General features: G+C 57.0%; 7 protein-coding genes across 11 annotated transcripts in view; 6 read left to right on the top strand and 1 right to left on the bottom strand.

Moving 5' to 3' along the window:
• The first annotated feature begins 10,240 nt into the window (after positions 1-10,240).
• On the top strand, positions 10,241-14,308 carry RNF215 (ring finger protein 215). Its single transcript, XM_061385335.1, has 9 exons — positions 10,241-10,528; positions 10,770-10,913; positions 11,420-11,491; positions 11,575-11,660; positions 12,099-12,255; positions 12,674-12,793; positions 12,883-13,026; positions 13,286-13,388; positions 13,478-14,308. Exons 1-9 carry the CDS (start codon positions 10,241-10,243, stop codon positions 13,498-13,500), a joined length of 1,137 nt encoding a protein of 378 aa, XP_061241319.1. The 3' UTR covers positions 13,501-14,308.
• Positions 14,309-16,122: 1,814 nt separating this feature from the next.
• Positions 16,123-28,239, bottom strand: CCDC157 (coiled-coil domain containing 157). 2 transcript variants are annotated; one of them, XM_061385330.1, is made up of 11 exons: positions 28,157-28,239; positions 23,809-24,067; positions 21,920-22,091; positions 20,410-21,034; positions 19,678-19,755; positions 19,114-19,304; positions 18,582-18,758; positions 18,322-18,490; positions 17,130-17,269; positions 16,556-16,644; positions 16,123-16,456 (listed from the first exon to the last, which is right to left on the bottom strand). In XM_061385330.1, the coding sequence occupies exons 2-11, from the start codon at positions 24,054-24,056 to the stop codon at positions 16,207-16,209; spliced, it is 2,139 nt and encodes a 712-aa protein (XP_061241314.1). In that variant the 5' UTR covers positions 24,057-24,067; positions 28,157-28,239; the 3' UTR covers positions 16,123-16,206. The 2 variants fall into 2 exon arrangements, with proteins under 2 accessions (XP_061241314.1, XP_061241315.1); XM_061385331.1 differs by lacking the exon at positions 19,678-19,755.
• A 226-nt stretch (positions 28,240-28,465) lies between these two features.
• SF3A1 (splicing factor 3a subunit 1) lies at positions 28,466-47,678 on the top strand. 2 transcript variants are annotated; one of them, XM_061385329.1, is made up of 17 exons: positions 28,466-28,550; positions 32,648-32,769; positions 37,029-37,236; positions 38,332-38,589; positions 39,563-39,637; positions 40,645-40,795; positions 41,163-41,356; positions 42,194-42,311; positions 42,567-42,752; positions 43,435-43,556; positions 43,655-43,900; positions 44,425-44,632; positions 45,125-45,279; positions 46,233-46,334; positions 46,448-46,519; positions 47,174-47,292; positions 47,530-47,678. In XM_061385329.1, the coding sequence occupies exons 1-16, from the start codon at positions 28,488-28,490 to the stop codon at positions 47,273-47,275; spliced, it is 2,382 nt and encodes a 793-aa protein (XP_061241313.1). In that variant the 5' UTR covers positions 28,466-28,487; the 3' UTR covers positions 47,276-47,292; positions 47,530-47,678. The 2 variants fall into 2 exon arrangements, with proteins under 2 accessions (XP_061241313.1, XP_061241311.1); XM_061385327.1 differs by having other exon boundaries at positions 47,174-47,678.
• Positions 47,679-56,302: 8,624 nt separating this feature from the next.
• Positions 56,303-85,081, top strand: TBC1D10A (TBC1 domain family member 10A). The gene is made up of 9 exons (XM_061385332.1): positions 56,303-56,616; positions 74,302-74,401; positions 78,402-78,509; positions 81,808-81,914; positions 82,512-82,626; positions 82,710-82,775; positions 83,342-83,531; positions 83,655-83,809; positions 84,255-85,081. The coding sequence occupies exons 1-9, from the start codon at positions 56,306-56,308 to the stop codon at positions 84,723-84,725; spliced, it is 1,623 nt and encodes a 540-aa protein (XP_061241316.1). The 5' UTR covers positions 56,303-56,305; the 3' UTR covers positions 84,726-85,081.
• A 2,435-nt stretch (positions 85,082-87,516) lies between these two features.
• Positions 87,517-91,907, top strand: CASTOR1 (cytosolic arginine sensor for mTORC1 subunit 1). 3 transcript variants are annotated; one of them, XM_061385338.1, is made up of 9 exons: positions 87,517-87,629; positions 88,199-88,269; positions 89,482-89,669; positions 89,777-89,909; positions 90,187-90,310; positions 90,754-90,867; positions 91,033-91,115; positions 91,220-91,314; positions 91,403-91,907. In XM_061385338.1, the coding sequence occupies exons 1-9, from the start codon at positions 87,517-87,519 to the stop codon at positions 91,469-91,471; spliced, it is 990 nt and encodes a 329-aa protein (XP_061241322.1). In that variant the 3' UTR covers positions 91,472-91,907. The 3 variants fall into 3 exon arrangements, with proteins under 3 accessions (XP_061241322.1, XP_061241321.1, XP_061241323.1); XM_061385337.1 differs by having other exon boundaries at positions 90,184-90,310; XM_061385339.1 differs by having other exon boundaries at positions 87,554-87,629; positions 88,171-88,269; positions 90,184-90,310.
• A 14,524-nt stretch (positions 91,908-106,431) lies between these two features.
• On the top strand, positions 106,432-110,436 carry OSM (oncostatin M). The gene is given in 4 exon segments (XM_061385340.1): positions 106,432-106,538; positions 108,132-108,265; positions 108,840-109,376; positions 109,378-110,436. Coding segments are annotated over 4 exon segments (738 nt in total). The 5' UTR covers positions 106,432-106,504; the 3' UTR covers positions 109,411-110,436.
• Positions 110,437-113,060: 2,624 nt separating this feature from the next.
• LIF (LIF interleukin 6 family cytokine) overlaps positions 113,061-117,541 on the top strand; it is an 18,717-nt gene continuing 14,236 nt past the window's right edge. Inside the window, exon 1 of the transcript XR_009730476.1 lies at positions 113,061-114,920. The gene's annotated coding sequence lies outside the window, so the exon portion shown is untranslated. The remainder of the gene's footprint in view (positions 114,921-117,541) is intronic.

Genomic DNA, 117,541 nt, shown 5'->3' with positions numbered 1-117,541 from the left:
ACACTTCAGAGCTCACGCTGGCAGCGAGTGGTCTTGGCCATTGTGGCTCGGGGGCTCTAGAGCACAGGCTCAGTAGCTGTCCCTCAGCGTGTGGGATCTTACCGGACCCGGGATTGAACCCGAGTTTCCGGCACTGACAGGCAGATTCTTAACCACAGGACCACCAGGGAAGTCATGTTTCCTTGTTTTTTTGTTGTTGTTGTTGTTTTTTTATAATGAAGTATAGTTGATTGACAATGTTGTGCCAATCTCCACTGTACAGCAAAGTGACTCAGTTATACACTTATGTATATTCTTTGCTTATATTCTTTTTCATTTAGAATTGTGGAGTGAATGTGCTGCAGTGACCATTCAGCAGGGGGCCTCCTCGGGGCCGTCTGCCCTTGACCTCTGGGCTTCTCTGAAACAAGGGCCTTGACCAGGAGGTCAGAGGCCCCAGGGTGCCCTGCCCTCTGGTTCTGTGGTGCCAACGGGCAAGGGGTGGTGCGGAGATTGGCATGGTGATTCGAGAGTCAGAGAGAACAGTCCTTTAAACCCTTCAACAAATATTTGTGGAACGCTCTACTTGCAGGGGGCTGGGGCAGCTGGAACTCTCCGGAAAGCCCTTGTGCTTGTGGGAGGCCGTGCAGAAAGGCCCAGACTCTGAGCCTCTGCCAGCCCTGCCACGTGCTGCCTAAAGTCTTCTTCTGACACAAGTGGGGGAAGAATAAACAGATCTGTACCGCCCAAGACAGTGGAGGGGACAGCAGCAGGCGGAGGCCCCTGCGGTGAGGGACTCGCTCCACTACCTGCCCGCCCACCCCATCCAGGCGGCCCAGGCTCCCAAGTGGAGCGCAGAGCCTGAGCACCTGTCACACCTCAGCTCCACAAGCACATAGGCAGCAGGAGTGGGGCCAGGAGGGGGGGACGCGTCAGGTCCTGCCCCCCGGGGAGTTCCTGGTCCACAGGGAGACGGCCAAGGCAACAGGCCACTCAGTACAGAGTGGTCGGTGCCGCCTTAGCAGGTACAGACAGGAGGGTCCCTGCCCTGTCACGGGGTAGGGACATCCTAGATTCCCCAGAGCTCCCATGGCTGAGCAGGAGTCGGCCAGACAGGAGGGAACAGAGGAGGTCTGGAGGCCATTCTTTCATTCATTCATACACTCACTCACGTGTGTGTGCTCAGTCGCGTCCGACTCTTTTGTGACCCCATGAACTGTAGCCCACCAGGCTCCTCTGTCCATGGGAGTATCTTGGGAAGAATATGGAGTGGGTCGCCACTTCCTTCTCCAGGGGATCTTCCGGACCCAGGGATCAAACCTGCGTCTCCTGCTTTGGCAGGTGGATTCTCTACCACTGTGCCACCTGGGAAGCCCCGTTCATTCACGCATCTGGTACCTGTTTAACTGAGCAAGTGCTAATCGTGCAGTAAAAAGATGCCTTCGGGCAACTTACAGTGTTGGAGAGGGGCACACCCAGACTGAGATCAGGCTGTGGAGAAGTGTGTAGGGCCTGGGGGCCACATAAAGAGTCGGGGCTTGGGGGGGCGTGGCGGTAGGAGGGCTGGCTGCTGGCTGTTAGGAAGGACCCTTGAGCGGTGTTGTTGTTCAGTCTCCAAGTTGTATCCGACTCTTTGCAACCCCATGGACTACAGCATGCCAGGCTTCCCTGTCCCTCACCATCTCCCAGAGTTTGCCCAAGTTCATGTCCATCCCATCAGTGATGCCATCCAACCATCTCATCCTCTGTTGCCCATCTCTGAGTTGGGGGGAAGGGGCTATTCTGAAATCCTTGAGCTGGGAGGGGGTGGCTGGTCTTTCTCCATCTCAGACCTGGGGTATCCTGGAGGTTGGACGACAGTGGAATATCTGACAGGGTGAGTTCAGACTGTGGACAAGAGTGCCTTCGAAGGTCAGAGGGCCACACAGGATTTCCCTTGGGGGGAGGGGTACATATCAGGGAGGTGGGAGGGGGCTAAGGAGCCCCCAGGGCCCAGCCCAGAGTACAGGATGGCAACGTCAATTCCCTCATGGTTTGCTCTCCACCCCCCTGCTTTCCCCCTGGACATGCCTCGCTGCCTCCCACCCTGCACTGATGCTGCGAGAGCAGAGGCAGCAGACCGGGAGCAGCAGCGAGGAGTCCGGTGGCCAAACCCAGCTCCCCTGGTGGCAAGGTCACTGGCCCTCTCTGGGTGCCAGTCACCTGGGGAGAAAGCTAATCCTCGCCTTGCTCCCAGGGCTGCTGAGAGAATTCCGAGTGAAATAATGGCTGGAACAGTGGTGGCTGCATGCAGGGGAGGGCTTCTCAGTGCTCTGATCTCTCCTGTATTATTCCTGAAGGCACACAGAACCGGAGAAACCTGGCCCGTCCTTCCCAGGAACCCCCTTCCTCCTCACTTCCGCAGTCCACCCGGGCTTTGCGAAGACACAAATCCTCTCCCTGCCCCACTTCCCACACCCGAGCCCCCAATTAAGTCCCTTACCTTCCTGGGTATCGCTGTCTAATCCCTAAACCCGTTCTCACCAGTCTCCTGTTTTCTCAGGAGTCAAATCCCTTTAGAAGGAGGTGGCCCAGTTAGCTGTGAACCGAGAGGCTGGGGGCAGGGAGCAGGCATTCCAGGGCTCCCAGAGGGGAGGCGTGAGGAGGGGAGGGCAGAAGGGGGTCCTGGAGACCCTGCCCCGGCTCTGGCACCGGCTGGCGTGGGCCTGGGGGCTTCCCTTGGGAGGAGCGGGCTGCCATTTCTGCCCACACCCCTGCACCCAGGTTCCGCCGCCAGGCTCGTTCACTCCCTGCCAATGCTTTTGAGAAGCGGAGCAGCCTGTTCTGCAGCCAGACTACCTGGGTTCTGGTAGGGTCCATCACCGACTGGGGTTACTTGACCTTGGTGCCTCAGTTTCCCTCTGTCAGATGGCAGTGACAATTTTCCTACCCATGTGGTGCCGATGAGATTAGAGCGAGTTCATGCAATTCTCTTGAACAGTGCCTGGAACATAGGAAATGTATTGGTTGTTTTACTTGAACTTCCTGCTGCTTCTCCCAGATATTTTTTGCCATTCGGGCCTTTAAAAAGTTTTTTACACATTTATTTAGCTGCACCAGGCCTCAGTTGCGGCATGTGGGAGCCTTGATCTTCCCTGTGGCATACGAGACTTTTAGTTGCGGCGTGTGGGACCTAGTTTCTTGACCAGGGACTGAACCCCAGGCCCCTTGCATTGGGAAAGGGGAGTCTTAGCCACCAGATCAGCAGGGAAGCCCCTGCCATTCAGGTCTTAACCCTCACCACCTGTCTCTTGGAGAGGCCTCTTTCCCTGGCACTGAAGCTGAAGTGGCCCCCAGCCCCAGGCACTCTCTAATGCCATTTTCTCTCCTTCTGTGGCACTTACCATGGTCTGAAATAAATGGTTATGTTTGATCATCTCTTCTTGAGGGCAGGAGCCATGGCTGGTCATGGTCACAGCTACACGCCCAGTGCCTCGAACCCCACTGGGGTGGCCATCCATTTGTGGGCATGACCCAACACTCTGTCCCCTGAGGGCTGGACCCTGACCATGCTGAACACTGCCCCCCACGCTATCTGTCCCCTGAGGGCTGGACCCTGACCATGCTGACCCCCCCATGCTGCAGCCCCTCCCCTCGCCACCTCACGCTTACACAGCCACTCTTCACCCGCCTGGTGTGACCTCAGGTGAGGCATCACCCCTCACTAGGCATCTGGATGAGTGGAGGGAGGTGGCAAGGACACTAGGCAACTGAGGGACAGCCTAAGATTTTGCTGAGACGATTTGGTGTGTGTTCTGGGGCTCGTGCCTATAATGTGGAGACCTCAAGGACCTCTGAGTTCTGAAAATACAGCCCTCCCTGCCACCGTCTAGCCTTCTCTTGTTGCAACTGGCTTTAAAGCCCCTGTCAACTAGGGGAGGGGGAAAAAAAAGCATAACCTAAAAGTTATGTTTAATTTGGTGGTCAAATCTAAGGACTTAAGCCCAGAACACAGCATCTCAGATAATTCTGAGAAACTGTTCAAAGAAGAAGCAGTGGGGAGCCAAGAGGGATAGGAGCTTTTGTGACAAAGCCCAGGTAGTCGGAACATCAGAAGATAACTGTTAATAAAAGAAACTGGATACCTCGAGTTAAGGGACTTAGCACTTTTCTGTGTCTGGGAAGATGCAAGAGTCTGGGCTCGCTGGAATCATTCCTTTGATCTGGAATCATTCCTTTGATCTGCGCCTCAACGATCTGGGGCCAGCAGCCTGTGGGTCCTCATCCGCGGGTGATGAGTTCCTGTGAGCAAGGCTTTGCCCTCCTGGAGGGCTCAGTCACTAGGTCGTGTCCAACTCGTTTGCCATCCCCTAAACTGTAGCCCGCCAGGCTCCTCTGTCCACGGGATTTCCCAGGCAAGAATACTGGAGTAGGTTGCCATTTCCTCCTCCAGGGCATCGTCCCGACCCAGGGATCCAACCCGCGTCTCCTGCATTGGCAGGTGGAGTCTTTACACTGTGCCGCCCGCGGAAGCCCTTCTGAAGGCCCCCTTTCTAAACACAGCAGAGACCAACACCTGGCCCAGTGTGCCCCACCCCCCACCCCAGAAGCGCTCTGTGGGGACGAGCCTGCCACCTAGTGGTAGCTTTGGCACATTGCCGCGTCTCCATCACAGGGGCCAAGGTTCCCGCTCACTGGGGCCAGCTTGTATTCTGAATATGGATTTGCCCTCTCCATATCCTGCCAGCACTACCATCCCTGGACTCGTGGGATGCTTGCCCATTATATTCACAGCCTGGAATCACACTGAAGAATTCATTTCACAGCAGAGGAAGAGCAGCCCGTGCCAGCCACCGCCCCCCCACATACCCTATTCCTGGTACCAAGTCTAAATCATTTCCCGGCCCCCACCCCATTAGTGCATGGGGCAAAACACCCTACGCGCCTCACAGTTTCATTAACAGCTTCATTTCTTCCTCTGTCCCCTTGCAACTTTAGCAGGGGTGAGGAAAGAGGAGGGACACGGGGGCTTCTTCCACACAGTTCAGTCCAGCCCAGGGCCAGGAAACCTTGTACAGCAAGACACAAGCCGTTTGGGATCACAGTACACCTGGTGAAAGGAACTCCCCTACCGGCCAACAACTGTTTAGTCCAACTTCCATTTGGGGACCCAGGGCAAGAAAGCTGATCTCGACTGCTCCCCGCCGACAGCCCCCAGCTCCACCCCCCCCCCCCAGCAGCAGAAGGACCTCGACTGGGCTGGCCTGGGCTACACTCTCCCACATTAAGACTGTATCCTCAAGCCTCTGTCTCTTCCAGGATCGCCAGGGTCGCCCGCGGGAGGACAGACCGCAGGCAGTGACGGCTCGCCATGCTTACAGCAGCCCTAAGGCTCCCTCAGATGGAAGGCTAGGATGTGGACACTGGTAGGGAAGCAGAGGTGTGTTCCAGGTGGGGGACGGGTGTGAGCTAAGATCTGCATCTGGGAGCTGTGTGTGTGTTGGAGGGCCGCGAGGACCTCCCGCCTTGGGAAGAAGTGTGGGAACAGGGAGTCAGTGGTGGGAACAGGGAGGCATTGGAGCCAACAGCCTGGCTGACTGCAGGCTCTGTCCTTGCAACCTTGTCACTGGGGCTGACAGACAGGCTGCGACATTCACAGAATTAGAGAAGCAAGACTCTCCATGGACCCCACAGGGCCTCCCCAGGGCATGGCGCAACTTAGGAAGAATGATACCTTACAAAAGAAGGTTAGTAACCCATGCAAAGCAGGATGATATAACAATCAGGTGACTTAAAAGCACAGCACTGAGACTGCGGGGGCCCAGGTTGCCCCTTCACGATAAAACCCCACACTGCTGACCCGAACTTCGTGTTTCCCATTTGCTTGATTTTTAGAGTTTTGTTACTATACAGCCAGGCTTGCATTATTTTTTTTTTCATTGAACTGAAATTCACACAACCTTAAATTAACCTAAATTCACTTTAAAGTGAAAAAAGAAATTCAGGGATTTCCCCAGTGATCCAGTGGCTCAGACTTCGCATTCCCAATGCAGGGGGCCTGGGCTCGATCCTGGTCAAGGAACTAAGATCCTGCATGCCCCACGGTGAGGCCAAAAATTAAAGGAAGTAAATAAATAATATTGAAAAAAAGATTAATGGCATAATAACTGACATCTTTAAAAAAATCAAAAAAGTAAAAACTTCAGTGGTATTGAGTATATTCACCATGGTGGGCAACCAGCTTCTCTGTTCAGTTTCAAAACCTTTCTGTCACCCCAGAGGGAAGCCCTGAACCATGAAGCAGTCACATGTCATTCCCCCCCCCCACCCCCGCAGCCATTCATCTGCTTCCCATGTGATCTCCCTATTCTGGACACATCATACAATAATATTAACACATGGCCTCTCGTGTCCGGCTTCTCTCCCTTAGCATAACGTTGTCACAAGTCATTCATGTTGTCACGGATGTGAGCACCTCATTCCTATTCGTGCTGTGCTCATTGGCTCATGACTGCGAGTTGTGTACAACTCTTTTTGACCCCGCAGACTGTAGCCCACCAGGCTCCTGTGTCCATGGGGTTTTCCAAGCAAGAATACTGGAGCAAGCTGTCATTTCCTACTTTAGGGGATTTTCCCATCCCAGGGATTGAACCCGAGCCTCTTGCATCTCCTGCACTGGCAGGTGGATTCTTTATCACTGCGCCACCCAGGAAACCCCATTCCTATTTGTGACTAAATAGACTTTATTTTTTGGGCTCAAAAATCACTGCAGATGGTGACTGCAGCCATGAAATTAAAAGACGCTTACTCCTTGGAAGGAAAGTTATGACCAACCTAGATAGCATATTGAAAAGCAGAGACATTACTTTGCCAACGAAGGTCCTTCTAGTCAAGGCTATGGTTTTTCCAGTGGTCATGTATGGATGTGAGAGTTGGACTGTGAAGAAAGCTGAGTGCCGAAGAATTGATGCTTTTGAACTGTGGTGTTGGAGAAGACTCTTAAGAGTCCCTTGGACTGCAAGGAGATCCAACCAGTCCATTCTGAAGGAGATCAGCCCTGGGATTTCTTTGGAAGGAATGATGCTAAAGCTGAAACTCCAGTACTTTGGCCACCTCATGCGAAGAGTTGACTCATGATGCTGGGAGGGATTGAGGGCAGGAGGAGAAGGGGGCGACAGAGGATGAGATGGCTGGATGGCATCACTGACTCGATGGACGTGAGTCTGAGTGAACTCCGGGAGTTGGTGATGGACAGGGAGGCCTGGCGTGCTGTGACTCATGGGGTCACAAAGAGTCGGACACGACTGAGCGACTGAACTGAACTGAATATTCCATGATACGGCTGTATCAAAACTCAGTTCAGTTCAGTCGCTCAGCTGTGTCTGACTCTTTGTGACTCCATGGACTGCAGCACACCAGGCCTCCCTGTCCATCACCAACTCCCAGAGTTTACTCAAACTCATGTCCATTGAGTCAGTGATGCCATCCAACCATCTCATCCTCTGTTGCCCCCTTCTCCCACCCTCAATCTTTCCCAGCATCAGGGTCTTTTCAAATGAGTCAGTTCTTGGCATCAGGTGGCCAAAGTATTGGAGTTTCAGCTTCAGCATCAGTCCTTCCAATGAATATTCTCCCTTAGGATTGATTGGTTGGATCTCCTTGCTGTCCAAGGGACTCTCAAGAGTCTCCAACACAACAGTTCAAAAGCATCAATTCTTCGGTGCTCAGCTTTCTTTATAGTCCAACTTTCACAACCATACATGACTACTGAAAAAACCAAGGCTTTGACTAGACAGACCTTTGTTGGCAAAGTAATGTCTCTGCTTTTCAATATGCTATCTAGGTTGGTCATAGCTTTTCTTCCAAGGAGCAAACATCTTTTAATTTCATGACAGCAGTCACCATCTGCAGTGATTTTGGAGCCCAGAAAAATAAGTCTGTCACTATTTCCACTGTTTCCCCATCTATTTGCCATGAAGTGATGGGACTGGATGCCATGATCTTAGTTTTCTCAATGTTGAGCTTTAAGCCAACTTTTTCACTCTCCTCTTTCACTTTCATCAAGAGGCTCTTTAGTTCCTCTTCGCTTTCTGCCATAAGGGTGGTGTCATCTGCATATCTGAGGTTTACCCATTTATCCACTGATGGACATTTCAGTTGTGAAACTGAGGGTGATGAGTCAACCCATTTCACCAGCCTCACTAACCAAGGTCATTTTAAGATGCATGTCTTCTAAGCAGCACATAGTGTAAACAATAAGATGTTCATCCGAGTTGTTTTCTAGAAATGGAGTCAGCTGTGTCGAGTTTGAGCTGAGCCGGTTAAGACTGTATAGGACCACTGACCCTCCACCTGGGCACGTGCTGGGTTTGTGCTTCGAAACCTTTTGATTTCAGAGAGCCGATAATTCCTCCCTCAGATTATGTGATGAACCTGCAGGGGCTTGTAGCTTAGTTGCGCCTGCGCAGAATGAAGACTGCTGCACTTTTCCCCACCTTTCCCTGGGCTCCCCACCTGCAGACCACCCTGCTGCTTGATTTTCATGCCATAAATACCCGGAGCTCTTGGCCTTCAGGGAGGCAGACTCAAGACTTGTTCTCTTATTTCCTCGCCTGGCTGTCTTACAAATAAACCCTCTCTTTGCTGCAAACCTCAGTGTCTCAGCGTTCACCTTATGCAACAAGCAAAACAAACCTGTTTCCATCTTTTGGCCGTTGTGAATAATGCCGCTATGAACGCTGGTGTCCCAACATCTGTTTGAGTTCTTGCTTTCAATTCTTTTGGATATACCAAGAAGTGGATCAGAGGGTAATTCTGTATTTGTTTGTTTTTGAGGAACCGCCATCCTGATTTCCACAGCAGCGACACCATTTTGCATTTCCACTGTTAGTCCATTTTGAGTTAATTTTTGTATACAGTGTGAGGTAGGAGTCCCATTCTTTTGCATGTGATAGCCAGTTGTCCCAGCACCATTTGTTGAAGAGAATGTTCTTGCTCTCACTGAATGGTCTCGGTGCCCTTGTTGAAAATCAACTGGCTGTGGACCTCTGGGTTTACTTCTGGACTCCCAATTCTATTCCGCATGTCTATATGTCTGTCTTTCCCATACTGTTTTTGATTACTGCACCTTTATTGTATGTCTTATTCTCTCCAACTAATTCTTTTTTTTTTTTTCAATTTTATTTTTAAACTTTACAATGTTGTATTAGTTTTGCCAGATATCAAAATCTCCAACTAATTCTTCAGGAGCATCTTGGTGGTTCAATGTTGGTGGTTACACAGGTGTCCCCTGCAATATTCTTTCCATTTTTCTGCATGCTTGAAATCTTCCATAATAAAATACTGGGGAAAAGAATGTACGCCTCCTTAGAGCTCTGTTCTTTTATCACGATGAAGTTTTTCTAAAGGCTCAGTTTTCAGACTGAGCCAGCTCCCAGCAGCAGCAACTCCTGGGAGTAAAGGACACGTTGGGGACCACTCGCATAATCTTCAGATTGCTGCGGGCATCAAGAGATAACTTGTCAGGGGTTTGACGGTGCTGGTCTTCAACCTGCCCGTTTCAAAGCCCAGGAAAGTGACTGTCCTGAAGACCCAGCCTCAGGGCCCCTCTGAGGCTCTGGGCCCCCGGGGGGGAACGCCTGGCACCTCTCTCTGCCCCTCCAGGACTCTTGTCTCAATCACCCCCTCCCCATCACCCACCCTCCTGCCAGACCAGTCTTTGGTCCGTCTCCTGGAGTTCAGTCTGGTAGAGAACTGGAGAACCAGGCCGACCTTGTGACTGTCAGGCCAGGCCGCTCAAGAGCAAGGATCAGTGTCCAGACCCCCAGAAGTTCCTTGCTGATGCCCTTCTGGGCCCCTCGGCGTGCCTCGGCCTCCCCGAGTCACCAACTATTTTTCACCTGTTTCTGTCGGTGTCCTTTCCTCTGGTCTCTGCCATCGGACAAAGGAAAACTGCGAGCACAGCCTCTCTGACTTCCCACCTCCGCGTGGCTGCCGTCGCTCCGCGTTCTCCGCGGCCACCAGGGGGCGCGCGAGGTCCAGCCTGGGTGCTGGCGGCGCCGAGGGCCCGCCCTGCCTCCCGGCGCCCCGCCCCGTCCGGCTGCAGCCCCGCCCCCGCCCCTCAGCGCCCCGCCCCGTCCGGCTGCAGTCACGCCCCCGCCCCTCAGAGCCCCGCCCTGTCCGGCTGCGCCCTCGCTCCCGCCGCTCCCCCCTCCCCCCCACGCCCGGGACCACCCTCCCCCCCGCTCCGGCGCCCCTGCGTCGTCTGTTCCCGGGTCCCGCCATGGGCCCCGCCGCTCGCCCCGCGCTGAGGCCGCCGCCGCCGCCGCCTCCTCCGCCGCCGCCGTCGCCACTGCTGCTGCTGCTGCCCTTACTGCCGCTCTGGCTGGGCCTGGCGGGGCCGGGGGCCGCGGCGGACGGCGGCGAGCCCGCGGCCGGGGCGGGGCGGGGCGGGGCCCGCGCCGTGCGGGTGGACGTGAGGCTGCCGCGGCAGGACGCGCTGGTGCTGCAGGGGGTGAGGATCGGCCCCGAGGCCGACCCGGCGCCCCCGCTGGGCGGCCGCTTGCTGCTGGTGAGCGCCGCTGAGCCGCCGTAGACCCTGCACCCACATCCGGTCTTCATCCTGGACCAAGCCCTGGCAGCCCAGCGCCCCTTCCCCCAGGCTGCCCAGGCTCCCAGCCCTCCCGTTTCCAGAACCTGAGATCGGGTGCTTTCTCCTGCAAACTCGTTCCCGAACCCTGGCCTTGCATCCGCTCTGAGTCCGATCCCCTTCCTCCCTGCCCTCCCTCTACCCACGGCCCCTCGCCCCACAGATGGACATCGTGGATGCTGAGCAGGACGCGCCCGTAGAAGGCTGGATTGCAGTGGCATACGTGGGCAAAGAGCAGGAGGCCCAGATTCACCAGGAGAGTCAGGGCGCCGGCCCACAGGCCTATCCCAAGGCTCTGGTTCAGCAGGTGCGGGGTGGGCAGGGGAAGTGGCGGGGGTGGTGGTATGTGGAAGAGGGGCTGGAGGAAGGGTTTTCAAGGCAATTGCTAGGGCCAGACGACCCAATGGGCCTCTAAGGACCTTCCAGAGAAGCCCTGGGCCTGCGTGGGACAAGGGACCCCCAGGTGTAGACTAGGGTCACGGTGTTTGGCAGCAGGGAGGTGGCAGGAGACCAGAGAGAGTCCAGAAGCTTGACCAGGCTCTGAGAGTATCCAATGGGAAGTTTTTGCGGGGGAGCCGATGGGTAGGCAGGCTTACTCTGCTTGGAGCAGGGAAGGCACAGTGCTGTTTGGGTCCCACAGTGCATCTGGAGGTGGGGGTGGGAGGAATAAGGGTTTCTGTCCTTGACCTCGAGTTGCTTACTGCTAGTCTGTCCAGGGGAAGTGCTCACCAGGAGCCGAGAACAACTGTGGCTGCTGGTGGTGGGGCGGGCGTGTGGGCAGGCTGTGTGCTGACCTCTGGCTCTGCCCTGCAGATGCGGAGGGCGCTCTTCCTGGGAGCCTCAGCTCTGCTGCTCCTCGTCCTAAACCACAATGTGGTCCGAGAGGTAAATCGAGTCAGGCTGCGGTGGGGGGTGGGGTTGGAGGGGACGGTGACCCGGGCCGCCTGACCTCCCTGTCCCGCCTCTAGCTGGACATTTCCCAGCTTCTGCTCAGGCCAGTGATCGTCCTGCATTATTCCTCCAATGTCACCAAGCTGTTGGAGGCGCTGCTGCAGTGAGTTGGGGCGTGGGCTCCAAAGGACGGGGCTTGGGCGCTAGGCTCCCTGGCTTTGCCATGAGCTCAGGGGTCTTGGGACCGGGCCCTTCCCTGTTCATCTGAGCCTGTAGTCTCTTGGCCTGAGGAATGGGTGAAGAGACTGGAGGGAGGTGCCAGGGTGTGGAGCGAGGAAGCTACTTTCTCCGCAGAGGGGATTGGTCTCTACATGGAGGAAGCCAGCTCCTGATGGGATCCTTCCTGTGCTTATGGGCCTCCTTGGCCGCCTGTTATGAGACCTGGAGAAACCAGTGGCTGTGACAGGCCTGGGGGCCAAAGCAGAAGGGCTATTATGGGGTGATACTCAGGGGATCCTCTTCCCAGAAGGCTGGGGCAGGTGGGCCTGAGCCTCTCCTCCCAAGAGCCCTTCCGTCTGGCGCCTCTGGCTTCCCCTCCCAGGAGGACCCAGGCCACGGCTGAGATCACCAGCGGAGAGTCCCTGTCGGCTAACATCGAGTGGAAGCTAACTCTGTGGACCACCTGTGGCCTCTCTAAGGATGGCTACGGAGGATGGCAGGACTTGGTGTGCCTGGGAGGCAGTCGGGCCCAGGAGCAGGTGGGTACTTGGGGGGCCGGGTACACACATGCCTTGTCTCAAGTCCTGTGGCCCCCTCCTCCCCGGGTAGGGAGACCACCTCTTGCACCTCCCAGGGCTGCTCTGAGGGTTCGGGGGCCGGGTGGGTGCTTTGTGTGGGTGCCTGACCCGGGGTCACACACAGTCAGCGTTAGCTGCTGCTGTTGTCACGTCCATTTGCCTCTTGGAAGCCTTGACTCCCCTTCGGACTCCTTACCTGGGTTTCACAGTTTCTCCTGTGAAAGCCAGGAAGGACAGAGGCTTCAGAAAATGAAGCCAGGAGCCTCCAGGGTCATGATTCCTGTGGACCTCACCTGCCTGGTCCTCAGGGTGGATTTACTGGGGGATGAAGTGGGGTGGGGTGGCCCCAGGGGCCCTGACGCCCGGCTCCCCTCCCCAGAAGCCGCTGCAGCAGCTGTGGAATGCCATCCTGCTGGTGGCCATGCTCCTGTGCACGGGCCTCGTGGTGCAGGCTCAGCGGCAGGCATCCCGGCAGAGCCGGCGGGAGCCTGGAGGCCAGGTGGGAGCCAGCCCTTGGGGGGGCCCATGGGCGGGGGGCCCGTGTCCCCAGTGCTGGGAACTGTGCTGCCTTTCCCCGCCCCCCGCAAGGTGGAGCTACTCAAGCGCCGGGTGGTGCAGAGGCTGGCATCCCTCAAGACCCGGAGGTGCCGGCTGGGCCGGGCAGCGCAGAGCCCCCCGGAGCCTGGTGCTGAGACCTGCGCTGTGTGTCTGGACTACTTCTGTAACAAGCAGGTTAGTGCCCTGGGCAGAGGGCAGCCGGGGCTATGATGCCTGCCCTGCTCCCGACACACCTGGGAAGAGCCCCCACCGGCCTTCTTCCCGCCCTACCAGAGATCTGAGAAACAGAACAGGTTGTGGCAGGGGGAGGGGGGGAGGTGCGGCGGGCCACAGGGGTTTCGGTTCCCAGCTCAGGTGAGGGCACGGGGCCTGGCATCCCCACCGGAGGCCTTCCCTGTGGCCTGAGCTCACGCCCCCCCCCCGACCCCCGCAGTGGCTCCGGGTGCTGCCCTGTAAGCATGAGTTCCACCGAGACTGCGTGGACCCCTGGCTGATGCTCCAGCAGACCTGCCCGCTGTGCAAATTCAACGTCCTGGGTGAGCACCGAGGGTGGGGGCTCTTGGCCGGCTCCACCTGGTTCCCACCTGACGCCTCGCTCCCTGTCGTTTCTCTTCCTCTCCTGCAGGGAACCGCTACTCCGATGATTAGCTGCCCCGGCGGGGTCTCTGCACGGGGGGAAGGGACCCCGCCTGCCTGCGCCCTGGGCGCCTGGAACAGGACAACAGCCGGGGGCAGAACAGAAAGCCCTGGGGTGGGGGGAGGGATGGGGCCCCCCCTGCTCAGGGGCAAGGCATCCCCCACCCACATCCACACCAGGAGGGAGGGACCACCGTCCCCAGCCTGAGGATGCACGGCGCGGACCTGGCAGGAAGAGAGGCGGCTTTGGGGGCCTTGTCTGCCATCCTGGGGTGTCTCTGTCTGCCTCCTCCCAGGCAGTTCCCAGGACCCCTGCCAGGCGTCTGGGGAAGAGGGTGTGGGTAGTGCCCCTGTTCCCAGAGCTCTGGGAGCTCCCTGGCCTGGCTGGCAGGGCATCCTCGAGGGCTGAGGCTGTAGAGGCTAGGTTCTGTGCGTATTTATTGGGGGGTGGGTTGGGGGAGGCGCCATCTGGCCTTGGAGGCACCCTAGCCTGACCGTCTTGTGGACACACCTTGGTCGAGGCTATGATGTTGAACCTAGAGGCCCCCGCTGTCTGCTGGCATTCGGCCTTTGGGCCCTGGGGGCCGTGGGTCCCATGGCCTGTCCGGCTGGGCTTGCATCTGGGGCCTGGCTGGGACCAGAGGCCTTAGAAACCATCTAGCCCTGTGCTTCTCCGTGGGGCTACAGGTTGCTGACCAGGATACTTGAAGCCACAGGGTAAATGTGGTACATTTTCCAGGGTCATCTGTTTTTATTAAAAAAATAATTAGGGGTCAAAGAGGTTTAATATTAAAATAAACATGGATATATTTTAATATAAGATGTAAAACTTGTGGATGTTTTAAGATAAGTCACCTTGGGTGTCTACTGCTTGTAGGAGGTGGAGGACTCTAAATGCCTCCGAAGGGGACTTCCCCGGTAACCCAGTGGTTAAAACCTGCCTGCCAGTGCAGGGGACACAGGTTCAATCCCTGGTCCGGGAAGATTCCACATGCCTCGGGGTGACTAAGGTGGCGCGCCCTAGAGACCACGCTCTGCAACAAGAGAAGCCACCACAGTGAGAAGCCCCCGCGTTGCAACTGGAGTCGCCCCCGCTCGCCACAACTGGAGAAAGCCCACACGCGGCAAGGAAGACCCAGTGCAGCCAAAACATAAAACAGCCCCTAGGATGCCCCCAGCCCCCATGAACACACCGTGTGTGACCCTGGAACTGGGACTCTGATGGGGTCTACTCCCGTGATGAGGTTGTGTGGTGTGGCACGGCTGACCTTAACGTGTGGGAAGGTGTCCAGGGAGGCCTGACCTAACCAGGTGAGCCCATTAAAAGCAGAGCGTTTCCTCCAGCTGGTGGAGGAAGAGGAAGTCAGGAATTTGAAACGTAGAGGGGATTGGAGCCTGAGATATTCTCTGTTGCTGACTCGAAGATGGAGGAGCCACGTAGCGAGAAGTTGGACGGCCTCTTGGAGCCAAAAGCGGGCCTGGTGGCGGCCAGCGAGGAAATGGACCTCCGTTCGGCAGCTGCAGGAGCTGGAATGTGGCCAGCAGTCAGAAGGAGCCTGGAATCTGCCCCAGTCCCTTGCAAAAGGAATGCAGCCTGGCAGATGTTTTCATTTCGGCCTGATTCTCAGGCCCTGAGCAGAGAACCCAGCCATGCAGGGCCTGGACATCTGACCTACGGACCTGTGAACTGCTGAATGGGTGCAGAGCGGAGCCGGGCTGACAGGTTCACCCCTGGCTCTCAGGCCCCTGCTTCAGGGAGCCGCCCTGTGAAGGGCCTAGTTCAGCGAGCCCCCCAGGCTCCACAGAAGCAGGACTTGGGTTCACCCCAACCACACATGCCCTCTCTTGACCTTTCCCTGTAAACTGAGGTGCTCTATCTGTTGGCATCCTGACCAGGGAAAACTCCCAGAAAGCCAAGAGCACCCCTTCACACCCCTAGAAGTCCTCAGCAAGGTCTTAGCGCCTGTCCTTCACAGGTGAGGGGGCTCAGGACAGGCCAGAGGCTTCATGAGGAAAATCGGACGACTGAGGGCTGGCGAGCCTGGACGCCTCGGTGCTGGGGCCCCACGGGACAGGCCTGGGACAGCCAGTCTGGCGGGGGTGTCCCCTCTCTGGCTAGGTAAAGCCTTGCCCTGCCTCCAGTGGCTTCGTGGGGAACCAACCTCCTGGATTTAGAGAAAGCCTTTGTCACTCGTGTGTCCTGAAGGTGAGGCATTCCTCAGTGAAAGGAAGGCTGACTCTGGGGTTCTTAGTGTCCCCACCCCTGGGTGCACAGCTGGGTGGCCCCGCCTGCCTCTGACCCCTTCCTTGCCTCAGGGTCCTCAGCGGGCCATCCACCTTCGCCCGCACACCCATGACTCTGACCCTGCTCTTCGTTGGTGGGGGCCCGTGTGTCTACATTATCACTTAGCCTTTGCTCTGGCGGCAGTGGGGGAATCAAAAGACTGCCTTTCAGGTAGCCCAGGTGCTAGAAGCTTCCTTGTGCCCTCAGCGTGTCCTTGTCCCCTGTTGCCCGTCAGGAGGAAGGCGGGAGGTTCCTGTCCACAGAGGGCATGCGGTGTGCCAGGCCTCTGCCAGCCAGTGACCCACAGGGCTGGGGACTCAGGAACAGAGAGGAAGGCAGTAAGGCCAAGGTTGCCGTGGGCAGGTGGCCTGGGCTTTATTACACCTGGTGGGTTGCCAGCTGCCTGCCCTGCAGCCTGCCCCCCAACTGGCAGGTTACGTGGGCCGCTCCTGGGGCTGGTGTGCAGGGCTAGCCCGGCCACTGCTTGGTGACAGTCTCCTCCTCAGCCTGGCCAAGGCGCGGATGGGGCTCTGGGCGCAGTTGGTCAGGTAGGTTGCGTCCTCTGGGGAGGACTCGCCGGGCCGTCTGTGGGGCCGCAGGGGCGGGGATGCCTGGGGCTGGCCCGGCAGGGTCCTGCCTGCACTGGCTGGCCTGCTGCCCGGCAGGTGCCGCCTGCCCGGGGCCCTGAGGGAAGACCAGACGGCAAGATCCCCCGTGAGTGAGCGGGCTCCCCCCACGCCCGCCACCTGCCATGCGCCCGGCCTCTGACAAAGCCTCACTCACCCCGGGGACGTCCTTGCTGTCTGCAGTGGGGGCTCTGCTCCCTGGATTCCCTTGCTGCGAAGGGCCCAGAGCTGGTCCTCCGGGATCAGCTGCAAAGAAAACCAAGCTCAGCAAGACCCAGGCCCACTCTGCACCCACCAGAGAGGGTGCCACGGAGGGTGGGGGGTGGCTTGCACCTGTGGCCCACGCCTTCCTCTGAGGGGCAGGTTTGGGAGCCTCCTGGGGCCTGTCAGCTCTTAAGCATGGGAAGGTTTGCTTTTGGACGAGGCTCCTGGTGCACTTGAAATAAAGGCTCAAAGGGCTGGAGGGGGCTTGGAGCGGGAGGACACATAGACACCCTCGTGCTTGGCTGAATCGTGGGAGGCTTCACAGCAGGCACAGCTAAAGCCACCTGCCGGGAGGGCCCCAGGTGCTGGGAGCAGGGCTGGCGGCGGGTTCCCCGGGGAAGCCCAAGGCCTTCCGAGTCCCCAGGGCCGGCCCCTCTCAGGCGGGGCGGCGGGTTCCCCGGGGAAGCCCAAGGCCTTCCGAGTCCCCAGGGCCGGCCCCTCTCGGGCGGGGGAGCCACGCTGCCCACCTTGAGGGCCCCCTGCTGGGCCACCTCCCGGATCTTGGACAGCATGGACCGCAGCCGCCCGTTCTCCTCCTGCAGGACCCGGATGCGGATGTCGTTGGCCTGCACCTGCCTCTCCATGTCGTCCGTGACGTTGCCAGAGCCTGTGGGGACGCACACCTGGCACCGCACCCCAGCAGGTCGGCCTCTCGTGCCCAACGGGACAGCAGTTCCGAGGGCAGACGCACTGTGCCGCACGGGGAAGTGGGCGGGGTCAGTGCTCCGGGCCCCCCACACCTTCCTTCTCCTGAGGCCTTGCCCCTGCTCCGTAGCCCCCTGCCTGTGGGAGATGACCGCAGCCTTGCAGAATTTGAGAGCTGGGGTTGGGGTGGGGGAACTGGAACTCACTGAAGATTTAGCAAATAGGTAAGGAAGTGAAGCTCTTCCAAGGCTACCCGTGTTTGGAGGGCCCGAGAGACAGTGACTCGCCCAAAGGCATGGCCAGGTCCTGGGTTTGAGGGCCAGGAATTCAGCGAGGATGTTCTTTCCCACTGCTGGGGGATGGGTACTCCCCACTGACTGTGAACCAGGCAAGCTGCTGCCGCTTGTTATCTGTTTCCTGGTTCATCACCTGCCTGTGGGGCAGTCGACAGGGCATCACGAGGCCCAGCACTCAGAATTGATGACCTACGTGACCAGCTAGATCGCAGTGGATCATCCTGCCAGCTCTGCACCGGATTCACCCGGAGCTCTAGGGGCTGGAGGGGTTGGGACGAGAACCCAGGTGGCCTGGCAGCCGGTCTTCCGAGCTGAGTCCCTAGCACTCCCATGCCATGGGGTCCCAGACACTGGACAGTTGGGGTCACTGCACCCTTGGAGCTGGCCCTGTGGTGTGGTTTGGGGAGATGTCGGGACGGGGGACATGGAAGCTGAGCCAGGGCTGGCATGTGACAGGGCACAGGCTACAGAGGCAGCCAGCCGGCATCTGGACTTGGCTGTGTGACTCTGAGCGGTCACCTCACTGCTGGGCCTCTGTGTCCCTGTCCACACCAGGAGTGGACAACACAAAGCACCCACGTGTCACGGGGCCTCTGGAGGCCACACGACTGCACCCCCCACCACCCTCGCTGCAGGCCCCAGTGTCCTGGCCAGACAAGCCCCCAGCCGCCGGCCCGCCCCAGGCCCCAGGTCCTCTGCACCAAGCCGGGGTCCCTACTTTGGATCTGGGCCTCTGCGGGCCTGTGCAGGTCCGGGAAAGCCACCAGCAGCCTTTCCCGCTCCCTCAGCTCCACGAGCTCCCGCTCCAGCTCGGAGATGGTCAGCCGCAGGTCCGTGGTCGCCTGCTCCAGGCCTTGCTTCTCCCGCTGCAGGCTCTGCAGCAGCTCCTGGGGGCAGGGCAGGCTCCGAGCTGAGAACGGGAGCCTCGAAGCCCTGCCCCCGGGAGGAGCCGGCCCCGCCCTCCGCCCCGCCCCGCACCTGCTGGGCCCGGAGCTGGCACTGCCCCTGCTCTCTCTCGCCCTGCACGCTCTGCAGCTGCTCCTCCACGTGGGCCCGCTGGGCCTCGGCCTCGTCCAGGCTGCCCCGCAGCTCCTCGCGCTCCTGGTCCAGGCTATCCAGCTGCTGCAGCAGGGCTCGCTGTTTGGCCTGCAGGGACTGAGCCGGGGGTGGGTGAGAGGCAGGCTGTAAGGGACACAGGAGGCGACCGTGCCCAAGCCCACCCCCTTGTGCTGCATCCCATCTGTGCACCGGGGTGCAGTGCGAGTTGTGGAGGGCCGAGGGGAGCCCGACCGACCGCAGCCCCGGGCAAGGCCAGGCCCCCAGGCTTGCAGACCCCGCCCCCTGGACAACAGTTGGCCGACTCCCATCAGCCTGGCTCCGCCCACTTCTTTCGGGTCAGGATCTCCACTCAGGAATTCTGAGGTCTCCAGCATGTCGCCCCTTGGTGGAGTTTTGTCTCCCCAGACCCTTTGTTGTGGGAGCCCAGGCACGGAGGAGGCCCCAGCCTCACCTCCTGGTGGCGGACCATGCTGTCCACGCGGGCCTTCTCCTTGTCCAGCTCCGTGCTGGCCCAACGGATCTGCTGGCTGGCCCCGTCCAGCCGCCCCGCCAGCAGCTCCACCTGCTGCTCCAGCTGCTGCACCTGCCGCTCGGCCTCCAACCGGTGCTCGGCCTCTGCCTGCAGCTGCTGGGCCTTGCTCTCTGCAGGAAGGAGCACGTGTAGGAAGGGGCAGGGCCCGGGAGCGCTGGGGACTCCCTGCACGGCCTCTGCCTCAGGATGGGACCTGGGACCTGGGACCTGGGGGGGAACTGTCACAGCACATCTCTGGGCCTCGGTGTTTGTCCTCAGGCACAGAGTGGGGCTCCGAGCCCTGCCCGAAGGTGGGTACTGAAAACAGAAGGCCCTCTCTGGGTGGGAGGTGGCATCACGCATTGGTGTGGCCGGTCAGTCCCAGCCTCCTCTGTGGTTCCCTTGGCTTTGCCCCCGAAGCCCGGGAGACAGAGATGGGGGGCTGGTGGTCCGGCCACTGAGGGCAGGGCTCGTGGTGCCAGGCTCCATGGCGGGACTCCTCACCCACGGCCTGTGTGGACTCGCGCTGCTGCTTCAGCTCCCCCTCCAGGGTGGCCACCTTCGTCTTGAGGTCACTTGTTTCTGTGGCAGCCGCGAGAGAGAGGCCCTTCAGAGGCTCCCCGGGACTCGGTGGGGGCTTCATGCCTAGTGTGCCTGGAGCCATGGTGGGACACTTGGGAGGGGCTCTGGGGAGGTGCTGGCAGGCCTGGCCCCTCCACCCTGCTTTCTCTTGGGCAGCTGCCATGTGTCTGCACCTCTCTGGCCCTCCGTGTCCTCCCGGGGGGTTGACAGAGTGGCTCAGAAAGGGCGGCAGCTCGTCCTAGCTCCCTCAGGCTTCACGACCTCCATGGGGACTGGCCCGCTGTGAGGCCCAAGGCCGTGTCTCTTGACGGCTTCTGCGGAGGCCGGAGGGGCGCCTCTGCTGGCTGGGGGTACCAGGAGTTCCCTTCAGTGACCCACAGGAGTGTATGAATCCCCCAGCTCCCTAGCCCCTCTGGTGGGACGACTCCTGTTCTCCAGGAGCTTCTGCGTTCCCCAGCGGGATGGGGATCAGGCTGCCGGCAGGGTAACCGGCCTGGGGAGTGCATCCCTTTCCCTGCCTTCCATACCCTGCGTCTCCAGCCCACTCCCAGCCTAGGTTTCTTCCACACCCTTGTTGCAGGGTCGGCTCCTGGGGGAGCCCACGCTCTGAGGGCGGCAGGGCCCAGCGCTGGGGGCCCGGCCTCGGGGGCTGACCTGCGAGCAGCTGCTGCCTCTCGCACTCCCACTGGGCCCGGTGCTGCTCGGCTTCCTGGGCCTGCCGCTGCCGCGCCGCCTGCTCCTCCTGCAGGGCCTGCTCCAGCTCGCCCACCTGCATCCTCAGCCTATCCTTCTGGCCCTCGGCCTCCTCCAGCTGGGCCCTGAGGAGCCCCACGAGCTTGCCGAGGCATGCCAGGTCTTTGCTCTGCTCGGCCGCCCAGAGGCCCACGGTGGCGGCCGGCAGCGGCCTGTGCCCCATGCTGTCCCGCACCAGCTGCTGGAAGCGGCCCAGCAACGAGGGCAGGTTCTGGCTCTGACACAGGTTGATGACCACCTTGCCCACCTCCCGCAGGCTGCTCTGGACGCTGGTGCACGCGTCACAGGGCACCAGGGCCGTCTCTATGGTCTGGGAGTGGACACTCCTGGTGTTCTCGGCCGTCCCGCCTGGACGCCGCAGCGAGACGCTGACGGGGAGGCTGTCCCGCTCTGGGCAGGCCTGGGGCAGGCCTGGCACTGGGGAGGGTGGCTTGACGAGCTGGGCGGTCCCCAGTTCCGGGCTCCCGGCTGGCTCGCCCTTGGCTGTGGGCTTGGAGGTGAGGGTTTCTCCTTGGTTTGCCCTTTTCTGTGGTCAGGGAAAGAAAGGGAAGGCAGGTAAGGGAGACAGGCCTGGGTGGTGACCCCCGGGGATTTCTGTGACAGCAGCCTCGCCCAATGCTCAGCCCCTCAGACGGTATCTGGCAGCAGCGTGAATGGGAGCGCGCCTTCTCCTCTCTGCTGCCTCCGTTACTAAGCCCAGGTCAACGCGGGTACCTGCCTGGCACTGGGAGTGACACGGTGACAGACACAGCTGCCGGGCGCGGGGCCCTTGCTGGGTGGACCCATCTGCTTGCGTGTCACTGAAGCCACTCTCGGTTTTGGTCTCCTTCCCGTTATGGCGACAGTGGTCCTGCCCACAGGTGGTTGTGAGGGTTATGGGGTGACCCAAGACAAATGGGGCTCGTTGTAAACCCCATCGGGGCTTCCCCGGGGACTCGGATGGTAAAGAATCTGCCTGCAATGTGGGAGACCCAGGTTCCATCCCTGGGTCTGGAAAATTCCCCTGGAGAAGCGAATGGCTACCCACTCCAGTATTCTTGCCTACAGAATTCCCATGGAGAGAGGAGCCTGGCGGGCTACAGTCTATGGGGTCACAGAGAGCCAGAAATGACTGAGTGACTAGCACTTTCATAATCCCCATTACTCAAACATGCCCTGGGAGGTAAGGACTGTCATCACTCCCACTGCACAGATGAACAAACTTAAGTTCAGAGTGGGTAGGAGTTTTCCAAAGTCCCACAGTGTAAACTACAGAGCTGGGCGGCCCAAATGTGACCCTCAAGGCCTGCACTGCTACCTTCCAGAGTGGAGCCAGCAGCGGGCACACTGCTCACCTGGTGGACAAGGCAGCTGGGGCTGATGGGCTGGCGTGAGGGTGACCGCAGTTGGGGAAGGGGAGTGGTGGACGCACCTGGAGGGCTGCCTGCTGGCTGAGCATGCCCAGCCTCAGCAGACTGTTCCAGAAGCGTCGTACTGTGAGTCCCACAGACATGCAGGGCCCTGCAGCCCGGGCCGGGGGCACTATCTGCTCCAAGGTCAGGTTCTCCAGGTAGCTCGCGCAGCTCTGAAGCAGCAGCAGGAGCCTGTGGGCGGAGACGGTAGGGTCGACTGGGGCAGACCCTGGTGCCAACACGCCCTGGCACCACATGACCAGTGGCCTCCAGCTCTGGAGACTGGCCTGGGCCTAAGGGGCTCGGAGCATCTCACAGTATGCTCTGCACAACCCAAGAGCCACTTCCTCCAGGAAGCCCTCCCTGAAGGCCAAGCTTGGGGCCTCTTTGGGGCCACCTGGGTGGCAGCACTTCTGCCCGGCTGCTCCCCACTGGACTGGGAGACTCTGGGAGGCTGGGCTTTGCCTCAACTGTGTCCTTGGTGCTCAGGAAGTGCTGGCTGAGTGGCCACCGTACGTCATGGGGCTCAGAGCCTTTACCTCACAGAGGACAGTGCTGAAGCCCCTCATGGGGGAGGCTGCACATGCCTCAGGGTTAGGGCGCGGGGCAGCACGCCCTGTGGTCTCCTGATTCTAGGTGTGTGTGTGTGTTGCGGGGGGTGGGGGGGCTTCTCCTGTGTGACGAGCTGCTTCTGTGACAGCAGAGGCTGGAGGGAGAGAGGTAGGTCCCTCTCCTACCCTGAGTGAGGGGCTAATTTTAAGGTAAAGGGTGTTGGGGAGAGACGCAGGTATTTGCATGGGAACCTGGCTGTTTTAAAAGAAGACGAAGGAACTGTGTTTACAAGACAGACCGAGCAGAAAAGTGACTTTCAGTTGCTGCAGATATAGGAGGGCTGTCCAAACCCCCCGGGGCCTTGGGCAGGCAGGGACTGGGGGAGGGGGTGCTGAGCGCCTCCCAGCTATGCCCCTCTCTGGCCGAGGTGTCCTCCTCTGTGAATTGTGACAATGAATGAGCAGCCTGGGGGTGGGGTGGGGCAGGCAGAGGGTGGCCTGGACAGAGCGGCCAGGTGAGGGCTGGGAAGACATGTCAGCACCAGCTTCCCAGAAGGCCATGGGTAGACTAGGCTGTGCCTGGCAGGTAGGGCTTGACCCGTCCAGAAAGGAGTGGGTGGGGCCTTCCTGGGAGAGGGTGCAGCAGCGGAGGAAGGGGGGTGTGTTCTGGGCTCACACCCCTTCAGCCCCTCATAGGGTCCCAGAAGTGCTTTCCCGCCCACAGCTCCTCTAGACCTCTGAGTGGTTACCCTGGGGCTCTTTGTCCCCAGGCAGGTCATCCCCAAGCCACTGGGGTCCCCGCCTGTCGGCCCGTGACCTCGTTAGCATGCAAGGTTTGGAGCACGTGGAACCTGGGCTGCGGTCGCCAGGGAGTGGAGGCCAATGACCCTGCTAACGTGAACGATGCTGTAGAAGCCATGGTGCTGCGGGGGGGAGTCCAGTGACCTCTTCCCAGCAGGGCCAGGGTGTGGACAAGTGCACCCCGTGTCTGGTGCCGTGACACACAGAAGGGACAGGATAGAGCCTGTGGTGGAGACTCTGAGCAGCAGACGTAGCATCCTCGGCGTGCAGAAACCCTAAGAGGCAGCTGGAGAAGCAGGTGGCGGAGCCGCGGTGCCACGTGGACCGACGGGGTGGCTGGCAACTCCCTGAAGATGGATGGTGAGACACGGCGCGACACGGCATGTCGCGGGTGGAGCAGGTGCCGTGAGGGCCTGAGCTGACCTGTCCCTGGATGGCACGCACTCAAAGGTGATGGCTGTCACCGCCGGTGCTGGAGGGGGCTCCCGGGCTGCTGCTGGGCTTTGAGGGGCGGGGGCCGGCATCCTGCGGTGAGCAGGTTCCGGCGAGGCCCTCACCTGTCGATGACCAGCTCCAGCAGCACAGCGTGGGCCAGCTGCGTGAACTCGGGGTCACCCGGCACGTGGTCGTAGTGCTCCAGCAGGGCCACCATGTCCAGGTCACAGGCCGCACGGTCGGGGAACTTCCAGGAGGGGAAGCGCACGGGCCCGGCGCGGGAGAACACGTCGACGATGGCGCCCTGCAGGTCGGTAAGGTCCTTGCGCAGGCTGTCCATGCAGGCCGGGCTGCCCAGCAGGTGCGCCATCCTCGTGGCTCCTGAGGTGGGGCAGAGAGGGCCCCCCCGAGCCAGAGCTGCATGGCTGCTGCTGGGGGAAGCTTCTGGAAGCCCCAGAAAACCTGCTGAAATCCAACCTCAACAGCGGGGAGAAGTCTGATGCCTGGCCCCCTCGGGACCTGCTTGTGGGTGACCTCACAAGCCTCCCTCTCATCCGCCCCACCTCATGCCCATATGGCCGAGTCCATCGGTCCACAGCTCCTCTGAGGACCTGTGTGCCAGGCCCCTGCTAAATGCTGGGTGCCTAACAGCTGTGTTCCCAGGCAAGAATACTGGAGTGGGTTGTCATTTCCTCCTCCAGGGGATCTCCCCAACCCAGAGATCGAGCCCGAGTCTCTTGTGTCTCCTGCATCACAGATGGATTCTTTACCTCTGATCCACCGGGGAAGCCCATTTATTTTTATTTATTTATACAGCTGTGCAGGAGGATGTACCTGCTGGCCACCCCTCTCTGAGCAAAACCCTGGACAAGCTGCTGACAACTGAGACAGAGCCGTAGCTATAGCATGACCGGGAGTGCTGGGCCACCCCTGGCCACTGTCTCCTGCTTGGGCTGCTCCTGCAGCTGCCAGCTGGGCCACGGGCCTACCCGCTGGAATCTGATCCACTTCTGCTATGGAGATCTGGGCCAAGCCTACCTGACCACATTACACTGGCCGGCTGCCCCCCGGGACTCTCTCTGGCTCTGGGGAGAAAGGCCGCCCCTGGGTACACCCCTCCCCTTGTCCTCTCTCCGCTCCCGTCCCCTCCACTCAGCACACCATTGGCTACAAGCGGCAGTTCCCATGCGGGCACTCATTTCTGAACCTGTGCCCATCTGTTTCCTCTGAGTCACACCTCTCCCACTGCAGTGTGACCTGGCCACCTGGGCGGGGACCCTAGGGCCTGCCTGTACCCACAGGGGCAGGGAAACCCAGAGGGCCCCAGGGTAGTTCCTGAGGGCCAGCCAGCCTCCCAGAGGACTGGCCCTGTCCTCACGTCTCTACAGGTGTCTGTCCGTGGAGCTGGACGTCTGAGTGTGCCCGGCTCTCGGACCTGCCTGCCGGCTCTGGGGCTCAAGGTCAGATGCTCAGTTAGTGGCCTGGCTTCCCGTGTCCAGCCCTTCAGTCCCTGGGAGTAGATTAAGGGAGAGTGAGGGAGTGTGCACTCTGGGAGGGCTTCCTGGGAGGAGGTTGCCGTGGAAGAAGCGGGCTGCCCCAAGCGGGAGAAGCAGTGAGGGCTGCTGGCCTTGAGCTCAGGGCACTGCTGGCTCTGACCACGGGACCTGCTGGGTGTCACTCCCCAAATCCACCTCCTTTAAACAGATGAGGGAACTGAGGCTCTGGGAAGTTAGGGGGCTAGGCCGAGGTCACTCAGGGAGCTGGCATTCTTGCGTCCAACATCTCTGCTCTGACTTCAGGCAGTGCTGCTCTAGGAGTCTAAAAGAAATACTGTCTAAAGCACTGTCTAAAAGAAATACAATGCAAGCCACATACAGGACTGAAAATTCTATACTCGCCACATTAAAAAAAAAAGTAAAAAGAAAGAGGTAAATTAATTTTAATAACATACATTATTTAACTTAATGTACCGAAAATATCTCTTCAATGTGAAATCAGTATAAAGATATTGTCTCAAAAATCCAATGTGTATGTGACATGGACAGCACATCCCAGGTTGGACCAGCCACCATTTTCAAATACAGCACCACATGGGTTGGTGGCTACTGCATTGGACAGAGCAGGGTAGGGGGTCAGATCCAGTGTTCAGTAAGTGGACAAAAAAAATGGTGATTGAGTACCTACTATGTGCTGGGCACTGTCTTTAAAGAATAGGGACAGAGCAGGGCACACAGCCCAGTCCACCAGCAAGAGCCACCTATGGCTGAGGGTCTCTGCAGGGAGTAAGTCATGGGTGTGACAGTACAGCAGTTCCACCCACAGGTGGGGTGATAAAGGTGGAAATACACACAGGTCACACACACACAGGTCAACGTCCCACGTACATATGTTGCCCCAGTGATGACGTCTCACGAGATATCACCCATGAGATGTTATGTCCCCAAAGGATGAGGCAGAAACAAATGGAAAAACCGACTGAAACATTCCGGTTTCCCTTCCTGGAACTGCAAGAAGGAAATAAATAAAGCAAGCAAGAAATCCCACCGTGGGAGGAGGGGTTCTCAGGAGGTAAAGGACCTGGAACTCAGGAGCTTGCTTGTGTAGACACAAAGACACAGTAACCTGTTCGCCCTCAAATAACTACAGTGTCCCTCTGGGGCCAGATGTTAGATCATGGTTCTTTTCTAAAAATATTTATTTATTTTTGACTCTCTATTTGTGGCATATGGGCTCGGTAGCTGTGGCGGGTGGGCTTAGTTAGCCCCTTGGTATGTGGAGTCTTAGTTCCCCCATCAGGGATTAAACCTGCAACCCTTGAACTGGAAGGTGGATTCTTAACCACTGGACCACCAGGGAAGGCCCCAGATTCTGATCCTGATGAGCAGCAGCAAATGCCAAAGCAGCAGAATATACAAGAGGAGAACACAACACTGAAAAAACATCCGAGGTTACCCTACATCATTTCTTCCGAACAGCGGCAATTTGCACATATAAGCCTGGTTTGAGAACCACGTGTGTGTGTGTGAAGTGAAGGAGCACTGGACACAAGCTTTCTCCATCATTCCTGGGTCTTGAGGAGAACCCTCAGCCTGAAGCTTCCCTGCACTGCTTCTGAGGTTACACAAATGATGGCACTAACTGAGCCACCACTACCCTGGGGTGGGAGCAGCTGGTAACCTTGCCTCTCCATAGGTCCCTCAGCCCAAGGTGGATTTTAACCCACAGAGAGTGAAGGAACCTTTCCTTCACTCCTGTTCAACATTCAGATCCCTTCTTTGTCTTAAGCCCTGGGACCCTACCCCTCAGGTAAAGATTATGCCTACCTCCTGACCAGTGGGCTTCCCTGGTGGCTCAGACATCTGCCTGAAATGAGGGAGACCTGGGTTCGATCCCCGGGTCAGGAAGATCCCCTGGAGAAGGAAATGGCAACCCACTCCAGTACTCTTGCCTGGAAAATTCCATGGGCAGAGGAGCCTGGTATGCTACAGTCCATGGGGTTGCAAAGAGTCAGACACAATTGAGTGTTTTCACAAATCCTGACCAGTGAACCCATGGAAATGCTTTGGAAACTCTAAACCCATCTATATAGCAGCGTCAGTCTCTGACTCAGGATTGCTAACTGCCTGGATACCCCGGGGGATACTGAAGGAATTCAGTGAAGACAAAGCAAGTAACTGCACTAGGGAACAGTAAGAAAGGCCTGGGTTTGGATTCCCACTCCACCATGTAAATTGAGGATCTGTAAATGAGTTGCTCTGGGAAATAAATGATGGAATAGATGTAGTGTTTGGCACAGAGTCTATCTAGCTCATGGTACATGTTCAATAAATCCTAACTTTCGTTATAATTCTACGTTAACAGTAACACTAACATCAACCAGCTATGGTGTGAGAAAGAGACACGGGAGGAGACTTGGGAGGGCATCTTTTCCTGTCACTCCCCCCGCCACACCCCCATTTCATCGGTGAAGAAATTGAAGTCCAGGCAAGGCTTCAGAGCCAGACACATTCTGGAGTTAGGAGGGAGGGGAGAGGGGAAAGGGAGGAGAAGCCCCCAGGAGGAGAAGCGAAAAGAGGGGGGTCGGGGTGTGCTAGGGGCGGGGAAGTGGCCCGCAGGGACCAACCTGCAGACGTGAGGGGTGGAGCCTAAAGGAGAAACCTAGATCTGAGTTGGTCCACCCGGTTCGAGGGCGGGACTATGGAAGGCGGGGGTGGAACTGGAAAAGACAGGACCTCGGGAAAAGGGACCAGTGGGAATTAGGGACTGAGACTTGGGAAGGGGTCTGGAGTACGTGGACCTGAAGCAAAGAGGAGCTTGGAAGAATAGGCAGGCGGAGATTTGGCCAAAGTGGGAGGCCAATGGGAGAGAACCCGGGACTTAGAAGGCGGGGTCGGAGGGAGAGGGGAAATGGCCTGGCAGAGTAAAGGAGGCGGGTCCGGGCGTTGGGGCGGGAGATGTAAAAAGTCTCACCAGTCTCCGGCGTCGCAGCCTCAGCCCCTGTGTCTGGCGGGTTCTTGGAACCGCCCCCAGGCGCTCCTGCAGCTCCGGTGATCCAGTGCAAAACCTAGCCCGGCTCCTTGACCGCTGCCATGGCAACGGCGTCTCGCTCGCGGGAAGGGCGGGAAGTGACGTCACGGAGAAGGGGCGGGTCCGGACGTGCGTCAGCATCGCCCCCTCGGCGACAATTCGGTCGGCTGCCGCCATCTTGAGAGCTTGTCGTACTGTTGGTGCGGGGAAGGCGCTTTGACGCCGCACCGCTCACCTACACCGAGGCGGACTGGCAGCCCTGAGCGTCGCAGTCATGCCGGCCGGACCCGTGCAGGCGGTGCCCCCGCCGCCGCCCGCGGCCACCGAGCCCAAACAGGTACGGCGAGGTCTGAACCTCCACCGGCCGCTTGAGCAGGCCTAGGCCCTCCCCTCCGACGCGGGCGCTCCTAACTCGTGCAGGAAGGAGCTGCCGCTTAGGAGGATTTCGGGGGACTCCAAGTCCCAAGAGGCAGCGCGCTTCCCGCCTGCCTTCGGCTAGCGGAAGAAGCCTTGTTAGAACCGTGGTTCTCAACCTTGAGGTCCGCGGACCAGCGGCACTTGGGTAGATTAGAAATGCTGATTTCCCACCCCAGATCTTCTGAAATCAGAATTTGCGTTTTTAATAAGATCCCACGGTGATTCATTAACGTTTGAGAAGCCCTGTTTAGCGCATCCTCCAGTCTTGTGTGGTTAATTGGGCCTTTGCCCTGGAGTCCCTAATTACCCAGCCTGCACGGTACATCTTTTAATGTTAACTCTCAGCGTTTGTTTTGTGCTTACTGTAAGCCCAGCACCGTGCCAGGCTACGATGTTAGCCAAATGAGTGAAGCACAGTTCGTGACTTAGGAAGGTCACGGACTAGTGGGGAGACAGATAAGAGAGAATACTTAGTAAATATATTTATCGTCTCAGTCACCGTAAATGATGTAGTTTCAGACAGCCCTTAAAAAGATTTCAATCAGCTAAGGAGGAAGACGGGGGTCAGTAATTGCAGAGTGATAAAGTACGGGTAGTAGGAATGAGGCAGGAATTCTTTTTGAACAACTATTTATTTTGTATCGGAGTATAGCTGATTATCAGTCCATTCTAAAGGAGATCAGCCCTGGGATTTCTTTGGAAGGAATGATGCTAAAGCTGAAACTCCAGTACTTTGGCCACCTCATGCGAAGAGTTGACTCATTGGAAAAGACTCTGGTGCTGGGAGGGACTGGGGGCAGGAGGACAAGGGGACGACAGAGGATGAGATGGCTGCATGGCATCACTGACTCGATGGACATGAGTCTGAGTGAACTCCGGGAGTTGGTGATGGACAGGGAGGCCTGGCGTGTTGCGATTCATGGGGTCGCAAAGAGTCGGACACGACTGAGCGACTGATCTGATCTGATCTGATCTGATAGCTGATTATCAGTGTTGTGGTAATTTCAGGTGAAAAGCAAAGGACTCAGCCATGCATATACACGTATCTGTTCTTCCCCAAACTCCACTCCCATGCAGGCTACCACTTGTGATATACAATAAGTCCTTGTTGGTTATCCATTTGGAATATAGTGGTGTATACATGACCTTCCCAAACTCCCTAACTATTCCTCCCCCCTGGTAACCATAAATTTGTTTTCGAAGTCTGTTAGTCTCTTTTTGTTTTGTAAGTTCATTTATATCATTTCATTTTGGGAGGGATTGGGGGCAAGAGGAGAAGGGGACGACAGAGGATGAGATGGCTGGATGGCATGACTGACTCGATGGACGTGAGTCTGAGTGAACTCTGGGAGTTGGTGATGGACAGGGAGGCCTGGCGTGCTGCGATTCATGGGGTCGCAAAGAGTCGGACACGACTGAGCGACTGATCCGATCTGATCTAAGGGATGCCGTACGGTACTTCTCCTTCTCTGACTTACTTCCCTCAGTATGCCACTGTGAGTCCATCCATGTTGCTGTGAATGGCATTATTTCATTCTTTTTAGTGGCTGAATAATATTCTATCATACATGTGTACCACATCTTCTTTTTCCGTTCATCTGTCGATGGATGTTTGAATGGTATTTGCTTCCGTGTCCTGTGCTGCCTGCTGTGCTTAGTTGCTTAGTTGTATCTGACTTTGCAACCCCATGCACTGTAGTCCAGGCTTCTTTGTCCATGGGGATTCTCCACGCAAATACTGAAGTGGGTTGCCATGCCCTCCTCCAGGGGTCTTCCCAACTAAGGGACCGAACCCAGGTCTTTTGCATTGCAGGTGGATTCTTTACTGTCTGAGCCACCAGGGAAGCCCAGGAATACTGCAGTGGGTAGCCTGTCCTTTCTCCAGGGGATCTTCCCAACCCAGGAATCAAACTGGGATCTCCTGCACTGCAGGCAGATTCCTTACCAGCTGAGCTCTCAGGGAAGCCCTTCCATGCTTGGCTATTTTAAACAGTGGAGGCAGCGATTCTAATCAACATTGCTTTGATGGGCTAGAGGAGAGCTTAAGGTAGGCGAAGCCCATGGGAGTGTAAGCTAAGTTGTGTTCAGAAGGATGAATCAGTAGTTCACCAGGTAGGTGATGGGGCAGGCAAATACCATTCTGTATTCATTCAGCAAATTTATTTATTGAGCATATCCTATCTGTTGACCACTGCAAGTACCTCTGTAACCCTGGCATTTTACCAGTATTTGGGGAAAAATAAGCCAGGTAAAGCCACTTAAGTGCAGAGATACTGAGGTCGGAATCAAACAGTGCCTCTGGTCAAGGGTAAAGAAGGTTAAAGCATGGAGTTGGGAAAGTGGTACTTAAGAGCTGTATTACTGGGGATTTGAACTTTTCCTAGCAGGCTTTTGGGAGAAGAAGAACGGATGTAAGCTGGAAATTGACATGTTTGTGTTGCAGAAATGGAGGTAGACAGTGATGTGGAGAATTGCTCAGAGGAACGATTGGTCATGTTATTTGAAAGACGAGGACCTGGCCTACACTGTGGCTGGGGTGTGGGGCAGAGGGCACTGACATCACGAAAGATGAGATGCTGATGGTGCAGGCTCTCCTCTAAACCAATGCGTTGGAATCCCGGTTCTGCCACGTGGGCCTCTGCAGGGAGAAGTCTCCATTCCTCAGTTTGTCATCTGTAGAATGCCAGTAGTAAGAATCCTTAACATCACAGGGCTCTGTAAGGCTTATAGATGTAATATGCTTAAAGTGCTCAGAGAAGTATGTGGAACCTACTCTGTGCTTGAGAAGTGTTCCTTACCGCTGAATGTGGAGCTTGAGGAAAGGAGAAGAGACCCATGTTTCTGCCCTGGGTGACTGGAGGCACGGTTGGCTGTCCACGAGGAAGGTGGTTGGAGATGAAAGTGCCTGGGACCGTGACTCTTACGGCTCTGTGGCCACGTGAGAGTGACGGGGGGCATTGGTGTGGGCAGGGTGGTGCGGCCTAGCGGTGCTGGGAAAGTGGGGGATGCGCTGTCAGTGCCTACTGAGGACAGTGTGAGTCTGAAAAGAGGACAGAATTTGGGGGACACTCACATTATAGGGCAGGGGGTGAAACGGGAGCCAGGAGGGAGACCTGGGTGGGACGGTGGGCAAGAGAGACAGGTGAGAATAGGGCCCGGGAGGTGAGGCTCTTGTGACGGGGTGGTCACTGGTCGCATGGCCAGATAACCACAGTAGCTGGCCGTAGGCTGTCTTTCTTGACTTTGACAAGAGCCCTGATAGGAATGGGGATCAGGTGGGAGGTGAGGAAGTGGGGGCGACAAGCCTGAGGGCACACGGGCTGTTGAGCTACCAGGGGAGGGCTGGGGGAAGGTGGTAGCAGTCAGGAAGGTGAGGGTGGCGGAAAAGCTTTCTAACATGGGAGGCTTGGCCCTTTGTTAGAGGAAGAAGCTGGTGAGGAGAGAGTGTTGGAACTTATAGGGCAGTTAATGCTGAGCATTCCAGTGGTTTCACAGACCTCTTGAACGTTAAATGGTGGTTTAGACCATAGAATGGGTGTCGAGGGAAACGGCATTCGAGGCAGGAGTGGCCAGCAAGGAGTTTCCCATTTCTTTATTCAGCAGACGGTGGTGAAATATCCTGTATTAGGCACATCCAAGGGTGTGGGGATACACACACGGCCTTCTGGATTCTGGTTTCTCAGAATGTGGTCAGATCGATGTCCCATCGTTCCCCCTGCCACACATCTGAGTCACCTGGACGCTTGGTGAAAATGCAGACTCCCAGTGTTGCAGAGGTGGTCCAGCGAGGGGAGCCAGGGAGGCCGCTCTTCTCATTGGTCCCTGGGAGAGTCCCGTGCATGCCCAGAGCTGTTGAGAGAAGTGGTTCTTCGGGAGCAGAGGTTCCGAACTTGAGGAAGTCGTGATGAATTGAATGGGAGAGAGTCTGTGTTCTCAGTAATATCCTAGAGGAGTTTAACGGTTGGCATTCGACACTAAGCCAGAGACTTAAAGGCCTTCCTTTTCCTGTTTTCACAGCCCACAGAAGAAGAAGCATCTTCAAAGGAGGATTCTACCCCATCCAAGCCCGTGGTGGGTATTATTTACCCTCCTCCGGAGGTCAGGAACATCGTTGACAAGACTGCCAGCTTCGTGGCCAGGTAACGTAGCTGCTCCTGCTCGCGTGGGTCACAGGTGGGTTTTAGCACAGAACTGAATTCTCACGAGGTAACAGCTGGGTTTTTAGAGTGGCATTGTAGGCTTAGGCCTGTCAGCTCATCAGAGAGCACAGTATGGTGTGAGGTCGGCTGTGGGCAGGACTGGCATCTCTAACATGGTCTGGCGGTGGCAGAGGACAGGCCCACCCAGCTCCAGCGTCACCAAGAACCTGTGCTTCCTAACCAGGCCTGAAGAAGTGCCTGGAAGACTGTTTTGTCAGAGATGTGTGTCCGTTCTGAGCTGCTGGCCTGAGGAAGACAGAACAGGGAGTAGACAGTCTCACGGAGCAAGGACTGCATTCCTGACCCAGCTGCAGAATGGAATAGCATGCCCCCCACAGAGTTACTGTGAGGCCGGAGAGAGGGGACCGGGTGCAGTTTGGGTGCGTCGTGTAGCTGTCAGCCCAGATGGCGTGGAAGTCAGCTGGATTTCCTCTTGTCCCTCCCCATTATACTTGAGCACACCCACGCTTCCTCAGATGGAGTCTCCTTGATGGCCACTTGACTCCAAAGGTCAGCCATCCCTGGTGTAGTGCACTTCGAGTATTCCTTTGGCAGCCAGCAGGCCACGTCCAGCCTTCAGATCTTTTGTTCGTTCTCAGTGATTTCTCTAACTTTTGAATTGGTTGTCACTGCTTAGAAATGAGATTGCACCATAAGTCTGGATTTCTGGCTGCTGCTAAATTGGACGGTTGCTTGCATGGAAATGGTAGCCAGCCTCGAGCAGAGCACTGCCCGCAGTCAGGCCCGCGCTTTCCAGGGAACCACACCTTGACCCTGGGACAGTGTCCCCGTCTAGGAGTGGGCTAGCTTTGGTTTAAGGCAAAAACATCATTGAGTAGACGGGTCCTTCCTTTCTCAGCCTCCTTATGAAATGAAACATAGAAAGAGGCTCCTCTGGTGTCTTTCACTGTGTCAGGCTCCGTGTAAATTAACCTTCCACATTTCCAAGGTTTTGATTAACCTGGATACTGGGCTGAAACGGCTCTGTGCCTGATTAAACATTATGGGGCCATGTCTGACTTAAGGCAGCAGGTATTGCACGCATAACTTTAATATATCATAGCAACACTCATTCTTCCCCTTTTCCCCGGGTATTCTGAAGACAATAAACAGCAAGAAGATGTTAGAGGACGAATCACCGGTCTCACAGCCAGAATAGTTTCTACCAGCTGTTTTCGCTCTCTCCTGTCCTCCTGGGTCTTGGCGTCCTTTTTTAGGTCCTTGTACTGGTGGAGGTACTCTCACACCCTGCTTTCTCCCATCCGCCGGTGCTGAGCGTTCTCCTGGGTCGCCCCTGGTCTGCCGCCTGCTCCTCTCCGGAGAAGACGCGCCGTGTGCGGCGTTGGCCTTCCTTGACCTGGCCCACTCCTCTGTGTCTTCCTTGGAGGTTGTTCGAGCATTTCAGTTTGGCACATAAAGCTGGGAGGAAGTCTTTTCCTAGAAGAAAACTCTGTGTGGCGCATTGCTGGCCGAAAGAGCATTTTAAAATATTTCTTAAACATTTTGCCAAACGGCTTTCCAGTCATTTTGTGCCAACCACAGAAATAAGAATTCTTTCCAAGTTCCCTTAATAATAAATTTGTACGTCCGCATCTCTAGATCTTGACTTTGACTCCTGTCTGACTCTTGGCGACCCCCTGGACTGTAGCCCACCAGGCTCCTCTGTCCACGGGATTTTCCAGGCAAGAATACTGGAGCAGGTTGCCATGCCCTACTCCAGGGGAGCTTCCCGAACCAGGGGTTGAGCCTGTGGCTCCGGCCCTGCCTCCTACGTTGCAGATGGATTCTTTACCGCTATGCCACGTGGGAAGCCCCAATTGCCTCGGAGGCGTTTCTGAAGTCTGTGGACTTGCTTTCGTTAGTGTTGCCGTGAAGGGACAGGTCAGCTTCTCGGGCTGGATTCAAGCAAACGTGCAGGACCCTCTGCTTTACTTGTGTGGGGTTCACGTGTATTGAGTGAGTAAAATTCACCAGGCCAGTGTGGTTTTCCAAAAGAAGTTTTTTCTCTCTAGGTTTGGTTTTCCCTTCCCTGCATTTTCCTGTCAAGAAACTGAAGTGGAAATTACCCTTAAAAAGTCCCACCAGCTGGGTTGAGTCAGACTCATGTTTTTTTTTTCCTGCTGAAATCTATTCCTTATGTTAGAGAATATAATTCTAAACATAAGTGAGTGAAGTCACTCAGTCGGGTCCAACTCTTTGCGACCCTGTGGACTGTAGCCCACCAGGCAAGAATACTGGAGTGGGTTGCCATTTCCTTCTCCAGGGGATCTTCCCAACCCAGGGATCGAACCCAGGTCTCCTGCATTGCAGGCAGACGCTTTAACCTCTTAGCCACCAGGGAAGCTAATTTAAAGCAACAGAGTAGCTTGGAATAAGCATGTCTGTCCTCTCGTCATTTTATATTTCAGATTGTTACCAGATGTGAGGTTATGGCTTAGGAGTTGGTGGTAGAGAAGACAACCAGAGCCCCCTTTTTAGCAGCCCTTTGGGTGGCAGCCTTGTTTAGCCGTATTTAAGTGGACATCGACCTTGTGTGGTTCACATTATTTTACGGTGGGGGGAACCCTTCGTCCTCGAGCATGGGCTTCAGCTGGGCTAGCACACTGTCACACCCAGACCTCGCGGTGTTAGTCACACCGCCGAGTGTGACCAGAACTTGCGGAGGAGCTAGCCGGGGTGTTGATGACCGCGGCCGCCGAGGTTGCTAAGGTGGGGCACAGCGTTGCCTGCGCCCCGCCTCCTCTTCAGGTGACCGGGCCGGGGCGTGGAAGTCTGAGGACGGGGGGCGGACTGGCTGCCCCCAGCCTCTGGAGCCGCCCCGTGGTGTGTCTGGGGCGCTCTTGAGAGCAGGGCTCTGGCCGGAGGAGTAAGGGAGGCCCCACAGCCGTCTCCTGGCTCCCAAGTCACCTCTCCTGTTCGTAGGGCAGCCCCTTCCAGCCTTCAGAGCAGTAACAGGCCCTGGGGTGTTCAGGCCTGTGTGGTTCAATAGACTTTGGCTTCTCGTTCACTCATCAGTTTTCTCAATACTTCAGAGTAGAGAGAGAAGGTGGTGGTATTTAGCCATATTTTACCATGGGAAATTGAGTCAAAGAGATGTTCAGTAACTTGGTAAGTCAGTAGTGAACCCCAAACTTGAACACATCTATATCTTGTCTTTAAGGTGAGTGCACTTTCTGACTGATAACGGGTATTGTGGATGTGTGACACCTTGAAATGTTACTGTTGGGACTCTATTAAAAAATCAGGGTTCCCTATACATCACGAGAGGGACGTTTTTCATTCTGAGGGTTTAAAGGCATACACACTGGGGACATAGGGTGTGTGTGGGAAACTCCTCCAGATACAGAGAGACGGGCCTCCCTGACGTCACGTCACTGTCCTGAGTGTGCTTTACGCAGCAGCTTGGACCCCGGGCCCTGGAGAGCAGTGTTTCCTGTATGAGTCCACCCAGTAGTAAAGGAGGTGATTATAGCCGTTACTTGGACAAGGTGTTAAACCCTGTTCACGTTTTCTTTTTTTTTCCATCCTTGCTGGCTAGAGGCCAGCATCTCAGTTTAGTGTTAACACATCCTTGATGCCTCACAAGCACTCAGTCATCCTGCTTTTCGACTAAGAACTGCTTTCAGTCTCAGCAAACTTTGAACTGAACTTGAACCGTGCCATGCTGCTTTGATTTCATTGTATTGACTCGTATGATGCCTTTTGTTAGCAAAGCCATAATGACTTCTATTTGAAGTAGTAACATATGCCTTCCTCCCCCTGTTGCCCCCTTCCCCCCGCAGCACCCCCACTGCCCACCCCCCCGGAGCCCTCTGCAGTGCAGTGAGAGCGCGTGGAGTCCTAACCCCTAGACGCCGGGGGATTCTCATGCCTTCCTTTGAAAGTATTTTTTTCGAAGTGAATACATTTTATTAGAAGGGCGCTAGTGAGCTGGTTTTAGAGCTGGCGAGACTGGCAGAGGTGCTGCAGGAATGACGGAGGTCTGAGGCCCTGGGGTCGCTGAGGCCTGCGTGGGCTGCAGGAGGCAGGGGCGCCGGCCGCTGACGCCAGGAGTCTCGGGGAGGTGACCTGCTGTGCCAAGGGAGGGGCCCGTTCGAGTGGTGGGTGGTGGCAAGAATGGGACTTGAGTGAGCCGTATTCTGGTCCAAGCACTTGAAAGGGCTGGGGTATCGATGCTTCTCTTTTTTCCCTTTTTCTAGAAATGGACCTGAATTTGAAGCGAGGATACGACAGAACGAGATCAACAACCCCAAGTTCAACTTCCTGAACCCTAACGACCCTTACCATGCCTACTACCGGCACAAGGTCAGCGAGTTCAAGGAGGGCAAGGCTCAGGAGCCCTCAGCCGCCATCCCCAAGGTCATGCAGCAGCAGCAGCAGGCCTCCCAGCAGCAGCTGCCCCAGAAGGTGGGAGCCCGCCCTGCACCTCACTGCCCTGGGGCTGGGGGAGGGAGACAATGAACTGCTGTCCACACCCCGCAGCCACACGGGCAGGAACGTGAGGCCTCTGTCTGCATCTTACAGAGGTGGATGCTGAGCCTCACACAGCAGAGGGTTGCTGACAGTTGGCGTTGGCTGAATGCCTGTCCAGCTCTGTGCTCAGAGCTTTGGCAGCCTTGTCTCACTGGTGCCTCACGGGCTGCGTGAGGAGGCCAGTAAAATGACCCTTTTTCAGACGAGGACTCTGAGGCTCAGGGAAGCACAGTCCACCCATGGCCACGGAGTCAGGACCCTAAAGTCCAGGCTCCCAGTGCCTGCTCCTTGCCTGACCGTGTCGTCGGGGCAGTGCCACGGCGTGGCTTGTGGACCCCTTCTTGTGTGTCCCTCTCTCCTGTCTCACTTCCCGGGGCCCCTCTGTGTGGCCTGTCCTCATACCCTCGTAGCACTGGGGAGGACTCGGGCTGTCAGTGAGGACACGTTTTGCCTGCTGTGTGGACCTGGACCGACCTTTCTCTTTGCTCCCTCCTGAGCCATGGTGACAAAGGCTACCCCTTGTGTTACTGTGGGAAATAAAGGTTGGAGAAGGTTCTGAGACCTTGCATTGCAATTGATTACTCCTGGTGCCTCAGGCAACCTCAGTTTCCTCATCTGTAGAAAGAATTCCCAGTACTTGTGTCCACTCATGGTTCGTGTGGAGGTCAGATGAGGGGTCCTCTGCACATGTGTAGGGCTTCCTACATCCTCTGTCCCCCTTGGGTGGGATTTAATAAACTATCCCTGTTGGATCTTCTGCCACCCAGTTTTGGTCCTCAGTTTCAGGGCAGCAGGGGACATGCAGAGAGACCACGGTTCTCACTCAGAAAGCCACTCAGGAGCTGAGGCCACCCTTGGCCGAGACATCGATGCTCTTTGAGTTGGGCTTCTCTCCCTCCACGTGCTGGGGCATGCGTGTGATTAACAGAGGAGTAGAGAGCCATGCCGTCCTTTGGTGGTGCGAGCCTGCCCTGTCTCTGGAGACAGTCCACCTCTTGCCTCTCGCCTCACATTCCCTTTGCATCTTAGGTTCAAGCCCAAGTGATACAAGAAACCATTGTGCCCAAAGAGCCCCCTCCCGAGTTTGAGTTCATCGCAGACCCCCCTTCCATCTCAGCCTTCGACCTGGACGTGGTGAAGCTGACAGCTCAGTTTGTGGCCAGGAATGGGCGCCAGTTTCTGACCCAGCTGATGCAGAAAGAGCAGCGCAACTACCAGTTTGACTTCCTGCGCCCGCAGCACAGCCTCTTCAACTACTTCACGAAGCTGGTGGAGCAGTACACCAAGGTGCCTGGGCGGGGCCCCGGGGGAGAGCACGCTGTCGCCAGTGACGGCTCTCCTCCATCCTTGGACTTGAATGGCCTTGGACAGCCATTCAAGTCACCAGACCCGAGGGTTATTACAGTATCAAGTTTAAGTGAGCCCTGGGTTAACTTCCCCTAGCGGGCTGCTTCCAGGGTTAACTGCTTCCTGTTCCTTCTCCCTCAGAACCTGGGTATGGACATTTAGCACTCTAACCTGAGGGCGCTGGTGTGTCTCTGGACTCGGGAATTCCAGAAACAGATCTGTTCTTGGGGAAGGGGGACAGGGAGGGTGGAGTGGGGCTGAGCCGCTTTGCCAGTGAGGGTGGGTATGGTTGGGCCGGTTGGAAAGAGTGGCTCTTTTACACGAGGCCACCATTTGCTCTCTTAGCAAATAAGCTTTGAGTGCCAGGCGCTGTTCCAAGCTCTGGGTATGCAGCAGTGAACTGAAGACAAAAATCTCTTGTCTTTGTGGAGACTGGTCTAGCGAGGGGGCAACAACTAAGCGCAGCGTTAGTGTGTGTCAGATGGTGATAAACACCGTGGCTAAAATGCTACAGAGAAAGCAGGGCATGGAAGTCCAGGGAGGGGGAACCTGTGGGCTGCAGTCTTCAGCATGGTCACTGGGGATCCTGGGGGCCTGTGCAGAAGCGTAAGGGCAGATCCGCCCCGGGGTAGTCACTGCATGCTGACGGTGTGCATGGTGATCTGCTGGTGCTTTTACTTACTCCCTGCTAATCCTCGCAGCCTTTTACGTTGATAACGCCACCTTTAAGTGGCGGCGTCACCATTTTGTAGAAGCAAACCAAGGTATGGGGGTTAAGTACCTTGCCTAGGGTCGCCCAGTCAAGTGCAGCTGAGGTTGGCCCTGTCATCCCGTGCTCTCCTCTCTCCTCCACAGGCCGCTCTGTCCTGTGTTGTGCTGCACTAACAGGTGCTTTAACTCTTCCGTGTTTCAGATCTTGATTCCACCCAAAGGCTTATTTACCAAACTCAAGAAGGAGGCAGAGAACCCCCGGGAAGTTTTGGACCAGGTAAACTGAATTTCTTCCTTTCTTCCTTTTTAATAGTTTTGCTTATTTGTGGCTGTGCTGGGTCTTTGTTGCTTTGTGCGGGCTTCCGCTGGTTGTGGTGAGTGGGGGCTGCTCTTCAGTGCGGCGTGTGGGCTTCTCGTGTTGCGGAGCACAGGCTCTGGACACGTGGGCTTCAGGAGATAGAGCACACGGGCCCTCGAGTGCTCGGGCTTAGCTGCTCTGAGGCATGTGGAATCCTCCCAGATCAGGGTTCCAATCCATGTCCCCTGCATTGGCAGGTGTGCCACCAGGGAAGTCCTAAACTGAGTTTCTTACAACCAGTTACTGACCGCACAAGTTACAGTGTGTGGGTTCTGCTGTGTGTTTGGAAATGGTCTCTGAATCGGCCCCTTGTTATGCTCCAGGCACAGTCGTGGTGGGAAGAAGGGCATTGAGGCTGCAAAGAGCAAAGAAACCTGGGTTCTCTGGTCCCTAACTTGCCACTCTTCTCTTCTCTTCTCTCAGTCTCCGGTTTTCTTCTTTTGCTAGAAGCCAGCTTTTGAATGGGTTCTTGGGCAACAATTGCCTTTTGAAGTCTGGTTTACAGAGTCAGGAGACCAGGCATGTTGATCTGGCTGTTCTGGGAGGCTGCTTGAAGCCTTCGGTTTTGCAGGCTGTCAGGCAGCCGCGGCTCCTGTGGGCACGTGGTTGTCACACAGACTTCCTGGGAGGGAGGAGTTTGCTCGCTACCCGCCAACTCAAGCAGAAAACTTTGAGGTTCTAACAGAGAGCTGCCCTTGGGGCCCAGACAGAGGTCTCTGGCATTCAGATTTTCATCCTGTCCAGACTCTGGGCCTGGCTGAAACCAGATGCAGATTCCATAGTCTGCTCCAGGAAGTCCCTCTGGTGGGCAGAGCAGCCTCCTGTTCTGAAGGAGACGCTGGCTCTGGTGAAGGCCCTGGAGGTGACAGCCTCCTTGGGAGCCGACCCTGATTCAGCTCAGCACTGTGCCGTTCCCCTCCCTTCAGGTGTGTTATCGCGTGGAGTGGGCCAAGTTCCAGGAGCGTGAGAGGAAGAAGGAGGAGGAGGAGAAAGAGAAGGAGCGGGTTGCCTACGCTCAGATCGACTGGCATGACTTCGTGGTGGTGGAAACAGTGGACTTCCAACCCAACGAGCAAGGTCGGTCTGTGACTCCTGTTGGCAGAGCCAGGAGCTTGGCGCCATCGTCCTGGGAGAGCGGGCCAAGCTGTCCCCGGGGAGCGGGAGGATCCCGGGGAGTGGGCCAGGCTGTCCCCAGGGAGCAGGAGGATCCCGGGGAGGCTTCTGTCTCCTCCCTGTTTCCAGAAGACTTCGGTCCTCCCGCTGCCCCAGTTACACGCAGTTCAACAGATAGCATTGTGCGTGGCCCTGGGTGGGCCTCTGGGGGTGGGAGAGAGACCAGGCGGCCCCAGCCCTGAGAGCCGACGGCATGGGGCGGGCCGCCCGACAGGCCTCTGATGGGAGTGTCTGCGGAGCCCTCCCTTGACTCCTGCTCGCCCTCTGCCAGGGAACTTCCCCCCGCCCACCACCCCGGAGGAGCTGGGGGCCCGGATCCTTATTCAGGAGCGCTACGAGAAGTTTGGGGAGAGCGAGGAGGTCGAGATGGAGGTTGAGTCCGATGAGGAGGACGAGAAACAGGAGAAGGCGGAGGAGCCTCCGTCCCAGCTGGACCAGGACACTCAAGTACAAGACATGGACGAGGTGCGCTCCTGGGGGGCCTGGGGTGACTCTTTCCTGGAGCCAAGGGCAGGGGGGTGCGCTCCTCTGAGTGAGTGTGCCAGCCCCCTCTTGACGCCTGAGAGGAGGCCTGGGTCCTGAGTAAGGCGTCCCTTTTTCCAGCTCGGGCAACAAAGGTCCCTTCGTAGGCGAGGCTCCGTGAGCCCTGCCGGCTTGTTTGGTGACCGTCCTCCTCTGCCCAGAGGCCCCGCTCACTACCGCCCCCAGGCTGGCTCTTCTTAGGGAACCCTCTGTGCCGGATACTTGGATGCTTTTGAGCCTAGGCCCAAACGATCAGCAGTTTCCAGAGCTTTTCTGACTGTAGCTTGTGCTTCCTCTGGGCGCCTCTGCCCCTTTGAGCCAGGCCTCCCCGCAGGCTTAGAGTCTCCAGAGCCAAGCCACTTTCCTCCCCTCGGAAAGAATTTGTGTGCAGCCTGAGAAGAAAGGCCCACGTGTCTGTGGGAATTGACTTTTTCTCTCCCTCCCAGCGTTGCTCTGTGCGTGGCTCCCGTTGAGCGCTGACTTGCCCCCATGGCCCTCCCCAGCACGTTAAGTGCCGTTGGCCTCCTGGGACTGCCTGGTGCCAGCTGCTGGAAATGCCTGGGCAGAGTGTCAGCACCACAGCCCCCAGCGCTGCCATTCAAGCTGTGAGGAAGCTGCCTGGCCTGCTGCCGGCTGGCCCCGGCTGCCCAGGGAGCTTAGCATGGGGATGCTGGCCGGCAGGGGCCTCGGCTGCTTGCCACCCTGCGAGCTGCCGGGCTCGGCTGCAGGGAGGTGGCTTCTCGTTCCTGCTCTGAGTCACGCCACTGCCTTGCTTTTCAGGGTTCGGATGATGAAGAAGAAGGGCAGAAAGTGCCGCCACCCCCGGAGACACCCATGCCACCTCCTCTGCCCCCAACTCCAGACCAGGTTATTGTCCGGAAGGACTATGACCCAAAAGGTGGGTTCCGTTTTTCTGCCTCGTGTTTCTCAGACCTGTGTTTGTTTCCAGGATGGGGGCTTGTCATAAGGCATTGGGAGCCCCTGTGTCGTGGGCCTCACAGCAGGGCCTGGGACTTGGTCGTCTGTGGTGCCCTGGCTCAGCGCACAGGGCCTGGGAAAGCATGGCACTGCGTGGGCAGTGCAAGAATGAAGCAGCACCCTCTTAACCCAGGCTGCCACCCAGGTTCTCACTCGGCCCTCTGTTGCCTTTCAGCTTCCAAGCCTCTGCCTCCAGCCCCCGCTCCCGATGAGTATCTTGTGTCCCCCATTACTGGGGAGAAGATCCCTGCCAGCAAGATGCAGGAGCACATGCGCATTGGGCTTCTCGACCCCCGTTGGCTGGAGCAGCGGGATCGCTCCATCCGTGAGAAGCAGAGCGATGACGAGGTGTACGCGCCAGGTGAGGTGGGGTGTTCCCCACTCGGACCACACCCCTCCTTTGACTCAGCCCTAATTCACTTTGGCCCATTGGGATCTCTTAAGTTAACAGTCAACTTGCTTTAATCAAATGCAGAAAGCTTTGAGGTCAGCAGGAGCTTTTGAGGATAGGTGTGGTCTAGGAAGCTACAAAAGAACCGCCTGTTTTCTAGAAACCCTGCAGAGGTGGGCACCCGAGGTGGGTGGCGTGTGCCCGTCGGCATCCTGGAGCAGGATCTGACTGCAGCTGGGAGGGGTGCTCACTCCCAGGCCATCTTGGAGTGGAGGCTGTGGTGGCTGGAGGGCGCTGTTGGTCCCTTGATTGTGAGAAGCAGCCCTACAGGGAGGGAGCAGACTGTCCCGGAGGCTGGAGACCCCTCTTCTAGAGTCCGGGCTCTTCTCCTTGCCACGCTGCTCATGTGGCTCTGTCCTCTCAGATGCCTTTCGTTAAGTCGGGGTTGGACGCGCTCCGGTTTCCAGGCCTAGTGCTCATCAGGCGGCCTTCCCCAGGCTCAGAGGGCTGGCACGAGGCACTGGGACCCACAGACAGCTGTGTCCCGTAAGAACAGCCTCCACCTGCACCGACTGAGCCGCCGTCCTGTCGGCTGGGCACCGGGTTTAGTTTTCCTCTCTGTTGCCCGCCTCTGTTGTCTGGCTCTGTCCAGGTCTGGATATCGAGAGCAGCTTGAAGCAGCTGGCCGAGCGGCGTACAGACATCTTTGGTGTGGAGGAAACGGCCATCGGTAAGAAGATCGGCGAGGAGGAGATCCAGAAGCCGGAAGAGAAGGTGCGGCTCGGTGACTGCCACCACCTTTCCTGTTGCCAGCACCCCACTTGCGCTTAGTTCCGGGAGCCCTGACCAGTGTGGCTTCGCCTCCCGTGCAGGTGACCTGGGACGGCCACTCTGGCAGCATGGCCCGGACCCAGCAGGCCGCCCAGGCCAACATCACCCTCCAGGAGCAGATTGAGGCCATCCACAAGGCGAAGGGCCTGGTGCCGGAGGATGACACCAAAGAGAAGATCGGCCCGAGCAAGCCCAACGAGATCCCCCAGCAGCCGCCGCCGCCGTCCTCAGCCACCAACATCCCCAGCTCGGCCCCGCCCATTACGTCGGTGCCCCGGCCGCCCGCGGTTAGCCCACAGCCACCCCGGACGGGTCCCTGGAGCTGGGTTCCCCGGGTTGGACAGTGCCGGCTCAGGGCAGCGGTCTCACAGGAGCCTGAGGGCAGAATGGGTCAAATCAAGAGAAAAGAACCCTTTAGTTAGAAGTGGGAACCTCCAGGCTGGCCTTCCATTTGTGTGGAAGGGCTGGAACTGGGAGGGAGGCGGGTGGCGAATGTGAGAAGCAGGCTTGGGTGGGGGGGCCGGGAGGACTTAAGGGGCCTTGGAGGACCGCTGGCCTGACTCCGGTGGACTGAGTCAAGGGCAGTCTCCTCAGTTTCTCTCTCAGTGGGTGGAGTCCCAAGCGGCAAGAATGTCGCCCTGGGTCTCTCTCCGTGTGGTTTGTGGTTCTGTCAGGGCCCGTGTGAGGCTGCGCTCTTAGCCCCAGGCTATCCAATGCTGTCCCCAGAGGCTGCAGGGGGTCGGCTGCCGGCTGGTGTGCCCTGGGGTGCAGCCTCGGCTTCCCGTGACCCGCGGGTCCCTCCCGCCAGCAGATGCCGCCTCCCGTCCGCACCACAGTTGTGTCCGCAGTACCTGTCATGCCCCGGCCCCCGATGGCATCCGTGGTCCGGCTGCCCCCAGGCTCAGTGATCGCCCCCATGCCGCCGATCATCCACGCGCCCAGGATCAACGTGGTGCCCATGCCTCCCTCGGCCCCTCCTATCATGGCGCCTCGCCCACCACCCATGATTGTGCCGACAGGTCAGTGTCATGTCGTTTTCCAGGCCACTGGGTCAGTGCTACAGACCAGGCCCGGAGCAGAGCAGTGGCTGAGGGGAGCGCCAGCTGTTCGAGCTGTGGCTCCAGCCCAGAGGAGAGCCTTGACTTAGCTCTGTGAGAGATTCCTGGGGTGGAGGAGGTTGGGCTCCTGGCTCTTGGGGGAGATAGGCTGATGAGGCAGACTTGGGGTATGTGCACCCAGTGGGGTCAGGCCTGGACGGGCGCTGAGGCCTGTTGGCGGCTCCTGCTCCTTCCGTCGGCCCCGCCCTTCCTCCAGTTTCCTGGTACCCGGTCTGGGCAGGCGCCCAGGTCCCCTGCTGGGGAGCTCACTGGCTGCCAGACTCAGCCAGGAGTGGTCTTTCATGCTTCTGCCTGGGAGAAGTCGGAAACCTGTGCAGTCTCCCCTCACCGTCAGCTGCCGGGGTCCTGGGCACCTTCCTCCCACTCACGTGGCTGCTCGCTCCTGCCCTGCAGCTTTTGTGCCCGCCCCGCCCGTGGCACCTGTCCCTGCTCCAGCCCCCATGCCGCCTGTCCACCCCCCGCCTCCCATGGAAGACGAGCCTGCCTCTAAGAAACTGAAGACAGAGGACAGCCTCATGCCCGAGGAGGAGTTTCTGCGCAGAAACAAGGCATGTGACCCAGAGTTGCCCACACGTGCAGTGTCTAGACAAGTCGGGGGACCGTCCTGCCCCCATTACACGCCTTGGCCCACCCTGTGCTGCTCCCATGGTTTTGGCTTCTGGGACCTAGGTCAGCTGCTGGAGGCCCAGGAGGCTTCTGAGGCTTCCAAGTGCCCAACATGCCTGATGTGGGGTCAGCCGCCAGCTGTCAGCGGTCCCCCTGGTGTGAACGGTCGTAGAGGCCAGCAGGGAGGCCCAGCTGCACAGGCAGCCGGGCTCCAGTATGAAGGGGGTTCAGGACACAGGAGGAAATTCTGGGGACAGTTCTTCGTTTCTTTGTGAACTTTGCCTCCAGTTGCCGCCCTCAGGAGTCTTGTAGGGATCCTGTTGGGATATTAGGAACAAGGGCTGGGAACCTTGGCACTTCCGGGGCCTGGGGAAGCTGGCAGGCTCTAGTGAGGAGGCAGAAACAGTCCCAGCCCCACTGCCCCAGGGCATTTGAGCAGATCCTTTTTTTTTTCCTTTCTGACAGTAGTTTCCATTTCTTGAGTACCTACTCAAGTGCTGGGATAGAACCACGCCTTTTACTGAAGGCTCGCAGCCTCACCAGCCAGCAGTTGTGATCAGCTGCTTCACTGAGTTGGGAACCCAGGTCTTCTGACCTCACAGTTCATGTTCTTTCCCCTGTGGTACTTCCTGAGGCTTGCAGAGCACTTTCATGTCCCTTCTTCAGCTCCAGCCTAACCATTAGGCAGGTTAGGGATCATTCTAAAGAAGAGAGATCAGTTCTTGAAAAAGGGGAGTGAGTTGTTCCATGTCACAGGTGGTGTCAGTAGTAAATCAGGCCAGAGTCCAGGAGTCCTGATGGACAGGTGACATTGTCTCAAGGGCCCGGGACTAGAGAGCGTAGTTCCTGTTTGACCCAGGACTTCCCCGGCATAATGGCCACTCCTGATTTGCAGGGTCCAGTGTCCATCAAAGTCCAGGTGCCCAACATGCAGGATAAGACAGAATGGAAACTGAATGGACAGGTGCTGGTCTTCACCCTCCCCCTCACAGACCAGGTAAGAGTTGCTGCCCCCAACTGGCCTCAGGCACAGGGGCACCAAGGCCTCAGGGGGACGCTTCCTCCAGCTGACCTTAGCGAGGGGTGGCTGACCGCTCCTCCATCCCACAGGTCTCCGTCATCAAGGTGAAGATTCATGAAGCCACAGGCATGCCAGCAGGGAAACAGAAGCTGCAGTACGAGGTGAGTTGGGTGTCAGCCGCCCTTGTCCTCTGTTGTCCCAGAAGCTAAGTCATTTGTGGGATCAGGAGTGGGGAGATGCCTCGTTGTGGCCATGTAAGTCCATCCTAGAAGCCATGATGCTGGTGGCGGGTGCTGGGGCAGGTTAGTCTGACAGGGTGAGAGGCTCTGGCAGGGTCACAGCACAGTCTTGTGTGGGGTCTGGACGTCTCAGTGACATCTGGGGACAAGACTTGGGGGTGCTCTGGTAGGTTCCTGCCCCGGGGGTGGAGCCACCCCAGCGAGTGTGGCCTCAGGCAGCCCGGCTTTGTGCTCAGACACAGGTGGCGGCCCAGCCACCCTGGCACGGCCAGATGAGGGGCTGCTGCGTTCACCCTTTTTGGACTTTGACTCTGATCCCTACTCCAGGCCTCAGTTTCCTTCTCTGTAAAATGAGGCTCTTGGACTAGCTGGCCTCTCAATCTTATGATTTGAGAGTCAACATTCATGGGTTGATGAGGGCCAGATTCTTGGGAGTGTTGCACTCCCGCCCAGCGCCACTCCCGTTCCTGCCCCTCATGCCTTCAAGCCCCTGTGTTTGCTAAGAGTGTTGGGAGCTGTGAAGCAGCTCATTGTGCTCACACTGCCCTGGGCTGAGGCACTCCTTCTATTTCCTAGGGCATTTTCATCAAGGATTCCAACTCACTGGCTTACTACAACATGGCCAACGGTGCCATCATCCACCTGGCGCTCAAGGAGAGAGGCGGGAGGAAGAAGTAGGAGAAGCCTGCTCTCAGGTCCTGCCACTGTTGCTCTGCCTCTCCTGCCCCCACTCCCTGGCCCCGAGCCAGGAGACCCTGACTTGCACATTTGTGTCCCTCTTGCTAAGTTTGGAAATTCAAATTGGCCGGCAGGGTTCCCCACCCCCACCCTCAACATTGATCACAGAGGGCTTTCTCAGGCTCTCTCCTCCCCAGTGGTCCCTGGAATCCCTTTGTGCTCGGGTCTTGGTTGGAGGACATTCGTTTCTTCAGGCAGCCTGTTAGGAGACGTGAAACCAGGAATGCCCTGTAGGATGCGATCACAGCGCCAAGTGGCTCGTAGAGAGTGGCTGTCGTCATCATCGTTGATCATTTGGTATTTTGCCACGGGCTAATAAACCTCTTCAACCCTTCTTGTGAAATCAGTGTCATGAGACTTGTCTCCTGGCCACCTTGCCCTGTCTGGACCTAGGAGTATGGAGTACGGCACGGTGCCTGTGGCTCCTCTTCTGCTCTGAGAAATGCTGGGCTTCTAACTGAATTCTTGCCTCCATCCAGTCTTGTATGACTCTTTCTTAGGTATGTTTTTATTGCCTTTTTGAAACACATGGATCTTCAAAAGGCATAGCCCTGTGTGTATAACAGACTAACACGGAACACCTTCAACATGCCAGGACCCCAGAAGAACACAGAGCGCTGGGCTGCAGTTCCTGGGTCAGTGGGCAGTACGCAGATGAGACCAGAGGGTGGCAGTTTCCCAGGCCAGGGCTCACTCATCACCTGATAAGTGACCTTGAGCAGGTGGCTTATGCGGAGTGAGCACAAGTGTATGATGAGGTTTTTTTTTTTTTCTTTCCAAAAATGTATTTATTTTAAAACTACTTCATTGTTCCAAGGCCATAAACTGTTTTTGTTAAACTTTATAAAATTATCCAACTACTTACTGTTTCAAGCACTTGATCAATTTTAATGAGGTAAGTGCTGTGCGGCTTGCAGGACCCTGGCTCCTGGCCAGGGATTGAACCAGGGCCAAGGCAGTGAGAGCCCAGAACCCTAACCACTAGGCCACCAGGGAACTCCCTGAGTCATGTGATCCTGATGTGGGCGTTCCTGTTTAACACGTGAGTGAACTGGGCACAGAGGCTGAATCACATGCCCACAGTCGCACAGTGAGAAGATAAAAAGAGAATGTGTGCAAAACACTTGCCACAGTCCTCGCCCCCTCGTGGGGGCCAGGCTCAGGCGGTTATTTTCAGAGTTGTGCTGTCACAGGGAGGTAGGTGCTGCTGTGCGTGGGTGTTCACAGGGAGGAAGTTGAGAGCCTGTTGATAACCATTTCCTGGTTTTAAACCTAATGTTGATTTCATTCTGAAGATCTTGTGTGTTTCCCCCCTGAGAGTTCCCAGTGCCTTTTCTTTCATTGCTTCCATTTCATCCTGAGAAGTCATTTCCCAGGCCCAGAGGGGTGAGGCCATCCCCGAAGTCACAGTGTTCTAGTCACCATTCCCTCCACTGCCTCGCCAAGCTCAGTTTCCAGCTCTAGACCTTGGGCTCAAGTGGCCCTTCGACTGCCAGTTATGTGGCTCCATTACAAACTGCTCACGTTTGCAACTTGGTTAGTGGGATGTTATTCCTCACTCTGACATTTGCTTCCCGCCTGGTAACTAGAAATTTCCCCCAGGGGCCAGGACTGAAATTTGGCTTCCTGAAGTTCCAAGGTTTGGGTGCCAGAAGTAAGCCAGCTGTTGGTTGCTTCTCCATGACCAACACCAGAAATCCCCCTGGACAGCCCCTGGGTCTTGTTCCAGGGGAAAGGGGGTTAGTAGAGCTGGGGGAGTCCCACACTCCAAGCTCTCTTCTCTTCCCGGTATGGCTCTGGGACCAGCCTGTCCTCCACAGATGGGCAGATCTCACAGGCCTTCCGTGACTGAGGCTGTGCCTAGATGTTGGGAATGCTGCTGGCGGAATGTCAGTGAATGGGTCCTTTGAGCCGCCGTCCAGGGCCTGAACTCAGCTTCCCGGAGCTCCTGAATGAACATCTGTTCTGGCTCACTCAGTTGCAGAAGGCCCATTGACCAGGCGGCCCTGTGGTTGCCAGTGGCTGCAGGCCCGGCGTGCAGCCCAGCTCTCTGCACTTCTTGTTTAGAGCCTACAGCGTGTAGGCAGCCCCTTGCTTGCACAGCTTTTCTGACCTCACTTGCATTCCTCTGGGGATTATCTGGCCAATTTTCTAGATAAGATGGATACCCCGAGGCCAGCAAGGGCTCTGGAAGGCTAAAGCTGCTCTTGTATTCCTGGTGACCACAGCATCCTCACACCTTGCCAGACTGTGAAATGGGGAGAAATGCTCCTGCTGTGAGATTTCTGGGAAAACGGCCTGGCGCGGTGCTTTCAGGCTCACTGATTTTGAAGACTTGGATGAAGAGGGTTCTTCAAGTAGTAGACACTAAGGAATTTCAGTTCCACCAGCTGCTTGAAATGAAAACCATGTAGCCCATTGGAGGCCACTAATGATTAGACCCATTTCACGTTCTAAAATTATATATTAAGAGAATGTATACAAAAATTGTATCAGAGTACTTGAAATATGCAGTACACTGTAATTACAGCCATCCTTTTAGGTAATGTTTCATTTATTCCTATAATGCAAAGGGGAAACAATGGAAATAGACTTTATTTTCTTGGACTCCAAAATCACTATTTCCATTGTTTTCCCATCTATTTGCCATGAAGTGTTGGGACTGGATGCCATGGTCTTAGTTTTTTGAATGTTGAGTTTTTAGCTATTTCGTTCTCCTCTTTCACTTTCATTAAGAGGCTCTTTAGTTCCTCTTTGCTTTCTGCCATAAGGGTGGTGACATCTGCCTTGTCTTAGGCTGAGGTCAACTAAACAAGTTGGTGCTCCGTATCTCTGAGCCGTGGTGATGATTAAATTAGAGATAGACCTGTGTCCTAGTACAGAGTGAAAGAAAACAGCCTCCTCACCACTGAACAGTCAGTCAATTCAGTTGCTCAGTCGTGTCCGACTCTGCAACCCTGTGGACTGCAGCACGCCAGGCTTCTCTATCCATCACCAACTCCTGGAGCTTGCTCAAACTCATCCATTGAGTCGGTGATGCCATCCAACCATCTCATCCTCTGTCGTCCCCTTCTCCTGCCTTCAATCTTTCCCAGCATCAGAGTCTTTTCTAAGGACTCAGTTCTTCACATCAGGTGGCCAAAGTATTGGAGCTTCTGCTTCAGCATCAGTCCTTCCAATGAATATTCAGGACTGATTTCCTTTAGGGTTGACTGGTTTGATCTTGCAGTCCAAGGGAATCTCAAGAGTCTTCTCCAGCACCACAGTGCAAAAGCATCAGTTCTTCATTGCTCAGCCTTCTTTATGGTCCAACCCTCACATCCATACATGACTACTGGAAAAACCATATCTTTGACTAGATGGACCTTTATTGGCCAAGTAATGTCTCTGCTTTTTAATATGCTGTCTAAGTTGGTCATAGCTTTTCTTTGAGGGCGTAAGTGTCTTAATTTCGTGGCTGCAGTCACCATCTACAGTGGTTTTGGAGTCCAAGAAAATACAGTCTCACTATTTCCATTGTTTCCCCATCTATTTGCCATGAAATGTTGGGACCTCTTTCACTTTCATTAAGAGGCTCTTTAGTTCCTCTTTGCTTTCTGCCGTAAGGGTGGTATCATCTGTGTATCTGAGGTTATTGATTATTTCTCCTGGCAACCTTGATTCCAGCTTGTGCTTCGTCCAGCCCGGCATTTTGCATGATGTACTCTGCATATAAGTTAAATAAGCAGGGTGACAATATACATCCTTGTCGTACTCCTTTCCCATCATTGAACAGAAGCTACCAGAAGAGTCATCCACTGGATGGATAGATGGAGGAAGCATGTGAGCCTGGAGCTGCTACCATGAATTCTAGCTTGAGGATGAAGTGACCAGAGGAAGGAGGACAAAGAGAAAAGGGGGTAACAAGGCTGACATCCTTGGTGACAACCTTTGAATCAAACTGCTCCTGAAGCTTATATACAAAAAAGTGAATGTTTTTAAGCTGTGGGACCTTCTAACTGCACTTTTGTGCTAACCCCATTTGTGTTGTCTGCCAAAACAGTCTTAACTGTTATCCTCAGTGTAGGGATAAAGAGCCTCTTGATGAAAGGGAAAGAGGAGAGAGGAAAAGTTGGCTTAAAACTCAACATTCAGAAAACTAAGATCATGGCATCCAGTCCCATCACTTTATGGCAAATAGATGGGGAAACAATGGAAACAGTGAGAGACTTTATTAACTAAAAAGCTATGGTTTTTCCAGTGGTCATGTATGGATGTGAAAGTTGGACTATAAAGAAAGCTGAGCTCTGAAGAACTGATGCTTTTGAACTGTGGTGTTGGAGAAGACTTGAGAGTCCCTTGGACTGCAAGGAGATCCAACCAGTCCATCCTAAAGGAAATCAGTCCTGAATATTCATTGGAAGGACTGATTCTGGAGCTGAAACTCCCAATACTTTGACCAACTGATGGAAAGAACTGACTCATTGGAAAAGACGCTGATGCTGGGAAAGATCAAAGGCAGGAGAAGGGGACAACAGAGGATGAAATCATTGGATGGCATCACCAACTCTATGGACATAAGTTTGAGTAAGCTCCCGGAGTTGGTGATGGACAGGGAAGCCTGGCGTGCTGCAGTCCATGGGTCGCAAAGAGTCGGCACGACTGAGCAACTGAACTGAACCAAAGGGATAAAGAAGCTTTATAGTTTGTTTGCTCTTCATAGGCTCCTGGGCACCAGCTATCTACTTTATGAACGTCAGCTCTGCTGTCACTATAGATAAAGACTATGATATCTGGACATCTGTTTGTTCCTGGCGAACACTGGCATTTCCTGAGCATATTCTAGGATCCAGGTCAGGGTGCTGGCCGGAGGCCTGTGTCAGGGCCTCATACACTCCTACTTATGATGCCAGTAAGATAAGACTCGCCGGTTTTCAACACATTCCTGTAGGTCTGGCCATGCACCTCTTATCCTTTGAAGAATACTGCAGCCGGTCTACCAGGGTGTTTCACAGTGTTGCCAAAGGCCTCTATTTTGTGTTCCAGTGAACCACGTGATTGTGCAGGGCATTCTTCTGAACCATCCATTCATTCACTTCTGCTTTCCTACTCACTCAGCTACACTGTCTTCTGAACCTGCTTCCCTTTCAGGGCCTTTGTGCTTGCTGCACACTGTTCTTCCAGAGCACTGCAGAGAGCCTTCCTCATTTCCTTCTGCCTCCACTTCTGCCCAGCCCTCCCCCAGAGTTACTAGAGTAACATCAGATAAGTTAAAGAGCTCTGGAGTCGGAAGTAAAGAACTGTAACATTTATTTATTATCCACTGTATGCTGAAGGCTTCAGAGATGGTCCACCAATTCTTCACCAAGTAATGACTGACATTTTTTAGAAGAGGAAACAGGATCTGAGAAGCTAAGCAAATTTTTTTTTTTTTTTTTTTAATTTTGGCCACAATGCAGGGCATGTGGGATCTTAGTTCCCTGACCAGGGATCGAACTCACCCGCCCCCTGCAATGGAAGTTCAGTCTTAACCATTGGACCACCAGCCAAGTCCCAAGCTAAGCAATTTTGCATGAGAACATCCACTTACTGAGAGGCACAGCCATGAAGTGAAGTCTCCCAAGCCAAAAACTAGGAAAACTCCCCTGCTGCAGCCTCAGACTGTGGTGGGAGATACTCAAGACAATAATGAATTTGCAAATGTTTGGCAAACTACAGATGCCACCACTCCTGGTTCCCATTGACTGGGTATTTCCACGTGCCAGATGCTTACCACACAGATCACAGTAAAAGTCTCAGGGACAACAAGGAGACATTTTTTCATTTATTTTCATTTTACAGGTAAGGACATGGGCTCAGAGAGAAGTGATTTGCTCAAGGTCACACAGTGACAGCAGAGATTCACATTAAGGGTGGTCCTTTTTTTTCTTTTGCCATCCCCTTGTGGCTTGCGGGATCCCAGTTCCCTGTTCAGGGATGGAACCCGTGCCCTCGGCAGTGAAAGTGCCATCATAACCACTGGAACACCAGGGAGCTCCCCTGGATGGTCTTATGTAAGAAAAGTAAAAGCTGGAGCCTCAAGGCCTTAACTTGAGATCAACATCTATCCAGTCTCCTAAGGAAGGACACTGGATGCTTCTAATCTGCCCACCCCCACCCCCACCCCAAATGCCCCTGAAGTGAACTGTACAGGCGCCTCATAGAGCTGAGCATGTTTGGGATATGAGTGTAGAACCAGAACTGCAGTCAAAGGGCTGTGGATACTTTGCCAGACCTGGACATTTGATCCAGGCATGTGACTCTTTCTCCCTCCCTTGGGATAGGCCCTCCTCCTCTGGCCAGGTGTACTCTGCCCTTCCTGGGAGCAAGGACTAAGAGCCCACCACTCTGGAGCTGCTAGAGAGGTGGAACACATCCTCCCAGACAGAGTTTAAGACCAAAATAGCATGTGCTCACCCTTGTATCTGTTATTGCCCTGTTTATGGAAAACCAGAAGCCTATGGAATGTCAAGACTGCACAGTGAAGTCTTCAAGAATGTCTGAGCCACATGGCATTAAGGAACGGCTGGTGAAGTCACGGCTTAAGACCTTCCTTCTTGGGGCTGCTTTGGGCCCCTTAGCAGCCTATCCCAGGTTCTGCAACTCAGGCTTGGGTCTTCTGGTCCCTTCTCCTCTCTAAGCCTGTCTCCCAGTAGGTCTGCAGGCAAGTGTCATGACAATATGGTTGTGACTTATGAGCCATAAAGTACTGGACTGAGGTGAGGAGTTACCATTACGATTCTACGAGTTGATAAACCCTGGGGTAAGAAGTTGGCTGCCAGGAGCTAAGTCTATATAAATACTGTTAGCCTGTGCTTCCCAGTAGAAGCTGTTGGTAAGTAGTAGTGGTAGTAGTGTTAGTCGCTCAGTCGTGTCCGACTCTTTGTGACCCCACGGACTCCGGCCCGCCAGGCTCCTCTGTCCGTGGGATTCTCCAGGCAAGAGTATCTGTTGCCAAGAATGCTGTTGGTAAGAGCTAGATTCAAATCCTGGCTCTGCCACAAGCTAGTCCTGAGACTTCAGGCAGCTGACAGCACTTCCCTGCACCTCAGTTTCTTTAATTGTAAAATGGGACTAAGTAGTCTCTGGTGTTTAGTCGCTAAGTCATGCTGGACTCTCTTGTGACCCCATGGACTGTAGCCCGTCCATGGAATTTCCCAGGCAAGAATACTGGAGTGGGTTGCCATTTATTTCTCCAGGGAATTTTCAAGACCCAGGGATTGAACTTGAGTCTCCTGCATTAGCAGGCAGATTCTTTACCACTGAGCCACCAGTGAAACCTAAAAATAGTTATCTACCTCCTTGCTGAAAGATTGCAAGAGATGGTGTGATGGTGTGACCAGTTTGGAAAACAGTTTGCCAGTTCCTCAAAAGGTTAAAGACCCAGCAATTCCCACTCCTAGCTATCTACCCAAGAGACATGAAAACGGATGAACCTTGAAAACATCTGAGGTGAAAGAAGCCAGACACAAGGCCACACACTGTATGATGCCATTTATATGAAATGTCCAGAAAAAGCAGAACTATGGAGACAGATTAGTTGTTGCCAGGGACTGGGGGAGGAAGGATGGGGAGTGACTGGTAAGGATAGGAATGAATTTCTTTTTGGAGTGATGAAAACGTTCTAAAATTAGGTTACAGTGATGGCTGCACAACAATACAAATATACTTAAAACACAATTATATACTTTAAACCCAATTATATATCTCAATAAGGCTCTTGGGAAAATAAGAGAAAGTAGGTAGAAGTCATTCAGGGCAGTGAGTGGCTCAACAGTCCTTGATCATTATTCTTACTGACATTGACATTGAAGTTGCTCAGTCGTATCCGACACTTTGCTACCCCATGGACTGTAGCCTACCAGGCTCCTCCGTCCGTGGAATTTTCCAGGCAAGAATACTGGAGTGGGTTGCCATTTCCTTCTCCAGATCTTCCTGACCCAGGGGTCGAACCCGGGTCTCCCGCATTGTAGGCAGACGCTTTACCGTCTGAGCCACCAGGGAAGTCGTTCTTATTAATTAGGTCTCCCTAATAAAGCTGAATCAGACACGACTGAGTGACTTCACTTTCACTTTTCACTTTCACGCATTGGAGAAGGAAATGGCAACCCACTCCAGTGTTCTTGCCTGGAGAATCCCAGGGATGGGGGAACCTGGTGGGCTGCAGTCTATGGGGTCGCACAGAGTCTGACACGACTGAAGCGACTTAGCAGCAGCAGCAGCAATAAAGCTGAAACTCCAGTACTTTGGCCACCTCACGCGAAGAGTTGACTCATTGGAAAAGACTGATGCTGGGAGGGATTGGGGGCAGGAGGAGAAGGGGACGACAGAGGATGAGATGGCTGGATGGCATCACTGACTCGATGGACATGAGTCTGAGTGAACTCCGGGAGTTGGTGATGGACAGGGAGGCCTGGCGTGCTGCGATTCATGGGGTCGCAAAGAGTCGGACACGACTGAGCGACTGACCTGAACTGAATAGGCCCCAGAAGCAGTGAGCAGGGGAAGGAAAGGGCTGCTGAATTTCTGTCTCAGCCTACCTCTTCAAGCTGCCATGTCCCAGGGCGAGTCCCCGAACCCATCCCGAGTCTCCTCAGAGCTACTCATAAATGAATGGGAAAACAATCCTCACCCACGTCCTTAAGGTCTCGCGAGGAGAGGGCGAGTACTCCCAGAGGGCGCCCTCGGTCTCTGCCTTCGCGGTGCTGCAGGTATCCGCCAGGCAGGGGCTAATCCGGAAAAGCCCTAAAGCTCTTTCAGGTGAGCCCTCGGTGATTGGCAGTTCGGAGGGGAGGGCTTCGGGTGACGGCTGCCCCGCCCCCTCACGTCGGGCCTGTTGGCGCCAGCCTGGGGGAGGTGGGCGGGCCCTGGGGTCCGCGGCACCCATTGGGCGTTGCGGGGAGGAAGCGCCCGGGAAGTCCTAGGGCCCCGCCCCCGGCTTTGCGGCGACCAATGGGCGCGGCGCGTGGGCGGGGCGTCGGCGGCGTCGGCGGAGGTCGGGAGGCTGAGGCGGCTGAGGTGGCCGCTGAAGCTGAGGCGGCGGGCGCGGCCAGGATGGCGAAGAGCTTCGAAGAGAACGGGCCGCGCGCGCCCGCAGCTCAGGGGAGCCTGTCGGGGACCCGGGAGAGCTTGGCCCCGGGCCCCGACGCCGCAGCCGCCGACGAGCTCAGCTCTCTGGGCTCCGACTCAGAGACCAACGGCTTCGCCGAGCGCCGCATCGACAAGTTCGGCTTCATCGTGGGCTCGCAGGGCGCCGAGGGCGCGTGAGTATCGCTGGGGCTCGGAGCCAGGGGACCAGGGGCCGGGGCAGGACCCGCGGCGGTGCCTCGACGCTGACAGAGCCGCTCTCAGGAAGGACAGACACGTCTCCCTTCCAACCAGGAACAACAATCCCTTACCTCCTTTGCCCCACCCGCACCTTCCCCCCCACCCCCACCCCCGGCGGACTGACCCGCCCCTAGGAAGGGCCTAGAGTGCTCTCCTCACCGGAGCACACAGATCGACTGCTACCTTTCCCAACCCCAGCGCTGCCACCCTCGCCTTAGGGCTGGTTGGTTCGGCCAGCTCCTGACAGGCTCATAGGTGGTCTCCCCTTCCCCAACAGCGCGGTATTCTCCGTATCCCGCCCCCTACCAGACCCACTGACGTCCTTGTCTCAGCAGCCGCCACCGCCACATCAAGGGGACACCTTAGGCCGACTTCAGAGGGACGGGCTGCCCTGCCCCCACCGCGCTCAGGCACAGACTGACCCTCATCTCAAGGCACAGGGACCTCTAGATAGACTGACATTGGTCACCTCCCTCCCACCTTGGGATAGAGAGTCACTTCCCCTCATGGAAGGGACAGAGAATGCCCGCCTCCCCCTCAGAGGCAAGTTTCTCCCTGTCACCAGCAACAGGTGGGCAGGCACTGCCCCTTCCCAGTACCCGCAGGGGGACGGTACCTCACCTCCAGGACAGACTGTCGACGCTTCCTCTTCAAACGCAGACCAGAGTGCAGGCAAGGAGACAGCAGGGGCCCCGCTCATTGCACACCTAGATCTCCCACACCCAGGAGCCCCCAGCTGGCAGGCAGAGCAGTGTGAGTCAGTGGAGCAGCACCTTCCCTCCAAGCCGGGTGAGCTGAGCAGCCATATTCTGCCCCCAGAGTACTCCCTGAGTCCAGTCCTCACAGGGATCATATGTATGGGTTGGTGATCCCTTTAGGAAAGATGGACTCCAGAGCCCACTCACATCCCAGCTGTCCTGTCACTTGAGACCAGTGTTCTGCCCGGAACTGACAAGCCTCCCTTGAGATGTGCCTCCCCTTCAATAGAGAGCATCACACAATCACCTGGGAGAGCCTACAGGACTCAGCCATGACCCTATTCCAGAGGGTCCTTCCTCCCCTTCTCTGACCAGCTGTGATCGTCTAAGGCTTCTTCAGCCTCTCTTATGACTTATGGAAGAGGCTTGACCATCTTTAAGATACCCACCCTACACAAGCAACCCCATAAAGTTCACTTCTGGGATTTTCCACGGTCCCAAAGCCTCGTATTCACCAGACCTCCTTCTCCTTTGGAAAGTTGGAGAGAAATGCAGGCCCCTCCCCTAAGGAGAGTTCTCTTTTACCCACTGGATCTCTCTCCTCCAGCCTCTTCCCACTTGCTCAGAGCAAGCCAAGCCTAGTCCAGTCCAGAACTCAGAGAACACCCCTTATTCTGATCCTTCACTCTGACTTGAAGCTTTGTCACAATTCCCCAAGGAGTAGCTTGTGAGAACCCAAAGAGGACTTAGGGTATATTTTTGAATTGAAGACCAAACACCAGAGATTAGGGTCCTGGGAGGGATGAGGTCAAAAGTGGGAAAGGAGTTACCAGTTGTATTTGTGGGTGCTTGGAAGGAAAGAGTTCAGATTTGCTGGTGAATTCTGGGAGATAAAAATTCCTACTACATGCTTATCAGGAAGTTAACTAGATCTCAGGGTACAAAGCAGTGTGAAATAGTGGGAAAAGGCCAGATTTAGGAAGAAATCACACTTGCTGGCTGTGTGACCTTGGGCAAGAGCTTGAATCTCTGAGCCTGTTTACTCACTGTAAAGGGCAACAGTAACACCTATTCCCAGGATTACTGTAGAGATTAAGTATTCAAAAGTGCCTAGCACAGTGCCTGGTGCAAGTAGTGGCCTAGGAAAATGTTAGTTTCCTTTCTTTGCCTTCTAAGGGTCTGAAAATTGAGGAGAAAATGAGGGCATACCTCTGGTATTTGTGAACAGAGAGAGGCCCCAGTGGGAGCACCTCCCTTTGGCTGTAGTCCCCAACCAAACAGCCAGACATCTGTCTTTCCCACCCTCCAACCACAAACCCGGGCTTTGCAGACGCCCTCTGCATCATTGGTGTCTATAGGGCTGGGGCTGAGGTGGGATTCCAGGTCTCTTCCTCTCTCCCTGCCTCACTTTCTTGACCCTGTTGGCCACCCTAAAATCTCTGGTGTCTGAAAACTTGGATGTACCCTGTAGAGTCAATATTGTGGTTCAAAAAAAATAGCCAAAAGTAAGTTCCTGCCCAAGGCCATAAGAGAGGAAGTTATGGGAAGTTTCAGAGTGACCGCCCTGAACCCAGTCTCGTGGTTGAGGGCTAGGAGTCCATGTGCTAGCCCAGAGAAGTGAAACATTAGCCCTGATGGCTGCAGTGGAGATGGCCAGGACTCTGGCTCCAGATTAAAGGTCTGTTTCAGCCATCTTGGGCCAAAGGTTGTCTTAAGACAGTTTTGGCAATTGCCAGGGGCTAATGGGGTAGGGGAGGAAAGTAGATCAGAAGCTTCCTCCTCAGGTGACTGCTTGGTGCCTGTTGTGAGTAGATCATGAAATCATAGACTTATATCTCTCCTATAGAAGGGATCTTAAGAATTTGACCAGTGTAACCCTAACTTCTTATACGATGAGGAAACTCAAGTCACAGAGAAGAGAGGAACTTGCTTAAGCTCACACAGTACACCAGTGGCAGAGCCAGGTCTTGAAATCAGAGGTTCTGACTCCCAAGTCAGGACCGTTTCCATTGCCTTTCCCACCCGTTAATATGGTGTGGTGGCCCCAGCAGTAAACCAAGTCCTGGACAGGTAGAACAGAAGGTCCCTAACAGGAACCTGTGTGCCCTTACCTTCCCTGGCTTAGCTCAGTACTTTGACTTCCTAAGCAGTGTGAGAGGTCCACAGAGATGGTCCAGCAAGGATAAGACTGTGTTGTCATTACCACTTTGTTACACTCATTAGACTGATGAGCATCAGAACTAGGACCAGGCCTTTTTTATTTGGCTGCAGCTTGTGGGATCTTGAGTTGGGATTGACCAGAGATTGAACACAGACCCTTGGCAGTTTGGCAGTGAAAGCACAGAGTCCTAACCAGTGGACCACCAGGGAATTCCCTGGGACCAGGCTTATTCACTTTGTTCTCAGGCCTGCAGAGAAGTAAATGATCAGTTAACATTTTCTGACACACATTTCAAGTCAGGAAACTGAAAGCCACCTTAGAGATGGCCTTCATCCTATGGATAGGTAAACTGAGGCCTGAAATAAATGATTAATCTCACCTGTTCAGTCAGTTGGGAGCAAAGCCAGGAAGTAAACCCAGAACTCCTGATTCCCAGCCCTAGGCCCTTTTTACTTCACCTTGTCTGTCTTTTGAGTCTACTCTGCAGGGAACCTTTGTGGGGCCTGAGATGGTCCCTGCCTGCCGTGGAGCAGTAGCCAGTGATGGGGAGAGGCAAGAAAGCAGCCCGCCAGTGAAGGGCCCTGTGGTGGTGTGAGCGCAGACCAAGTGCTGATAGCATTGGCCCCTTCGGTGTGGCTGGCAGCTGAGCTGGTTGTTGAAGTCCAAGATGGACCAGAGGAGAAGAAAGAAGGATCTTCAGCAGGGACGGGTGGCCAGAGGACTCTGGGGACAGGAGGAGCAGACCTGTTTGTGGGGAAGGGGTCCCTTTTGGAGTTGGTCAAGAAAGGAAAGAAGGATTTCAGTGGATACCAGGTCTCTGGCCTGAGGAGGATGGCCTGAGAGGGGTGGGTCCCTGGCCTCCCCCTCCTTTTCCTATGTGATTGCCAAGACTGGCCTCTTGAAGCTGGAGTTTCCCACCCAGCTTCACTGTGTGCAGTGCTGCAAGCTAGATGAGGTGAGGAGCTGTGCTGTCTGGGATCCCGTGGTTGTTGGCTTCCTGTTAGGGGAGAAATGGATCTGAACTGGGCGCAGGGAGAAACATCTGGAAGAGCAGTTCCCCTGTCCCCTGAGCCCTCCACTATTCCTAGTCGACTGTGACTTTGGAGATCATATAACTGGCTCAGTTGACATCCCTGTAGTTTGGTCTCTGCCAGTTATTGTTGGGCCAGGGCCCTCCTAACAGGCCAGGTCCTGCCTCCCTGCTTTCCCACCACCTTCTCCAGTTTGTAAGTTCAGGACATCCTCTTTTCTTGAGCTGTTACAGTTCCCAGGAGAGCCTAGAGCTGGGCGTGGAGTGGTCCCTGGGTGGCCCATCTGGAAAGAGACTACTGCACATGTGGGGCCCTGGTCTATGACTCGGGGCCACACGTCCTTCATTTTTTCTCCTCCTCCTCTTGCCCCAGCTTCAAAGGAAAATCCAGCTTGGTAGCCCTGTGGGTGTTCTAGGGCCTCAGACAAGACTTGACTTGGCGAAGGAGGGGGCCAGATCACCAGCTGCTGCCCTGGGAAGGTGCCTGTGTGCCGCCTGCTAGGAAACTCTAAGCTGTGGGAAAGAGAGAAAACAGTGGGACCTGCTTGATATTTTGTATTCCCAGCATCTAGGTTTGAAACAGGACCTTCGGGGGGCCAGTGAGGCCTGGCTCTGGTCCAGCCCCCCAGTCTGTTTACACTGAGGGAGGGGGAAAGAAGGTGCTCTGTTCAGCCTCACACCTAACCCTTTGAGCCCAGATGTCCATGTGACCTTTGACATATTGCTTCACTCTTCTGAGCCTCAGTTTTTCACTGTGAAACTTATGATAACTTATGATAACACTGACTTTGAAGGATTGTTGTGGGGGTTAAAAGAACTAATGCTTGCAAAGAGCCTGACAACACTGTAGCTGCTCAGTGAATGTTCTGCCTCCTCATAGAGGTTGGAGTACCTGGTGGTCCTGTCTTTTCATTTTCTACTTTGCATCTCTGGTTGAGCATCAGTGAGATCCATCCCCTGTGAGCAGGAGTGAACACTAACCCATGATGAACCCTCACTTTCCCCGGATAAGCGTGGTTATCCCATTTTGTAGATGAGTACACTGAAGTTCTGAGAAGAAAGCGTTCAAGGTTTGCCAGCTGGTAAATGGCAGAACTAGGACTAGAACCTTTTTTCTTGATACTGAATCCAGTGACTAAGCCTTGCTAAGGTGTAGCAGGTAGGGTGCCAGGTGCTCACCATCCCTGAGGCCCCACACCCAGGGCAGGAAGCCTGTGGTTAATATGGACATATATAGGAAGAAGCAGCCAGCTCCACCCATAGGAGCTCAGAAGGAAGAAGTGGCACTTGATTCAGGCTTTGGAAGGAGCAAGGAAGGGCAATCCATGGTATGGGAGGGAAGTGTGTGAAGAGAAGCCAGCGGTTTGAGAAATGTGTGCCAGGAGGTGACAGGAAGAATGGGAGCTGGGAGGATGAGGTGAGCATGCGGAGGGGAGGGAAGTGGGTTTGGCAGAAGTGACCGGCCTCGAGTGTCACACTGAGGCCTCCTGTGTTTCAGTAAGGTCAGTCTGGTGCGGGCATGGAAGATGGTATGAATAGGAGCTGGACCACAGGCAGTGAAAGCAGTTGGGAGAGTTTGGGACAGCCCAGAAGGGCTGCAGAGAGGTCTGGAAGGTTATGGAGCCGAGAGGATGAAGAGTCAGCGAGTAGGGCATGGTACCTGATCAGCTGTGTGGACCTGCAGGGACTTGGCGAAGGCTTTGGCCAGGCTGAAGTCTCCTTTATGTACAGTTGGGAAGGTCTCCTGGAGGAGGAAATGGCAACCCACTCCAGTATTTTTGCCTAGAGAATCCCATGGACAGAGGAGCCTGGCGGGCTACAGTCCATGGGTTCGCAAAAAGTCAGACACGACTGAGCGACTAATACTAATACTTTGGCCAAACTGAAGTGGCCCTCGCCATCCCAGGGCCTCTGACCACAGGGAAGGAAGGCCATCTGCGACCTTCCTTTGAAGCAGACAGTGGGCTGCTGGTGACTGCTTTATCACAGCCCTGGGCTCCCCAAGGTGCCTGGCATGGCTGGCACGCTCAGGGCCCATCAAGGGGTTCTTTGTATCTCTTCAGTAAGAGAGCAGATTAGCTAGCCTGGTTGGGAGGGGGTGGGTGAGTGGAGCTGAGCTTTGTGGTCTCTCCTGCTAGACGTATTGGATGGAAAGGAAGGCTATCGGGAGAGCTAGCCACCTCTCTGTGCAGAGAGGAGGAAGTCCTGAGGGCATGGAAAACCTCCCTTAGGGCAGTGTGTAGCTGTGGGGGGGGGGATGTTTATAAGGCTTTCAGGCACAGCATAAGCTCATTAGGGGTTTCTCACCTGGTTCAGTGGTAAAGAATCCACCTACCAGTGCAGGAGATGCTAGTTTGATCCCTGTGTCGGAAAGATCCCCTGGAGAAGGAAATGACAACCCACTGCAGTATTCTTGCCTGGGAAACCCCGTGGACAGAGGAGCTTCTTAGGCTGTAGTCCATGGGGTCGCAAAGAGTCCAACACAACTTGGCAACTAAACAACAATAAAAGCTGATTAAGAGGAGGCAGCCTGGCAGTGGAGGGCTGACTTCCTCTGACTTCCAGTCTTTATTATGTTCCTGGAGCTGGTGCCTCAGCTGGGAAGTGGAAGCAAGTCCAGTGCCTATGAGAACATGAACCCCTCAGCCCTTATGGGCACCACCATGCACTTCTCAGAGATGATTCTGGCAGGACATGTGGATTTATGCTAGTATGGGAAAGGGTTCTGAACCCAGGGACTAAGGTGCCAGGGCTGGCTCCGCCACTGACCCTGGTGGTCTATGAGTAAGCATGTCCTCTCATTGGCCGTAGGGCTAATGCTCCTTGCTTTCACCTAGCACGTGCTGCGTGTGCAGCTGTGTGCTAGGCTCTGGGGGTGCAGACTTGGTCCTGCCTTCCCAGGACCTGGAGCATAGTGGGCAGGAGACACAGGTGTGGTCTGATGATGAGGATCAAATAAGATGACTGGATTAGGAGCATGTGTAAACAAACACTGCTGACCAGGGATCAGGAAACCCAAGTCCTGGGCTTCACTGGGCCCCTAACTAACCCTGTGACCTTGAGAAATTTGCTGAATCTTTCTAAGCCTCAGTTTCCCTTACATATAAACTAAGGCAGCCTTAATGAATGAAGTTGAAGAGCTCTTCTGCTTCTAACATACTGAGACTGCCCTTGGAGTATACGAAAAGGGCTTTGGGAAGTTTATTCCCCCTGCGTTGGGAAGACCCCCTGGAGAAGGAAATGGCAACCGACTCCAGTACTCTTGCCTGGAAGATCCCATGGATGGAGGAGCCTACTAGGCTATAGTACATGGGGTCGCAAAGAATCGGACATGACTAAGCGACTTCACTTTCTTTCTCACTTATGTCAGGTACCTCATAAGTGCAAGGGGTCGTCAGGGCACAGCCCACAGAGGCCAAAGCCTGCAGCATGCTCTGTTTTTCTTATGAGAGGACCTCTCTTTGTCAGACCAATGGCCCTCATGTCTTTGGGAGTGCGATCAACTCAAAGAATGCGTTGGTCTGTCTGGCTCTTTGGTCTGTGCAGTGCTTTCTTTCTCATTGCCTTGCAGTGATCCTAACAGGAGCAGTGGGAACTCAGGAGGGTAAGTTTTATTTTGCCCTGTTTACAGACAGGGAAACCTAAGCTGAACAAGCAAGGAAACTGTGCCTGGAAGCCAGGGTTCTGCCTTTCCAATTTTTTCCATCTTACCAAAGCTGGTTGCCTCTGTGTGGCCGCTCCTCCCTCTTCCTGTCCTAGCCTTAGGACTTTCAGTCCAGCTCCAAATGTCTATACTTCTCCTAGCGAGTTTCTCAAGTTGTTTTTGTTGGCTTTTTTCTTTCTTTCTTAAAAAAAAAAATTTATTTGACTGTGCTGAGTCTTAATTGTGGCGTGCTGGATCTAGTTCCCTGAGTAGGGATCAGACCTGGGCCCCCTGTATTGGGAGCACGGAGTTCCAGCCACTGGGCCACCAGGGAAGTCCTGTTTTTGTTGTTGAGTTGTTACAATGGATGGCACACTTCCTATCCCAGGCCCTCCACACACAGCACCTCATGCAAGATGAGGCAGGAGCAGCTGGATGCTAAGGGAGCCCAGGAACATAGAATGGAGAACTCTTGTTCCTCCTCTCTGCCCTCTGGGCCCTGGATTCTGTGTGTCCAGAAGCGGTCCTTCTTAGCCAGCCACATTTGGAGGATGCTTCCCTCTCTGTCTTGATTTCAAAAAAGGAGAACCTAAATTTGGGAGATCCTGGGTTCAGGACACCAGCAGACTGGCTTCAAGCCCTGGCTCCGTCACTTTCTAGCCATTGACCTCTCTGAGTCTGTAAATGGGCCAGATGGTGGCGTTGGGAGTGGGAACTGGCCCCATGTGTGCTATGGTTGTGAGTATAAGGAGATGATGTTGGTAAAGTGCCCAGCAGTGTCTCCCACCAAGTGAGGGTTCTGTGGTGCACGGTGGCTCTCACAATTCGAGTGTGATTATCCTCTAAGGGTTACTTCATGCCTTTGGCCTCATGGTGAGAGAACAGGCACCCTGGGTTTGAGGATCCACACCCCTCCTTGTGCTCTGCCTATATACCCTTGGACTCTGGGGGCAAGACGGGAGCCAGTCCCACTCAGCTTGTGGTCTGGAGCTTTCTGACCTGCCAGGGCAGGTTGGGAATCCCCCAGTTAGTTCCTCATTGAGTCATCTGGAACAGGGCTGCAGGTGACCCTGACTCTGAGGGCCCTGATGCGAGGGCCTCATCTTCTCTTTGGCATGAAGATAAAGCGGAAGTGAGAACAGAGGTGGGTCTCCTGAAAGATTCAATTCAAAGCATGCAGTCATAGGGCTGCCTGGGGCCTCTGCCCTCTTGGGTAGAGATAGTCACTTGGGGAAGAAATCGGAGTTTGCTTCATAATTGCCACCACCCTCCTGTGTTCCTCGTGGACTTTCACCCTGGGCTCCCTGTCCTGCCTCTGAGTGACCCCCTCCATCCCCCTAGCACAGTCACTTGATCATGCCACTTCGCAGAAGTGCCAGCATGGTGGACCAGGCTTTCACCAAGACCACCGTATTTAACTCCGTGAGATATAGTTATTATCATCATAATCTCCATTTAACAGAGGTAGATCCCAGATCCCAGAGTGGTGAAGTGACTTGCCAAGCATCACACAGCGTATGGCATCACTCAGTCAGTGCCAGAGCTGAGTGACAGAGCAGAAGGGCCTGGGTACACCTCCCAGGTGTCCTCTGCTCCCCTTGGATGGTGCATAGTTACTGGCTTGCTGAAAAACCTGAGTTTCTACATCTGCCCAAGGGCAGGGTGGAGGTGATAATTAGAGGACCTATTTCATATGCTTGTTGTCAGGATTAAATGAAATAATCTAAGTGCTGAGCACCATGTCTGGTCCATAGCAATTGCCTGGTAAGGGTTATAACAGACATTCAATTATGTTAATTGAATATAGCATTAAAACATTGTAAAAGGCCATCATCAAACACATCTGGGCTCAGCCCTGTGCTGGGCTTCAAGGAAGATCCATCGCTGGACTCAGGCTGGGGAGGGAGTGCCCTTCATCAAGCTCTCCGTGCTCCTGCTTTTCCCTCTGATTTCAAGGCAGAGGATACTATTCCCATCTCACTGGGGAGAAAGCTGAAACTTAGAGCACCCAAGGTCACAGAGCCACTGAACCTGTCAACATACGTTTATTGAGCACCAGCTAGGCACCAACCAGGCCTGGAGAAGGGAACGGCAACCCACTCCAGTACTCTTGCCTGGAGAATCCCATGGATAGAGGAGCCTGGTGGGCTATAGGGCTTGGGGTCGCAAAGAGCCGGACATGACTGAGCGACTAACACAGGCCCCCAGGCTCTGTTCTAGGGTCGGGACACACTGGGGAGAGTGGTTGGCAGAGTCCCTGCCCCCAAGAGCACACCTCGTGGAATGCTGCCTCAGCGAGCGGACCGGACAGTCAGGCAGAGAAGCCAGACTCGCTCCACTGGACTGCTCACATTCCCCAAACACACCAGGCTCTTTTCCATTAATGTGTGCTTTCTCATCCTGGGTCTTCTGCCTGATGTGCTGTTTCCCCTTTCTCACCCTGGCTACTTCCTGTCACCCTTCAAGGATCATCCCAACAAGTCAGCTCCCTTTAAGGTTTTCCCTGAACACCTGCACCCCCACCCTGGGGCCTTCTTGCAGTCTCGAAGCGCCTTCCGCCCTCCTCGCTTCTGTGATAGCACCTCTGTATGGGCTAGTTATTTACTCCCCAATCTGTCTCCTCTGCCAGATTGACCCCAAGGGCAGGACCTACGTTTTATTCAACTTTGTAGAGTCAGGGCCTGGAATGCAGGCTCTGGAGAGATGTGCATGGAATGTAATGAGGCGCTGATTGTGTTCTGTTCCTTCTGTGGCTAGGAAGGACTTTGTAGAGATGAGAGGCTGTTCTGAATGAGGCCTCAGGAAACAAGTGGGACTGAATTAGAGTCGGGGTAGGGGTGAGGGTGGGCAGCTTAGAGAGAGGGATGTCTAGAAATAGGGCTGGGGGATGTGCAGAGGGACTAGGAAGGCCTGGGAGCCAGGGCCTGAAGTTCTGTTGAACAAGATGGGCAGTAGGGATCCTTGCAGGAGTCTTGGCAGAGATAAACCGTGAGTCAAGACTAAATTGATAAGATCTATCAATCAAATTCAGCAGTTTTGTAAGGATGGGTAAGGGGCTGTACATGAGTCATGGTGCCCACAGTGAGATTGTGACCTGAGGACCCAGTTGCCAGTGGGAAGTTTCAAGTAATACTCTGCCCGGTAGGGGTGGGGGCTTGGAGAAGGCATGTCTCCAGTTGAGAATAGTCTCCATTTTTGTTGTTGTTTCGTTGCTCAGTTGTGTCTGACTCTTTGCGACCCCATGGACTGTAGCCCACCAGGCTCCTCTGTCCATGGGATTTCCCAAGCAGGAATACTGGAGTGGGTTGCCGCTTCCTTCTCCAGGAGAGCTTCCTGACCTGGGGATGAAACCCGCATCTCCTGCACTGGCAGGTGGATTCTTTACCGCTGAGCCACCAGGGAAGACCCAATAGTCTCCATACCTCTCTGCACTGGTCAGAGAGAGCTGCCCTGGGGGTTTTTGCTCTGGTCTGTGCCTTTCCCTAGCTGAGTGGGAGTCGGGGGCGGGGGGGATTCCTTGCTTTTTGGAACCAGCAAGGCTGGTGCTTAAAGGAACCATTTCTTGCCTCTGACGTCAAGGGGGTGGGGCTGTGCCGAGTGGAGAGTTGGGCAGAGGCCCAGGGCACCGAGGCCAGAGAAGGGTGGAGAGAACCTGTTTACCATTGTGCGCTGACCCGGGGCTGCAAGGAGCAAAGCCAGGGAATTCCTTGTGGGAAAGGGAGGCAGGCCCAGACCTAGCTTGCACGGGGTGTCGGGGAAGATTGAAGCAAGCGGGACTCTTTCACCTAGACAGGGAGCCCGCACACTGCCCTGCCTCCAAGCGGGGGCTTCCAGGCCTCAGGAGGGAGCACCAGGCTGCTGCAGACCATCCTGCTTCCCCGCACTGACTCACCGCTCCACCTCAGGCAGATCACGTACCCTTTGGTCCCTAGGCCTCTCTAGCTGCCTGGGGACTCACTCCAGAACCTCACAGGCCTTCCAGCCCTGATCGTCGGCCATTACCAGCCCACCCTCTCCTGCCTTCTCGTTTCCTATCATGGGTGATTATGGAGCTGGCATAAAGGCTATTTATACTTTTAGTCATTACCACCGCTTAGATTAATGAACTCCAGAGGTTGTTACTCAGCATGCAAACTAGGTCAGCCTTTTTGTTTAGCCTCACTCCTTTTTCCAGCTCTGGGTGGGAGAGGGGAGTTCCCCCACCCTTGTTGTCCCTGGATCTGTGATTGCACATCCATTTCCCAATTTTCCACACTTGCATCTTGCTCACTCTTGCCGTCTCGGCACAGAGAGCAGTGGTTGTCTACTGGGTGGTAAAGGAAGAGGAAGGGAATGTAACAGATACTGAGGCCCTGTTACATGGGGATCACCTTATATTTATTGGATGGCTTAGTGCTCAGTTGGCATCTCTGCTTCCAGGCTGTGTAACCTTGGACAGATTACTCAGCTGTGCTAAACTTTAGTTTTCGTGTCTGTTAAGTAGAGATAATAAAAGCTGCTTCCTTGGGGAATTGTGTGCCTATGTAGTGCTTGACGGGAATGGTGCAGAATGGGTGCTGGAAGTGTCAGTTCCTCCTGTCTCATGTGGTCTTTCCTGCTGCCCTCCAAAGGGGTGGCCTTGCCCGCATGTTACAGGTGGTGAACTGGAAGCTCAGAGTGGCAGAGCTGGATCAGAAGCTGACAGTCACAGTCCGTGTATCATTGAGTAAACGGCTTAATCTCTTGGGGTCTCAGTTGCTTCGTGGGTAAAATGGGGATAGTCCTGCCCTGCTGCGTGTGTGCAGACCAGTCAGATGAGAAGAGGGATGGGAAAGTGCTAGGCAAGCTGCAGATGCTGGTCCCCTCAGAGCTGCCATTAGCTGGCCACCTGCCAGGCTGGGTCCTTACACACGTGTATTCTTCATTTAAACCTTATGTGTGTGGTCCCACTTGAAGATGAAGTGGAGACTTCACAGTCTGTCTCCCAGGTGGAGGAGCTGGAATGGAACCTCGGTCGGTTGGCTTCAAGGTCCCTACTCTTTTTACTGTCTCCCACAGTCCACATGGCCTTCCTGACGGTTGAGATGAGGAGAATTCATCCCGGGGTCTCAACCTTGGGCCTTATGCTTGGGCTGTGTTTCTTTTTGTTTGGGCTGGTTTGGAGAGGGAGGCTTAGCGGAGGGGGGTTACATTGGTTCCCTGGGACCAGGTTTTATCTGACACCTTTGAATAAAGGGGTCATGGGCACAGGTGCCACACCTGGCTGAGTCTGCCAGCCAGAGGGGCTGAGGCGCTCTTGGGTGGAAAGTGCATGGCTGGAAGGACAAGGCGGAGAGAGCCTGGGTCTCAGGTAGCCTTGGGAGCTGGTCTTGTCCGTCTCATCTCTTGGAAGTCTTCAGCTTCTGGGTTTGGGGAGAAGGTGGGGAGGCTGGTGTCAGTGGGCTGTCACTGCTGCCTTGGGCCACGGCATGGCACGGCACGGCTAAGCTTAGCTTAGCTGAGAGCCCAGCAGAATCTGGGCTCAGTCACCCTCTAGCTGCATGTTTCTGTCTCCTCTGTGCCTCCTTCCCCAGGAGGGGGTGGTCAAGGGTGTGCTTGTGAGCTTTGCCCATCCAGCGTATTGGCCTTGCTGAGCTTTGCTAGGTTTGGGCAGGGTCTGGGACAGTCAGAGCACTGGAGGAAGGCTTAGACTGTCTCTAGGGGGTTGAGGGCCAGAGATAGAGCCCCACGGTGGCATCTGGAGAGCGGCCTGATTTCCTCCCAGTCTTCCCAGGGGAGGGAGAAGCAGCACAGGAGTCACTGTGGCAAAGAGAAGCTCTGGTTTTCCACTTAATAGCTTTGTGACTTTGCCCAAGTCATACAATCTCTCTGATTGGGTCAGGTTTCTCATGGGTCCAATGGAAATAGTAATTAATCTGTGAGGCTCTCACTGGGCTACTAGGGGCACAGATACAATTGCTGTAGGCAGCAGTGGCTTGTAGCCCTGAAGGCAATAGATGAAAGTAATGACGTCATGGAGATAACCAGGCAGGCATCTGTCGGTATCCGTGAGGTACACAGTGGGAGTTACATAGCTCAAGACCCAGTCCGGTTAGGGAGTGACAGGGCTGAGCAGCATGACCAAGTTGTAATGAACTGCTCATTTCACATCACGTCTTGATTCATTGGTGATTTAGTGTTGAAATTGATTAGGAGATTGTGACCAGCATAAAAATAAAAAAGAAGTAGGAAGTAGGATAGAATAATACAAAAAGTGAACTGAAAATATCAGGTGCTTTAGTACATGTAGGAGTAAATTTTTTCATAAAATGTATTTTGGTTATGTGTGTGTGTGTATAGTCTCAGTACAAAATGTATTTCATACTGTGAGTTTCAGTTTAAAAGCTTGGAGAAATGGTGTTGTAAGTAGTCAAGATGAAGGTCTTCAGCTTGGAAGACAGCTAACGAGATCTGGGCAGGCACAGCAGCTGTGTGGAGGCTAAGGGCTTGACTTTGGGGTTCAGAGCATGCACTGCGGAGTGAGGCAAGCCTAGGTTTGAATGCAGCTGCATGGCCTTGGGGGCTTCCCTGGTGGCTCAGAGGTAAAGAACCTGCCTGCAATCCCTGGGTCAGGAAGATCCCCTGAAGAAGGAAATGGCAACCCACTCCAGTGTTCTTGCCTGGGAAATCCCAGGCTTGAGGATTTGGCAGGCTACAGTCATGGGGTCACGAAAGAGTCAGACACGACTGAGACTAAACGGCAACAACATGGCCTTGAGCAAGGAGCTTAACTTTACTAAGTCTTGGATTCGACTTCTGGAAAATGGAGAGAATGTTATGGTTGGATTATTATGAAAGATACATGAAAATGATACATGTGTATATATATATTAGTATTTTAAGTAATATATAAATATTTTGAAAGATATTGGTAAGTAGTAAATGATTTAAAAATGGTAACTACTGTTGCTGCTGTTATTGTTGAAGTTGTCATTTTTATTATGTTGGGCCCCAAAAGTGTTGCTGTGACTTGGAGAGGGGAGAAGAAAAGGCATTCCAGGTAGGCGTGGGTGAGTGATGAGGGATAATCACATTTGTCTAATATGAGGCTGATCTGGCTGAGAATTGTGCAGCCTTAGAAGGGGGTGTTGCAGTAGACAGAAGGTACCAGAAAACTTAACAGTATGGCTTCAGCAATGAGGGTGACTTCACCTGGAGATGATGAAGGCCCAGCCCTGAGGAGTTCCACTAGAGACTGTCCTCATTAGACTCTTTTGGTTGCGGAGACTCCTTCAGGCCACCTTAAGGACAGGGGAGTTTTCTGCAAGGGTGAGTGAAACTCTCAGGCTGGAAGCATCCCCATGGGCCGTTTGGTCCCTTAGGTTGGCTATTTGGTTAGCCTCCCTGGCACTGGAAACTGGCTCACACTCCCCCCATTATCAGGAGGGAGCCGCCTCAGGGCCTCCACACCGTCGTGCCATCTGTAGAGATGCCCAGACCCCAGTCTACGTCACAGCTCCTTTCTGGGCATCTTTTGAGGGTCAGTTCACAGGGCAGGCCATCCAGCTGTATAGCAAACAGGCTCAGAGAGGGCAAGGGGCTATTGCAGAAGGAATTTCTATATCAGACAGCACTCTGATCAGATGCCTTCTGAGATCCTGACCCACCAGACTGGATGTGAACCTTCTGATTTTTCAGAAAATGGGTAGTGTGCAGCCATTCAGGAGCACATTCTGTGTGGGAAGAGAAGTTCACCTGTAGTTAGAAGGTGAAGTGCTGAGTGCCGGGTCCAGCAGGTGGTTAAACTCCTCTGCTGTTGGAGGAGAGGCCACTCAAATGACCATCTTTCCTCCAAAATTTCCCAATTTGAGGTTTTGAAAATAAAAATAGATCTTTCAATGAACATGTACATTTAAAGTAGTAGTGGATTTTTTGTTTGTTTCTGAGACGATCTTACCAAATCAATGGTGCAGTTTAAAATCAGTAGTGCCTTAGAATCCAGGAAATATGGTAGTTTGTTTTGTACCCATTTGAAATTCCGGTTTGAGGTTTGATGCTGGGTCTTTGAAACTGCAAAAGCTGTCATCTGACATCATTTAAAAGAACACTGAGCTTGAACGTGTTCCCCTGTGTATTTGTAGTTGGGAGACTGGGTATCTCTGTGGCCCTGCTGTCAGATCTTATCAACAGAGACAGACTAGAGGGTCAGGGTGTCAGATGGGTATGTATTTAATCAGATGGGAATTGTCTGGAAACTGGTAATCTCAGGCAAAAGCCTTGCCCTCTTATGAGCCTCCATTGTCTCTTCTGCTCAGTGGGGCGATTGGATCAGATATTATCCACATTCATAGCTGCCAGAACTTCCTGTTGACTCCGTGTGGCTACCTCCTTTAGTTTAGATAACTAGAAGGCTCATCCCCTGACTTGTGTGAGGGAGTGCTTTGTAGTGATGGGAGGCGACCTGGCCTGTGATGCTGGACCTGGGTGTTTGGGGGCTGCCTGGAGATGTGCACACATTTCTTTGTAGATTACCTGATCTAAAGGTGTGGTCTCTGCTTTTCTCCTGAGGGGAGGGATAGGAAGGAGCCGGTCCTTGTGCCCCACTTCTGCCTCCAGGTAGTGAGAGGTGGGCGGGTGGCCTGTGTGGAGGGGCTGTTGTCTCTCCTCGGCTGATCAGCACCAGGGCTGCTCTCAGGTCTGTGCAGTTCTCCAGATAAAAAACCGAAGAAGAGGACCTGCCCTTTTGTGTCTGGGAGCCCTGCTCTGCCAGGGCCCCTCCCACTGCTCGTCCAACCAGTAAAAGTTCTAGCAGTGCATTTCCTTCCTGTAGAAAGAGAATCAGAGACTCAAGGCCTGGGCCAAACCCTGGCCCCGCTGTGTCCTGTTCCTGAGAGCCTCCACCCCACGCTGCGTTCTGGGAGGTCAGGCAGTGCTGAGTGCAAGCCCTTGGCTATGATCTGACTTGGATTTGAGTCTGGGTTTTTCCACTGATTTGCTGTTTGACTCTAAGCAATATACCCTTCCTGGGTATCTTACCTCTCAATAATGCCAGTATTTTTTAATTGGAAAAAAAGGGGGAGAGGCACAAGAAAGAAATTTAAAAGATCCATAATCTACTACTTTAAAAATAATTCTGAGAGTGTGTATGTGTGTGTAGAGAAGGACACATACACGTTATTCTCACTGTTTTCTTACCAGTATTGCTCTGTAGGCTGAATACAAGGAAGCACGTGTAGAGGACGCAGCCTTCAGATGCTAGTCTTCTTCTCTTTGCCCCGTGGGTATGTGAACTCAGGAACTTCCAGGGACTCCCTCCTCGGAAGGAGCTCACTCACTCAAAGCACCCTCTAAGCCAGGGGTCTTGCCCAGTCTGCCGCAGCTGCTTCGGTGCTGCCCAGGGTAGGTCTCCAAGCTGAGGTGTTTCCCCACCAGCTCTCGTGGGCGTTCAGAGCCTGTAGAACGTCAGTGCCATGAGGGCTGGGACTTGTTCTAGTCACACGACTGTACCCCACAGTTTACCCAGACGCCCTGGCCCTAGAGCTCCGCCTGGATAGCTGTGACAGTGGTTCCATGAGTGGATGTGCAAATTCGAGTGGTGTCTGAGGGGGCTTTGAAGTGTAATTGAATTTGGATAGGCAGAGACAACTTGGAGTGTGTTTCCGCAAAGGGACTGGCATGAGCAAAGGCTGAGAGGGGAACAGGGCCAGGGCGTAATTGGGGAAACCATGAGTAACAGCTTTGTTAGAATGCAGAGGTGAGCATGGTGTCCCTGTACTTGTTTGACTAGTTTTCCGTCCAGCTCTGTACCGTGCATGCTGGTTCTCTGAAGAGGCTTGTTTATCGACACAGATCCAGGGTGGGAGTGCTGTGCTTTGGTGTACAGGTGCAGGCACTGGGGCCCCTGGTCCCTTGACACGTGGGGGAGTGAGTGCTTGAACCTAGTGTCTCTTCAGCCTGTGCCTTCTAGGGAGGGCGTTGTGTCCCTCGCGTCTGTGTTAGAGGGTTCTTGAGTTAGCCCCGTAGGGGACGGCAGGGGGAGGGACGGGGACTGACCAGGCTGGTACCTGGGGCCTCAGCCAGGGCCTTTGCTTCTCTCGGCACCTCTGACGGGCCCTGCCCTCTGCTCCACAGGCTGGAGGAAGTCCCCCTGGAGGTGCTGAGGCAGAGGGAGTCCAAGTGGCTGGACATGCTCAACAACTGGGACAAGTGGATGGCCAAGAAGCACAAAAAGGTGAGGGGCCTGGCCTTAGCCTGGGGCTGGGAGTCGCAGTGGGGGAGGCAGGGGCTGCATCACTTGGAGGAGCAGGAGGGTCTCCAGCCACCCAGTGTCCCCCCACCGGCTTGGAAATGGGGACAGAAGCTGGTCCTCCCAGATGACTTCAGACTGACGCAGATTCTTGAGTCACACTGCAGAGCCGCGCTCAGCTGAAGGCCCTTCAGGCAGCTTTCCTGCAGCGCTCCTGGGGCAAGTCTTTACCACTGCTTACCACCTAGGGGCGGACTTGATATACTAATAGTGGCTAATGTATGTTGACGCAGCGTGCTGGGCACTTAGCTGGGTCATCCTCACAGCACCCCAGTGAGGTTGGTGGTGGTGGTATCCCCACTTATGACTGATGGCAGAGTCAAAGTTTGAACCCAGGAGTCTAACTAGTGCCTGCACGCTTCGCCACCACAATAAGGGGCCTTCTTTACCCTCTAGATTAATTCGATGAGTTCCCTCTTGTCCCCTAGCCAAAGCAAAAAGAAGGAAAAGCGACTTCACAGTTTAATGGTCTCGTAGAAATGAAAATACCAGTGGTTCTTTTCTGGTGGGCTGTATTTAGGTGCCAGCTCTGCCACACTGTAGGCGCATCCTTGTCCACCACATGTATGTTGATACTCTTGTTCACCTTAGCAGGGTCTGCTCACTCCCTGGCTGAGCGGAGCCCGTCTGCAGTCCCACTGCTGGGGTCTCTCTGCACAAGTCGCCAGCGCACAGTGGCCCCCTCACCCGCATTGTCAGCTGACATGCTGGTCTGGGCCAAGCTGGCACAGCCACGGCAGGGCTGAGCAGAAACCAGGGCCAAAGGTCACATTTGGGCTTGGGTTCAGCCATACAGCCCCAACTCTCCAAGCCCATGGCTAGCAGAGTGACTTTGGGCAATCACTTCACTCCCCCAGCCTCAGTTTCGCTGCCCAAGTGGGAATGAGCGTCCTGTTGCAAGGCTCCTCCTGTAAAGCCCTGTGCCTGTGGGAGGAGAGAGGCACCCAGACCGGGGCTCTTTCTTACTGTTCTATGTGGACTTTGGGGCTTTCATTTTTTGCTTATTAGAAAAAATTTCACTTAAAAAAATACTTTTTTAAGGCAGTTGTTGCCCAGCTGCTTCCTGCCTGACTCTGGGGTCTGTTTGCCTGCTTCCTCAGCCCTCAGGCCTTTACCCTGAGCTTCAGCTCCTCTCACCGTCTGCGGAGGTGACTTGAGGCTGGCAGGAAGATGGCTATGGCATTCTCACCCCCGCCTCCTCGCAGATGGGTATTCCAGAGGGGTTCCAGCATCACTTCTTCTTCCCCTTTGCTTCCCTGGCACTGCGGTTAGAGACCAGGGCTACCCGCCCAGCCGGGGCAACCAGAGGAGGCTGCACTCCACCCTCGCAGGAACCCTAGCACACGGCTTATCTGCTGGCACTCTGGCTCCGGAGCTCTCACTGCCTTGCCGTGCCAGCTGGGTCAGAGGTGGTGGCACAGGAAGGACGACACCTGCACCCAGAAGTGGATCCAGACCCCCACCCCCTGCACGGATCCCGAGTCCCCGGGACCCGCCAGGCCCTGCAGAGAGACAGGGTGCTGGCTGGAATGCTGTCTTCCCCTGTCAGGCTCTGCCCTCCTTGAGCTCAGCAGGCTAGGTGTGGCTTCTCTCAGTTGTCATCAGAACTCTCCTTTCCCAAGGCCTTACCTCAGATAATGGCAATTCCTGTGCTTTCCGTTTGCTGAGCATCCCTCTGGCTTTACCCTTGCTCATCCCCACTTCTGCCTCTCCCTAAGAGATTAACATCTCCAGCACCCCGAGCTGAGGAGGATGCCAGAGGCCAGAGGGGGAAGGTTAGTTGCTCAGTCGTGTCCAACTCTGCGACCCCATGGACTGTAGCCCGCCAGGCTCCTCTGTCCATGGGATTTCCCAGGCAAGAATACTGGAGTGGTTGCCATTTCCTCCTCCAGGAGATCTTCCTGACCTAGGGATCAAACCCAAATCTCCTGTATTGCAGGCAGATTCTTTACCACTGAGCCACCGAGGAAGCTGGTTGTATTCCCAGCTCTCCATCCCCACCTCCCCCACCTTGGGCCTGGGTGAGGCCGGGCCTCTCTGAGAGCTTAGTGGACTGAAGGTATTCCTGGACTCTCCACGGTCCTGAGCAGACCGAGGGTGATGGGGCTGCAATGATATGTGGGGGCCAGCTCAGCTGAGCTTGGCCCTGGGGAGCCGGAAGGGCCTGTGGTTCCAGGTCATGTGCACCCCTTTGCCAAAGCCCGGCCAGACCACGTGGCTTCCTTCAGGAGACCCCAGTCCCACAGTAGCGGGAAAGTGTCCATGGAGTCAGGTCGGTCCCTTCTGCTCCCTTCCTCTCCCCGCTTTGCAGGCAGTCCCAGAAGCGCAACTTGGCTCCTCTGACCAGCCACTCTGCTCTTCCCCCACTGCCCTCAGCCTGCCTGCCTGTCTCCTTCCTGGTTCTTGACTCCCTCTGACCCTTGGAAAGTTTTCTCTTGTTTATGCTGGTCATTAGAAAGCCGGGCCTCCTGTGCTCCCTCCTCAGAGAGCCTCCCAGGGGACTCTCTCAGGGGGTTTCCAGATGAGGGGACTTAGGAGTGAGCCCGGGGCCCAGGGCCTCTGAGTCAGGTGTCCTCCCGGGATTGGAGGGGCAGAGAGGAAGCCATCATTTATTAACACTGACTGTGTCAGGCCCCGTGCTAGGCATGTGCCCTCTGCACTACTTCTGATAGAATCCTAGTTGTTACCATTTTGATCTTACAGTTGATGAGAGGTGATGGGCTGAGGTCAGCGCTGGATTCAAACTCATCATCCAGGCACCGTCCACTTCCCACTGCCCTGAGCTCCCATCTGCACCCCAGGCCAGGCTGCTCGGTGCAGGGGCCGAGGGCAGTGTCACCTGGCAGTTCCCCGCCCTCTTTCCAGAGGAATGGTGCCTCTGCCTTTGCCCTCAATCTCTTTGACCCTTGGCCTTGAGGTCAAGGAGCATGATCAGGGCACCTGCCTTCGAGCCTCACTCTGCCCTCAAGCCCAGAGGAAGCTCATCTCCCCATGTGACTTGGAGAGGCCTGAGAAGTGAGCACCCAGGGCTCGGTTCTCCAGGCTGTGTGGTGTGGCTGGAAGTTGGCGTGGTCCCTGATGGAATGACCTTAATATTGTCCCCACTCTGTGCCTCAGTTTCTCCATCTGTAAAACATGATGCTTTCTCAAGCTGGGTTTGGCAGTGGAAGCCTTTTTTCTGTTGAAGAGAACAAGCGTACGCATTGAGCACTAGCTCTGGGTCGTGAGATCCCCAGACACTTCCTCCCTCCCCTCTCCCAGGCCGTGATGGGGAAGGCCGGGGTCACTTTAGCCTGGGATCAGGACTCACACCCAGACCAGTTGCCTCCACCCTGGTCTGGAAATCGTGAGAGCTCGGGGTCAGGGAGAGCAGAAGAGAGGGGATTCTTGACCAAACAAAGGGGGGCCTGTTCTGATCACCTCCCGTCTTCTTCCTGAATTCTGCTGAGATCTTTCCTCTCTAGGCTGGATGTATCTTGCCACACAGCTGCTTAAACACTCCCATGAAAGCACCCAGGACACGTCTCTGGGCACATTCCAGGTCATCTTGTGAGCTGCTTTCCCTGTGGCTGAGCCATGTTCCACATCGTGCAGATCCCTTCCTGATGACATCCCAGGGGCTCCTCTAACTTGTCTGGTTCCATTTGGATTCAGAAAATTGAGATGGGGATTCATAACCCTGTGTGGACTTCAAGAATCCTTGTGTTGTCACTGGGCCAGGGAACACAGGGCTGCTGCCGTCACCTGCTGGCAGCAGACCCGGTGCAGTGTTGGAGCAACAGAGGTGGAGTCCGCTTTTCCCCCCGTTCCGCTCTTGCCCCCGTGCTCACTGAAGGCCTGACGAGCACCAGCCTCTTGGGGGCTAGGGAGGGGGCAGCGGGCAGCCTGGCTGGATGCACAGGCATGGCCTCCCTTTGACTTCCAGATCCGGCTGCGGTGCCAGAAGGGCATCCCACCTTCTCTGCGGGGCCGTGCTTGGCAGTACCTGTCAGGAGGCAAGGTGAAGCTGCAGCAGAACCCTGGAAAGTTCGACGTGAGTTGCCCTTCCTTCCCCTGCCCTCCCTTCCTCGTCTCTGGACATCTTCCGAGGGGGCAGTGATCCTCTGTGCTCAGGGGACCTCTCGCCTCCAGAGCCGACTGCCAGGCCTGGTCAGTCTGTGACTCGGGGCTCCACTCATCTGAGGCACCAGCCCTGAGCAGGCCTCAGTGGGGTGGACAGACTGGCAGCCGCCCAGATTTGCTCTCTTGGACTTGGTGGACTACCTCTCAGCTCTTGGTTATTGGGAGGGACACTCAGAGCCCTTCCCTGACCACCTGGGGCCTGAGCTCTGGGCCTTCGGGGGCTGCCCAGCAGGGTCACAGGACCCTAACACCTTTTGACTTCCCATTCTCTACTCTTTCTCTTGCCTCATCCAAGCCAGCTAAACTTGGTTCACCCATGTTGCTTATGGGCTTGTCTGTTCCGGGGGTGGCAGAGCCAAACCAGTGTCCTTAGAGTTTAGAAGCCAGTCAGGGGTCAGACAGGATACCCTCTGACAGCCATGCCTTCCCCTCCCACTGCTCCCCACCTCAGATTGCCAAGGTGGAGAACACCCCTCTATTCATGAGGCTTCTTGGGGCCCCCCTGGCCCGGGCTGCTCCTCCAGCCTGCTTCTCTAGGGAACTCTGCGAGTCAGTTGGCTTTCCCGGGGCTGCCCCAGCTCACCTGCCAGACTTGGCCTCAGGCCTCAGGGCATCTCTCAGGCTCTTGGGACTGATGCTAGGCAGTGAGAGAGCTGTCAGTCAGCAGCTCCCTGTTGACAAAATTCATGCTTCAGTGAACAGCCCTCTCCCGGCAAACCTATTCCTGGAGCTGCTGCTGTAGACCGGGAGGTGGGGAGAGTCGCCCAGGGGACGGGGGTTGCTGGAGTGTCTGGCTGAGGGCAGGCCTGAATCAGGGGTCAGGCTGTCCCACAGAGCACCGACATCATGCCCACTCAGGCAGCCTCTTGGCTCCAGAGTCTTCCTCCCTGTGGCTACATCACTTCCATGTCAGGGGGCTGCCTTCTGGCAGAGTGGGAGGCTCAGGGGTGGGGTGGGAACGTCACTAAGGCCCTAGGTTACCTTCAGCCACCAGAGCACAGCCTGAGAGCCGAGGGAGCTCGGGGGCCCGGTCAGCCTCCTGGTTCCAGTTAGCAGACGTGATGCCTCTGAGGAGCAGCGGAGTGCAGAGCTCTCTGTGCTGTGTGTGTCTGGGGAGTGGTGCGTCCTGAGAGGGGTTGGCTGCCTCTGTGGGGTCTGAAGGTTGCTTGCGGGAGGAGGTAGATTGGCCCAGAAAGCCCTTCATGATGTTTTGAACCTTAGTGGCAGGGCCCCGAAGCTATCCTGGGGGCCAGGACAGTGGTTTGTGAGCACAGCAGGAGGGACTCTGCCTGCCTGTGGGGTGGAGGAAGTGGACGGGGAGAGAAGCTGCCTCCGGCTGCTGGGGCAAGAGACCACAGGCAGGGGCTCTGCGAGGGGCTGTGGTGCAGCAATCCTGCCCCCGCAGGCCCGCGCTGACCCCAGCCTCCGCCATCAGCGCAGGCTCCACACCCTGGCAGCTCCTCCTCCTCTGCGCTGGCCACTTCTTCCTCCTTCCTCAGGCAGGACAGGACCTTCCAGTCTTTTTCTTCCCTGGTTTTCTTCTCTGATTTCCCTTCTTGACAACGCCAGCACCTGCAGGCTCCATGGGGGCTGCGGTAACTGCATCACCCCCAGCGGCCCCTATCTGCCTTGGACTCTTGGCACCCTTTCTCCCTGCAGGCCCTTCGGCTGCACCTTTCCCTTTCTGAGGGGTGGTGACGCTGAGTGCCGTGAGCTGCTGAGGAACCCAATGAGTGTGTTCTAGGAACCTTGGGTTCCCAGGTCCACACCTCAGGGGAACCTTCAGGAGAACTTGTGGGACCCTCCTTTCCTTCCTGACAAAAGCAGACCTGCACTGTACTCAAGACAGTGTCTCGGATCAGGACCGCATCCTGACCTGCAGGTGCTTGGGGCACTAGCGGCCCCGCCGAGGGGAGTTGCGCAGGCACAGGTCTCGTGTGCACCTGCCCCAGGGCCCACTGTCCAGACCCTGCGCCCCTCCCTTCACCCTCCAGCCTCCAACACTCCTTTGTCTCAGTGTTTACCCTCTTGTATCAAGTTACCTGACACCCTAGGGTCCTTATTTCAATCCTGGGACACCCCCACTGAGGAGGCACAGAGGGAAAGGGACTTGTATGAAGTCACCTGCCGGGCAGGGGCCTGGGCCTACACCCACTGATGTGTTTGCTGTGGACCCAGCCTTCCTCCTGGGGCCCTCCTTGCACTGCCCAACACGTAGACAACAAGGGCTCTGTCTGCTTCCCTGCTCAGCCCTCCAGGCATCCTTTCCACTGAGTTGTTTCTTTCTTTTTTGAAAGCTGAGGTTATGAACTTACATAAAGTAAAGTGCACAGATCTTAAGCACACAGTTCAGAGAGTTTGGACAAATAATATATACCCCTGTAACCAAGCAAGTAAGATAGAGGACATTTCAAGTAATTGAGAAAGGATCTTTCTTTGTGTAGTAGCTTTGTTTTCATAAATGGAACTCATGCAAAAATGTTCACGAAAGTTCAAAGAAAAGAGTAAAAATTTGCTGAAACCCCAGCACCCAGAGATGGCTCTGAGGCTAATGGTGTGACAGACGTCATGACGTTGCTCAGGGTAGCAGAACACACACACACACGCTTCCTGAATGGGTGGCGCCTCTTGTACAGGGAGGTGGGTAGCTCAGGAGTTGGGGTTGACAGCTCTGAGTCAGCCTGGCTTCCAGACCCAGCTGCATCATTTTTCTAGCCACAAGGCATCAGGCAAGTGGCTTTTCTTTGACCCTCAGTTCCTCACCTGTGAACAGTGTAACGATAGACCTGTCTCTGGGGGGCTGAGGAGAACAGTCGGCAAGGCCCACGTGTGCCATCTCAAGTGGTGCTCCGGGTGGTGCTCCCAGGTGGGAGTTGTTGCTTCCAAGTTGCCTTCCATCTTCAGGGGGTAACAAGGTGTTTGAGTCCTGAATGAAGTACCTGGACGTTATCTCAAGCTACAGCTATGTCAGGCACTCTTACCCACGTGGGTCTTCCTCCTGGAGCCTAGGTAGCCCCTCAGGGTTTCCAGGACTCTGCTCCCCTTGTCTGTGCTCCGCCCAAGCTTCCTGACTTGTCCTCGGGGAGGCCCAGTCAGGATGGGATCAGGTGGACATTGTCCCTGGTGATGGGGCCTCCTCCACAACCTGGGACGGTGATATCCTCCCAGCCATCCTAACTCCTAAGAGATGCTCTTGACCTTGCTTCCAGGAGCTGGACATGTCCCCTGGGGACCCCAAGTGGCTGGATGTGATTGAGCGTGACCTGCACCGGCAGTTCCCTTTCCACGAGATGTTTGTGTCCCGGGGGGGCCACGGGTGAGCAGGCTGGCCCTTGTGGGCTGTCCCTTTCCCTCAGAGAGAGGAGGTAAAATGAATCTGGCGGCACGTTGGGGGTCCCGGAAGCTGGAGGGTCCTGACTGCACTGTTAGTTCCCTATTTGGTTCAAACCAAAGATGGGTCCTCTTAGGTCTGGGGCACTTCATCCTGTACTTCCCAGAGAGTTAGGCTTGCCTGGCCTGGCCTTCCTCTGGAAACAGGAAGATGCACAAATCGAGTGGGGAGAAAGAAGGCTGGAGAGAGCTGGGTGGGTACAAGGTATGCAGGAAAGGAGAGACGTGGCGGCCAGGCCGGGACCGAGACAGACCTGGGACGGGGCTGGCCTGGCCGAGGGGCCACAGCTGCTAAGCCAGGGGCCACGCCCCCTGCCCCGGCCCTGCTCCCCGCTTTCTTTTTGAGCCTCTGCCCTCACCTGTCAAAGGAGGGTGCAGGGGCTGCAGAGGGGGACTGACCCCTGGTGACCCCAGTCTGCAGGGAAGTGCAGCCTCTGAGTCAGGTCTGGCCCAGTGGGGCACAGGTGAGGCCTGTGGGTGGCCGAGTCCACCCGTCAGCCCTTCCCTGCTCACCTCTCTGCAGCCAGCAGGACCTGTTCCGGGTGCTGAAGGCCTACACACTGTACCGACCCGAGGAGGGCTACTGCCAGGCCCAGGCACCCATCGCCGCCGTGCTGCTCATGCACATGCCCGCCGAGGTACCCCTAGGCCATGGGCGGGCGGGCAGACAGGTGGCCGGGGAACACCCAGCAGCCAGGCCTCACGTCTCTCTTGCCCACAGCAAGCCTTTTGGTGCCTGGTGCAGATCTGTGAGAAGTACCTGCCTGGCTACTACAGTGAGAAGCTGGTGAGTGCCTGCCAGCCTGGCCCTGGCCTGAGACCTGCCCCAGACCTGCCACCTTTGTGGCCTCTCCAGACCTTAATTCCCTGTGCCCCTGGAAGTCCCTCCCGGCCTCCCACTTCCACCCTCCCTCCACCTCTGCCTCCCTATGGCTGTTCCTCCAGGGCACCACGCTCCTCCTGCCTTGGCCTTCCAATAGGCTTAATCCTCCGCCCCTTCCTTCCTCTGATAACTCTTCTTTCCTGTCAGCTTTCAGCCCATGAGCTTTCCCTGACCTGACAGGCGGGGCCTCTGGCACATGCCCCCCAGGGTCTTGTTCCTGCCGTGCCCTTAGAGGGCACTTAGCCCCCTCCCTCCCTCTGCTCCCTCAGCCCGATGCTTCTGTGGTTTGTGTCTGTCTGCCTCTCTGCAGGACACGCTCAGTGAGGGGGACTAGCTGTGTCTGGTGTGCTTATCATTGCAACCCAGCACCCAGCAGGAGCTTGGCACCCTGCAGCGTGAGCCGCTTGAGGAGCCAGGGGTGGCTGCTGCGGGCCCTCGGTCACGGCCCGGTGTCTTCCCTGTCCCCCCAGGAGGCCATCCAGCTGGACGGGGAGATCCTCTTCTCGCTGCTGCAGAAGGTGTCTCCCGTGGCCCACAAGCACCTCAGCCAGCAGAAGATCGACCCGCTGCTCTACATGACCGAGTGGTTCATGTGCGCCTTCTCGCGCACCTTGCCCTGGAGCTCCGTGCTGCGTGTCTGGGACATGTTCTTCTGTGAAGGTACTGGGCTGGGCTCGGGGCGGCACCCCTGCCACCAGTCCAGTTCACGGGGGGTTCTCTGTTTGCAGAGAAACTCCCCAGAGCAGCCCCCACCGCCCACATTCACTGCCTGCCCCCCTGCAGGAGTCAAGATCATCTTCCGGGTGGGCTTGGTGCTGCTGAAGCAGGCGCTGGGCTCCCCCGAGAAGGTCCGAGGCTGCCAAGGCCAGTACGAGACCATCGAGCGGCTGCGGAGCCTCAACCCCAAGGTCATGCAGGAGGCGTTCCTGGTCCAGGAGGTACAGCCACCCCTGCCCCTCACCCCCGGAGGGAGGGGGAGACTGAGGGCCTGGTGGGGGCCTGCGGCCTTGTGCTCAGCAGCCCAAGACGGTGTGGACAGACCTCGTCCTTCTGTCTGAACAAGGAGAGGGGCACAGAGAGGCCCAGATCCCCGTAGAAGGAATGAGAGTAGGTGCGGCCCCACCCATCAAGCCTTGGCTTTATTTTCCCGTTTTTCTCTCTTGTGGATCTTTGTCTCTAGGGGGCTGGAGTGAGGCGATACACAGGTAGGCAGGAGGACTCGTGGCTTTCTCCTCCGAGGCGGTGGGCCTCGAGGCCCTGGCTCACCTGGCAGTCACTCTGGGGCCTGTGACCACCGTCCTGTGGTCAGCCCGCATGGCCCGGGCTGGGAGGCGGAAGGGGACAGCTCTTCCTGACGCCCCCCCCGCCTTCACCGCCCCACAGGTGGTGGAGCTGCCAGTGACGGAGCGCCAGATCGAGCGCGAGCACCTCATCCAGCTGCGGCGCTGGCAGGAGACGCGGGGGGAGCTGCAGTGCCCGTCCCCACCCAGGCTGCACGGCGCCAAGGCCATCCTGGAGGCAGAGCCGGGCCCACGGCCCAGCCTGCAGCCCTCACCATCCATCCGCCTGCCCCTGGACGCCCCCTTCTCTGGCTCCAAAGGCAAGTCCAAGGCATCCAAGCAGGTCCAGAAGGAGCCGCGGGAGCCGGCGAGGGAGAGTGGGCAGCGGGACCAGCCGCCTGCCGCGAGTCAAGCCAAGGCAGCGGCTGCCGCAGGAGATGCATCACCCCCACAGGATATGCCCGTGCAGGATCCAGCCCCCCAGGACCCCCAGGGCTCGGCCCCTCGGGACTCAGCCCACCACCGCTCCCGGGAGAGCCTGACGTCCCAGGAGAGTGAGGACACCTACTTGTAACCCTGGCAGCTCAGGCCCCTGGGCTGGGGTCTCCACACACCACACGGTTCACTGACTGACTGACACTCCAGGGCCCGCGCACCCTCCGAGGGCCCGCTGCCTGGCCCCGGGCGGCAGAGAGTCTGGCTGGCCCAGCACAGATTCTGCCTGAGTCTCCTTATTTATTTTCTCCAGAGTGGAGCTCGGGCCGGCCCAGCTGGGGCGGGTAGAAGTGCGGGCCGATGGGTGGGGCCTCACCCAGCCCCTCCTGGGGGGATGCTCCCCAGGGCCAGGGCACGGATGTGGTGGGGGTGGGGGGTGGGGAGTTTCTTTGTGTAAAATAGAAACATGGTTTTGTACAGAAATAAACAGGCTTGTGTAGAGAGCTGGTGTGTATCTTGGGACTGGGAAGGGGGTCCCACCTCTAGGGCTCAGCATCTCCTCCACACCCTACAGAGGCCCCCATCCTGGCCCCAATTTCCCCTACTTCATCCCCCCGGCCCGTGGCCACGGCCTGCCAAGGGTGAGGGTCACCAGGGCTAAGGCAGAGCAGGGCCTGCTCCCCAGGCCTTGATCCCTGCCTGTCACAGAGGTGAGGGGCTCCGTAAGTCCTTCCGGAGTCCTCCTCCTCCAGGGGCTGGCCTGGATGCCACTTTGGACCCCAGTAAGGTACTCGTTCTGGGCCGGTGCTGGTGCCAAGGGTGGGTGGTTGTGAAGAACTACCCTCTCATGCTTAGCACAGGCCTCCATCCAAGTTAGAGGGGTGCGGGGCGAAGCCTGAATCTGTGATACGAGGTGCCTGCTGGCCGCTTACCGAGCTGAGCACATGCCAGGCTGGGCTGGCTGATTGACGACTGGGTGGGCTTCATCCCTATCCCCGTTTTACAGAGGAGGAAGCAGAGGAGCTGACTGGGAGAGGTGAAGCTGATCCAGATTGGGACCCAGAGCCCCTCGCTACCTCTCCTGACTAGGGTGACCTGACTCTGCATTGAGGACCCAGGCAGGCAGTGTGGTGACCAGCAAGGGTGAGAACAGGGTGTCCCTGGGAGAGGCCCCCCTTCTGCTGAGGAAGCAGCTTTTCCAGTCAAACAATAGTGGCTGTTCCTGGCAGGCCACCAGGCTGGGCGGGCCGGGTGGGGGTGCCGGGGGAGAGGGAGGGAGGAGCAGAGCCTCCCTGGGAGCATTTAGGCATCGCAGGGCTGCGGCCTTGGCCTGGGACGCCCTGTTCTGGTAGAACCAGGGATACTGAGGCTGAGGAGGTCAAGGGTCACATGAACTTTTCAGGGCAAACCACCTACTTCTCACCTCCTGCCGCTCCCCCCTGTGGCTTCCTATGCCACCTGCCCCTGAATTGAGGGCTCGGCCTCAGAGGACACTCCCCTCCCTGGCCCTCCAAGGGACTGGCCAGGATCGGTGGCTGCGGCGTTCCATGGGGACCCACTGAGCCGGAGAGTCTAGGGAGGGCAAGTGCTGCCCCTCTTCCATCCGCCTACCGTAAAGCCTGCCGAGCGGGCAGGAGGCCTGCTCAGACCTGCTGGGTCCATCAGACCCGAGTCCTGCTCTAACCTGTTTGATTCAGAGCCTTGGCAGTGGGGCCTGAGGACGCTTGGGCCAGGCAAGGGCCCCTGGAACACGTTCTGTCCTGCTGCAGGGCCAGCCTCCGTGTGCTCGTGCCTGTGCGCGCCGGGGTCTTTGCAGGCCTGAGGACGCCTGAGCAGAGCCCAGCCCTGATGTGGAAACGAGCCCAAGTTGGCACTCACCAGCCTCGGATCTGGGGCGCCTGCCAGTGCTGGGGGCCTCCTCGGGCATGAAGCATGTTTAGGTGTGCTCAGGCCACGTCAGTCCTGCTCACAACTGCAGCCTTATGTCTCGGCGGAGAACCTGAGGACCCAGTGAGCCCCAGATGCGTGGCCCTGTTCCCCCAAAGGTTGGGCTTTGGGCATTTCTGGCCCAAACAAGTGTTCAGCCTGGTGGCCTTCAGCCCCCTCCCCACCACATGCTGCTCAGAGAATGGCTGGGGCCCTCCCTTCTGCTCTGGAAGCTGGGTGAGAGTAAAAGATGCTGAGGCCACTGAGTCAAGCTTCACCTTGTCAGTCCACTCACGGGGCTCACGAAGCAGGGAGGGTATGTGTCAATACTAGTCCCGGGCAGCCCTCGCTGGGGGACTTTTGTCCCCGCCACCCCTGCCAGCTCTGGTGGCCCTGCCAGCTCTGAGCCACGAGAGGAAGGAGGGGCAAGGCCCTAGGACGCTCTCAGGGCCTAGAACCACACGGCTGCCTGGGCTGCGGCAGCGGACCCCGCCCCTCGCACGTTCCAGGAGTTTGGGGGCTGTGTTCTGTCCCAGGCGCGCCTCCAAGGCTCAGCGAAATTAATTCTAAGGCCCAAGGACAGATACGACTCCCAGTCTCCGCCGGCTCGGGACCCCAGCGCAGCGGGCGTCCTACAGAAAGCGCGGAGCCCTGAAAGGGGGCAAGGCGCGGCAGCCCCCCCCCCCCCCAACCCCCGCAGGAGGACTCATCGCGGGTGGGGTCAGCGGGTAATTCCCGAGCCCAAACCGGTGGGGCGGAGCCAGCAGGGGCGGGTAGGGCGGGCCGGACGGAGCAGAGTGAGGCTCCGGCGCTAGAAGGAGGCGTGGCCACCCTGGATTGGCCGCCGGGTCCGCGCGGCGTGGCCTTCGGGGAGCTGGCGTAGCTGGCGGCGTGCGCTCGGCCGCGCAGCGGCCCCTTTAAGCCCCCCGGCACCGCCCCCAGCGACCCGCCCCCAGCACCGCCTGGGTCCTGTGGGCTGCGGGGTCGGGTCCGCGCGGGCCGCGATGGAGCTGCACATCCTAGAGCACCGGGTGCGGGTGCTGAGCCTCGCCCGCCCCGGCCTCTGGCTCTACACTCACCCGCTCATCAAGCTGCTCTTCCTGCCCCGCCGAAGCCGGTGCGCGTCCGGGTTCGCGGCACAGACGGGGGTGGGCTGCACTGTCGCTCTGGGACGGGGTCGGGAGATTAGGGCCGTCGTGGGGCCAGCGGGAGCCGGCGGGGAGAGCCCTCCCTGGCCTCCTCCCTCCCCCGCCCCGGCCGCCATCCGGCCTGGGCCTAACCTCCCCGGGACCGCCGCCTATCCGGCCCCGTGAGGACCCCTCCCAGGGCCGGTTAAGGCGCAAACAGCCTGGGATGGTCAATGCTTAACCCTAGTGGTGTCAGGTGGGGGCATTCTTTCCTGGCGACTGCGTAGAACTTTTTCCACTTGCCTCCCGTCGGGTCAGAGGGGCTGGTCTAGAGGGCTCAAGGTTCGACGGCCTGAGTTTGCAGCCGCGGGTGAGCCTCTCCTCGTGTCCTGGCGTGGAGGTCGGGGAGGCGGAAAGCAGTTCACAGTTCTGGAAACGGGGCACACACCCCACTGTCCTGGGGAGAAAACAGGCTTGAGGGGGCAGGGAGGCGCCCGGCCGGGGTCTACCCGCTCCCTCCGCCCCACCCAGGCTGAAGATGCCCCCCGCCCCCAACCAGGTGCAAGTTCTTCAGCCTGACGGAGACCCCCGAGGATTACACGCTCATGGTGGACGAGGAGGGCTTCAAAGGTGGGGGCTGGGCTGGGGAGGGGGTCTAAGGGAGGAGACTGCGCTCGTCCCTTTGTGAGGTTCTCACCGAATGCTAAGATCCATGGTCGCAAGAGCTGGGGGCCGAAGGCGGATGGATCTGGGTTCGAATCCATTCCCACTTCTCACTGGCTGTGTGCCCTTAAGCAAGTCACTTCCCCTCTCTGAGCTGTTTCCTCTTATGTAAAATGGAATAGTTACGGCTCTGATCTAATAGGGTCCCTCAAGGGCTTTATAAACGGGGCTGTGTGTGAAGGGCGGTTAGCAGCCCCTGGCCGGCCGGCAGGGCCTCAGTTACAGTTCTGGGGCAAGAATCGGGTTCCTGCGGCTGTTTCACCAGCCCACCCCAGCCCCGCCGTTATTCCCCCCACTGACTCCTCTCTTCTCTGGTGTGTGTCACCCCCTCCCCAACTGGTCTGGCGGCTCCAGGAGTCTGAGAGGGTTGGGGAAGGAATGCAGGAGGAGCAGGCAGCCAGCCCAGGGCAGGGTCCTGGCGGGCCTCCTAGCTGTGCTTGGGCAATTAGCAGCCACCCTGGCCGTGGCTCCTGCTCCGGACTGGACGCCAGCCTGGCCCGTCCCTGATCCCTGGAGCTGACATCTACCTCCCTACTCCTGCCAGCCTGGCCCATGCTGACAGGCCTGGAGTCTCAGGCCAGATCACTGGGGCTTCATCGGCAGGCATAGCGCTGCTTCAGGCCTTAGTTTCCCTATTTGTGCAGCAGGAAAGTTTGGATCTGCTCAGAGTAAAAGGCATCCCCTAGCCAACTTGGTGTGCTGGCTCCCCCTGGTGGTGCCACGTGATATAAGGCTTCTGTTCGCCCACGGAGCATTTGTCTTGAGGCCCATACCGGCATCCCATTTTACAGAAGAGGAAACTGAGGCTCAGAGAAGTTAAATCATTTGCCCCAGGTCAACAGAAAGTAGATGGTGAGGCTGGGATTGGAACCCAGCTCTGTCTGAATTCGGAGCTCCGATCCTAACTGGGAAGTTTCAATCCCTGACAGGCCAACACCTGAAGCACCTCTCAGTCCTTGCAGACATGCAGGTCTCAGGACCAGAACTTGGGGGAGGAAGACAGCTCCAGTCTCCAGACCTGACCCGATCTTGGTAGAGCTCCCCGTAAGGCTCAGACAGGGAAACAGGGCAGGGTCCGCCCTGTAGGCCCTGACCGGGCCTGTGCCCCCTGCCCCACAGAGCTGCCCCCATCCGAGTTCCTGCAAGTGGCCGAGGCCACGTGGCTGGTGCTGAACGTGTCGTCCCCCAGCGGCGCGGCCGTGCAGGCCGCCGGGGTCACCAAGATCGCCCGGTCAGTGATCGCACCGCTGGCCGAGCACCACGTGTCTGTGCTGATGCTGTCCACCTACCAGACAGACTTCATCCTGGTGAGTCTCCCGCAGGTGCTGGGCTGGGGCGGGGGGAGGAGGGGTGCGGGGCAGGGCGGGCCCCATGGGTGCTTGGGGACCCATGCGTTGTGCCTCTCCTGGCCCAGGTGCGGGAGCAGGACCTGTCCGTGGTGATCCACACGCTGGCCCGGGAGTTCGACATTTACCGAGAGGTGGGCGGGGAGCCTGTGCCTGTTGCCAGGGACGATTCCAGCAACGGCTTTCCCCGTGCCCAGCATGGTGAGGGTCGCTCTCTGACACCCGGGCCTCGACGGGGGCTCCTCTTCCCACCGGGGGCCCTTGCCTTGTGCAGGTGGGGCTGTGGGTTTGGGGAGACCAGCTGACACGGACCCCCGCCTCCTCACCAGAGGGCGCCGGGAGAACCCAGGCAGCTTCCTGCAGGTGCTGCCTGACCCTACTCCCAGCCCAGGCCGTCTCTCTCTGGCTGGCCACCAGGGGGCGCCCCCGTCCACAGTCGGCCTTTCACCTCCACCACCATCTGGTCCCTCCCCAGCAGGGCCCAGCCCCACGGTGCACCCCATCCAGAGCCCACAGAACCGATTCTGCGTCCTCACGCTGGACCCCGAGACACTGCCAGCCATTGCCACCACCCTCATCGACGTCCTCTTCTACTCGCATAGGTGGGCCCGTTGGCATTGGTCTACACACCTTGTTCCTGGGCTCCTTCCCATCACCTTCCGCCCACCCCTGGGATCTGCAGTTCTGTGTCCTGTTCCATGGCTGGGGTTCCTGGCTGTCTGTGACACCCCTGTGCCCTGCACTGAGGTCCAGGCAAGGCCCCAAAGCCACAGCTGGGGCCCCCTCCTCAGGTGTGGGCAGAGCCACCTGAGCTATGCCCTGGTCAGGCCCTCTGGACCTGGGGTAAAATCCTCTTTGTCACATTCAGGGTTCATCATCCTCTCCCGTCCCCAGCCATACCAGCAGGTCAGGGCCCTCAGATGAGGGGGGAGGACAGGGGGCCAGGAGGGTCTGCCCAGGGCCCCCTGTGCCAGCCCCTTTGCAGGCGTGGAGCCCGACTGGGAGGTGGAGCGGGCAGATCACCTGAGCCTCCCATCCTCCCCAGTCCCCCCAGGGAGGCAGCCTCTGGCGGTCCAGGATCCAGCTCCATCGCCTTCTTTGCCTTCTCCCTCATCGAGGGCTACATCTCCATTGTCATGGATGCTGAGACGCAGAAAAAGTAAGTGACCCCTGACCCCAGGTGGCACACAGGCCCTCGGCCAGCCCCAGGGAGGGGGCAGCTAGAGCGTCCAACGCTGAGGTCAGCAGGCTGACCTCCTCCCGGGCTCACAGCGGGCAAGGGTGGATCGCGGTACCCCCGCCCACCACCCTCCTGCTGCCCTAGGTTCCCCAGTGACCTGCTGCTGACCAGCTCCTCGGGCGAGCTGTGGAGGATGGTGCGCATTGGCGGACAGCCCCTGGGCTTCGGTGAGGGGCCGGGCCTTGTGTCGGGGGCTGCGGAAGGGCTGGGGCCTGGGGGGGTGGTGGGGGGTAGACTGCGGTGACCCACACAGCCCCTCCTCGACCCTCAGACGAGTGTGGGATCGTGGCCCAGATCGCGGGCCCCCTGGCTGCAGCCGACATCTCTGCCTACTACATCAGCACCTTCAACTTCGACCATGCCTTGGTGAGCCCCCTGGCTGGGGAAGGGGACCTGGGGGGAGGGGGAGGGGGCAGGGCGACCCTGACGCCTCCCTGTGCCCGCCGGCCCGCAGGTGCCCGAGGACGGCATCGGCAGCGTCATCGAGGTCCTCCAGCGCCGGCAGGACGGCCTGGGCTCTTGAGGCTCCAGGGGCAGGCCACAGCAGCCTCCGGGGTCTCCCCTGGCCCTCTGGCTTCCAGAGACTTCTCAAAGCTGTGTGCTCCAGCTCTGGGACGTTCCTGCCGGGGGGCCCCCTCCTTCCGCTCTGTGTATGTAAGCTGTAAGCAGACACCGGCTCTCAACGTGGCCGCCGCGTGTCTGCCCAACGCAGGGGACGTGGTGCTCTGGGCTTCTTCCAGGAAGCCCTCAACCCTCCCTGCGGGGCCTCAGGGTTTGCACATTCCCTGCCTGAGGCCTGAGCCTCCCCCATCTCCACGCCGCCCCCGGCTGGGTTGCCTGACCCAGCAAAGGAGTTCTGACCGTGCCTTCCCTTCCTGGGGCCTCCAAGAAAAGTATTTTTACACCTCTCTCTCTCTCCTTTTTAAATCAACTTGTTAATAAAGAGCTTATACCGAGCAGACCGGGCTGTGGTCCTTGGGGTCGTCCGAGCCTCAGCCACAGGGCTGCCGCCTGAGGTCCTGGACTGTACCCTCCTCTCCCACCCCATCCTGTGCTGCCGGCTCTGGGCCGGGCTCACCTCAGCCTCCCTCTGTGCTCACCTCGAGAGCCAGCGCCCCCATTCTCAGGACAAAGTGACTGGAGCGCCGGCAGGGGGAGTGACCCAAGCCAGGGCCATGTGATTCCCTGCCGGGGCTGCCCAGCTCTGAGGTTCAGCCTCTCTCTTCATTCTTTTCTGGGTCTGAACAACCCAGGAGGTTCGGAGCAGAGCAGAGGCTCCCAGACCCTCCTGTCTGGAGTGGGGGTCCCGCATCCCCCCCGACCCCACCGCCACCTTGGCTGTGGCTGGCCTGCTGTCGGCTTTCTCTTGGATCACACCTGAGTCCTGGCCATCCCTGGTGGGAGTGATCACTCAGTCCTTGCCCCCAGGGCTTTCCTGGAGCAGTGCTGGGAGGGGCCGGCCAGAGTGGGCAGCTGAGAGCCCATGCTGGGCTTGGGCTTGGCTCAGCCACACAGACCAGACGGGGGACTGGAGGCCCCCAGGAGCCTCTGCGCCCAGAGGCTCCACAAACCTGGGCCTGGGTTTCCTGCCGCTGTGGGGCCACCTCCCCGTTCCGTGGGCTGGGATTCCGCTGTGACCTGATGGGGCCCTACAGATGCGCGGGGGAGGTTATCGGGTGCCCTCAGCCCAGACCCGCCCGCACACAGAAAGGGAAGAAGGGTGTGACTTCGGGGTACTCAGAGGTCGTGGTGGCTCCCCAGAAAAGCCAGAGCGGGGCCAGGCCTCTGGCAGCACGCCCGCCCTGCCCCTGGGAACCTGGGGGCTGCAGATCAGAGGAGCAGGGAGCACGGCCCAGGCCGGTGAGTGGCGGTCGGGGGCCCAGGCCAGCCCTTCCCCCCTCCCCCTGGCCTCAGTTTCCCCAGTGCCTGGAGACCCGGGAGGCAGCCCGCTCAGGATCCAATACCCCTTGGGCCCTGGGGAGAGGGCATTTGTCTGTGGATTGTCTTTGGGGTGGGGGGAATCTTGTTTCTCTCCCTGGAGGGCCCACCCTGGGCCTTGGCTGGAGGGATATCCCAGGCTGAGATGGGGGCTTTAGAACCAGAATTCCTGGGGCTGCCTGACCTGCATCTGGAGGGTTCCTGGTCACCTGTCCAGCTCTGGGCGGGGGGGTCTTTCTATCTCTCTGTTTGTGAGTCATTGCCTTATTTGGGTATTCCTGCCACCCCAGCTTTCCAAGTGGGTCAGGCCTCTCCCGGTCCTCCAAGCTGGATTTTAACACATCGGTTAGTTCTGGGGCCTGTCCTCAGAACTGGCCTAGGCAGGAGCCACAGGTGCCCCGCTGGGCCGGCCTGACTCAGGCCCAGGCCTTGAGGCCAGCACGCCAGCCTGCGTCTCCTGCACACGTGCGTGTGTGTGGAGGGGGGTCGTTAGCTCTCAGGGCATTAAGAGTCCTTGGGGGTCACTGGGCTGGCTCCGGCAGGTTACAGATGGGGAGACTGGGACCCACAGGGCTTGGGTAGCGCCTGCAGCTAGGAGATGGGGATGTGACTCTGGCCCTCTCGCAGAGCTGATGCTATGCGTGCCATCAGACGGAGGGGTCCAGGCCGGTGTCTCAGGCCGGTGGTGGGCGGCGGGGTGGCTCATGGACTGACCTTCTTAGCTTCCCAGGACCCAGAGAGTTCCAGGGCTAAGGAACTCGGTTTGGTCAGCCCAGGCCTGGGCTTGGGTAATTCATAACTGAGGCTGGGGGCCCTCACTGGCACACCCGGAGCCTCGGAGTGGCCACTCCTGAGAGCAAGGTTGAGGCCCCAGACCTCAGAGCCCGACGCTTGTCTTCAAAGATCAGCCTGTGCCCCGGGGGGGAGGGCGGGCCCCACCTGTGGCCCCTCAGCCCCTCGTCCCTCATCTCCGGGGTTGGGGGGGAGGGGGTGTGAGCCTGGGCTGGGGTTGGAGGGGGGCTCTGGGTGGTGGGGACAGGAGATGAGCACACCTCAGGGGGAAAGAACCCGAGGTGCATTTCCACGCTTTCTGGTCTCCACGGTCGTATATAAGTGACCTTGTCAGCCCTCCTCCAAGCGTTTGAACAGAAATTCAAGGTTTAAGGTCCTCACCCACGCCTCGGCCAGGCTGGGCTGTGCAGTCCTGTGCTTGCAAAACTGCCACAAAGAGGGTTTCTTTTCCTACATAGAGGGGAGGACAGACCTACTCCCCCAGCATGGTCTACTGGTCCCACTGGGTGGGACGGGTCCAAGCAGGAGGCAGGAGGAACGGCACCCAGTCTGCAGCAGGCCAGCCGGATGCCCAGGCAGGCCGCGGTCCCAGCTGCGCGTGGGGGAGGGGCATGGCATGCTGCGTTAATTCACGTGTTCAGCACGCGCTCCCACTGGTCCCCTTTACCGGGGAAATGAAGCGCAGAGCAGTGAAGCAACTTAGCCAAGGTCTCACAGCTGGGCATGGCAGAACCAGAATTTAACAAGAAGGTCAGTAGTGCCCATGGGGCCTGGGGAGGTCCTCGGCGGGGTGGGGGGCGGGGGGCAGGGACAGTGTGGCTGACCCCTGAGGGACCCGGGTGATTTTGCAAGCTCCGTCGCAATCCCGGCTGTCTGCGTCGCTGGCTGGGCGTCTGCCGCCAGTGCGTGGGCAGGCACGCGCGGCCCGGCCCTGGCTCCTCCCTGACCTCGGGCTGGGTGTTGGGCAACGGCTGCGGTTTGTGTCTCCCTTTCCCAGGCGGGCCCTGGTGCTGGGGTTCCTGAATCCAGGGGCGTCTCAAAGGGGGATGCCCAGAGCTCCCTTCCCCAAGGGGAGGGGTCGGTGATGGTGCTGCACGGCCGGGCGGGGGGTGATGGTGTGTGCACTTGTGGTGTGCAGGCCTTGTTTGTGCAAAACAAGCGAGCAAGTCTGTTTTGGCTAGAGAGTGTGTCCGTGTGTCTGTCTGTCTGCACATGCTTCTGAGTGTCCGTGTGTCTGTGTACTTGCGCTCCCGCGTCAGAGGTCTGGGTGTCCGCGGCTGTAGGTGCACCCAGCCACTCGTAACCCTCAGCCGTGTGCCTGGCTCTGTCTCGGCACGTGTCCCGTGTATGCGTGGCTGGTGTGTGCAGCTGCTCAGTTGTGGGCGTGTGTGAGCGTTTGCGGCACGTGTTTCTGCGTGTCTGTTTTTACCTGTGGCTGGGACCGTTTTCCTGTGTCCATGTGTGCGTGCACACGTCTGCCCCTGTGTACCCTCGTGTCCACTTTCCTTCCATGGACTCACATCCCTCTGGGCCCCTCTGCCTCTCCCTGAGGCGGAAGGCCCAGCCCCCTGCAGTCCCCCGGGAGCCGTGGGCTGTGCTGCCCTCCTCAGCCCTGCCCTCTGCCTGGCCACCTCCTGCCTCTGCCCTCAGCCTCCTCGACCCCCTCGACCCCCTCTGCCCACGTCTCCTTCCCTCCTCTTCTGCCTGCAGCCCCAAGGGAGCCTGGCTCTGCTTTCTGGCCTGAGTGTGTGCAGCCCTCAGCCCGAGCTCTCTACAGGGCCCCAGCCCCACTGCCCCGAGTCAGCCCAGGGTTGTCCTCGGCAGCGTGGCTGCCCCGGGCCGGCCGCTGGTCTCCCTGCCTGGGTCTCCTCCTGGCATACCCTGGCCTCGTATATTTAGGTGTTCCTTTTCTTTCTTTCTCTTTTTTTTGACTGCGTGGCATGTGGAATCTTAGTTCCCCAATCGCGGATCGAGCCGGCGCCCCCTGCGCTGGAAGTGTGGAGTGTTAACCGCTGGACCACCACGGAGGTTCCCACGTGCGCCTTTCCTAAGCTGACAGACGCGAGCCCGGTGTGCAGGCACCGCTCAGGCACTCGCACAGGAGGGGCTGTGGAGACCCCCTGACTCTCTCCTGCCTCTTTGGAGCCCACTTCCTGCCTCCCAGACTCTGTTTTCCTGGAGTGGTGTTTTTTTTTTAACTCTGCTTAATTTTTTTTTTTCTAATTGAGGCGGAATTCACACAATATCAAGTTGACCATTTAAAAGTGAAGACCTACCTCCGGGCCATTTAGCGTGTTCACAGTGTTGAGCAACCGTCACCTCATCTAATTCCAGAACACTTTCATCACCCCAAGAGGGAACCCCGTACCCCTCGGCTGTCACTTCCCATTCTCCTCCCGCAGCCCCTGGCAATCACTGAAGTGTCTTTATGGATTTCCCTATTCTGGACATTTCCCACAAGTGCACTCATCTCATATGTGACTTCTGACGTCTAGCCTTTTCACTCAGCGTGATGCTTTTGAGGCACATCCAGGTGAACGCCTGTGTCAGCACTCCATTCTTTTCAATGGCTGAATAATATTCCAATGCATGGACAGAATCACGTTTTTTGGACAGAATCATGTTTTTTGGACATAATTGCGTTTTTTGGACATAACCACTTTTTAAAGATTTTACCGGAGTATAGTTTCTTTACAATGTTGAGTTAGGTTCTGCTTTACGGCAAAGTGAATCAGCTGTATGTATACCTATATCCCCCCTCTTTTGGACTTCTTTCCCATTAAGGCTGGGCTTCTCCTGTGGCTCAAACGGTAAAGAGTCTGCCTGCAACGCAGGAGAACTGGGGTTCGGTCTCTGGGTTGGGAAGATCCCCTGGAGAAGCAAATGCAACCCACTCCAGTATCCTTGACTGGAGAATCCCATGGACAGAGGAGCCTGGCGGGCTACAGTCCATGGGGTCGCAAAGAGTCAGACATGACTGAGTGACTAACACTTTTTCCTGTTTACGTCACCACAGAGCACAGAGTGGAGCCCCCTGTACTATGCAGCAAGCTCTCACCAGTTACCTATTTCATACTGGGCAGTGTGTATGACATAAGCGCTTTTCTCATCCATTGCTTGCTGATGGGCATTCGGGCTGTCCCCGCCTTTGGCCTGTTTAACCCCTCCTTCTTGACCGTGGGGTGCACAGCAGTTGTGTTCAGTGACTACTCTCCTCTTCCTCACGCGCTTGGCTGTGGATGGTCCCAAATGGACACATTCTGTCACCCAGCTGAATGGCCACGAACCAGTCAGCCCTTGGACAGAGCAAGTCTTTTCTCCCCTCGGACCTGGAGGGTGTTTCTGTTTCCATATCAAAATGAACGCTCAGAGATTCCTTAGCGCGTCCCCAAGAACAGGAGGAGGAAGAGACCAAGTCTTCCCCGTGCCCACCCCAGGGCATTTTCTCCAGGGCCCGCAATCGGCATCTCTGCAAAGCGAATCCTGCCTCAAGTCTTTACCGCTTTGTAGACACTGGGCCCCCAGCTTGTTCCCCCATCTCCTTCGAGTTGTCAAGCAAAGCTGGTGACCTTGGGCTGCAGCTGGCACCCAGAGCAGGCTCAGCCATCCCACTTCCTCCCTCCACGCCCTCCGCTCTGAGGACTGAGGACTCCCGGAAGTGCCGGGAAATCAGCTCAGCTAGCAGAACTGGCCTCATCCTGTGTAGCTGGAACCTGACTTCGTGCAGGGACCAGGGCTCAGGAAAATCCCTCGGCCTCTCTGGCTGCACCAGCCACATTCTCACCCGCGCGGCAGGACCCCACTCTCACCTGTGACATCCCGGTTCAGAAACTCCAGCTACGCCAGGGAGGTGTGTCTCCTGGGTCTCGCCATCAGTCCCGGGAAGGACTCCGACAGGGAGCGGGGGCAGACAGAATGCAGGTTCATTGCTAGACCCTGGGGTACCATGAAGATCAGGCTGGGTCAGCGTTCACTCCTGCGGCAAGAAACGGGCAGCCTGGCAAATGAGTCTTCCAGGTCCCTCCAGGCTTCGTGGTAATTTCACTCACCTGTGAGTAAGCCTTGTCTTTCTTGGCGATTTATCCCTTGCACCTGGCCTGCTGTCCCACACATGCAGCAGGTTCTTTATTACCTAGAGGTTGAACGAGAGACAGTAGGCTTGTCCCCTCCAACGAAGGCTGGCGCCTTTCTACGAGGCTTACGTAGAATTTGTCCTGAAATGCGTTCTTGAAAGGAAGTGGGAGAAATGCCTTGCCTTTTTCCTTTTCAGTTTGTTTTTGCAGGGAAGTGTTGAAATCTGCAGCAGCTGAAAGAATAGATGTTGAATTTGCTTTTGAAAAATCATCATAAAAGAAAAAGTCAGCGTCTTTTGTTATAGCCACGTGTTCCGGGAAACAAGCTCAATCAGAAGGACAGTGCAGATGGTGGAGCGCGGTTTATTACACCGGCGGGCCCAGGCAGAGTCTGCTCTTAGCCAAGGACCCCGACCAGTTTTTGTGAAAACCTTATATACCCTGTGTACGTGCCCAAACCCACCTCCCCAAATTCTTTGAAACTAGTCTGGACAAGGTGAAAGAGAGATATGATCAAAGTTAACCCACGATTCATGTGCGTTAGTAGTTAACAGTGGACAATTATCAATAGGCCTGTGGTCATACCCCAATAAGCATAATAAAAGTTATGATTCTATTTGGTTACACAGATAATTAGGGTATTCTTTTAGGCAATGGAGAGTCTAGGTAGAGCCCTGGGGTTCTTCCATCGGGGGTGGGGGGGGGGCCTGGTTTTCCAGTTGGTATGTCGTTTCCATAGATACTGGGCATATAGGTCAAAGTCCACAGTCGGGCCCAAGCTGGAGTCCTGCTTTCGAGATGGAGCCTATTCTGTCTGTTTCGTCCTTCACTTTAACCATCGAGGCTTCCTGAAAAGGAGGGATCACACGCCTTGGTGTATCAGGAGCAACGCGATTCTGACGTTCCTCGGATGAGGGCACTAGAAAGGCTCCAAGAGGCCCGGTCCCACCCGGCGGTGAAGCCGGCCTGCACTTGTAGAGGCCCGGCTGCAGGGGGCTCTGCATGGCGGCTGGGGACACGCCTGGGCCCCATAGCCGCAGCTGCATGCTCATGCATCCATCCAGTCATCAAGGATTTATTGAGCGCCTACTGCATTCCAGGGCTTCCCTGGGGCTTAGATGGTGAAGAATCTACCTGCCAATGAGGAAGACCTGGGTTCGATCCCTGGGTTGGGAAGATCCCCTGGAGAAGGAAATGGCAACCCACTCCAGTACTCTTGCATGGAGAATCCCCATGGACAGAGGAACCTGGTGGGCCACAGTCCATGGCATTGCAGAGTTGGACACGACAGAGCGAGTAACACTTTCACTTTCACCTCTACCTTCCGAGGCCTCTGCTATGCTTTGGAGACAGGCGATGGGGAACCACCACCACCATTTCACACCCTGTTGGAATTTACAGTCTGGCTGGGGACACAACCCCACAGTTTTAAAAGTTTATGGTTCTGAAGAATGCTACAGAGAGGGGTATGTGGTACTCTGGGGCGGGGGCGGGGGTGTAAACTAGCCTGGGGTAGAGGAAGGCACTTGAAGAGCTGAAACTCGGTGTCCGATGGCAGTTCAGTAGTGGGTACAGCATGTGCCAAGGCCCTGGGATAAGAGCTCACTCCTCTGGGGGCTGAAGAAGGTCAGAGAGAGCGGCGGGCAGGCTGGAGAGGTGTTGGGGGAGGCTGGGGAAGTGGGCAGGGACTGGGGGCCATGGCGATGACTTTGGCCTTATCCAAGAGGCAACAGGAAACCAGGGAGTGTTTTGAGCAAGAGGATCAGACCAGGCTGTGTTGTACAAGCCCCTCCGGAGGGTGGCTTGGTGTCCCCCACCCTTTTCTAAAAAAATGTTTTATTTGGCTGTGTTGGGTCTTGGTTGCAGCACACAAGATCTTCATTGTGGGCTTAGTTGCCTGCTGCAGGTGGGATCTTAGTTCCTCAATGACCAGAGATCGAACCCGGGTCCCCTGCATTGCAGGCATCACTGCAAGAGGGATTCTTAACCCCTGGATCTCCAGGGTAGTTCCTCCACACCCCAACCTTCCCATTCAACTTCCAGCCACACCCTTCGTTCTGTAAACTGTTCCATGAGGTCCTGTTTGCCCTTGCAATTCTCTTGACCCGGAATTTGTAGCGTTTCTGTTCTGCCTTTCTGCCAATGAAACCTGGAATTTCACAGGTTTCACTGTGGAATTCACAATTTCAGCGATGTCTGTGCAGACCTGCGGAAATACCCACCTCCGTCCCCAACCTCCCCAGGCAGCCAACCCTGTGAGGGCACTCTGGGAGCCGCTGGCGTTTGTTTCTGTGGCATCTCTGCCTCCTCCCCTCTGTGCACCTTTCCGCAAGCTCCCACCTCTCAGGCCTCAGTTTCCCCACCTGCAGGGCAGGGACCATGGGCTCTGCCTCATTAGGGGGTTTTGAGGATGCAGGGAGCTGACCCATGAGGGAGTCCTGGTCCCGGTCCCCAGAAGAGCTGCAGAAATGAGCCCGATTGTCACCACTGGGCACACAGCACGTGCCTGGGGCACCAAAACAGTTTTGGCAAGAATGTGATGTTTCAAAATAGGTCTCGTGTGTTGTCATCATGAGAAAAGCCAGGGCTCCGTTCGCTGGACTCCTTGATCCTGCTGAGTGTTTGCCAGGTTGTGGACTATAGCCTGCCAGGCTCCTCTGTCCATGGGATTTCCCAGGCAAAAATGCTGGAGTGGGTTGCCATGGCCTCCTCCAGGGGATCTTCCCGACCCAGGGATTGAACCCAAGTCTCTTATGTCTCCTGCATTGGCAGGAGGCTGCATGTTTAGGACTGCTTTTATTTACGGCGACGTCTCAGTGTTTGGAGCCTCCACGGGACCCCATGGTGCTTTATAGGGTTGTGGACCCTCTGTGGTCATCTCTCCTGTCCCAGCACCTCACAGAGGAGACCCTGGGCTCAAAGAGGGTGGCCCAGGGGTGGGGGTCATCTGCACGCTCGGCTCCTGTTCGTCGCACCTCAGAGTAGATGAAGCAGCCCCCAGTAGCCTTGGCCTTGGCCTGGGTGGGGGTGTTCTCTGTGGCAGGGCCTGGTCTGGGAGCTGACGGCTGACGGCTAATGTGAGGTTGGTGCAGAGAAGCGAGTCCCACTTCTCTCTCTCTGCACTTCCCTTAATAGGTGTTCAGGCTCTTGGAAACGGGGGTCAGTCACCCAATTTGGGGGAACCACAGGGTGCAGGGGAGGGCATGCAGTCCTGTCCCCACAGACACGCCAGGTCCCAGGAGAACCCTGGCAGGTCTTGAGTCAGATGACCCCCAGGCCAAGGGTGACCTCGCTGACCTCACAGGGGCCCTGGAAGATCCTTGCTCACCCGGCGTTTATGTAACGTGAGTTTCCCAACCGCCCTCAGAGTCACCCTGTGACCTAAACAGATGTGTGCCATCGTCTGCCCCAGTGGCTGGTGGGTAAGTGCTCACTGGACACTCGCTGTGGGCCGGGCATTGGCGCGCCCCGTCTGTGGAATTACGGCACCGGCCATGTAGTTAGTAGGCAGCATTTGGCCCTGCACTTTCACAATCGAGATGCAATTCACATGTCATCAAGTGCATTTAAATTTACTTTATTTATTTATCTTTGGCTGCCGTGGGTCTTCGTTGTTTTGTGCAAGCTGTCTTCAGTCCCTGTGAGCCGGGAACTGCACTCTTCGTGCAGTGCGTGGGCTTCTCATCACGGTGGCTTCTCTTGTTGCGGAGCACAGGCTCTCGGCACGAGGGCTTCCGTAATTGTGGCACATGGGCTTTGTTGCTCCGAGGCATGTGGAATGCTCCCCGAGCCAGGGATCAAACCTGCGTTCCCCTCGTTGGCAGGCCGATTCCTATCCACCGTGCCACTAGGGAAGTCCCCATCAAGTGCATTTAAAGTGTATATAATGCATGGACTTATATCCAACTGCTGGAGCCCGCGTGCCTTAGAGCCCGTGCTCTGCAACAAGATAGGCCACCACAGTGCGAAACCTGTTCTCCGCAAATAAAGAGTAGCCCCTGCTGGCCACAGCCGGAGAAAAGCCTGCATGCAGCAGTGAAGAGCTAGCCCAGCCAAAAATAATAAATAAATAAAAAGTAAATATAATGAAAAAACATAATCCAGTGGTTTAAGTATATTTATAAGAGGGCGAAATCATCTGTTTGATAGTTAAAAAAATATTTTCATCCCCCCTAAGAAACCCTATCCATAAGCTATCACTTCTTGTCTGTCCCCAGATCCCCCAGCCCCTGGCAACCACTAATCCACTCTCTGTCTCTATGGATTCACCATTTCTGGACATTTCATATAAAGGGATCATACGTGGCCTTTTCTGACTGACTTGCATGGAGCCTAATGATTTTGAGGTTCGTCCATGTGGTAGCACGCGTTAGTACTTCATCTCTCTTTCTGGCTGGATAATATTCTATCGTATGGACAGACCACATTTTAAAATCCATCTTCTATTGATGGACTATTGCGTTACTTCTACATTTGGCCTATTGTGAATGAATGCTTCTGTGAATATCTGTGTGCAAGTTTTTATGTGATTATATGATTTCAGTTCTCTTGCGTACATGCCCAGGAGTGGCATTGCTGGTTGTCTGAGATTTCTACGTTCACCATTCGAGGAAGAGACATTCTTTTTCCTAAAGTGGCTGAATGTACCCTCTTCCATTGCCACCAGCAGTGCACACGGGCTCCGACGTCTCCACGTCTTCTGCTACACATGTTATTGTCTGTGTGTGGTTGCAGATGCCCTAGTGGAGGTGCAGTGGCGTCTCGGTGTAGGTTGGACATGCATTTTCCTGATGGCTCATGATACTGACTTCTTTTCACGTACTTATTGGCCATTTGTGTCTGGTTTGGAGAAAAGTCTTTTTAAATCCCTTGCCCGTTTAAAAATTGGGTTGTAGGCACTTCCCTGATGGTCCAGTGGTTAAGACTTCGCCTTCCCATGCAGAGGGTGTGCTTTCAAACCCTGTCGGGCGGTAAAGACCCCACATGCCTCACAGCCAAAAAACGGAAACAAAACAGAAGCTGTATTGTAACAAATTCAATAGAGACTTAAAAACGGCCCACATCAAAAAAAATTTTGTTTCAATTAAAAAAATGGGGTTGTTTGTCTTCTCTGATGTTAAACTGTGGCGCTGCGGTTGCAAGAGGGGAAACTGAGGTTCAGAAAAGGGGGGTGTGACTGGGCCAAGAATTCTGGGCCCACAGGCAGATGGAGACCGGAACCTGGGTTGGTCTCCGCCCATAGCCTGCAGGCCTCTGCTCCCAGGCCTCTGCACGTCCTGCGTTCACGTTGACCTGCCCCTCAGGTCACACCAAATCCTGTCCTTGGGTCTAAAGGCAGGGGGGGCGTGGGGGGGGAGCGCCCCAGCTGGAGGGTGGATCGGAAAGGCGAGGAAACAGCAGTTCTGAGGAACCAAGCAGGCCGTCTCTTCCCCTCCGGATCACGCGGACCTGGCTGACGTGGCCCGGGAAGCGGGCACAGCCCGGGCCCTGTGGTCGTGGAGCCTATTTATACTGGCGGGGGCCGTGTCGCAAGCCTTTCCTGCTGGCAGGAGAGACGTCACCAGGCACTGACCTCACCAGAAACGCTGACGCACCTTCCCCTTACACTTCGCTTGGATGGGCTGTGGGGCCGCCTCACCTCGGCCTCCTCCCGCCCAGCTCCGGGCTTCTCCCCAGTGTCCCCGCTCCCTGCAGCCCCCCAGCCACACCCTCTACTTGAAGCCATTGACTTGCGTCCCTCAAGTGTATGCACCGAGGTCACGACCCCCAGCACCTCAGAATGTGAGTGTGCACAGAGCCAGGGCCCGCAGAGCGGCAATCGGGGTAAAGTGGGGCCATTGGGTGAGCCCCACTGCAATGTGACAGGCGCCGTAGAAGAGGAGATCGGGGCCTCCCTGGTGTGGCTCAGTGGTAACGAAGCCACCTGCCAGTGCAGGGGACGTGAGTTTGATCCCTGGTCCAGGAGAACCCCACGTGCCGGGGAGCAGCGAAGCCCGTGCACCACAGCTACTGAGCCTGTGCTCAAAAGCCCGCAAGCCACAGCTACGGAAGCCCACGAGCCTAGGTCCTCTGCAACAAGAGAAGCCACCGCAGTGAGAGAAGCCCGTGGATCGCAACTAGAGAAAAGCCCATGCGGCAATGAAGACCCAACACGGCCCCAAATAATTTTTCATAAAAGGAGAAGAGATCTGGGCACAGACAGACACGGCAGGGCAGCTGTGGGAGGAGATGGTGAGAAGCCGGCCGTCTGCAAGCCAAGGAGGGCGGCCTCAGGATGAAGCCAGCACCTTGAGCTCGGACTTTCAGCTCTGGGACTGTGAGAAAACGCCTTTGGATCATTTCTGTCTGTGGTACCTGGTTATGGCAGCTCCAGCAAACTCATATGCGTGTTTAAAGCTCCGTGCTCAGGGCCAGCTCTTTCAGATGTGAAGGCACCCTTCTTCACATATAGATGTTTTATAAAAGGCACACCGCAGGTGGAGCGATCGCAACCTCTCTGGGTCTTGGAGGCCTCCTCAAACCAGGGAGACCCTAGTGCTTCTGGACAAGGGGTGAAAACACTGGGCTGTCCCCTGAGCATGGAGGCTGCTCAGCAAGGAGCCCATGAGAGGGGCATGAGGCTCTCTGGCCAGACCTGGCTCTCCCACCTGGAGCCCAGCCCTGAGCTTCTCCAAGCTTCAGTTTTTCTCTCATTACCAGGAGCCAGGGACCTTCCCTGGTGGTCCAATGGTTAAGAAAACACCTTCCAATGCAGGGGATGCAGGCTTGATCCCTGGTTGGGGAACTAAGATCCCACAAGCCACAGGGCTACTAAGCTCAGGCACCACACTCGAAACCCACTCACCACAACAAAACATCCCGCGTTCTGCAACTAAAACCCAACGCGGCCAAATAAGTACTTTTTTTTTTTTTTTAAAAGCAAACGACTATTAAAAAAAGGGAGCTGAGGCACGCCTGCCCGGCCAGTATCCCTCCCAGGGCTGCAGCGAGATGAGATCAGAGATGTGAAATGAACAAGGATCCAGGCCTGGCCTGGGCCCAGGAAGCCGCCTTGTGGGAGTGGGCGCCGGGATGCGGAATCGAGCAGAAGTGACGTTCTCAGGAGGAGACTCCAGAACTGGGCCTTGCGGGTGGCGGGGATGTGATGGGGACCAGGGAGTAGGCAGGGGCGGGTGAGGAGAAGCCTCCGGGGCTTAGGGTGGCGGGGTGCCCCTGGTGCTGCCCATTGCTAGTTCCTCCGCACTTGGAAAAGAGCGGGCCAAATAAACGTAATGACTGCGTAAATGAGCGAGATGGGCGTGTCTCCAGGGGGCGGGCTGGTGGGAATGGCCTTGGGGGTATTGATGGGTGCTGGGGTGGGTGCCCGGCCTTCCTCCTCCCGGCCACCTTGGCATTCCTGATCCGGGCTCCACGGGGCCCAAGCAGCTCAGGCTTTTTTGGTCCCACGCCCCCGCTAGGGGCCCCACCCCGCTCCTCAGCCTTTGACACCCTCCTCCCCACGGCACTCCTCAGGGTGCAGGCCAAGGACCCCCAGCCAGTCTGTTGGAGGTGCTCAGGTGGCCAGGCATGGCGTTCGGGCCAGCGCAGCCTCCGTCTGCTCTCTCATCCTGTGGGGAAGCAGCAGGTTGACTCAGGAGGCGCTGTCTCCGGGGCCTCTCCTCTCGTTTCTTTGAGAAGCAGAGGACCTACTCAAGATCACTATCTTTCAGAGAAAGTGAAACCTGGCCCCCACCCGTCACCAGCGACTCCCCCTCCAGCTTCCCCTCTGAGCTCACAGCTTCCCCATCTCCTCCGCCCCCCTACCCCGCCTCCCCGACAGCCAATACTTGGAAGCAGACTGCTTCATCGCTCCTTTTTCCTTCCAAGGGCCTTTGCCTTTTATGTCCATGATGGCAGCAGCCCAGTGAGGTAGCTGAGAGATACTTTTCAAATCCTCATTTTATAGGTGGTGGGGGCCTCCACGGCCCAGAGATGCGAAGCAACTTGCCTTGGGTCACACAGCATGTCAGTGGGCTTGAGCTCTGATCTCCCTTTTTCCTTGCCCCAAGTGCCTGGTTCGATGGGCCTGGGATGGGGAACACTGGTTATATGAGGGGTGCCTCGCCGGGGAGAGGAGAGGGCGGGGAGCCCCACCAAAGGATGCAGGTCTTGGGGCCAGAATCACAATCTCGGGGCTGCCAGCCTGGGTCTGGCTCTGTGCCCAGAGCCCCGTGGTTTCCGCTCACAGATGTCCCAACAGCCCCGCGGGAGGGCGGGAAGGGCACCCGAGAAGGAAGATGTCTCGCTCCCCTCACCCCCAAACCACAGTGGCCTGAAGCCCGATGGCCCCCAGCCAGGGACCCGGATATGGGCCCTCCAGGGGCCCGGCTGGCAAACCCTCCCATCTATCCCAGACGCGGCCCCCCTGCAGCGAGCATAGACCCCCTTGCTTCCCCGCTCACCCCAGGAAGGCTGAGGCTGTGGTTTGCATCATCCTTGGGCGTGGGGGGCTGACCTCGAAGAATGAATTCGAAGAAAACAGGAGGAGGCGCGGGCATGCCACCGCACTGGGCGCCCATTGGCCGCCTGCAGAAACTTTGGTTTTTTTTAGGGTCATGTTCCCAGAAGGCCTCCCCTCCCCCACCCCCTCCCCACCCACCTCACGAGGTGTTGGCCAATCACCCCGACGGGCATAAAGTGGCTGCCAGCCCTCAGGGCTCCAGGCAGGGAGGTGTCACCCCCAGCGGGCACAGGCCGGAGCTCGGTCACCCAGCATGCGGGCACAGCGTATGCAGAGAACACTGCTCAGTGAGTACTTCCTTCCTCCCCGCCGGCAACTGCCTGCCGGGCTCACGGGCACCAGCGGGGAGCAGGGCCACCCTTTGCCCTCTGGGAACTGGGCAGAAGGATGCTGAGAAGGGGAGAGAGCCAGAGGGCAGGCAAAGAGAGGGATCCACTGAGAACACAGCATCTTCACAGCAGGAGAAGGGTATCCCCGGAGGGCTTCCAGGTGGAGGTGATGCAGACTCGTGGACTCTGGGAGCAAGGGAGTGAGGGAAGGAGATCACCACTGCAGGAGAAGCCAAGGAAGCAGGAGTGAGGCGGGAGATGTGCTGGGGCAGAGGAGGAGGCCGGGGAAGCTGAGTGGGATCGCGGTGTGATGTCTGGAAAGGCGGTGGGGTGCCTCCTTTTTTTGGCCCGGATTCGCAGGCCCTGGGATGGATGGGCACTCTCAGCCGGGTCTGGGGGCCCGGGAGCCCACACAATCACACAGCACCCATAGCCACACCCACAGGGTGACAGGCACACAGAGCCGCGTGACGTCATACGGTGCCCTTGGTCTCAGCCATCTGGGAAGCCCTGCACGCAGCCCGGGGCCCCTGCGGCCGATGGGTCACAACGGCTGGCTGTGTGTGGCGGCCGTTCCCTTGGGCCTTGCGCAGACCCAGACACACGCCCACACAGGCTCCCTGGCCCCACGTGCTCGGGGCTCACCCCAGCCCCCGCCGGCTGAGCCCAGCAGCAGGTACCTGGGGGGGCGGCAGGGGGTGCCCTGTGGCTGCGTTCCCCTGGCGCCCAGCCCCCTGGGCCCCGGCTGCGGCGTCTTCCCCAAGGGGCCACGGTTCCTAGGAAGGGAAAGTGGTGTCACTGCCTTCCGGGCCATTGCACCACAGGCCCTTCCGACCACGTGGCTGGCGGTGCCGGTGGGTGGGTGGGGGGAGGTGGTGGAGGGGGGGGAGCCGTGACGGTGCCCGCCCACCGCGGGGCGCTCTGGCTCACCACATCTCTGGCGGGGGGCGCCTGAAAGAAGTGGCCGTTTCCGGAGAGAGGAGGGAGGCCCGAGAGATGGGGGCAGAGGGTGGCCTTGGGTGACCTGAACAAGTCCTTCTGCTTTGGCGCCTTGGTTCTCCTGTGGGTCAGATGGGGGCGTGGATGAGCTTATCTCATGCATCCTCTCCAGGTGGAAAGGCAGCCCCTCCTGGTTCTGCAGATGGAGCTCAGGGCCGGGGCTACAAACCCCTCTGGAGGCCCCCTGTAGGGTTGGGGGTATTGGGGCCTGCAGCAATGGCGGATCCTTAGCCCAGAGGTCTCGTGGGCCCCACCTGGGCCCCCGCAGGTCAGCTCCCGAGGTTGGCAGGCTGGACTCCACTGCCCCACCACGTCTTCTCAAAAGGCTTGCTTGGCAAGCCGCAGCCAGTGTCAGGTGCAGTGCAGCGGCTCTCTGGACGGTGGTGCTGGCCGCCGCAGGTGTCCCTGGGCACGCGCAGAGCCCAGCCCCCGCCTCCACGCGGATGAGGGGTGGGCTGTGCCCTCCTCTGAGGCCCGCGTGAGCACCCTCCCCTCTGCAGGGTGCCCACCGGCAGAGCCTGAAGCCGGTCCCTCGTCTTCCCTCTGCCCCAGGTCTGGTCCTCAGACTTCTGCTCCTGTGCACAGTGGCCACGGGCAAGTGCTCGGGCAAGTACCACGAGCTTCTCCTGCAGCTCCAGCGCCAGGCGGACCTCATGCAGGACCCCAGCACGCTCCTGGATCCCTATGTGAGTGCCCAGCCCCCCCGGGGGGCACCTGAGTCTCAGAGAACTGTGGGTGGAGCTGGGGCTGGAGCGATCCCCAGAGAGGACCTGCTCAGCCTGGGGCTGGTGGTGGAACCGAGGCTCCACGTTATTCCAGGGCCGCAGTGAGACTGTCGCGGGTCTAACCCTGAGACGTCAAGGAAACAGTGGGTGGGCCTGGAGCGTGAACCCCGACTCCATCACCTCATTCGTCTGTTTGCCCAGCGTGCTCATTGCACATCTACCACGGGCCTTGTTCTAGGCACCGGGTCGTCGCAGGGAATAGTCCACCCTCCTAAGCTCAGGTCATCTCCCATCTCTTCCACAATGACACACCTCACACCACCGTCACCACTTGTGTGGTCACCCCCGCCAGCCCCGCCTGCAATGACCTGGGAGTCCTCTCCCTTCTTGGGCCTCAGTTTCTTGATCTGAACAATGGGAGGGTTGGATGGGGAAGGGGTGCATGTGGCCCAGCAGCTCAAGGCTGAGCAGGTGTGTGTGTGTGTGGTTGGGGCTCCAGGGCTCACCTCTGTACTGTCCTTTTCGCTCTCCCCAGATCCACCTCCAAGGCCTGCACAGTCCCGTACTGCAGGAACACTGCAGGGAGCGCCCGGGGGACTTTCCCAGCGAGGATGCCCTGTGGAGGCTCAGCAGGCAGGACTTCCTGCAGACCCTCAACACCACACTGGGCCTCATCCTTCGCATGCTGAGTGCCCTGCAGCAGGACCTCCCGGAAGCAGCCCACCAACAGGCGGAGATGAATGTCCGCGGGTTCGGGAACAACATCCACTGCATGGCCCAGCTGCTGCGTGGCTCCTCGGACCCAAAGGCTGCTGAGCCCACCCAGCCGGGCCCAGGGCCCACGCCGCTGCCACCCACGCCGCCTTCCAGCACTTTCCAGCGCAAGCTCAGGAACTGTGGGTTCCTGCGAGGCTACCACCGCTTCATGCGCACAGCCGGGCAGGTCTTCCGGGGCTGGGGGGAGAGACAGGGCCGCAGCCGCAGACACAGCCCCTGCCGGGCCCTGAAGAGGGGGGCCCGCAGGACACAGCCCTTCCCGGAGGTCAGGAGACTCGCGCCCAGGGGCCAGCCGCCCCGGTAGCCTTTGGGGTGCCCCTGCCAGGTGAAAGGTCAGCAGGTGGCATGCAGGACGGCAGGCCGCTGCCACCCATCTCCTCTCTGCTCCCCACATCTCCGAAGCGCACTTTAAGGGGTGTGAGCCGGGCAGCCCCCTCTAGCTCCCCCAAGGCTGGGCTGCAGGGGTACGGTCAGGCTGTGGAGTGCCCCCAGCCCTGGCTTCCTCGGCCCTCGGGGGGTGGCCGGGCCAGGTCCATACAGGGCCAACTTTCCATTGATTCAGGGGTCGGATGACACAGGCTGACTCACGGCCAGACTGGCCCCCCCCCACCCCCGCTCTGCTCCCCGGAGACCGGCCGGACTGTCCTTCTCATGACTTGCATGGCTCTTGCCCCCATACTTCCTCCTTACCCTAGTGGCCTGGCTCCAAGGGGGTGGGGGTCAGGGCCTGAGTTGGCCGACTATGCCTCATCGCGTCTGGGGCCAGATCCCTGGATGCCTGGGAGGCCTCACTTTAGGCAGCTGTGATGGAGCAGAGGGCGCTGGAAGGAGCACTGATGGGGGTGGGGGGTCGGTCCAAGGTTGGCCTCTAACTCGCCGTGTGACCTCATCAAGGCCACCTTGCTTCTTAGGACCTCAGTTTTCTCTTTGTGATTTGAAGGGCTTGGGGACCACGTGCAGCCCTCTCTGCTTGTCAGTTGCTGGGACTCTGTGACACAGGGTGGATATCAGATTCTCTCCATTCATAGGGACACACGGTGCAGACGGCCCCTGGGCACAGGCTCCGCTCTCTGGAGGAGACCTAGTGCCTGGAAGCGCCTGGTCTTGGGTCTCGGCTGCCGGCTGCGCCCCCTGATGGTGCATCATGGTATTTTTTCGTGCTGAAATCACCGCCCTCCTGGAGGGGGGGTCCCAGAAGCTTCTGGGCCAATTCCTTGGAGGGACAGGACTAATTTATAGATTTTTTTAAAATCAGTTTTTTAAAAATCTGTTTTCTATTTATAAGGCTTATTTATGATGTGTATTTAATGTTAATATTGTGCAAACATATATTTAAAATTTGCATGGTTTCTAAAGCCCCTGTGTGTCTCTGTTGCATTGGTTGGGGGGGGTAGTTGGGGAAGCCTCTTGGAGATGGGGGGGTCCCTAGGTGGCAAGGCCATAAGCGTCCACCAATGGAGGGCTGGGCTGGGGGTCCTTGCTCTATCCGGGAAGGGAAGCCGCACACCCCTGTCAGCTGTGGGCTCTGACTGAGGGGGCATCTCAGAGAAAGTGCCCATTTTCTCAGAGTGGGTCTCGCTTGAGAAGCTGGGGACCGGAGGTTTGGGAACCAGAGGGGACAGGGGAGAGATGGAGTGTGTGGGCTGCTCTCGGTCTTCGTGGGTGAGTGGCTGGGGGTATGTGTCCTGTGGGTGTTGTGTGAAACAGCGAAGTGAAGTGAAAGTCACTCATTTGTGTCCGACTCTTTGCAACCCCCATGGACTATACAGTCCATGGAATTCTCCAGGCCAGAATACTGGAGTGGGTAGCCTTTCCCTTCTCCAGGGGATCTTCCCAACCCAGGGTTTAAACCCAGGTCTCCCGCGTTGTAGGCAGATTCTTGACCAATTGAGCCACAAGGGAAGCCCAACGCTGGAGTGGGTAGCTTATCCCTTTTCCAGCGGATCTTCCTGACCCAGGAATCAACCCGGGGTCTCCTGCATTGCAGGCGGATTCTTTACCAACTGAGCTACCAGGGAGTCACTAAGTCATGTCCAGCTCTTGCGACCCCATGAACTGTAGCCCGCCAGGCTCCTCTGTCCATCGGATTTCCCAAGCAGGAATACTGGAGTGGGTAGCCATTTCCTTCTCCAGAGGATCTTCCGGACCCAGGGATAGAATCCAGGTCTCCTGCATTGCAGGCAGTTTCTTTATCATCTGAGCCACCAGGGAAGCCCCTGGTGTGTTTCGTGAAACAGACAAGATAATAATAGATCTTGTCTCAGATATGGCCTGCAACCTGGTAGGTGCCTTGAAACTGTTTCCTGAAGGGCCCCAGGTCCGGTAGGGATTCCACCAGGCTGCCCCCAATGCTCAGGGCCTCACCCCTGGAAGGTCATCTATACATCAGTGACATGCGAAGCGACAGCTACAAAGGAAGGGCTCACAGAATTAGATGAACTTGACCTAGATCAGTCCCTGGCCACCCCCATTTCTGGTGGGAACAAGACTTAACATGGGGTGGAAGAGAACTCCACCCACTATGACCTACTTCGCTGATGAGAAGACTGAGGCTCAGAGAATTTGAGTGACCTGCCCAGGTCCTCAGAGCCAATTTCCTGGGGGCGGGCACATTTTGAATTCCGGTCCATTGGACATCAGCGCGGGAGCATCCTCCCATTACCTTTCAACCTCTGTAACTCTGCTGACAAATTCACAAGTCCCCCGGGGCACAGAGCTCCCAGAAGAGGGGTCAGACAGACGACAGACAAGCAAAAGAACGGACAGGAGCACCTGAGGTTGCAGTGCGAGCTTGAGCTTGGCAAAAACAAAGCGGTGATGAAACAGAGAGCGAGAGTCTGGAGATGTGAGTGGTCAGCGGTGCACCTGGAAGAAGTGACGTCCACTCTGCAGCCTGAACGACGCACAGGAGGAGGGGTGGAGCCTCTAGGTGGCAGAAAGGGCCAGGGCAAAAAAATGGTCTGAGCATTCAAGAATTGGTGCAGTGAGTGAGGGTATTGCTGATTCATCAAAAGGGCCTAGAGGGGGACAGCCTCTTGCTCAAGGTCACAGAACAAGTTAGTGCAGGGCTGGGGCTAGAACTCCAGGTCTCTTACTTGCAGCCAGGGCGTACCCTCTGTATTCCAGGCTGTTTACAAAGTACTTAGTAAAGGCTCTCTGTTACCTGCCCCCCGCCCCCTGCCCACCAGCCCCAGTGGGGCTCCCTCTTGCTCTTGGGCTTCCTGCCATACCAGCCACTTTTGGATCCCAGTGGACCTCGCCCCACAAGGCCCCTGCCGGTGCTCTTCTGTCTGCAGTGCTGTGCTCCTTCTGGTCAGCTCATCCTTGGCTGGGTCCAGCAACGTGGTAACTTTTCTCAAAAGTGTCCAACGGGGCGGCGGGGGCCTCAGCTCATGTGGCATTTGCACTGCCTGTCCGCCTCCCCTGCTAGCCTAGAGCCTCCGAGGACAGAGTCCACCTCTGTCTTCTCTGCCCGGTCCCAGCACGCAGCAGGAGCCCAGTGAGGAGCCGGGCGGGGAGCCCAGCCTAGACTGGTGCTCCCCAGGTGCCCTCGACGGCAGACGGCTGGCCTCGCTCTTTGTGGCCCTGTTCAAGCGTGGTGGTGCTGCTGGGGGTGGTCTTTCCTCGGACCAGGCTGCTGGGAAGCTGTGGGTGGAAGGTGGGCAGATCCGGAGAGCCAGGCACCTACAGTCTCCCTGAGCGGAAGGGGATCCGGCTCTGTAGCTGCCTGTGGAGAGGGCCAAAGAGGTTCTGGGCGAGGAAGAGCTGGCAAGGGAGCTGGCAAGCCCAGGGTGGTGGCTCTCCGTCCTGCCTGGTACCCACCCGGCAGGAAGCAGATCAGGCAGCCCCCAGATGCTGGGGTGGGGGCCTCAGGGGTCTGTCAGTGAGGACGTGTCACCTCCATGACGCTGTCTCCCGAGGAGGCCCCAAGCTGCAGGTGCCACCATCTCCAGCTCGGTCCCAGAGCCGCAGACGGCCGGGTGCCCCGTGGATGCCTCGAGGCCGCGCTCAGCCCCAGGCCTGCACCTCACCCCATGTGCCCTCACGGACGCTCCAGCAGCCCAGTGCACCTCCCGCAGCCTCAGTCTGAGGGTCATTTCTGTCATCTGTGCCTGGAGTTAGGAGAAGCCCTCTCAGCTCCCCTCCCCGCTCCCTGCGGCCACAGCTGCGTGAGGCTGGGGTTCGGGGCGGCGGCTCTACGAAAGCTTTTGCACCTCAGTGTGCGTGGACTCCCTGCCCCGCGGGCCTGCACACAGCGCAAGCTCCCCACCGTGGCGGCTCGTGTGACGGGGCCGCCATCCACAGGCCAGCTGGCCCAGGGTCAGGGAGACAGAGGAGGCCCCTGGCAGCTCTGTTGCTGGAATCGACCGGGAGCTGGGTTTTCTTTCCTGTCTCAAGCTTTTCAGGGTGACGGTCACAGCCCCTCAGTCAACCCTGCACGTCACTCACACACACACACACACACACACACAGATGGAAAGTTCCCTGGGAAACGGCAGCAAGGGGGCCCGGCACTTAGTCTGCCTCCAGAAAAGAACCCCTGCGTGCTCGGGGCAGAGCTGGGCCTCGCGCCTGCACGCCCTTGCCGCCCGCCATCTCTGCTGCGACGCGTCCGTCCCTCTCAAGGGATGGGAGAGGGCGTGAAGGGTCAGCAGAGTGACCCCACGCCCCCGCCCCGGGCTCCGTGCACCCTCCGGCTGAGCCCCGGCGTCCCCAGCAGACTCGGTTACCAGGCTGCCTCCCAGGCGGGGCAGAGGTTTTTCCCCGAGACAGTGGAACACGGGGCCTGTGGGGCTATCATTAGGCAGGTGCCCGGGCCACGTCTGCTTTCTTTTCTCTCCCTCTTTTTCCCTTTTCCTCGCTGCTTTTCTTTCTTTGTAGCTCTCCTCCTCTTTCTGTCCCTGTGGCCCCCCGCTCCCCGTCCGCCTCTCCCCACTGCCCACGCCAGGCCTGGGACCCGGAGTGCCCACAGAACGCCTTTTCCACGCCAAGGAAAGGGTCACAGTCCACAGTCAAGAGTGGGGAGGCCCCATGCTCGGCCGGCGCAGCTGCCGGCTTCCTGGGGCGGCCCTGAGGGCTGGGCTCTGCCGGCTCGGGGAGGGGCGAAGGTCTCGGGAGCGGGTGGGGTTGGGCAGGTGGGGCCCCTCGCCCATGGAGGAAGGCGGGCCAGGCGGGCCGGGGCGCCGAGGTGGGTGCCGGGGCAGGGAGAGGTGGCTCAAGGGGCACCGTGTCCGGGGTTGGGGGCTGGCTGCAGCTCTGTGACTCCTCCGGCGACGGGGACGAGGGGACACGGCCCCGGTGCACACGGCCCGTGGCAGGTCTGAGTCAAAACACCTAAGGCCGACCCCGGCCGGTCATGTGGAGGGCTGCCCAGTCATCGCCTTATGCCGGCCTGGATCACCCTGGCGGGCTGGGCGCGGCCCAGTCAGCTGTGAGTCAGGCCCCGGCGGCCTCGCCACGCAGCACAGGGCAGGGGCCGCCTGGGCACAGGGACGCCCCCTCCCCAGCCCTGGCCGCGCTTCTCTCCTCGGCGGGCCTGAAGAGCCTGGCCCACCTGTGTCAGGGGCAGTCTGGCCAGGAACCTGGGCCGCCCGGCCCCCGTGGCCCCCAGCCCTTCAGCTGGGGGGGGGGAGTGGGGGGGTGGAAGTGGGGGGAGCCTCCGGGCCACCCGGCCCTGGACGGGAAGTCAAGTCGGGGGCGGAGTGAGGAGACGTCTCCAGAGAAGGTTCAGCAGGCGAGGGAAGCAGCAGAGGGCCCAGCCCCACGTCGATGGTGCCCCACTGAAGACCCAGCCAGCGCCCCGCCAGACAGCCAAGGGTCCAGCGTGCCCTGAACCACGGTAGGCTTCCCCCAATTTACGCTCAGCGCAGGTAGACGTCACCCGTCCCCTTGTGTGTCGGGGGTACCTGGTGGCCCACCTGGCTCTCCAGGCCTCAGTCTCCCCATCTGCACAATGGGCATGGTAAGACATGCCTGCACAGCTCTGTCAGCCCAGGGAGGTAGAGTTTGGACCAGATGTGAAAGTGTTATTCATGCAGACACCTGGGGGGTTAAAGATCATGGTGGGGTTAAAGGGCAGAGGAGCACTGGATGGGGAGGCTGGGACCCTGGCTTTGTGTCATTCCGAAGGGGTCACCCCTCTGGAGGGGGGGGTGTGGATTCCTGGATTCCCAAAGGGCCCTCAAGTTCCCTTTTCCCCAGAACAGGGAAGGGGTCTGAGCTCATGATGGCCTAGCTTCCCTTGGGATGGAGACCTGGCAGGCAGAGGGTCCCTGTCCCTCCCAGAAGGGGCTGCGGTGGGTCACGGGGTGGCCCCCTGCCTGCCTCTGCTTTGGGGAGAAGAGAGAGAATCTTTACTAAAGTGAAGTCTCTGATGGGAGGCTGTGGGGTGTGTGGTCTGTCAAGGTCATGGCCGCTGTGCTTTTGACCTTGACCCAGAGAGGACTCGACCTCTGTGTGCTTTGCTCATTCTGTAAGATGGGCTTAACTGTGGTGTGGGGGCCCCAGATCCTGGGGCCACGTAGGAGTGGAAGGAGAAAAGTAGTCTGCACAGAGCTTGGCACCATGTGGGGAGGGCCCCTTGGCATAAATAATTGGACAAGGGGCTGGACCCCAATTTTGCCATCAGCGGTTCCCCAGGACTGGGAAGAGGCAGGGGTGGTGGCTGGGGGGTGGGGACACTGTCCCCGGGGCCCGTCCTGGGTACGGACGGTCCTGGGTATGGGTAGGTGGTCCTGGGCCTGAGGTGGGTGAGAAGGGGCAGCAGTCTCCCACCTCCCCTCCCCGCCACCTCCCCTCCTCACCCCCAGAGCTCCAGCTGCAGGGAGGCACAGAAGCCCCCTCCCCAAGCTGCATGTGGTCTTTGGCGCCCCCTTGTGGCCCGCGCCCCGACCCCAGGTGCTCAGCAGGGCGCGCGCCCCTCCAGGAGCCCCCCACCCCCCCCACCTGCCACCTCCCGCGCCGGGGCTGACGGCCTCTTCGGCCTACCCTCCATTCCCAGTCCCCCGCATCTCTGCCCACTTCCTCAATCCCCAAATCCCGCCCTGCCCAGCCCTCGGGGAGGTACTGACCCAGTCAGGCGGACCTGGGACTGATGGTGCCTCGGCCACGGTGCCTGCTGCCCACTGGTCAGTGGGGGGCGCTGCAGCCCGCGGCTTGGAGCTGAGCTCAGCGACTGAGTGCTGGAGACCTCAGGGCGGTGAGCTGGGGACTTGGCCTTCACCGGCGCTGGGCCCAGCTTTGCAGGACTCCTGGGAGGCTTTCTCTACCCTCCACCACCCCACCTTGTAGTCCACGCCTCAGAGAGCCTTTCCAGCTCCTTCGAGACCGATGGCCTTCTTCTTAGGCTGGTTTTACAGATGGGGAAACTGAGACTCCTAAAACCTTCTTTCTGGAACCCTCACAGCTAATCAGGACTAAAAGCCAGGCTTCTGGACTCCTTGTCTGGGACCCGAGGGAAGCAAGCAGCTCACCTGGCTGTTGGGGATGTGTCACTAACTTGCTGTGTGGCCTTGAAAAAGTCACTTCCCCTCTCTGGGTCCCACCTGTGACATCTTAACTCATGCATGCTAAGTCATTTTAGTTGTGTTCAACTCTTCCTGACCCCCTGGACTGTAGCCCGCCAGACTCCTCTGTCCATGGGATTCTCCAGGCAAGAATACTGAAGTGGGTTGCCAGACCCTCCTGCAGGGGATCTTCCCAATCCTGGGATGCAACCCTTATGTCTCCTGAATTGGCAGTGAGTTCTTTACCACTAGCGCCACCTGGGAAGCACCTTTAACAGCTCAGATAATAATGTCAGTCTCTCAGGCCTGTCTCGGTGCTGCCTGGGTTTTCCAGAGGGTAATTGCTAACCTCACAGGTTGACAATTGTCCCTATTTATGCCTGGAAAATCCAGTGGACAGAGGAGCCTGGTAGGCTACAGTCCATGGGGTCGCAAAGAGTCAGACACGACTGAGCGACTTCACTTTGTCCTACTTTGTCCGTTTGCTCTTGGAACTGGGGTCTGAGCAATGAGGTCACCTGTCTGAGGTCGTGAGTGGCCGAGCTAGGACTACACTTTTGGCCTGGCTGATCGCAGAGACCACCAACCTCACACCCCTGCAGCCTCATCGTTCCAACCTTTTCCCTTTACAAGTCAGGGCGCAGAGGAAGAGGAAGCCAGGACGGTCTTTAAGCTCCCCAGGCTAACGGCGCTTTAGGAGGCAGGTGGGCTCTTGGAGGGGACCCTAAGGCTGGGGATCTACAGGCCACCATCTTCCTTCTGAGGGTCCCCTGCTGTCACCCTGCTGGCCAGAGTGGACTCTGGGGAGACCACAGCCACCGAGGGAAGGGCTTGTAGGATTCTGGCTCTGTAGACAGTTCACTGTGATCCCGGGGCAGGCTTGGTCCCACCCAGAAAGGGAGGAAGCGGAAACAGGGTCTGGGGCGGGGCGGGGGTGGAGGAGGCCCGGTTGGGC

Source organism: Bos javanicus, chromosome 17, assembly GCF_032452875.1.
Source record: "Bos javanicus breed banteng chromosome 17, ARS-OSU_banteng_1.0, whole genome shotgun sequence".
NCBI lineage: Eukaryota > Metazoa > Chordata > Mammalia > Artiodactyla > Bovidae > Bos > Bos javanicus.
The sequence above is the reverse complement of the archived record's forward strand: the minus strand, read 5'-3'. Positions and strand labels throughout refer to the sequence as shown.

Coding starts and splice junctions, on each gene's coding strand:
- RNF215 (XM_061385335.1), top strand. CDS start 10,241: ATGGGCCCCGCCGCTCGCCCCGCGCTGAGGCCGCCGCCGCCGCCGCCT. Junction 11,492..11,574: donor ACCACAATGTGGTCCGAGAG/GTAAATCGAGTC, acceptor TCCCGCCTCTAG/CTGGACATTTCCCAGCTTCT. Junction 12,794..12,882: donor GGCGGGAGCCTGGAGGCCAG/GTGGGAGCCAGC, acceptor GCCCCCCGCAAG/GTGGAGCTACTCAAGCGCCG.
- CCDC157 (XM_061385330.1), bottom strand. CDS start 24,056: ATGGCGCACCTGCTGGGCAGCCCGGCCTGCATGGACAGCCTGCGCAAG. Junction 19,305..19,677: donor CGAGTCCACACAGGCCGTGG/GTGAGGAGTCCC, acceptor TCCTTCCTGCAG/AGAGCAAGGCCCAGCAGCTG. Junction 18,491..18,581: donor GCCAGCTCCGGGCCCAGCAG/GTGCGGGGCGGG, acceptor CCCTGCCCCCAG/GAGCTGCTGCAGAGCCTGCA.
- SF3A1 (XM_061385329.1), top strand. CDS start 28,488: ATGCCGGCCGGACCCGTGCAGGCGGTGCCCCCGCCGCCGCCCGCGGCC. Junction 28,551..32,647: donor CGGCCACCGAGCCCAAACAG/GTACGGCGAGGT, acceptor CTGTTTTCACAG/CCCACAGAAGAAGAAGCATC. Junction 45,280..46,232: donor AGTTTCTGCGCAGAAACAAG/GCATGTGACCCA, acceptor CCTGATTTGCAG/GGTCCAGTGTCCATCAAAGT.
- TBC1D10A (XM_061385332.1), top strand. CDS start 56,306: ATGGGCGCGGCGCGTGGGCGGGGCGTCGGCGGCGTCGGCGGAGGTCGG. Junction 74,402..78,401: donor TGGCCAAGAAGCACAAAAAG/GTGAGGGGCCTG, acceptor TTTGACTTCCAG/ATCCGGCTGCGGTGCCAGAA. Junction 82,627..82,709: donor TCATGCACATGCCCGCCGAG/GTACCCCTAGGC, acceptor TCTTGCCCACAG/CAAGCCTTTTGGTGCCTGGT.
- CASTOR1 (XM_061385337.1), top strand. CDS start 87,517: ATGGAGCTGCACATCCTAGAGCACCGGGTGCGGGTGCTGAGCCTCGCC. Junction 90,868..91,032: donor GATGCTGAGACGCAGAAAAA/GTAAGTGACCCC, acceptor CTGCTGCCCTAG/GTTCCCCAGTGACCTGCTGC. Junction 91,116..91,219: donor CGGACAGCCCCTGGGCTTCG/GTGAGGGGCCGG, acceptor CTCGACCCTCAG/ACGAGTGTGGGATCGTGGCC.